Here is a 119110-nt window from a genome sequence, read left to right as displayed (position 1 = left end):
AGTACCCAGTTTTGGCGAAATTCGGGATCGGGACGGGATTGAGATTTGCTCATCCCTAGCGGAAATGTGTTAAAGTTGAGTGGATGGTAGTGGAAATGCAAAGTAAAAGGGTTATGAAGACAATTTGTAAACCATGAGGGTGTAGTAGTGAAAATGTAAAGTAGAGGGGTGAAAAGGTAAGAAAATGTTATGGCTTTAGACAAAAGGTGAGGGTGTGTTGATGGAAAATCCACCGACTTTATAGTATAATTATATAAAATATATACACTATAATAATAAATCCAATACTTTAAACAAATAAAATCTATTAAGATTATACCTTAATAAAAATTAAATATAAAATTACGATAATAGCAATAATGATTACTATCTAGGCAAGGGTTGAGATCCTGTACAAACAGTGCTAATTATAAGAACCGTAAGAACAGATCTGAACCATTGTTAATTTAAATCAAGGGTTGATATTGATTATAAATAAAACTTTTATAATTAAAAATTACTAATAACAAATTAGGGGTAATTTTGTAAAATTGCTAGTCATTTGACCATTTTCTATTAAATACAAATTCCACCAAGGTTTTTTAAACTAAAATAACTTTTATATACTTCATTATTTTTTTTTAAAAATATATACCATAAAATCAAGTATTTTTTTATCTTTAATATGAGTACCATATTGCTATACCTTTTTGTATTTATAAAAGTGTTTTTTAAAAAAAGTTAACAAAAGGTGTTTTATATTTGTGCTAATAAGGTGCTGATTATGTGTTAATTACAAAATAATACAAACAAACACCAAAAGTAGATATAATCAGCACATCTGGTGTGCTGATAATGGAGAACGATTGAAGATGTTGTGCTAATGTCGTTTATGTTGATAATGGAGAACGATTCGAGGACGATGTGCTGATAATGAAGAACGATTAATGATGTTGTGCTAATTATATAGTGTTGTGCTGATTATATTTTTTGTAATTATTTTTAATTAGTTATAAATAAATATGGTCAAAAAGTCTAAATTACCCCTAAACTAATTTTTTATTGATGGACACTTGTCAATTATGTATTGGTTCTTATGGTTCTTACAAACTTAAGTGTTTGTATTTGATCCCATTCCATCTAGGCAATAATAAACAAAACAAACCAACATACTATAATATCTATCCAAACAATAATAATAAACAAAACAGACCAACATTCAATAAATCTCATTCATAAGAAGCTATTAGAGCATTCAAAACGGAGGAAATACAAGTATAACCTTTGAACTCTATACTTGTGAAAGTGGTTTTATATTGTTGTGAGTGAAGGAGAGAGTAAAAGAAGAAAAAATTACTATTAATCAGTAAATTTGAAGGAAATGCTTTTCATCTCTATAAATTTTTAATATTTTTTGAAAGTAGTTATGAGTAAAAGAAAGAGAAAAGGTAATGATAAACATATAAAAAATATTATATAATCGAGAAAAACAAAGAAAAAGTCGTGTTTTTACTGTAATTATTATGGAGATCAAGTAAGAAATTTGAATGTGATAAATAAAATCTATCCCTTTACTTAAAAAAAGAAAGGTTGTTCCCACTAGAAACACTAGCTTCTAAAACCTTTTATTTATCATTTAAAATTTAAAATATGCTAGACTCGTATGGTTTATTAAATATTAAATAGTTGGTAATGAAAATTTAAAAATTATAAAACAATATTTTACGAAAAGTCATGATTGATTAAAATATGAAATAAAATATGAACGAATTAGATAAATAAAAAAGACAGTGTACTTACAAAACCGAACCATTTAGTTATTGGTATAGGTTGTAGTGAAAAAAAAACATTGGTATAGATTATAGTGAAAAACAAGTTGTGTTTTACGGTATACATTCAGGTCATTCAGGATCACCCAAATAAATGAATTACCTTCTAGCCTAAAAAATAGAACATGATGATTTGGCTCACCTGTCCAGTCAGCCTAGATAAAAATCTATAATTAAAAAAATCATCTGACTCAACTTGAAACAAATTACAACGGGCGAAACTCCAATTAGAGCTAACAATAGATAACTCTTGAAACAAATTACAACGGGCGAAACTCCAATTAGAGCTAACAATAGATAACCTGCTAAGACATAATAACAGAAAAGTACACCAATTGATTTTTCATGTTTTTAAAAATAATCAAAATTTGAAAGTTAAGATCCATTATTTCTCATTCTAGGTGCATAAAATATACATCTGTCTTATAAACATTGGATATAAAGTACTTAAACGAGTCGTTCATGTTTAAAATTTTTGTTGTTCGCGTTATCAGATACCTATTAAACCTACTAAGACACGATTTGCCAGCCCTAACTCCAATCCACAACCTCTCTTGAGAAAAGCCATGAGAATACTACTCAATCATAGGGATGGCAAAAATAACCTGAGTCTGACGGGTATACCCGAAGCCTGATGGGTATAGAATTAGTTTTAAAAAATTTTATGAGTAAGAGGCGGGTATGAGATTAGGTGATGTCTGACCTGATTACCCGCAGGGCCGGCCCAAGGGTAAGCCAAATGAGACTTGGGCCTTGGGCCACCAAAACTATAGGGCCTCCACAATTTGATGAAACAACAGTCCATTTATAAAAGATTTAGGGTGTGGGTTATCAATAGATTGATGGTTGGTAATGTAGTGGTTTTGTGTATGTATGGATGTTGGTGAGACTCGGGTTCGAATCTTTGGTTCACCATTTTTTTTCTTCTTTTTAAATTTTAATAGAATCTTTCAAATAATTACACTTGGGCCCTTTAAGTTTAACTTTCAATCACATACATTTTTTTTTTTGAAAAAAGGCCACAAGATTTTACTTCGTCTTAGGCCACCAAAATGGTTGAGCCGACCCTGATTACCCAAAACCACATACCTGATTACCTGAATTTATATTTATATTTTTCCTTTCAACTCAGTTAACTCTTATATGTTAGTGATACATCTTAGTAGGTTCATACGTGAAATAAATTATTTTGGAGTATATATATTTGGTAATGTTATTTATATTTTGTGTAGTGTTAAGCATACAAATAAAACTATATTGAAATTTTAATGCTATTATTTATTTATGATAAAAATTAAATTTTGAGTAAACTTCCATTTTGCTCCCTGTGGTTTGGTCATTTTAACGGTTTTGCTCCAATAGTTTAAAAATAGCCATTTTTCTCCCTGATTTTTCTAACTTATCTTCATTTTGCTCCCAGCCTCTAACTCCATCAGGGAGGAAACTGCCAAACTGGCGACAAACTCGAAAGATTAGGGAGCAAACTGGCGACAAACTCGAAAGATCAGCGAGGAAAATGGCTATTTTTAAACTATTGGAGCAAAACCGTTAAAATGATCAAACCACGGGGAGTAAAACGGAAGTTTACTCTTAAATGTATGTGCATTTTAATTTATAATAGTTGTTTTCTAAATAAAAAGTATACAACAGTTAAAAAAATGTATTTTGAAATCTCAATCAGTATCTTTTAACAAATTAACAAGTATATCTGATATCTATAGGTACCCATGAGTACACCCAATTTTAGCGGGTAATAAGATACAATTTTCTACAACCAGGTGTAAATATGAGATTACCAATACCTGACCCGAACTCGAGAATTCTCAATCCTACTCAATCAAATGACCTTTGGTGTGAAAAAAAGTCGTTGAAAATGGACAAAAACAGACAAAACTCATCTCAGTCACAGCCCTGTGACCGAAAAAAATCCCCCATCCCGTCGTCGACCCATCGAATCTACTCATTTCCGCCTATAAAAAACCACCCACAACCGAACCCCGAAAACCCCCCTAAAAATTTTCAGATCATCCCTGAGATTTGATTATCATCTCATTTCATTCAAACATTTCGGCTGATTGCAGTTTGACCATTCAATTCTCCCCCAAAATGTCCATCTCAACCACCTCTGCATCATCTAGGGTTTCACTCCCCTTCAAATGCCGTTCAAATTCCGGCGCCATTCCCCGCCCTGACCACCCTCGGTTCTCCGGCAACCTCCGTACCACTTCCGGCAAACGACCGTACGGTAACTCTTCGTTGATCCTCCGGTTCCCGCCGAATTTCGTTCGACAGCTAAGTAACAAGGCGCGGAGGAACTGTAGTAACATCGGTGTTGCTCAGATTGTTGCTGCTTCTTGGTCGAACAACCAGCCTCCTTCTCCGGCGGCGGCGGCCGTTGATGCCGCCGCCGTCTCCGCCCCGATCGCTGCGGGTGAAGATGTTGTTGTTGATAATAATAATAATCATAATAATGATAGTAATTACAACAATTTTGTACAGTTTGAAAGTGTGGAGAATGTTGATAAGTTATCGTTTTTGAACGGTGCTGGCAGCGTTGCAATTCATGCTGGTATGTAATTATGTATACACCTTCATTTTGTTTAGATCTGTTAACGGTTATTTATTGTTTACGTTATACATTTCTAGATATTTTTTACCATCAAATACAAATGGATTTAACATTTAATCTGCTAGCTAGGGAGAGATCATGAGAAAACTACATATAAGAAAACTAGAAAAGTAACTAAAAAGCCTAAAAAAAGCTAAAAAAACATACCAAAATTATTTTTTTACAGTTTCTTTTATAAAAAAATCGCTATCTTTTATATATAAAAAAATAAAAAAAATGTGTACCACACATGTGCATTACATGTGTACTACACGTGTGCGTTACATGCTTAAAATTAGTTTTTTGAGTCTAGTTTAGCTTTTAGGGTTAGTTTTTTTTTTTGAGGTTTAGGATTAGGATTAGGTTTTTGGGGGTGTGTGTGTGGGGAGGGGGGGGGGGGGGTAGGCTTTTGGTGGGAGGGTGAATTTAGGTTTTTGGGGGGTGTCAGTGGGCATAGGCGAAGCTTGAGATTTACGACCGGGGAGTCGAAAACGTATATACTAAAATATTTCTATAAAACCAGGGGGTCAAAAACGTATATACGTAAAAATTTATATACGAAAACTACACACTCTCTACTACTTAGCGAAAAGTTCGGGGGGTTGGCCGCCCCCTCCCGCCCCTACTATCCTCCGCCCATGTCGGCGGGGGTGGGTTAAGTGGTTTAGGCTTTCCGTATTAGTGCACATGTGCAGTACAATTTTTTTTCATATATAAAAAATAGCGATTTTTTAATAAAAAATTGTAAAAAAAATTTGGTATGTTTTTTAGGCTTTTTTAGTTAGTTTTTTGGTTTTCTCATTTAAACTAGTTTTCTCATGATCTACCCCTAAACTGCTAAGCATACAATTAATCTACTATTTTTGAACTAGAGTAATCATCTTTGTAGTATAATTATTCTAGTTCAAAACTGTAGAGTAATAATTGTTACTCTGATCATTTGTACGTTTGTTCGATTAATCTTATATATTGTTAAGAAGTTAAGAGAATATGCTGAACTTTAGTTATGCAATTTGCTATGTTTATGAAACTGATGTGAAGTGTGTGTGTGTGTGTGTGTGTGTGTGTTCTTATGATCCATAGGTGAAAGATTGGGTCGAGGAATTGTTACTGATGCGATAACTACTCCTGTGGTCAATACATCTGCCTATTTTTTCAAGAAAACCATTGATCTCATTGATTTCAAGGTATACACCGTGCTCTTTCTTTAATCTTTCTTCTGTGATTTGTGAAATCATTGCATCCTTGCAGCTTTCAAGGTGCGCCTTGTGCGTTTTTGACAACTATGGTTTATAAACAACTGGTTTTAGTGAGTTAGAGTTTTAACTAAACAGATTTTAGATAACTTCATTGTCCCTGAAGTCTGAATTTGACTTGAAGAATTTGATTATTAATGTTAGGGCTGCAAACGAACCAAACGTTCGCCGAACAGTTCGTGAATTGTTCGGTGGGAAGTTCGTTTGTGTTCGTTTGTTTATTAAACAAACGAACACAAACAAGAAACGTCGTTCGTTTAGTTAAAATATTTAATAAGTGTCAATGTATTATATATTTTGTTCATGAACGTTTGTTTGTGTTCGTTTGTCAGTATTTGTGTTCCTGAACATTAGTTTGTGCTCATTTGTGTTCATTATCGTTTGTTTTCATTCGTTGCCTAAAATTAACAAACAAACACAAACGAACATGAACAAGTTCATTTCCTTAACAAGCCAACACGAACATAAAATCTTGTTCGGTAAGCGTTCATGAACAGTTCGTGAACACATATATTTCGTAACAAACGAACACGAACAAGGACTTGTTCGTGTTTGTTCGGTTCGTTTGCAGCCCTAATTAATGTCACAGTAATTTTCTTACAAAACATACACCTTACACTCTCATATTTAGGATATCTAATGATACTGTTTATACGTTGTGTTAGCTTGCTAACCGAGATTGTTTCGCTTACTTAAACTTTCTAATAACTGATCTTTAACCACTGATCTTAAACCAGGAAAAACGTAGCATTAGCTTTGAGTATGGGCGTTACGGGAACCCTACTACCGAGGTTTTGGAGAATAAGATAAGGTATTGTTATCCATTTCCTGGTTTATTTTCCCTTTAATTCAGTTCCATGTTATCGGAGAAAAGTAAAACCGTGATTTACGAAAAACAGTAAGCTTGAGGGTGCGGAATCAACCTTGTTACTGGCCTCTGGAATGTGTGCAAGCACTGTTATGATGCTAGCTCTCGTTCCAGCTGGCGGGCACATCGTCACTACCACTGATTGTTACAGGAAAACTAGAATTTTCATCGAGACGTTTCTTCCCAAGATGGGGATCACGGTATGATACACGATCCATGTTTTCTTATCGTATTACATGTCTATACTATAGTTCTACATTGTTTTAGGGGCGTGAATTCCTGACACAACCCGAAAACACGACACGAAGCTAACACGAAATCCGTGGCTTTGGGTTTAGTCTAAACGGGTTCAGGTCAGTTTCAGGTTGAAGCCGTGAATCTGTTTAGCTAAACGGGTCGGGTTGGCAGGTTGACCCGTTTAACCCATTTATACAATATTATATTTTTTAAATCGACATAAGATTTTATCATTTAAATGTAATTGTATTATATGTATTTGTGTTTTTTAGTAAATTTTAATTTGATATATTAGTTCGGGAAAAAGATAAACAATAAAAATCGGGTGGAACCGGTCGTGTTCGGGTCAACCCGCTTATATTCTGGCCGTGTTCGGGTTCATATGTATGACACAATTTTCGGGTTCGGGCCGTGTTCGGGTTTGTCTAAAACGGGGTCGGTCGGGTTGAACTCGCCAACCCACAAACAAGACCCGTCTAGCACCCCTACATTGTTTGAATGGTCTTTTGTCTTGATATGCAGGCTTCGGTCATTGACCCTGCGGATATTGCTGGACTTGAATCTGCACTAAATAACCACAAAGTTAGTATTAGTACAACTTCGAATCCAACTTTATTGCATCTATGCAGTTAGTTACGTTGTTAACGTATAGGTATGGTTTAATATTGCAGGTTAGTCTTTTCTTCACTGAGTCGCCAACGAACCCGTTTCTAAGATGTGTTGACATCGAGTTAGTTTCGAAGCTGTGCCATGCTAAAGGAGCCGTAGTTTGCATTGACGGAACGTTCGCCACACCTCTGAACCAGAAGGCTCTCGCACTTGGTGCTGACATCATTCTACACTCTGCAACCAAATACCTTGGTGGTCACAATGACGTAAGCATTTATCTTTTTAGCTAAATCAGATTTTCACTAGCCGGATAGCATCGAGAATGATCTGGTTTGCGCTTTTGTTTTAGGTGCTTGGTGGTTGCATTAGCGGTTCTACGGAAATAATTTCTCAAGTCCGTAACATGCATCATGTTTTAGGTGGCACTCTTAATCCTGTAAGTATCCCGGGTATCGCCTTTTCATTATTGAAAATTCGGTAAATTGCATTTTACGTTCTTTATGCGTTATGTTTTTACTGGCGGTGTCCTTTCTCCCTAAAAAGGATTACCAAAATAAAGAACATCCGCTGTAAAGAAATTCATATATATGTATTAATTTGAAACATATGGATGAATAGTGCTACAGTAATTTTTTTTTTCTTTTTTTTCTTTTGATCTTTGACTTTCTCTTTTTGTCTTTTCATTTTTTTTGTTTACTTTTAACCTTTAACTTTCAATATTAACTCTTGCGACCCCTTAACTTTCTAAATACTTTTTAACCGAGTTTTACGTCTTTATTTTTATTTACGTGTTGATATAAACTTAAGTTGATTTTCGTTTGGACATAATTTTTTTTTGTGTTTTCTCAACTTTCAGTATTCACACTGACCTATGTTGTCAAAGACGCAAGGCTCAGGCGAGGTGCATCGGCCTCGCCTGGAGCCTAGGCGCAAGGCGCAAAAAAAGCGTGGGCTTTTTTAAGAAAAGCGCACATAGAGAAAAAAAATATAAAAATATGTTATGCTTTGAGCTGGAATTTGGTTGAACTCATGCGTGCCCGCACCTGCGGCTCCGAAAAGCCCGGGCCCGCGTGAGGCAGTTTTTATTCGTACTCAGTTTTTTTTTTTTTGCCCCTCAGGCCGTTTTTTTCAAAAAAAAAACCCATTTTTGCGCCTAGGCTGCCACCAGGCGCTGTTGGTGCGCCTCGCTGCGCCCGGGCGCCTAGGCGCGTGCTTTTTGCGCTTTTGACAACATAGGCACTGACAACCCTTTAAATTTCTAAATACTTTTGTAGTCGGTATTTTTTTTTCTTTTTTTTTGTCTTTTTGCTTTTTTTCTTTTTTTTACTTTTAACCTTTAATTTTCAGCATTGACTCTTACAACCTCTTAACTTTCTAAATACTTTTTAATCGACTTTTACTTCTTTATTTTTATTTACGTGTCGATATAAGCTTAAGTTGACTTACATTTCGACATAATTTTTTTTTGTATTTTCTCAACTTTTAGCATTGACACTGACAACCCTTTAACTTTCTAAGTACTTTTGTAATCGAGTTTTCCGGTCGATGTAAAACACGTGTCGACATATTTTTGTACTTACGACGACTTTATTTTGTAAGTTTTCTCTTCCGACTGCTATATCGAATCAAAAATCGGGTCGCCCCGCCGCGAAGCGCGGCTGTAACCCACTAGTTAAAACATAAAGGACATATGTTGTAAAGAAATTAAAACATAAAGGACATCCGTTGTAATTTCGTTAGTTAAAGGACATTGCTTGTAATTTTGCTGAAACTTAAGACGTAAAATGCAATTTACCCTAAAAACTTTTAAAAAAATCTTGGTTGAGATTACTAAGGGTGTGATTTTTGATGTCAGAATGCAGCGTATCTAATCATTCGAGGCATGAAAACGCTGAAGTTACGTGTACAGCAGCAGAATTCCACTGCGCAGAGGATGGCCGAACTTTTAGAGGCACATCCTAAGGTACTTAAGTTGCCACACAAGAACAATATCTTAAAAGAATCGATCTAACGGTGACAGTTATTTACGCTAATTTTCAGGTGAAACGTGTGTATTATCCAGGCTTGAAAAGTCATCCCGAGCATGAACTTGCAAAGAAACAGATGACTGGTTTTGGTGGTGTTGTCAGTTTTGAGGTCAACTCTAGTCTTTGCTGCTTTCTCTTTAACTTTTCTCATAGTTGTTAATGGTGAATAGCGACAAATAGCGATAAGGTACCTATATGCTACATAGCGAACAACGATAAGGCACCTATATGCTACATAGCGAATAGCGATAAACAGCGGGCACTATTTTCTAAATAGCGATACACTAGAAAAACTTTTTTATATGTATATTATATCTAAATACCCTGGTATATATGCTATTTTACATGTATATTTAACAAAAACCTAAAATCCAGCTATTTTATATTAATCTCTATTTGTATTTAAAAGAATTAAAAAAAATAAATTAACTGAAATCCTGCTATTTATCGCTACATATGTAGCGACCTTCGACCTATACGCTACACTATTGACAACTAGGGGTGTAAACGAGCCGAGCCGAGCCCGACTAGGCTCGAGCTCGGCTCGTTATGTTTTTATGAAGCTCGAGCTCGAGCTCGGCTCGGTTCAAGCCTACTTCTATGAGCTCGAGCTCGGCTCGCGAGTAAAACCCAAAGCTCGAGCTCGGCTCAACTCGGCTCGAGCTATTTCGAGAACAACCTCAAATGAGCTAAAAGCTCGGCTCGAGCTCGTTTCAACAGCGATTAAGCGAGCCAAAGCTCGGCTCGAGCTCGGCTCACCAATGTTATCATCATCATTATTACATTATATATATAAAAAACTAAAATTTTGTTTAGGCTCGCGAGCCTAAACGAGCTTTGTATTTCAGGCTCGAGCTCGAACTCGATAACTAAACGAGCTCTATTTCAGGCTCGAGCTCGGACTCGGGCTCGTTAAGGCTCGACTCGTTCGAGCTTTTAACCGAGCCGATCACGAGTAGCTCTCGAGCCTCTGGGCTTGTTTACACCCCTATTGACAACTATGACTTTGCTACTTTGTAAAGTTATTTAACTTTTTTCTTTGTGTTAATTTTAGGTGGATGGTGACATAACAACCACCATTAAGTTTGTCGATTCTCTAAAGATCCCTTATATTGCACCGTCTTTTGGCGGCTGTGAAAGCATCGTGGATCAGCCAGCCATCATGTCTTACTGGTCGGTTTTTCTTTCTGTCTGCATATTCTATTAAACCTGCGGCAACATTTGCTAAATTGAGCAATATTGTTTTCGTCAACAGGGATCTTAGCCAAGCAGAGAGAGCGAAATACGGGATACTGGACAATTTGGTTCGCTTCAGCTTTGGAGTCGAAGACTATGAGGATCTGGAAGCTGATGTTCTTCAGGCTTTGGAGGCGATATGATAGACGGGATTCACCTGCGTGTTTGTTTGTTGTTTTTATGATTTTGTGTTGTTGAATCATGATCATGATTGTTTGTAGTTGAACACTTGTTGAGTGCTCCTACTAACGTTCTGTTTTCGACGTTGTAATAAGTTATATAGAGCAATTCTAAAGCAAGATTCTGCTCCGTCTATCGCTCATGTTCGACCCATTACGGTCTACTGATCGGTCAAATTATGCTGTCAATCCAATCTAATTAGGCATGCTTTAGAAAGTGGTTTTGAGTTTTTTGAATAGTTTTTTTTATAACAAATCATTTGGCTGTAAGTTTAACATTTATATCTATTAATAGAAGGCTGGAAATGAACAGTGGGTGGACACTTGTCCAGCTGCTGTTCACTGCTATTTTTTTTAATTAAATTCACATTTTTTGTTTGTGTTTAAAAGTTATTATTTTAGGATCTTAAAAGACGTACTTGTGATGGTTCACTGGCTTAGGCAGTTGTTGTTGGTTGTGTAAGCTCAGGTTCGAATCTTTGCCCATGTATTTTTAATCGTTTTTTAATTACTTTTTAATTTTAATTTGGTTTTAATTTACTCTTAAAGAAGGAACACGTGGTGTTGTTTAGTGATTTTTTATCAGTGACGTGTACTTGCTGGTTATTAATCACTTTTCTGCATGCTTTCTTCTGGGTTTTACTTGGTCCTTTTCTTCTGAAGTTTGGCAGGCGATCGTGGTAATGTTGTTGTTACTTTCTTTTTTTTTCCTTCTCCGGTGTTTATTAGGGTTTCTAATGTTCTTTATGCGTTGTGCATGTCAAGTGTCTTTTGCTTTGTGCGTCTTCATGTTTGGGGGTTGCTTTGATTGTTTTAACGGAGAAAATGACTTTTGTGTATGGGGATTAAGGTCTGATTTAGGGTTCGTGAAGTTTTGCACACCAGGTGTTTGATAATTTGTCTAGCTTAATTTTTATGCTTTTTGTATGGGTAACTTGGTCTGCAATTGTTTATGGCCTTTTGTTAATTGGTTTACGGTGGGACTTCATGATAGGTATGTATGTTGTGTCAAGAACTCCATGCTTTCATCTCTTTTTATATCTCCTCATTATCTCTAAGGTCTTCTCTTTTTTATTATGTAATATAGTATTTTCATTCTTGACTAATTTGGAGAAAAAAAGGTTGCTACTTCAACAGGTCTTGTGTGATGAATTTTTGACTAAATTTAGTGATTTTGTTACTTTAGAAAATTTTCTATGTATAGCAATATATTACTTTGTTATTTTTATCATATGATTCTTTGGATGACCTGTATTTAAACTATATATGAGCCCGACCAACCCAACCCGAAACCGGTTCCGACCTGAACTCATACAGAAAACCAAAGGGGAGTGTACAAGTTCATCAGATGCTTTGTTTGGAGGAGGGTATGCGTCGGCATTTGTCCATCAGATGTTTGCTTTGTCGAATGCTAACACCTTTCCAAATGCATGAGATGTTGTGTGAAACAAATTTCATTTGAAGGAAAATACTATGCCACAAATTTAGTATAGGATTGGGATTGGGGAATAGTGGTACCGTTCAACGGTCCAACAGCGTCGCGGGTAGTGGCGGACCTACGTTATAATAAGGGGTAGCCTCCGCTACCCCTTGACCCTCCGGTGACAGTGTAAATTATTTACGTTTTTTTTACGTTTTTTTTTTACGTTTTTTCGATTTAGTTACCCCTTTTTTTGAAACGTTACCCCTATAAGGATTTTCTAGATCCACCATTCGTCACGGGCAAGGGCGCCAAGTAGAAGTTTCCGTTTCCACTACCTCGCAAATTGTTATTGATTGGTGTCGTCCAGTGTTGCTAATCATCTTTACCTTTCCTGCATTGTGTGGTTTAACATTCAGAAAGAGAAATTGGAATATCACATATTAACAGTTATCTATGCTATTCAAAATTGGTGTATTAAAGTAAATAGTAGGTAATTCAGAAAGAGAAATTGGAATATCACGTATTAACAGTTATCATCTGCAAGCTCTAAATAGGAATAATGCATCTCATTCTCCCACTAACGTTAGTTTCAAAACCAAAACTCTAATAATTAATATATTTTTGAATTAATTGAGACAAGAGGCTGTACATTTGTACATATTTGATCAGTTCTACTTTTAATCAAATATATATATTATTGTAATATTTAGAACACTATTCATTGGCCAGGCTGGTGTCGGTTTTTACCTTTATGTACCGATAACCGTACCGGCATTTTCGATACCGGTACCGGTTGACACAAGCTTACCCAACTAAAAAGGTCAACAAGCTAATAAAAGTATCCCGAAGTGTTTTTATTACGGATGCTTTGATCCGTTTTGACCTGGGCTCGCTTTTAGCCAGCATGATTAACATCTATTCAGTATTTTTTTTATTTCGTATGATGTATGTTGGGATGGAACTGTTATTTGGATTTTTCCGTTATTGTGCTTCATTTAGAATTCGCTTCACTAATGTTTTGCTGACTTATTTGATCATTTATTTGTTCTTTAGTTACTCTTTGACTCGAAGTTGTTTTTCCGCGTATTTATGCAGGTATGTGGTTTCTCTTTTCACCTATTTTACATGTTGTTTCATTTGTTGTTAGGTGTATTTTTTTGGCAGTAGTACAGGCATATATTTATTAATATTTATTAGGGATTCTAATACATTATTAGTACATGCATATATTTATAGATATATATTAGGGGTTTTAACCACATTATCGTCTTAGTATCCGCAGTTCAAACGACCCCGTATTGGGTCGTCTTCAGCTGAAGTTGCGTCTTTTTCTAATGCCTCTATTGGGGCTTCCTCAGTCACGCGTCGACAGACTTCTCATCGGAACACGCTGCTGCGTTCCAGAGCCGCAGTGGCTGCTCTTAGTAACGCGCCTACTGGTTTAGTTGGTTTTCCTAATGTTGGTTTGCAATCCCCTGATTATGTTGATATGGGGTCATGTACAGAGGTATGTGAGTACTATGGTGCTCTTTTTTGGTTTGAGGAGCGGTTAACGTCTTTCCCAATAAGTGGTCGTCCGCGGTATAATCGTTGTTGTCGGGGTGGTAAAATTGAATTGCAATACCCATCTCAACCACCGGATTTGTTAAGAAATCTGTTTTCAGATGCTCAATTTATGTCGAATATTCGCGCTTACAATGCCATGTTCTGTATGACTTCGTTTGGTGCTATTGTGGATGATGCAATAAACCAAGGTGGTGGCCCCTACGTGTTCAAAGTTTCCGGCCAGGTTTCACACTGGTTGGGTTCTCTTTGCCCGTCTCCCGGTGATGGACCCCGTTTTTTGCAAATGTATGTTTTCGATAGTGAACATGAGGTTGCCAACAGGCTGCGGTTTTTCCCTGCTATTGACTCACACGGTCCTGTAGCAGAAACTGTTGCTGCAATTTCTCAGATGTTGGATGATGTAAATCCATATGTTCGCCTGTTTAGATCCGCAAGGGAATTATGTTCGCGGACAGAGATCCCAGATTTTGAAATCAGGCTTCATAGTCGCGTTCGCGACAACCGTTATGCCACCCCTACGTCACATACTCTTGGTGCCATTGTCTGTGATAATAGTCAATTATCGGCGGATTTTGATGTTATTATTAAAAGTAAAGATAACATCCCGCATAGGGTAAGCAAACTGCACCCATCTTACATGCCCTTGCAGTACCCACTCCTTTTCCCACGTGCAGAACAAGGTTGGTCGCCTGATCTTAGGCTCACCGGAACTGTAAGCGTACTTCCTGATGATCAAATGTCTGATGACCGTAAATTAACACCAATAATGTTTTATGGTTACCAAATGCATGATCGTGAGGACGTGTATACCCACATACTTAGAGCATCCAGGCTGTTACAACAGTATTTGGTTGATGCTTACGTCTGTGTAGAACATTGTCGCCTAGAATACTTTAGGGCCAACCAAGATGAATTCCGATGTGAGTTTTTGCAAGGTGTTCATGACGCAATTTCGAGAGGGGATACCGAGGCGCGTAGCATAGGAAAACGTGTTATATTACCTTCTTCATTCACGGGCGGGCCAAGGTATATGTATAAGCACTATCAGGATGCGCTCGCAATATGCCGTGTGCATGGTAATCCGCAGTATTTCATCACATTTACGTGCAATGTTCGCTGGCCCGAAATAACAAGAGAGATCAATCGTGTGGGTGCCGCTAATGCGCAAGATAGGCCTGACATCATCGCTAGAGTCTTCCAAATGAAGGTGCGCACGTTTGTTAAACATTTGCGAAAAAAGAAACCATTTGGAGATGTCACTGCAGGTAACTATAAATGTACCCAATATTTATAGTTTTTACCTATTCTGTGACTTACATACTGAAGTATTCCTTATTCTCGCAGATCTATACACAATTGAATTTCAAAAAAGAGGCTTACCACATTGTCACACACTTTTATGGGTGTCCAATGCATATAGTATTCGCAATGCAGAACAAGTTGATCACTATATATCGGCTGAACTTCCTGATCCTGTTCTTAAACCGGTTCTGTATAGGATTGTCACTGATTGCATGTTACATGGCCCATGTGGTTTAGTGCGTATGGGTTCCCCTTGCATGAAAGATGGTGTCTGCAAAAAGAGTTTCCCCAAACCTTATGAAGATGTGACGCGCTTTGATAATGCAGGTTACGTACATTATAAGAGGTCGTCGACGTGTGAACCGTTTCTAAAAAACGGCGTTCCTCTAGACAACGGATATGTTGTTCCGTACAATGAAAATCTGTTAATGCATTTTGATGCGCATATAAACGTAGAGTATTGTGGTTGGACTATGCTTATCAAATACTTATTCAAATACATCTCCAAAGGTGCTGATCGTATTCAGTTTGCGTTAACACGTGATAGACATCGTGGAGATAATGAGGCAGCTGACATCCCGGAGGTCGTAGACGAGATAAAAAATTATACGGATGGCCGATTCATATGTCCACATGAGGCAATGTGGAGGATATTTAGTTTTCCAATACATCACAGAAATCCCCCGGTTCAAGTTTTAGCTGTTCACTTGGAAGGAAAGCAAAACCTTACTTTTAGACAGTCGCAACGACTTTTGGATATTGCTAGCAATTCAAATACCGGTAAAACAACCTTAACAGAATGGTTTGTGAGTAATGCCAATGAGATATCCGACGGGGGTAACTCTGGTTTGTCGGGTGTTAACCTACGGTACATTGATTACCTATCAAAGTACCGTTGGGATACATCATCAAAAAAATGGATACAAAGAAGAAGTAAAAGGGAGCCAACAATCGGTAGGCTTACATATGTGCATCCAACATGTGGAGAACTATTTTATTTAAGACTTCTACTTAATTTTCAAAGGGGATGTTGTTCCTACGCAGATGTACGTACAGTATCAGGGATTGTAATGCCAACATTTAGAGAAGCGTGTGAAAGGCTTGGCTTGATCGGAGACGACAAAGAATGGGCCACCACTATTGAAGAGGCTGCCGAATGGGCAACAGCTGCTGAACTAAGGTCTCTCTTTGTTTGCATGCTCCTTCACTGTGATGTTTCAAATCCTCGCAGATTGTGGGAAGCAAATTGGAGATGTATGTCTGATGACATAAACCGTAGTATAATCCTTGCAGTTACCACCAATTCAGGCGTTATAGACGATCAGGATCTACAACAATATGTACTACAGGAATTGGAAACTCTTCTTAATACAAACTCAACTTCAAGTTCATTAGTTGAGTTCGGTCTACCAATGCCGGATGCTTCTGTGGTTTCAGCACTTGGGAACAGCCTTCTTTTAGAAGAGAAAAGCTACGACAGAGACGCCTTACGCGCTGAACACACCAGTCTCCACGCAGGCCTTCGGCCAGGACAGCTAGCTGTATACAACGCAGTCATGTCTTCAATTGAGAATGGAACTCAAAGTCTACTGTTTGTTTACGGTCATGGTGGAACAGGAAAGACATACTTGTGGAAAACAATCATTGCATGTCTTAGATCAAGAGGTGAAATTGTACTTGCTGTCGCAGCATCAGGCATCGCATCATTGTTGCTTCCATCTGGCAGGACTGCACACTCTAGATTTAAAATCCCCTTGGAACTAACTGAAGAATCAGTTTGTTACATAAAGAAGAAATCAAACCTATGTAATTTGCTTTTGCAAACCACTCTAATAATATGGGACGAGGCTCCAATGAGTGATCGCAGATGTTTTGAATCCCTTGATAAGACACTCAAGGATTTAACATCAAATACTTCACAATTTTTTGGCGGAAAATCAGTTTTGCTAGGAGGCGACTTCAGGCAAACCTTGCCAGTAAAACCCAAATGCACGAAAGCCGAGGTTATCGCGTCTTGCCTACCCAGTTCATACTTATGGAAACATCTTACTGTTTATAAGCTCACTGAAAACATGCGCATAGAATCTATTTCAAGAACCTCAGCCACAGGAGCACAGTTGCAGAATTTTTCAGAATGGCTCCTAAGAATAGGAGACGGGAAAGAAGGTGTCGTTGTGGATTTTGAAGAACCTGACATCAGAAAAATTGAAATACCACCTGAATTCATACTGAAGGACCCTAATGATGGCCTTCATAATCTGGTTTCTTTCATCTATGATGCTCATTTACTGGCAAACCCGACACCAGCTGCAATATCAGAACGTGCTATTATATGCCCAAAAAACGACACAGTTGAGGAGATAAATAACTTGGTTCATGCAATGTCACCTGGGGAATGCACTTCTTATTTCAGCACTGATTCAATGGTTCCACATTCAAACGATGGCGGCGAGACAGATGCTATGTACCCGCCTGAATACCTGAATGTGCTTAATTTCAACGGTATACCCAGTCATTGTTTACGCCTTAAACAAAATAGCCCAATCATGTTAATGCGTAACATGGATCAGAAAAACGGCCTATGTAATGGTACTCGACTTTTGGTAACACAACTGCTTCCACGAGTAATCGAGGCCCGCATTATAACTGGAACGTCAGTTGGTAAGAAAGTATACATACCGAGAATCAATTTTGTGCACGACACCAAAGATCTACCATTTGTATTTACACGTCGTCAATTCCCGATTAAAATCTGCTATGCAATGACTATCAACAAGAGTCAAGGACAGTCACTTAAAAAAGTTGGGCTCTACCTACCAGAGCCTGTTTTTAGTCATGGCCAACTATACGTCGCCTTATCACGAGCTACCTCACCAAATTCACTGAAAATATTCATATCAAATAAGGCGGACGAACAGAACAACACAACATTAAATATTGTTTACACAGACTTGCTAGATGAGATTAATGCTTGACAGGTTATATTCCAAGTTTCTAATTATTAATAATAAACAAATATTGTACACATTAAAAATACATACACCTTATTATTACAGCTATGATAATTGTTGTTGCCTTGAAAATTAATATAACTATAAAATTATTAAATGTGTGCCTTTTCCCTTTAAACAGGTTTCTGAAAATGGACAACAATGGAATATCGGGATTGCGACCCAAAGGCCCAGCACCAGTGCTCGAAGTACGTGTCATTCGCAAGTGGGTGCCTAAGTATCGTGAAAACGAATTGCATTTTGTCTTCGTTGATGAAGAGGTATGTATGCTTATCCAAATTCTGAAAAAAAAAATTGCCTTAATATAAATCTGATTTATAAACAATGTTTACACATTTAATTCTGTTTGGCTACAAAATTGCAAGGGAATGGGAATCCAGGCTTTTGTAAAAGGCAAAAACTGCAAAACTCTTGACTCAAAGTTATGCCTACAAACATGTTATCAAATAAAAGGTTACGGATGCACAGACCCAGACAACTTTACAAACACGTTGACCCATCCAGCTACAATGAACCTTGGAAATGCCACTATCATCACCTCAATTCCAGACAATGAGAACATACCAAAACAATACTTCGAGCTAGCCACGCGCAGAAGAATGGAAGTTCAAGCGAAAACAGAAGGGATTGTAGGTAAGCGTTAGACAATGTGTTACCAACATATTAGTAAACAAGTTACAAAATCTTATAACCATTTATACAAACAATATAATAACAGATTACATTGGGCTGCTGCAACGGCGAATCGAAGACAAAAAAACCCATGAGAATAGACCCTATGTTGTTCTATCACTCAAAGACTGCAGGTATGCTATTAAAAACAACCTATCTTACAATTTTTTAATGTCGTCACCAACACACTTACAACATGACGTGTTTAACAGCAACCAAGACATTACGGTTGCACTCTGGGAAGAAATAGCCACGGTCAAAAGTCGGTTCAACAGGGCTGAAATAGAAGCTGGAGCAGCACCTGTAATACTAGCGATGACAGGATTAAAAGCAAAAACATATTATGGTAAGTAAACACCATCAAACTACAAATTCAATATACTTTAAACTGATACAAAAAGTATTGAACACCTAACCCATAGGCACGCTACAACTATCTTCAACAAGTGCTACACATGTCTACCTCAATCCACAAACAGTAGAGACGGAGACTTTAAAAGAAATGTAAGTATAGCTGTAACAATTCGAGAACGAAATTAATGATTATTAACAAAACATAATGCCCTATCTCCTTGCTAAACAGGTACAAAAACTCAGATATGCAAAACTGGGAAATCACTACACCAACAGACTTAGAGGTTCCAATTTCACACCTACTTCAAAGCAACGCTAGCATAATTGTAAGCACCTCACTAAGCCCGTATCTATATACACCTTCAAATATGTATTACCGCATGTACAAAATGCAGGGCAAGAGTTTCATAATAAGGGGAAAAATAACAGAAATCATGTCATACAACGATTGGCACTACACCGCATGCCCTAAATGCCGTCAAACAGTGCTACAAACAGGTTCCAACTGGTTTTGTGTAGATGATGGAAACTTGGACAAGGCAGTTTGCATGTAGGTTTTTAATAAACTCAATTTTATAGGGAAATCACAAGATCCTAACGCAAAATGGAATGCAGGTACCGGATACCGGTAAAAATCTCAGACAAAACAGGAACAATCACCGGCACAATCTTTGATCGAGCAGCCAATCAACTTCTACAACAAACATGTGAAGAGGCGCTAACCAAACAGAACCTAACCCAACAACTCCAGTCGATGGAAAATAAGGAAGCGAAGTTCCAAATTCAAGTACAACCAGATCTCAAGAACCGTTCAATACGTTGCACTATCAACAACGCGAACTACCTGCATACAGAAACAACATACCACACCTCTACCAGCACACCACCTATAACAACCCCACAACCAGTAACACCGCCACCAAAAGGACAAAATATAACCTCTGCAAAGCGTTCTCTGGTCATGCTTGAAGGTACAGAAAATTAGGGGAAATCTAAATTACCTATCACTAAACATGTATGTTCATGTTCCCATACATATTTGGTGTTGGTGTGCCAGTATGATGATAGATTTATCCTTGAATCATACTCAAAACTGGCACTTTTGCAATTCATTTTAAAGTACTAACACTTTATCTCTGCATAATAGGACGACTTGACTTAATAATCATTTAATTAATAAAGCATATGTTTATACTATTAACAAACATCAAGCCTAAACAATTATTAAATGCAGGTCTTGAAGCTACAACGACGAAGGAAGCAAGAGTTGATGACACAACCAACTGAAGTACCAAATCGTTGTCGAACAAAGGAAACCACGTCAAAAATCCTTTTTTGTTTAGTGTAAAAAACTAAGTATGCTTTCCGTTTAGTATAAAAACTTAGTAATATGTAAACTGTTTTCCGTTTAGTGTAAAAAACTAAATACGTTTCCTTTTAGTATAAAAAACTTAGTAATATGTAAATTATTTTCCATTTAGTGTAAAAACTAAATACGTAAACAAATCTAATACAGGACGTTGCTAACTTTTCCACTCCTTAAAAGCACACAACGCCTAACGCGCAACGCGCGACATTGAAAGTACTAGTTTTATAAATAATTAAAGTTGATATGTATTTGTAAAAGTTGGCTGAAAATTGACATTTTACAAATCATCAAGGTCGACAGTTATCATGAAAAGGGTTTTTTTTTTTTTTTTTTTTTTTTTTTTTTTTTTTTTTTAACTTGTGTTGGTTTCTCAAATGATAAAGAGTTTGTGTGTTTATGTTAGTTTACGATTGAGTTTCTATTGAATGTGAATGTCTGTGTTATTACTTTAGGACTTGTAAACATATTGGTAGACTTCATATCTTATGAATAGTTCTTTCAAGTTGGTTTTATAATAAAATCTCATTATGTGGCTTGTTTTGTAAAAAAAAAAAATTTGAAAGGAAAACTTCATTAAAACACGACCAACCCGGAAAAGCGGGCGGCCAAACCGGCTACAAGAAACTATACAAATTTACACCACTCTTCCCATGTAACATCTTTATACTTTGACCTACTCTAAAACCAAAGAAATCCTATCGATTTGATCGCACTAAAAACCTCCTCCGCCTTCGAAGGCTTTCCTGTGAAAACTAGCTCGTTCCTGGCCTTCCAAATTTGCCAACAGGTGATGATAGCAATACCTTTGTAAGCTGACTTAGACTTTCCTTTTAACCCACTGTAAATATGTCCCTCCAAGATGTCTCTGAACGAAAAAGCCACTAAAAACGGAATTGCTTTAAAAACTTTTGTAAAAAAATATATTTTTATTACTTGCAAATTTTGCCATTAAACCATGTTTATATTAACATGGAATTGCTTTAAAAACTTTTGGTTTGGTTTTAAAAGATGTGTTTATTAGTTTTATTATAATTAGCCATTTTAAGTGATCTTAAAATCTTAAATTATATTTAATAGTTAAACGAACACAAATTAGATATTGTTAAGATATTAAGATGATGTCTTGTATACCTAAGGATGTGTAGTGTTGTAAGCGGACTAAACCAACATGAATGAGGGTGTGTTTGTTCTTGTTTGCTAATTTAATAGTTAAACGAACATTGAAAAAAAAAATATATAAAGATTAACATTGTTCTTGTTTGCTAATTTAATAGTTAAACGAACATTGAAAAAAAAAACATATATAAAGATTAACATAAACAATCTAAATTGTTTAAGGAAAATCTATCATTTCTTTTCTTATATATATGTTGATAATGTTTGTTTAAGTATAAGTATAAGATTTTATTATTACACGACTTTTTCGTACAACTAACTTTTCTTTTGAGCGACTGACACTAGCAAGGAGCTAGGAAAGACAACAATAGAGATATAATTACATAAAACAGAATTTACACTAGTTTTCCCAATCTAATGAGGAGATTTTTATCGATTCTTCGTCTAAAGAAAGCCGATTGACTTGAGCCTCTGCAGACCTTAGAAGATCTCAAAAGTGGTTGGGCCAAGTCTGCACCAAGAAGAGCTCGCACAGACGTTTTTTTATTGAAACGTCTTTGGAAAAACAAACAGTTTACAGATGGCAATGACTGTGCGTGGTCTGCGTGGCGTAGACAGAAGAGCATGCACAAATCTTTTTTAGAAAAACAAAGACCACCTTAGTCAATGATATTTCCATTTAAACATATCTCAATGATGACATGCGTTATCACACACAATACGGATGCCTGATCAGACACAATACACATTGAGATGGAAACAAGCTAGGCCAAATCAAGTCAAGCCAAGCCCGACTTGTTTAATTAAAAGAGCTCGAGCTCAAGCTTGAATTTAGTTCGTGACTAACTTTACATGTTTCAGAAACAAGTTCGAGCTTGGATCATCCACATCTTTATGTATTCATGTGGGTATTTATTTATATATAGTTATAGTTATATATAATATCCAATAATCTTATCGATGAGATCTATAAACCTTACTTTTATTACTTATAAAACTAATGCGAGACAAGTCTTTTTTAACCGTAGTCCTATGTTATTAGGGATTGAAAAGAAAATGAAAGGATCAATTGTAAGATTAAATATATTACGTATTAATATTTAATCTATAGCCATCTTAATCATTTACATTATAGAGATCAAAATATATTAGAACCTATTATTTAATTAGTAGGTAATTGTTGATGGACCATATTACCCTTAGTAACTAATTAGGTTTCCTCCTGGGTGCTTATATAAGGAGAGTTATGTGGAGGTTTAGGGGTTACTCAGTTTCACAATTCACACCCCATAAGCCATAACATCATCACGAAACCTCCTCTCCTAAACCGATACCCTTTCCGGTTTCTAAGTCACCATCATCAGTCAGCACCCTAAGGAGGAACCGAATCAAGATGACAGGCATGTCGAACTCTCTCACTGGATTCTCCTCTGCACTGTCTGCAGTGACAGGTATGATTCATATGTTTTCCTTCATGCTTAAACAGAACTGAACCAACATGTGGTATCAGAGCATATGTTGATTAGTCAGTTCTGTTTTCGTATCCATAATTCTGGGATTGAAACTTGGAAAACGGAATTTTTTGAAACCGTATGAACATGACAGCCGATTTCGAGTTCATCAAGTTTGCGACTCGAGATCTCTGTTTTTCGATGAAAAGGTCATTTATTTGTTCACCGAATTAACTGGATTATAATTTTAGCCGAAATCTGTTTAGTAAAATTATTAAAATTCAGGTTTCGGGTTCCAGAATTTTATTTTTTATGATTAGGGTTCATCATGTTTATGTGAAAATTCGAATATTCTGTTATGTTTTGGAATATGATTTGGATTATTAAGTGTTTTTCCTGATTTTGATCTAATTTTGTCCTCTAAATTTTTTTTTAGAAAACTGTTAAAAGATAAAGAGATTGAAATTTCGAAATCTGTTAACAAAATTAGATCAGCTTAAACAGGAAAGGATATCTTTTAATCCCTTAGATTTCGAATTTTCGGTTATGATATCAAATTAACAGCTGTTAGCGAGGTTGCTACTCGAGACCACGAGGTTGCTACTCGCAACCATGAGGTTGCTACTCGCAACCATGAGGTTGCTACTCGCAACCATAACGTCATTAGTCGAGACCATGAGGTTGCTACTCGCAACCATAACGTCATGACTCGCAACCATGAGGTTGCTACTCGCAACCATAACGTCATTAGTCGCAATCATGAGGTTGCTACTCGCAACCAGAATGTCATCACTCGCAACCATGAGGTTGCGACTCGCAACCATAACGTGATTAGTCGAAACCGTAGTTGCGACTCGCAACCATAACGTGACTAGTCGAAACCGTAGTTGCGACTCGCAACCATAACGTCATTAGTCGAAATCGTGGTTGCGACTCGCAATCTCATTAAATCGTGGTTGCGACTCGCAACCGGGCGGGGGCACGCTGTCCCCCGCACCCCCCAGCGAACTCACCGCGGAGTTCGATCCGCGCTAACGGGTGGTTTGCTATTAAATTATTGGTTTTTGTAATTATTTAGTTAATTAATGAGGATCAAATAATGTTTTACAAAACCAAAATGGCTTTACTTGAATGAGCTTTTGATGCATCATTTCTGGCCAAAGCTGACTTGATGCATCTACTTATCATCCAAGTATTACGAAAGCTATGTTGTGTGTGCATCATAAGCATGAATGTCTTAATTTCTGGCCAAAGCTGATTTAATTCATTCATAGATGGCATACTCAACAAGTGCATAACTAAAGTGTTTGTCTCAATTTCTGGCCAAAGCTGATTTGTTACAACCACTTTGCACATATGCTTAAATGATTACACTTCTGGCCAAAGCTGTTTTGTCTTCGTTTAAGTAGAACTTTAAGTAGTCTATTATTTTGATGTTAGTAATAGACATATCACAACCTCTTCACATAATGATCCTTATATTAATGATCCTCAATTAATTTTTGTGATCATTTTGTCTGCCTTATTCTTAGTACCCATAATTTTTACTCACTATAATTTTCTTCTATAAATCTATATCTCATCCACTCTAATTCCTAAGCCTAAAATGTTTTGCTTTATTTAAAGTTTCTATAAGAATTAGCTCTTAAATTAAATCCTTGATTATCTCTTAAGACACGATGATCCTTATTGCTCTCTTCTGATAAGGCACTACAGAAGAAAAGTAGAGCATGATGATTAGGATAAATCGAACATGATGTCTCTTATGATAATCAAGAACTCTCTAATATAATTGCTATCACTAAAGTTATTCCAGATTAATTTTTTCCTAAGACTAATCTATAATTGTGGAATAATTACAAGAACTCCTAAGGTGCATGTCTTCATTTGACTAATTATAAATTATATGGTTAAGTGGTATATGTGAATATATTATAATGTACAATACCATGACCCATAAAGTTAAGGGCTTACGCATGGAAATAAGTACATTTTCCAGTACATTACATACTAAGTTTTCATTTGTACAATTTGATGCATTATAAATCAGCTATAACACTCAAAAGTACCAAAGTATAACGAGTGTGTTGATAAGCAACATATGTACATAGAAATAAATGTTTGAAACTGGAAAATAAGATGTTATTCACCTTACAACCACTAAAACCTTAAGAGAGGATTGTTCTAAAGTCCATAGACAAATTACAAGTGCTAATCCCAACGTTAAGGTTCTTCAAGGGAAAATCTCACTGCATAATTATGTCATTAGACTAGGCATAAGCAACGAGACTATCCATTATTCTAAAGAACAGTTGGATAAATTAATTAGATAGTAACTTACTAATGATATTTAAGTCTGATAATTTTAATATTCCAATTAACACATGATTAGTTGACTCTAGTTCCATACGTTTCCTTACCAGAACTCGACAAATAACTAACATGAGAGTTAGTGACAAAATTAAATGTCAAGACTATAAGAACCATAATGAAGACTCTTCCAACAACGCTTTTCGATACCTTATATATTCTGAAGATTAATCAGAATATAGTATCATAATTAAGCAATGTTATGAAGGTTGTGAGGTTTGCATAGTCAACATAAAGTCACACTTATCTTAAACTCTCCTCTTATTTGTTCTAAATATCTGGATAGAAACATTACTAAGATGAAACTAGATGATACCTTATTTTTCACAACTTTTGTCATCATGCTAATGAGAATTTGACAAAAGGAAAATGAGACTTATAAATTTCATCCATTAGAACCAAAATTCATGAGAAATCATAACATGGTTAATGAGGATGATTTTTTCATCTAATCTCATTTTCAGTGATTCTAAATCATGACGTTACAGCCCTAAATATTACTTGGCTTAAGGAATAAGTATGGGTCCATCATAAGTCATTCATTGACATTCGTGGAACTTATTCCAAATGGAATATTCAGACATAATTCATTTATCATTTGAAAGACTATCAACTTGTATCTAAATTTTGTCGCATATGGCCTACGGTCTTAGAAGAACTCTATTCATATATGTAGTTAATCAGATTTCTATTAAATATGTCCTTAAAGTTTCTTATGATATCTGGACATTAAAGAAATCAAATAAAGTCTAACGTATATGTGATAGGTTCCCACGTCACGTAGCTCATTGAAACTTCTCTTGTAGCATTCTAGAGATATTAAAGATCAGTGGGAGCATTAAGTGTCTTAATAATGACTTGCAATAGTTGCAAGAGATGGGGATTGAAAATTTTAAATTTCCACCTCTTGTACAAGACATCGCTCCATCACGACACTGTTCAATCAAACCTTATCTCCTTAAATCTAATGCTACTCTTACAAAAGTTTCATTGTTGCTTAATTGTGGGCGCACTTAGATTTCTTACCTAAACTAACGTAATCCTCAACAAGAGAAACTACAACGACTAATGTCATTAATTTGTTTTCTTTATTAGAATTTGTTGGTCGTTAAGTATTGACCCTAAGCATGCTGAGTTCCTAAAGATTTCTAAGGTTAGTAGGAGCAGTCAAAGTCCTTATTATGACTTGCAAGGAATACAAGAGGCGGGGGGAAGAGTGTCATTAAATTCACTCCGAATTTAACTCCGATTACACCTCTTGTACACTATACTGCACCAACTCTTACAAACTTAGAATGAAAATGATAGCAACCTAACCAAGAGCTAATCCATAAAATTGAAACTTCTAATGAACCCAATAATCAACTCAGGAGGTCATCTAGGTTTAAAAGCCTACTAACTTTGATGATTACATAACCTCCCTAATTGAAGTTGAAATGGATTTTGGAAATGCTTACTGATCCTATCTCTTCAAATTAAGCCATTAGTGTAAATCAATCATTTGAATGGAATAAAACAGTTTTCTAGTAAAACTGACTTTGTGTGTTCTTATAACGTTTGGGATTTGATTAAGTTACCTAAGAGTGTTCATGACTAAACCAAATCCTAATATAAGCGTTAAGACACTCAAAAGCATGATTGATTGTCAAAGGTTGTACTCAGGAAGAGATAAGTTATTAAAGACTCTTTTTTGCATATCTAACAAAAGATTTCTTTGAGGATCATCACTGTTCTAGTAGCTTATAATAGTTTTAAGCTACATTAGATGAACATTAAAACGATTTTCCCTAATAAATGGCTGACACATTTACATGTTCATTAGATAACAACCTAAAGTTTCAAACTGAAGGTTAAAGAACACTTTATTTGTAAGCCAATAATATCCATGTATGGGTTAATGCAAACATCATAATGTGATGAAAAGCTAACGTAATTATTTTCATCAAGAATCAAGTGGATTAATGTACCTACCTCAAGATGAGTGGGAGCAACTAAAATAAACTTGTCTATATAGATGACATTCTTTGACAAGCATATGTTACATAAGTCAAAGCATTGTTAACACAAACTTTGATATAATAAAACTCAGAGATATCTCTTACGTGATTGATATCATAACATACTGAGATAGACCCAATGGGATATTAGTTTCGTTCCATAAGTTTAACATTAAATGGGTCCTTACATATGTAACAATCAATATTGCTCTCCTATAGAGGATAATAGGATAAATGAGATTATTTATTTACGCTTCATTAATTAGAAGCCTTATGTAATGTAACAACTGTCACTAAAATCCCTAATTAGGATAGTAATTAGCTATTAAGAAAACCCTAATTGAGACACCCAAGTGATTCTACGCAAACCCTAAAATTTTCAGAATTTTCAGAATCAGGATCAGGGCCCCTAAAACTCAGGGGGGGATAAACCCTAGCCAACGATTATCTTCATAACTAATTATAAAAATCGAATTTTAAGAAACTGACAACACAGCAAGCCTACCTGCACGAAGGGCTACCCTATGAAAATAGGGTGGTCACTCGCGTAGCGCGACGGCTAAGGGGGTACCCCTCGCGCTACGCGACGGTGTCAAAATCTCAGTATAAATAGCAGGGGTTAGGACTTGAATTTTGGCACTAAAACGACGAAAAGCGGAGTTACATAGGTCGAGTTATAAGCAAAACAGTCCAACACACACAATTATCGAATCGCTGCCACAGAACAGGGTAATTACTCGATCGCTATTACGATTCAGTTTCCGGAATCAATACATTCAAAGAATGTCTAAGTGCCGCCCACATTGGGCTATGCTTTATCGTTGTCGATAATTCGATAATGAGCCGAAGCATTGTACTTTGTCGTTGTCGATAATTCGATATACGAGTCGAAGTACTATACTTTATCATTTGTCATTTTGATAAATGAGCCGAAGTATTGCACTTGGACATTCATTGTCAAAATTGATCTCGGGGAATTATCGTAACTGCTGTATTGATCACTAATCCTGTTTTGTGTGCATTATTGTTAGATTAGAAATAATCAAGGCTAATCAGTAGGCTTATACACTGCTCGTTAAATCTGCAATGTGAGTCATTCTTCTTTTTATCAATTGTTTTACAATACTCCAAATTATTTTCAAAAGTGTTATAAATACAGGGACTAAGTCGTGGATATCTTGATTTATTGGTTAGTGGGGTATTGTGCACATTACTATTTCTCCCAGTTAGGTTCATTGACCTACTAGGGAGAAACGTCACTATTAGAGTTCATTAACCTAATAGTGGTATGACCATCGTCACCATTGTGACTTGTCACCATTGTGACGGAAAGCCAGAATAAAATAAGATATGAACCATTGTAATCGCTCTTATGCTGTAATTTATAACTATGAGTCATTTCCTAAAAACTGAATGAACTCACTCAGTATTTCCCCGCTGACAAAACCTTTTTCAAACATGTTTCAGGTAATCTGTTGTAAGCAAAGAAAAGTGCCAGGAAGCACTACCAGCTTAGAAAAGTGGCTCAGTGTAAATAAATAAAGAAACATGTTTTGGAAAATAAAGATTTCCATTGAAATCACATTATTGTAAATTACTGGGTTTTATCCCTAAATTATATAATGAGCAGTTTTACTACTAGAGATCCTGTTTTAAAAAGACTTCCGCTGTCGCCTAAATTAAATACCGCAGGATTTCTGTTCCGCGGCTCCTGAAACGGGTCAAACCGGGTCGGGGGCCGTGACAGAAATAAGGTGGTATCAGAGCCACTTCTCAAGCCACTGATTTAAGCCAATTAAGTATTTAGAAAATACTTAATTTCCATTAATTACTATTTTGTGATAAATTGTTTATTTATCTGACTAATTGTGTACAGTGTGAGCAGATCTTTATATGCTAGTCAATGTAGTAAGTCATGCAAATTCTTAAATAATTTGACTCAAGTATTAGTACCTTTATTATCTACAATCTAGAAGTCTTATCAAGAAAATCATAAAATTTTCATAAAATAAAACCTCGTATGATGTAAATTTCAATAATACCCAGTAGGAACTAATATTTAAAAAGTTTTCTATAAATTTTATGAATTCTGACTATGTCTATTTTTGCTAAACAGCATGAGTAACATGTCTGAGGCCCTTCAGAATTTAAATCTCTATCCAGTAAGAGTAGAAGTTTCCAGAGATTTCAATAGGTATATACCAGATATAGAAGAACCTATAGAGTTCGATGCTTTACCTCTCGAGAAACCCAAGCCCAAGGAAATAGAAATTGGGGAAAGTTCTAGGCAAATTGAAAAGTTACCATCTCAGGAAGAGTTAGATTCTATAATGGCAAGCCATAATACTATTAAGCCTGTTAAAGAAAATATTTTTAATTGCTCTCTTGAAACACCACTACCAATGAACTTAGAACCATCTATTCCAAACCCTTCAATCCACTCGCAAATAGACGAATGGTTAATTAATGAAATACAGTTACAAAACTATCCCTATAAGCTTTTTCCTCAAGTTCCATCTAGAACCTTTACCAAATCCACCAATGAGTAACAAGAATAAGGCTGAACTTCGCTTTGGTGAAGAACTAATGGATACTGGGAATAGGATCCAAGAGATTGGGGGACAAATCTCCTGGAACTACGATAAGAGGGAACACAGTTACTAAAATATCGTTGACAAAAAGAATAGGGGATTTATGAAACTGTTATTATGTAATAATAATAGTAAAATCAGTATGTGTAAGAAAAATAATAAAACGGTTGTATATAGAAGCATGAAATTTTAGAAAATTTACAAATTTTGTTCGTATACGTGATTATGTGCAATTAAGTATGGTATTAGATTATTTCTTGTATACTAATTATTTATCTATAACTTAGTTGTCAAATGGAAAACGCTAATAATGAACCAGTTAATGAGGCTAATGATTCTGAGCAACAACCGGGGGATCAATATATGACTAGGCAGGATATAGAAAATATCGTTGCTCAAGGAATAGCCAACACTATTCCAACAATGATAGCTCAAGGGATAGCCAACGCTATTCCAGCCATCGTTGCTGCTGTTAAAAATCCAATAGAACCACAACAACCCGTTCCTAGCAAACGTATTTCTGAAGATAACTTCAGTAATAGCGTAAACGGAGGCAATGATCATGTTAATCATGACAATGAACCACAACCAGCGCCGCTCCCTAAGAAAATGAAAGTTGCAACACCTGGTTGCACTTACAAGGAATTTCTTGCTTGTAAACCATCTGAGTTTGCAGGCAACGAAGGAGCGACTGCGGCACTACGTTGGTTAGAGAAAACTGAGGCAGTAATTGCCATAAGTAAATGTGCTCAGGATGATCAGGTCATGTACGCATCAAACCTTTTCAAAGAAGGAGCGCTAGAATGGTGGAATACGGTGTTACAATCAAAAGGAAGAAGGATGGCGTATGCTATGAACTGGGAAGAATTTAAGAGTTTGGTAGAAAGAAAATTCTGTCCCGAATATGAAAAAGAACAAATGACAAACAAGTTTTTAACCCACCGAATGGTTGATGTAGATTGTCGAAAGTATACTACGACATTCTTCGAATATGCTCGAGTAGTACCAACCCTGGCTTCGCCAGAGCCAGTACTTATTTCTCGATATATTTGGGGATTGATTTCTGAAATCCGTAACATCGTCAAGGCTGCGAAACCTCGCACGATTGATGATGCGGTAGATTTAGCCAATACTCTGACTGACGAACTAGTACGGACAAGAGAAGAAAATAGAAGGAAGGAAGTAGCCCAAAAGATTACCCAGGTAATCCGTTCGGATAACCATAACGATTTTAAGAAAGGAGGGAATGGGCAATCTTCTACTAGTTCATTTTGCAATTTTTGCAAAAGAAAGCATTTTGGAAGATGCAAAGGATACTGCAATTTTTGCAAAATTCCGGGGCATCAGGAAGAAGACTGCAGGAGGAAGAAATTTTCAGTTTGTTACAACTGTGGAGAAACTGGACATCTTAGGCCAAATTGTCCAAAACTAAACAAACCATCTGACACTAAAGCCAAACCTGCAGAACAAGCAAAAAGGAATGCAAGAGCCTTTCAATTGACTGCTCAGGAAACAGAGCTCATTCCAGATGTAATAGCCGGTACGTCCTAGGTTACAACGTTTACACAAAAAGTATTAACTGACTCTGATACACACTAAAGTTTTATAAATACTTCATTCTGTCAACTTAAGACAAATCTTTACAGTCAAAACAGGCAAAAAGGAAAATATAACTCTCAGGTCATATAATTCTTCGCTAACCTAATTCCTATGAAATTAGCCGAGTTTGATGTTGTATTAAAAATAGATTGGTTAGTAGCCAACCCTACTCGAATTCTCTGTGATAAGAACTTTATAGAAAATCTAGGTAACCGCCGGAGAAGTATTTATGATTATAGGAAATAAACCACGTAAGGTCACATGATAAAATCATGAAGATATTCACTTAGATTCTGCTAAGATAGCAATGGAAGAGTTCGCAATCTTTAAATGGAAAGTAAGTATTTTGTAAAATTTAGCCGGATACTATAGGCAGTTTATTAAGGATTCTTTTAGATAGATACATCCTTAACTAAGTTAACACAGTTAATTCTAAATAAGAACCTAAACAAAAAGAAGCCTCTAGCTAGCCTTACCAGAAGGAACAGAAGATTTTAAAGTATACGGTAATGCTTCAAAGTTAAAATTTGGATATATGGTAATGCGACACAAAAAGGTAATTGTGTATGCATCAAAGTAATTGCAAAAGCACGAAGAAAGCCTTACCACTTGTAAGCCTAAAAATTAGAAACCACAAGTTATCCTTAAGATTAGGAAATATTATCTAAGCAAGCTTACTATCCATATGGGTCATAAGATTTTAAGATACATATTTGAGCAACAAGAATTAAACATGAGGAAAAAGGGAAATCCTCGATGACTACGACTATGATATTTAGTATCACGAAGGAAAGGCTGAAGACGGTTAGAAGAACTATACAAATAATAAACAAAAGCCGTCAAAGTCCAAGTTGGAGACAAAAATGCTATTGAAAGTATTTCCTTGGAAAGGAATTTATTCGATAAGAGAAGAAGCTAAGTCTCTTATACGTAGGACCATTACCAGTAATCCAACACATAGGACCAGTAGTTTATCATTTACAACTACCAGAAGAATTAGCTGAAGTACATGATGTGTTTCATGTATCCAATCTTAAGAAACGTCTATCAGACGAATCCTTGGTAGTACCTCTTCAAGATATAGAGATAAATGACAGAGAAACCCCTACAAATAGAAGATCGGAAGATTAAGTTTCTCAAAAACAAACAACTAGTGTTAGTGAAAGTCCAATGGGAATCCAGAAGAGAACAAGAGTACACTTGGGAACTGGAATCAGAGATGAAGTGAAAATACTCTCATCTATTTCAGTGAATCTCGAGGACGAGATTTTTCTTAAGGTGGGGAGGATGTAACAACTGTCACTAAAATCCCTAATTAGGATAGTAATTAGCTATTAAGAAAACCCTAATTGAGACACCCAAGTGATTCTACGCAAACCCTAAAATTTTCAGAATTTTCAGAATCAGGATCAGGGCCCCTAAAACTCAGGGGGGGATAAACCCTAGCCAACGATTATCTTCATAACTAATTATAAAAATCGAATTTTAAGAAACTGACAACACAGCAAGCCTACCTGCACGAAGGGCTACCCTATGAAAATAGGGTGGTCACTCGCGTAGCGCGACGGCTAAGGGGGTACCCCTCGCGCTACGCGACGGTGTCAAAATCTCAGTATAAATAGCAGGGGTTGGGACTTGAATTTTGGCACTAAAACGACGAAAAGCGGAGTTACATAGGTCGAGTTATAAGCAAAACAGTCCAACACACACAATTATCGAATCGCTGCCACAGAACAGGGTAATTACTCGATCGCTATTACGATTCAGTTTCCGGAATCAATACATTCAAAGAATGTCTAAGTGCCGCCCACATTGGGCTATGCTTTATCGTTGTCGATAATTCGATAATGAGCCGAAGCATTGTACTTTGTCGTTGTCGATAATTCGATATACGAGTCGAAGTACTATACTTTATCATTTGTCATTTTGATAAATGAGCCGAAGTATTGCACTTGGACATTCATTGTCAAAATTGATCTCGGGGAATTATCGTAACTGCTGTATTGATCACTAATCCTGTTTTGTGTGCATTATTGTTAGATTAGAAATAATCAAGGCTAATCAGTAGGCTTATACACTGCTCGTTAAATCTGCAATGTGAGTCATTCTTCTTTTTATCAATTGTTTTACAATACTCCAAATTATTTTCAAAAGTGTTATAAATACAGGGACTAAGTCGTGGATATCTTGATTTATTGGTTAGTGGGGTATTGTGCACATTACTATTTCTCCCAGTTAGGTTCATTGACCTACTAGGGAGAAACGTCACTATTAGAGTTCATTAACCTAATAGTGGTATGACCATCGTCACCATTGTGACTTGTCACCATTGTGACGGAAAGCCAGAATAAAATAAGATATGAACCATTGTAATCGCTCTTATGCTGTAATTTATAACTATGAGTCATTTCCTAAAAACTGAATGAACTCACTCAGTATTTCCCCGCTGACAAAACCTTTTTCAAACATGTTTCAGGTAATCTGTTGTAAGCAAAGAAAAGTGCCAGGAAGCACTACCAGCTTAGAAAAGTGGCTCAGTGTAAATAAATAAAGAAACATGTTTTGGAAAATAAAGATTTCCATTGAAATCACATTATTGTAAATTACTGGGTTTTATCCCTAAATTATATAATGAGCAGTTTTACTACTAGAGATCCTGTTTTAAAAAGACTTCCGCTGTCGCCTAAATTAAATACCGCAGGATTTCTGTTCCGCGGCTCCTGAAACGGGTCAAACCGGGTCGGGGGCCGTGACATGTAAGTTTAAGTCTATACTCGTTTAGATATTACTCATATTGCAACACACTAGATATGTCTAGATTAATGTGTAGCATCTAATGGAGTATTACAATATCTTTAAAAGAAACGAGAGACTACAATTTAAAGAAGAAATGAGAATTAAAACCGGTTTATTACTCTAACTTTGAGATATTCAAAGATTATAAAAATGCAGTTTCGGGTATATCTTTATGTCAGCAGACAAAACCTATTTCATGGAGGAGTCATAATGCACTGATATTAACAACCTAAGTTATAACGACATAACATGGTCACTAAATGTTGTTGGAAATTTAATCAGTGGACTCATAAGTTTATTAACTCCATATAATGTTTTGAAGAATTAGTGTGATAAAGTCAGCTACCATAACTCCTTGAACAGTAACAGTTCAAGAGGTGCTGCATTAAGTTTCGATACGCAATTAATTATTCGTTTATGAACGAATTGAGGAAACTAAGTTTTGTATCGAATACATTCATGATATGCTTAAGGATCCTATAACTGAAGGGCTATTACCCATAAGTCTTACTAAGAGAGCTCATAGACGGGTATTAATTAATGGCCATGCGCAACCGCATATCGTACTATGAATGACTAAGTATTAGTTAATTTTCCTCAAGTTTGATTTTGTATGTCTGTTAGAATATGTTCAACCGGTATAATGGCATATAGACAAATAAAAGTTACAAATCAAACAAAGGGCTTACGCGTATTTTGATCATGATGATTAGGTTTTAAATTAAGGCTATAGTATGATTAATGGGGGTCCTGAGTCGCATAATGATTCAACGGCTGTATTTTTCTGCTATAGTACTTGTTTAAGGCTAAAATGAGTGTTAACTCCTGATCAGGCTTATCTAATACTCATAGTAAATGATTACTCGGCTAAGTGGGAGATTGTAAGATTAAATATATTACGTATTAATATTTAATCTATAGCCATCTTAATCATTTACATTATAGAGATCAAAATATATTAGAACCTATTATTTAATTAGTAGGTAATTGTTGATGGACCATATTACCCTTAGTAACTAATTAGGTTTCCTCCTGGGTGCTTATATAAGGAGAGTTATGTGGAGGTTTAGGGGTTACTCAGTTTCACAATTCACACCCCATAAGCCATAACATCATCACGAAACCTCCTCTCCTAAACCGATACCCTTTCCGGTTTCTAAGTCACCATCATCAGTCAGCACCCTAAGGAGGAACCGAATCAAGATGACAGGCATGTCGAACTCTCTCACTGGATTCTCCTCTGCACTGTCTGCAGTGACAGGTATGATTCATATGTTTTCCTTCATGTTTAAACAGAACTGAACCAACATCAATTCCCAAGCATGGGTTTAGCCACAATTCACTTTTAAGACCATACGGTGTCGGTGTGGTTTTGTGGCGTTTATGCCACACCACGCTACACACACCACCCGGGAACGACGTTGTCCATGGCTTTTATGTTTGAGCTTGGGGTTTTCCACCAACGTACGGGGCATTTGGGTTGTGAGGTGGAGACTCTTGATTAGTGGGTGGATTTTGGGTGTGTTTTAACTGGTTGATGTCTACTTTTTTTTTTAAAATTGTTTAGGGTAAATTACAATTTTCGTCCTTTATGTTTGTATTGAATTGCAATGGATGTCCTTCAACTTTAATAATTACAGTCACAATCATTTATTTGTAAAACTCATTACACTCTACGTTCTTTAACACTAACTTGGTTAAAATTTTCAGTTAAGTCTGGTTATGTAAGGGTAATTTAGTCTTTTTTTTAGAGTAAATTTATCGTCCTTTATGTATGTCTAATATACCAAAGTATGTCCTTTATCTTTAATAACCTCATAAAACATCCTTAATGTTTGAAAAACCAATCAGGTTATGTCCTTTACCCTAAACCTTGTTTGTTTTCCCAGTTAAATCAGGTCATGTGAGAAGCACATGAGGGTATATTGGTCTTTACCTTAATAAAAACCTTAAACTCCACCATCATCTTCTCCATCTTTCAATCACCTACACATCAACATACCCCCTTCTTCTCTCTATCTAACAATCCTACCACCACCACAACCTGGCATATTCAAGAGAGAGTGAGAGAGAGAGAGATCGAGCAGAAGAGGAGGCAGGAAAGAGAGAGAGAGAGAACCGGCGGAGCCGGTGCCGTCGTCTACGGCGGCGGCGGTTCCAGCGACCCAGTTAAGTTCCAGTTTCACTTCAAAATCGGATTCTGTTTGGATTTATTTTCAGATTCATTACAACCCAGTTTCAGTTTGGGTTCGGGTCCAGTCAAAGTAGCCAACCGACTCAGATGGCCTTGAGTTCATGAATAAGCTCAGATGGGACTGGCTTATAACTGCCCTTCACAACAAGCTCTGTGCTATCTTTGCCCCCAATTCGCCCACCTCTGAAACCCCACAAAAATTAAAACCCATTTAAATTAGACCATAACAACTAAACCCCACAACACAAAATCAACAAAATGGTGATGATGAAAACAAAAGTACCTTTCTCGGAGATTAGGGGCATCACATAAAGATGGGTTTTTCTGAAAGTGAATCGCAAGTGAGCCCCCGAGAATAATGGGAAGCAAGAAAGTCCTCCATGATTGATAGTTGTTGTTGGTGTGATTGTTAGAGTTGATAAGAATGGTGCTCTCAAGAATTGGTGATTGAGATTTAGGTGTGTGTTTGATGAAGTTGTGAATGAATCTGTTGGGTTTGGAAGAAGGGCGCAAACGAGAGAGTAAACCGGAGAACGCCATTGCTTTCTCCAAATGAATGAATCTGTTGGGTTTGGAAGAAGGGCGCAACCGACTCAGTTTCATTTTCGGTTCAGATTCGGTGTCGGGTCAACATCAGTCAAACAGTCAACACGGGTGGGTCGTGGTGGCGGTGGTGATGGCGGCGACAGGTGGGTCGTGGTGGCGGTGATGGTGGCGACAGGTGGGTCGTGGTGGCGGTGGTGGCGGCAGGTAGGTTGTGGTGGTGGAAGTTTTGAATATTTTTTTCTTTGTGTTTTGAAGATCTGGGTTTTGTTTGAAGTTTTGAAGATATAATGTGCAGATTATGAAGCTTATAGTTAAGAGAAAGAAGATTTGAATTTTTTATAATTTTATTTTTCTAGTATTAAGGTAAAGACCAATATACCCTTATGTGCTTCTCACATGACCTGATTTAACTGGGAAAACAAACAAGGTTTAGGGTAAAGGACATAACCTGATTGGTTTTTCAAACATTAAGGATGTTTTCTGAGGTTATTAAAGATAAAGGACATACTTTGATATATTAGACATACATAAAGGACGAACTTTGAAATTTACTCTTTTTTTTATCAAAGTATTTAAAAATTGTTTAATAAATATTACAAAAACAAAACTTTTTTACCATCATCTTCATCATGACATTCAATCTGCAGACAGAAGACTTTATTCAATGAAATTTCAATCTTCAATCAAACATCTTTCTACATCATATACATAAACAAATTTCCAACACACGACAATGAAATGTAATCTGCAATCAAACATTTTTAAAACGTACTAACTAAACAAATCAAACATAAACAATTAACAATTCAACCCTTACAGACGCACAATAATCTTGCAACAATCAAAACTGATTACGACCACCACCGCCCTCATCTTTCTTTACCAATCACCACCGCCCCTAACACCACTGGCGGTCGTGTTCTTCAGCTTCGACCACATCTTAAACCCTCTACACTATCATCGTCTGCTTCAGTTATGAGGGTTTCAGTGGTGTTTAGAGGGGTGCTTCAGATTCAAAGGTTTCCGGGGTGTTTAGAGGATTTCTGATATGAGGTTTTTACTGTTGTCTGACCTAACCACCATCATCGCATAAACACCACCGCCACCGCTGCCTATAAATCCCAACCCTAATCACCACCAACCCGAATCACGTCAAACGCCGGATCTAGTGGTTCAGGCGTCGGGATGCTAATGGTTAAGAAATTTGAGGTTTGCTTTCAATTCGTAGGGACAGGGCGGTTTTAGAAACCAATTGGGGTAGCCCAGTTGGCCACCGACACCCACCTCTTTTCAGAGGTACCGGGTTCGAGTCTTGGGAGTGGCATATGTCGCCCAGGGTAAAAACTCGGCATGGGGAATTCACCGCGGAGCTAGCTTCGTCGGGTAGCGGCTCCCGGAGTGGGATCACTCCGGCGGTTGGGAGGACCGTGCACTAACCCCCCCCCCCCCCACAGGGCGGTTTTAGACGCCGAAATGCTAATGGTGGTGGTCTTTGGTGGTGCTGGTGAGTGAGGTGAGAGACAGAGAGATCGAATTGGTGGAGGTTATGATCTGCAGATTGAAATTTGGGGGTTTGCTTTAACATTTGATAAGTTTTAAAACAATATTGTCTTTTTTTATGAGTAAATTACAAAAATCGTCCTTTATGTTGACACTAGATTGCAAAATGTGTTCTTTATCTTCAAAAAGTACAAAAAACGTACTCGATGTTTGCAAACCCCTACACATTATATCCTTTATCCCTAACTTAGTTATTTTTCATTGTTAAGTGGGTGTGAAATGACCTAAATACCCTTACTGTTAAATAAATATCTAAAAAGTTAAAAGAAAAAATAATTAATATTTAAAAATTCACGTGGGACCCACCACCCACCCCACCATCCTCACCATCTCACCCCGTCGGAAAAACGCCACCACCTCACCCTCTCACCATCATCTTCAACCTCATCCACCACTGTCACCATCACCTCACTAGAACTGTTGTCGTCAGGATTAATCCTGTCAATTCCAGTCTCTCTGCCCGTACGAATCGTGTCTCTACACTGTCACCACCGCTGCTCATCCCTTGTTTTGTTGCCGTTCGTTCCAATCCTATTCCTACCGTCCGTCGTACGAATCGTGTCTCTGCACTGTCACAACCACTGCTCATTCCTTGTTTTGTTGCCGTTCGTTCCAATCCTATTCCTACCGAAAATTTTAATTGATAGGTAAAAGGACTAATTTGCCCTTATATAATCAAACTTAACTGAAAATTTTAATCCGATTAGTGCTAAAGGACTTAGGGTGTAATAAGTTTTACAAATAAAAAATTCTGACTGTAATTATTAAAGTTAAATAATATCAATTGTAATCCAATACAAACATAAACGACGAAAAATGTAATTTACCTTTTTTTTGTTTTTATAAAAACGTCACTAACTATACCGCTCTCACACCTCCCGTTTTTTATGCTTACGCTTACGTGTACGCCCATTTTCAAACCCCCCTCTTCATCCAATCAAATCTCCATAAAAATCAAATAATAATGAGTTCCACCAGGGGGTCACATGATGCCAGACCCTTCATTCATTCATTCATTCATTATTTTTCATATTTCTTTTCTGGTCGTGCTTCCCTCTTCTCCAAACCCCCACTATATCTCGATCCATCCGATTCAATGCCACCCTTGTTCTCATAATTCATCCATGGCTACTTCTTCTTCATGGAATCTCAGATCCCTTTTCACTTCTGGGAATAATTCCCCTCAGGTGGGTTCTTCTGCTTCTTTTCATCTTCATATTTCAATTCTTTAGGAGCCGAAATTGCATATTAGAATTTCGGAATCCAGTAGAATCCCCTCTAAATCAGTGCTCCAACTTATAAAATTTCCGTAATTTCATAGCTGTAATGTTCGGAATTTGGATCTTTATAGAGGAAAATGTGGGCTTTCACTGACTTTGGGCACATGTAACTATATGTAATTGTTATTAAAAAAAAAAAAAAAAAAAAAAAAAAAAAAAACTATATGTAATTGTTATTAACATTATTATTAGAGTAAATTACGTTTTTGGCCCCTATGGTTATATCACTTTTACTATATTAGTCCAAAATAAGAATTTTTAACATATCTGCCCCCATGGTCTCTATAACTAACCATTTTGGCCCCCATGGTCTCTATAACAAACTATTTTGACCCCCATGATCTCTAGACTTAGGAGCCAAAATAGTTAGTTATAAAGACCATAGGGGCAGATATGTTAAAAATTCTTATTTTGGGCTAATATAGTAAAAGTGATATAATCACAGGGGCCAAAAACGTAATTTACTCTTATTATTATTTAGTGGGTTTGTTTCTAGTACTTGAGAGGTTTGTAACGAACCAAACCGTGCCCTAAACGGAGCTAAGATGAAAGAGATATCGATGTTCTAAGTTGTGTGTTTGAAACGTTGAAAGCTGCAAAAATAAGCAAAATTTGGGTTGGGAATTTGACCTGTGTTAGTGATATATAAGCGAGGAACAAGTGGGGACCACTCGCTGGTTTCTGAAGGCATGCTGCCGATGAATTATATTATTTTACGAACGGTGTTCCTGTAGCAAGAACATATCAGTAGGGCTGCAAACGAACCAAACGAACACGAACGAGACTTTGTTTGTGTTCGATTGGTAAGAAATATATGTGTTCACGAACTGTTCATGCACACTTACCGAATGAGATTTTATGTTCGTGTTCGTTTGTTAAGGAAATGAATGTGTTAGTGTTTGTTTGTGTACGTTTGTTAATTTTTAGGCAACGAACGTTCATGAACACAGATGGAAACAAACGAACACAAACAAGCGTTCACGAACAAAATATATAATACACTGACATTTAATAAATAAGATATAAGAAGTAAAAACACTAATGAACTATCGAACACAAGTTTGTTCGAAATGGGGGGCTGGACCTTAGGGGGGGCCCGGGGATCGAACCCGGGAGGTGAAGGTATTTCGTTAAAGGTGTGTTCCGCTGAGCCATTCAAAAAAAAAAAAACTATCGAACACAAACGAACACGTTACCGAACATTCACGAAGATAAATGAACGAACATGGCCTCTGTTCATGTTCGCTCATTACGAACGAAATTTCTTGTTCGTGTTCGTTTGTTTAATAAACGAACAAACACAAACGAACGGTTCACGAACTGTTTGCCGAACGTTTGGTTCGTTTGCAGCCCTACGTATTCCGAGTGAACTACGGAATGATGTAGTGATTTCTTATTATTGCTTCAATAAGACTGATTATTTAGAATTCTACAGGATTCATCAAACCGGAAAGTAGAGATCTCTGGAGTTACAAACGAGCAATTTGATCACCTCTATTCGCCCTTAATAGATGACAAAAAGGCACGTTATCTCGATTCTTGACTGTAATCCCAATGATCAGAGGCATATGCTATTAGATTTTGACTAAATTCATGTTCTTTTATGCAGAGTCGAACGGTAACTCATACTGTCAGATCACATGGGATTGCTGTGGCAAGAACTCATATGTATGATTGGTTGATTCTTATAGCGTTGGCGGTTATGATAGTCGTTTTAAACGTTATTCATCCTTTCTATCGGTTTGTTGGAAAAGACATGATGACTGATCTTAAGTATCCGTTGAAGGATAGCACCGTTCCACTATGGGCCGTTCCCGTTAGTCCTCTTTTCATAATCTTAGGCCTGTAAACGAACCGAACGTTCTTGAACTGTTTGTGAACTTGTTCAGCGGGAAGTTCGTTTATGTTCGTTTATTTAATAAACGAACGAACATTAACACAATTTTTTGTTCATTTAATTAAACGAACAAACATGAACACGGGTTTTGTTCGTTCATTTATGTTCGTGAACGTCCATTTATGTTCGTTCATTTGTGTTCATATATGTTTGTTCGTTTATGCTCGTTTCAATTTAAATACATAACTAGTTATATTTAGAGTTAATTACTGTTTTTGTCCCTGTGGTTTGTCAAAAATCACTATTTCAGTCCATTAGTTTAAAAATTGCGATTTTAGTCCCTGTGGTTTGTCAAAAATCACTATTTCAGTCCATTAGTTTAAAAATTGCGATTTTAGTCCCTGTGGTTTTACTTTCGTAACCATTTCAGTCCCTGTACTTAACAGAATAACGGATTGAAATGGTTACGAAAGTGAAACCACAGGGATTGAAATGGTTATGAAAGTGAAACCACAGGGACTGAAATCGCAATTTTTAAACTAATGGACTGAAATAGTGATATTTGACAAACCACAGGGACGAAAACAGTAATTAACTCTTATATTTATATAAATGCTAAACATAAAAGGAACTTTCTAACTACTTGGTAATTGGGCTTTTTAGTAATAAAAATAGGTTTTCCAATGGAATTTAACGTGATTAATCTTATATAAAAATTACTTTTTGTTTCTTTAATTATGTTCATTTGTGTTGTTTATTGCTTGTTAAGTTATGTTTGTTTACGTTCATGAACTGTTTGTTTAGGTTTTAAACGAACGAACATAAACGAACACGAACAAAAAAATGTATTCGATTATATGTTCGTGTTCGATCAAAGTTAAATGATCGAACATGAACATGCCTCAGTTCGTGTTCATTCGGTTCATTTACAGGCCTACATAGTATAGAGACCGTTTGGATTCTCATTTTGAAATAACTATGTAATTGTTAATTTATTCGGATCAAATAATCTATAGAGTAAATTACGTTTTTGGCCCCTGTGATTATATCACTTTTACTATATTAGCCCAAAATAAGAATTTTTAACATATCTGCCCCCATGGTTTCTATAACTAACCATTTTGGCCCCTGAGTCTAGAGATCATGGGGGCCAAAATGGTTAGTTATAGAGACCATGGGGGCTAAAATGGTTAGACTTAGGGGCCAAAATGGTTAGTTATAGAGACCATGGGGGCAGATATGTTAAAAATTCTTATTTTGGGCTAATATAGTAAAAGTGATATAACCACAGGGGCCAAAAACATAATTTACTCTAATCTATATTATCAGGTATATGCAATATTGTTTCCAATGGCTATCTTTACGGTCTTCTATTTTCATAGAAGAGATGTATATGATCTTCATCATGCCATATTAGGTGATGACTATGACTAAATCTTTATACAAACTTTCCATATATGCCCTTGACTTAACGGACCCGACTGATTCTCGTTTGTTACCACAGGGCTTTTATTTTCTGTTATGATAACCGGGGTCATAACCGATGCAATAACGGATGCGGTTGGAAGACCTCGGCCCGACTTCTTCTGGCGTTGTTTCCCAGACGGAAAAGATGTATGTTGTGTTAGATGATTGTTTCGTTTCATGTGTTTCCTTGTCTTTTTCAAAGATTGTAATGCATTTTTCTAGGATTCCGTCGTGTTCTTCAGCTTTACGGTCGATTCGGAAACGTTATATGTCATGGCGATAGCGATGTTGTACGAGAAGGCCATAAGAGTTTCCCGTGTGGATACACTTCATGTAAGCAACAAAATCTTGCCAAAATGCTTGTGGTAAAATGGGTGGGTCGGGTAAACGGGTCAAATGCGGTTGGCTTTTTTTTCTGGTCAAAACGGGTCAAGATATGATTAAAAATTTATATTAGCGAAAAATGCCACTTTTGTCCTTGAGGTTTGGCCAGTTTTGCGACTTTCGTCCAAAGGTTTGCTTTTCCGCATCTGGATCCAAAAGGTTTGAAATTTTGCCATTTTCATCCGGCTCGTTAACTCCATCCATTTTTCTCTGTTATGTCAGTCTTTTCGAATACTTGTACATTATGCCAAATGCTTGTACGTAAAGTGAAAACGACCGAATTACCCTTTAAGTTAACAAAAAAGACGAAAAATACCCCTAACTTAACGGAGAAAAATGGATGGAGTTAACGAACCAGATGAAAATGGCAAAATTTCAAACCTTTTGGATCCAGATGCAGAAAAACAAACCTTTGGACGAAAGTCGCAAAGCTGGTCAAACCCCATGGACGAAAATGGCATTTTACTCTTTATATTATTTAATAAAATACTCCAATTTTTTAATAAAGTTATTTACGAAGTTTTATGCACTAAACGGGTCAAAAATGTCATTTTTGTTACAAACTAAACATAATCCGAATTGACCCATTTAATCACCAAACGGGTCAAAATTGTCATTTTTGTTACAAACTAAACATAATCCGAATTGACCCGTTTAATCACCAAACGGGTCTGGATCAAAATTATCATCTCTAGTATATACACTTCAAGATTCATAGTTCAGTCAAATCCCAAAAAAAGGTCAACCACTAATTTTCTAAACGTTGTGAATTGATGCAGGGTCTTTCTCTGGTCTCGGATTCTTGTCCCTCTATCTATCGGGAAAATTAAGAGCGTTTGACCGTAACGGCCATGTTGCAAAGCTATGCATCGTCTTTTTGCCGCTACTCGTTGCATCACTCGTTGGCATTTCTCGTGTAGACGACTATTGGAACCACTGGCAAGACGTCTTTGCTGGAGGTCTAATAGGTAATTTCACACTCGTCTTGGGAACTTTACTTTTTTGTTACCATGTGGCCTTAAGGTGTCTAAGCAGGTCGAAACGGGTCGTGTTCGCGGGTTGGCGGATTCAACCCGACCCGAACCCGAAAATTTTTAGACGAACCCGAACAGGACCCGAATATTCGTGGGTTGACCCGAACACGACCCGTTCAACCCGAATTTTTTTATTTATCCGTAATAATATATTAAATTAAAATGTAATACAAAAAAACACAAATGTATAATACAATTACATTTAACTTATAAAATCTTATGTCAATTTCTCTTTTTAAGTTATAAGTATGACATTAAATACTCACCCGGTCTAATTTATGACGTAAAGATATTGTAAAAAAATAATATAATACAAATGGGTTAAACGGGTCAACCCAACCTGACCTGGTTGACCCGAACCCGACCCATTTAGCTAAGCGGGTTCGCGGTTCAACCTGAAACTGACCAGAACCCGTTTAGACTAAACCCAAACCCAGGGGCGAAGGTTAGAAGCGGCCAGGGGGGATGCCCGACCCCCCGAACTTTTCGCTCAGTAGTGTTATCTATGTAGCTTTCGTATAGAAATTTTTTGGTGTATACGTTTTCGACCCCCGGTTCTATAGAAATTTTTGGGTATATAATTTTTTGGTATTACCGTTTGCAGGTCTTACAGTGGCGACGTTTTGCTATTTGCAGTTTTATGCACCACCCTATCACGCCGAAGGTATCATGCAACGTTAAGCCGTTGTATTTATTATTATTATTTCACATATTATTGTTGCAAGCTTCATGTATGCAATGTTGATTACATGTGAAGGTTGGGGACCCTACGCATTTTTTCGTGCTCTAGAAGACTCTGCTGCCCAAATCAACGCGCTCGGGTCTTCATTCGCTGATTCCCGATTGACAATCGACGATCTTGAATCTGCTATTAGGTAGTTCTTTCTGTATTTAGAAAGTTAGATTGTTTGATCATTATTGTTTCTAACAAAATTTGTTAGTTTCGAAAAGATATCATACAAGAGTTGTAACTTGCAAGCATTTGTTTTTTTAGAAAATTACACAAATGACTATGTTTAACTAGGGATGACAATTAAACCTGAAACAATTTGGGCGGGTATTCGAGTATGGGATTAGCTTTAAAAAAAATTCCGGTATGGGACGGGTAAGGTGATATAGCTGTTTACCCGATAATATACCCGAAATTATTTTCTTAGTATTTTTCATTTTTTATGTATCCGGTACTCAGGGGCGCAGCTTCTTTGAGGCGGGAGCCCCCCCCCCCCCCCCCCCCCCCCGCGGAATTGGGAAAAATCGACCCCCAAGCTTCGCCACTGCTGGTACTAATCCGTTAATCTGAATATCGTGTGGAAATGAACATATATTGTTTCCATGTTCATATGTTTATGAAATTTATATTAGTTTTTGGAGAGTAGATGTATATCAGTATAGGGTAAAGTTCTTGTACAAATAATCTTAACATACTAAACATACAAATTGAAGGAAAACTCAAAAAGACAAGGTGGCATTTTTGTAATTATCAATAACTATCAAAGTTACTCTACAAATACCTCTAAAAAAACCTAACCACTCCCCCACCCCCAAAAAAAAACCTAACCCCCCCACCCCCCCACCCCCCAAAAACCTAAAAAAAACCTAAACCCCCCCCCCCTCCACCCAAGCTAAAATGCTAAAAACTAAACCCCCCAAAAAACCTAAAAAAAAAACCTAACCCCACCCCCAAAAACCTAACCCCCCACCCCCAAAAACCTAAAAAAAACCTAACCCCCCCCCCACCCCCCCACCCCCAAAAACCTAAAAAAAACCTAACCCTCCCCCACCCACCCCCCCCCCCCACCCCACCCCACCCAAGCTAAAATGCTAAAAACTAAACCTCCAAAAAATCTAAAAAAATAAAAAAAAAACACACAAATTATTTTATTTTATTTTTTTAACATTTTTTATTAAAAAATCGCTACTTTTAGTAGCAGCAAAAAAAAAAAATTTTTTTTTTTTTTTTTTTTTTTTTTGCTAACGAAATGTAGCGATTTTTTAATAAAAAATGTTAAAAAAAAAATTGTGTTTTTTTAGGTATTTTTTGTTGTAACTTTGATAGTTGGTGGTAATTACAAAAATGCCACCTTGTCTTTTTGGGTTTTCCTTCAATTTGTATGTTTAGTATGTTAAGATTATTTGTATTTGATCTTTTGCCTATCAGTATATGGCATGCAATTCATTAGTGGATAATTATAGAAAAAAATAGAATGGTAAGAATTTTGTTTTTGAAAAACCTAACGTACATACCCGATGCACACGGGTAGGCTTGATACCCGACAAGTATTGGGCCGGGTATGGGCCACCGTTTTACAATTGGGTATGGGGTTGGGATTACCAGAACTCGTCCCGAGCCCTCCCCGTTGCCATCCCTTTTAACAAACAATTTTCCAAATAGCGGGAGATTTTAGCCTTCGTTAAAGTAGTTAACCCTCATTTCCGTCAATCAGAAGCCGTCACATCAACTCCACCCGCTAACACGTCTAGGATTTAGTGTACACTTTTACCCGACGGCTAAGGCTTAGTCCGCGATTTTGAAGGCTTAACCACTGCTTTTGGATGTCGACTAAGGCTTAGCCTGCCTTTTGGGGACATCTAAAATTCAGTGACTGGTTTTGAAAGACGACGAGGTACAAGTGGTTCGTGGAACCTACAAGCATGGTTGCAAAAGTCGCTAGGCGCTCCCTAGTCGGATTCGGGAGTACTCGGGAGTATTCGGGAGTACTCGGGGAGTAATTGGCCTGGGAGAAGAGTACTCGTGCCTCGGCAACCTACCTTGTAGCGAGTACTCGGGGAGTACTCGGAGCCTAGTCGGGACTTTTACAACCATGCCTACAAGGGCCGTGAAGTAAGGTGGTTCGGGTCTACCATCGGAAAGGTGGTCCATATGGAGCGGTTTACTTGTCAGAACGTTGGTATTAATCCTTCAAAAGCTGTTGTGATGAAGTTGAAGCTGGATAAAGATTTCGGTTGATGACGTTGCGGTTGGTGAATCTCTACAGGAAATTGATTAGGGGTTGTGTTGTGTTGTTAAACAGTCATCCAGTTTTGTTGGTTTAGAATGATTAGGGTTTTTGGGTATTTTTGTTGTGGGTTGTGTCAAATTAATCAGTTTGAAGCACTTGGGCTAGCTTGGTTTCTTTAATTTAGGTGGTTGATTTTGTTTGAAGCTATGATTATTGTGATTGTTGTTCCTGATAATGATTAGGGTTTAATATAGAATAAGTTAAAACTTGGGTCATAATTTAAATGAGGCAACGGGCGAGCAACGAGCCGAGTTTAATTACCGGGCTCTGTTCGATTATGAAGCTAGTCGACTCGGCTTGTTTACGACCTTTTTGAACAACCCTACCCTTGCTTCTTATGACCATCTTCAATCGACGTCCTTGGGACGTCGGTGGTTGTAAAAAGAAAATAACATAAATAACATAACATAAAATAAAGTTTAAAAACTTTTTTAATATAAAACAAAAACTTAATTAAGCACACTGTCATACATACAAAAAAGTGTACAAATACACAATGGATCACAAAATATAACACAATGTTGAAGAAAAAAGATACGACGAGTCACAAAAAAAAGACACAATGACGCAAATATAGAAAAAAAAAACATAGCGATAAGTAAAAAGACACAATGATGTAAACAAAAAGTCTAAAATCAAACATCTAAAAAATAAAACTAAAATCTCACATCTTAGAGTTCGATAAGACGGTTCTAATGTCGTTTGAGTGAGGTCAATCGGAGTCCGTTCGATACCTTTCTTACGACTTTTTTTATTTTTAGGAGACTTTGTATTTGATCCTAATAACTTATATAAAAACAATATAAAACTTTTTTTCTTATTAAAACATCTTGTTACATGAAGCAATAGGTGATCTAGCTGGGATTGCTTCTAAATTCCAAACAACAAATTGTTATTTTATAAAACAAAAGGCCATCTATTAATATTAGAAATATATATTTGTGGAAAATACTGCTTCAAACAACCAGCAAGAGACTGATCATTAAACAACTGTACAATCAATGTTACATTAAACCTAGTTCATGAGAAGCAGAAGTGTTCTTATGAATTTCAACAAGCAACCGGCTCTGAAAGTCGCTAGACGACCGACTATCAACCTTCTTGTCACGCGATGACGCCTGCTCATCAGAACCCATGTTAAACAGCTTCTTGATCTTTGATAACCGGCTGCGACTCTCTCCAAATCGAGCCGTCTTCATGTTCTTTCGCCGATCAGGAGTACTGCCTTCGACGGTGCTAATGTCATATGTTTTTCTTCTCCAAACCTTGTTAACATCAACAGAAGAAGCTGATAAAAACTTTTCCATTGTGTTGAATACTTGAATCTATCAAACTTTGTATATTAGTTTGTAATTGTGTGAGTGATGGGTATAAACTCTCTAAACATGGGTATATATTTATAGGAATATTGTCTGATCAGGTACATGTGATGTACATGTACCATGTCCTGTGTATATATATATTTATAGGAATAGTCTCTAGGGGTTGGTTAACGTACAATGTTCCTTAACGTACGATGTGTACGCTGGAAAATTATTATAAAACTCAAAAACCCTAATCACGTATGTTGAAAACCATAATCATGCATGTTGAAACCCATAATCACGCATGAACATAATCACGCTTCACGCATGTACAAAATCAGAAATCACGCATGTGGTAAAACTCTAATCACGCATGTTATATTTTCCCAGCGTATGCAGCGTACGTTAACCCAGATTGTACAATACTTTCTCTCTCTCTTTCTCTCTCTATATATATATATATAGTGAGGTTCATCGGGAAACATTAAAAAATGACAAATCGGGGAACCATGCATTAATTAACATCTTAACAATTCAACTTAACATGTTAAAAATCAATTTTTTTTAAATGTCTTTCGGCACTTTTTCTTATAAAAATGTGTAGCAGATATTCCAATAATAAAGCAATTTTTGTAAAAAAAAATATATCTTAAAAATTCAACTTAACATGTTAAAAATCAAAACATTTTAAAACGTTTTTCGGCGCTTTTCCTTATAAAAATTTGTAAAAGCTACTCCAATAATAAAACATTTTTTACCTTTTTTTAACTGTTTCTTTTTATTTTTTATATATTTATAAGAAAAGGCGATGAAAAATAAATAAATTAAATATATATTTATTTATAGGATGCATGCATGTATTACGCCGGTGGGAAATGTTGGGCCAGATACAACATGTAGGGTCTATTTTGGATCTGGTTTTGTAGTTCGAGAGATTCCTGTTTTCATACACACTCATGCACATGCATTTCAAAAATTGTGTCTATATATATATATATATATGTATATTAGTAGGGAACCCGCGCGTTGCATAGGAGTCGACAATATGAGCGAAAACATAATTTAAATATTTTTTTTTTCAAAATGATCCAAATATTAAAACGTTAAAAATCGTATATGCGTTGTGTGTGTATATATAAAAGCACTCGCGCTTCGCGGTTGCAACACACGAGAAACCCTTATGATAAACATGGAAACCCTTATGATAATTATATTGAGGCGGAGTCAACAATTTACATCTAAATTTTTAACTAACTTCTCTAAAATTACAAAACACATTTTATGTTAAATTTGATTAATTTTGGTTCACTGATTAGTCATTTAGTCCAAATACACAAATACACAAATACAAGAAAATGTATTTTTGAATATAAGTACAACAGAATGTGGTGAGTTTAATATCAATAAGCTTATTTTTTTATTATTTATAAATAATATAATATATATTATATAGATTTATTAGATATAAATGCCATTGATCAAGGGAAAAATGGTATGAATGGAAGAAAATGACAAAAAGTTGGGCATTTTAACTTGGTGGAGTTCTAGAGTGAACACTAGTGTATTTGCGAACTGAGTGAACAAATCCTGGCCATTGATCTACACACTTGTATGGCCAGGATCTCATTATCAAATCGTAAAATACACAAGTGTATTTCAACATCGAATCCTGGCCATTGATCTACACACGTGTATGGCCAGGATTAGTTCACTCAGTTCGCAAGCTACACTAGTGTTCACTCTTGAACCTAATCCTATAGACTGGGGTTCTAAAGTGAACACTAGTGTATTTGCGAACTGAGTGAACAAATCCTGGCCATTGATCTACACACGTGTATGGCCGGGATCTCATCATCAAATCGTAAAATACACTAGTGTATTTCAACATCAAATCCTGACCATTGATCTACACACGTGTATGGCCAGGATTAATTCACTCAGTTTGCAAGCTACACTAGTGTTCACTCTTGAACCTAATCCTTTTAACTTGACCCTTCGTATACCATATTAAAACTTAATGAGAATTTACCATTTTGTACTTAGGAAATAGAAATAGTTTATATAGTAATATAGATTAAAGAAAGTGTTTTATTGGAATAAATATGATTGATTAACTTCTGGTGATAATTATTCTTTTGGTCTTTTGGTTTCTCGTGTTGGTGTTTGGTGTGTGAACTATATGTGTAGTTGTGTACATCCTTTTTCTTTTGTGTGACCTTAGAAAAGAGGAAAAAGAGCTACAATAATTATAATAGATCTAAACACGACAACAATGATAAAATAAATATATTTTAACATTAGAGGGACATGGATTAGAGCAAACATACCTAAAATATGTTTTAGTTGTACTCGTGTCGTGTTTGTTTAATACACAAAAAATACATAATAATGTATTATTATTTTAAATATTTATGTTAAAATACTTTTTTCATATTTTCTCGTATCATTACTTTCTTATTGCGCCACCTCTTGGGGACGATTTTAGTACTAACACGGTTAATCTCATAACTAACATGAGTATCATCCCAATTTCCGTAGTCACCTACATGATCATCACCCTTTACACTAATCATTATATCGTCACATTCACTTCAGAGAATGGCTAGAACCAGACAAACATCCTTACAATTTCCTTAGTTATATACATGACTATGACCTTTACATCGATCATTAGATCATCACATTCTCTTTAGGGAATGGATTAGAAGCACACAACTTTCATAATTGTCGTTTCAAACCTTATATATTCGTTAATATTATTGCTACTTCAGGAGCATATTTGAGTTTTGACAAGTGAAAAATCATATTCTTATGAATAATCTTCTCATCACATGATACATGACCGTACCCGTACCGTACCAAACAACATCGGTACCTGTACATGTACTCATTTGTATGGTTTATGTTTGGTAATGAATTTTGTGCCGCAACCTAGTTTACATAACCGAAACTGAACGAAAAACATCGGTATTCGTACCGATACTTATTTTTATTGTTTTTACTTTTGATAAACTGACGTATCATTGTTACGTATCATACTAAACAACATTGTTACATGTACCTGTATTCATTGTTATGATTTCCAGTTTCGATAAATTTTATTTATACAATTCTGTCTGAGATGATAAACGAATATCATTACCAATATCGCTACGATCCGAACTGGATCGATGCCATTTGGACAACATCGTTGTTGATACCGGTGTTTCTTTTTTCCGTTTTCAATCGATGTAAAATATGTGTTGAGCCCCCGTCGTGTAGCTCAGTTGGTTAAGGGGGCGTAAGATTTGCAACAATAAGCACAAGGTCGCGGGTTCGAATCCGAGCCTAAGCGCCAATCGCCTTGCCGCTGAGTTAGGCTGATTTACCTCTCACATGTTGGGCCTGGGGCGGCCTGGTGTGGGCCGGTTAGCGTGTCCGGAACATACACGTTTTGCATCAATAAAACATGTGTTGATGTCTATACGAGTACATGTATTGTACCAGTACTATAACGAACCTAACCGATAACGATCGAATGCCCACGATAACGTACCGCTATAACCCGCGAGGAAATAACCTAGGGATATACAATAATTTCAAATTTTAAAAAAATATAAGCATGTATATTACAACACTCACAATTATCCATATCATACAATTTGTTTAGTGAACTATGCATGTATTTGGGTCGTTTTTGTCTCCGTTATAAACATAGAAATAGTTACACATTTTTATGTGATTTATGTTTGTAAACATAAAAATAATATAAAAATTTAATGGGCCTATGAATCCTATGGTCCTGACCAAATTGTAACAAACTACAGAAATAAGGTTACAAAGAATAACAAGTATCCTGCATATGTTAAATCACTTTTGTAACTTACACAAACAGAAACCTGTATGTATAAAGATAAAAGGTACAATTTCTCTAGACTCAAGTTACAAGTCGAATAAGCACCATTAACCATACTCATCTTCGGTACCTATATCGTTTGAAGTTGAAATACACATGCAAGATTCCACGCTCAAATGTGCATTTGAATCCCTTCTTGTGTGAATACTCCCATTCCTTGTTAACAATGCGAAACGCCTGTTATAAATAAAACCAAACCGTCATCAAAATGTGTTCGATTAAAAATATGCATAATGCACTGTATAGTTTTGACTTGAGTTAATTACATAGTTAGTCCCTGTGGTTCAGTGGCGGATCTAGAAACGAAACTAAGCCGTAACGTTTTATAAATAAGCCGTAACCAGTGGCGAAGCTTGAGATTTCCGACCGGGGGTCGAAAACATATATACCCAAAATTTTCTATAAAACGGGGGGTCGAAAACGTATATACCCAAAAATTTCTATACGAGAACTACATACTCTACACTACTGAGTGAAAAGTTCGGGGGGTCGGCCGCCCCCACTATCCTTCGCCCATGGCCGTAACGAAATCGAAAAAACGTCAACTTTTTCCAAAATTTACACTAATTTTTCCAAATTTTTCCGCGCCAAGCCGTAGCGGAGGTTGCCCCCCGGTAAGCCTTATGTCCGCCACTGCTGTGGTTTGCACAAAGTAACATACTTAGGTACTAATAGTTTAAAATCACATTCTAGGGTATTAACTTTTCATTTTGTAACGTTTGGAGGTATTAACGTTATTTGTAAGTTTAAAATCAAATTCTATTAGTACCTAAGTATGTTATTTTATGCAAACCACAGGGACTAACTATGTTAATACCCTAGAAGTTAATACCTCCAAACGTTACAAAATGAAAAGTTAATACCCTAGAATGTGATTTTAAACTATTAGTACCTAAGTATGTTATTTTGCACAAACCACAGGGACTAACTATGTAATTAACTCTTTTGACTTTTGAGGTCAAAAAACTTGTAACAAATAGTTAATACAATAAATGTGATTACATAAACTATTTATAAAAAAGAGTAAAATGTCATTTTCGTCCCTGAGGTTTGGCCAGTTTTGCGACTTTCGCCGAAAGGTTTGTTTTTTCACATATGAATCCAAAAGGTTTGAAATCTTGCCATTTTCATCCAGCTCGTTAACTCCGTCCAATTTTCTCCGTTAAGTCATGGTATTTCTTTCTTTAGTGTTAACTTAATGGACAACTCGGTCTTTTTCACTTTATGTACAAGCATTTAGCATAATGTACAAGTATTCAAAAGACCGAATTGCCCTTTAAGTTACCAAAAAAGAAGAAAATACCCCTGACTTGAAAGAGAAATTTGGATGGAGTTAACGGGCTGGATAAAAATGGCAAGATTTCAAACATTTTGGATCCAGATGCAAAATAACAAACCTTTGGACGAAACTCGCGAAAACTGGGCAAACTGACAAAAAATGTCATTTTACTCTAAAAAAACGTCCGATAATGTGCGAAATGAGGTTGGAACTTACAATATCCTCATACGGTGGGCCAGCATGAAACCGAATGATGCAGGTTTCAGCACTATCTCCGTCCCTCTCGATTGTATAAACCGGAGCTTTTGTTTTGTCAACAAGATCCGGGTAGAATATATTGAATTTGTAACCTTGCACAATCTTCGGGGGTGGATTGTCGTGATCGTAATGAGTCTGGTTGTATTTGTTCCACTCGTATCCAGTGTGCACACGGTTGAAATATTTTGGTTTTCTAGGTCGATATTTGTCATGCCACCAGTATACCTGTGAGTCAACGTTGACTTCATCGCTGTTTCCAAATACTTCATCGCCATTATCCATAGCTCCCATCGCTTTCACGGCACGCATCTCCAAATTATCCTCGGGGGGTGGCATCGCCATTGCTTCTTGAAGCTTTCTCTGCTGTTCTTCCACTACTTGTATACGATTCCGTTCCTGTTTGATTACGCGACGTTAACAAACTCAACCTACCTTCATTAGTCAACGATAATAATGTGAAAGGGGAATATTAATTACCAAAATAGCCCTATCCTCTTCAGGATCTATTGCCTCTTCGTCTTCATCACCATGCAACAATTCTGGCGAAAACGAACCCGCTTCTTCATCCTCCGTTGCCTGCTGCTCGCTTCTCGGTATTGCTTCAGGAACTTCATCACCTGTTGTAACAAAACAAAATTGTTAACCGTCTTCTTTCAGCTATTTTGCTTTAATAAACTAATATGAGATGAACATAAAACAAAGAGTAAAATGTCATGTTCGCCCCCTGAGGTTTGGCCAGTTTTGCGACTTTCGTCCAAAGGTTTGTTTTTTCGCATCCGGATCCAAAAGGTTTGAAATCTTGCTATTTTCATCCGGCTCGTTAACTCCATCCATTTTTCTTCGTTAAGTCAGGGGTATTTCCGTCTTTTTTGTTAACTTAAGGAGCAAATTCGGTCTTTTTCACTTTATGTACAAGCATTTAGCATAATGTACAAGTATTCAAAAGACCGAATTGCCCTTTAAGTTAACAAAAAAGACGAACATACCCATGACTTAACGAAGAAAAATGAATGGAGTTGACGAGCCGGATGAAAATGGCAAGATTTCAAACCTTTTGGCCGAAAGTTGCAAAACTGGCCAAACCTCGGGGACGAAAAATGGCATTTTACTCTAAAACAAATCAACACGCTTATAAGAAAAACGGGTCACCTCTACTCCTCTAAAACTAACTATCAAAGATTCAAAGATGTTTAATACTCGAAAACAACCGTCTATACCTTCTAGATCATGATCGGATTCTTGGTCAACTTTAGGTGAAGCGGTTTTCTCGCGTTCCATGTCCTTGTAGAAACTCTCGTCGGGTTGCTCGAGTCGCTCTATATGTTTACGCAACATCTTATTGTGAATTTCCTTTAAGCAAGCCTGCATGCAGACACAGTTGCATATTTATACACAAGACAGGAATGAGAAAACAGTATGGGGCCACACGCCCTGGTTTGGCTAGTTTTGATTGAAATTATGGGTCGAACTGCTAACTATAGTTTCGGGAAACAGCAAATCAAATCGAACGGGTGGGTGGGTCTGCCAGACCGGTTTGTTTTAGCGGATTGATGGTTCAGATTTATAGGTTTAACCCGATTAGTTGTATTAAAAAATTAGAGTAAAGTACATGGATGGTCCCTGTGGTTTACCAAAATTTTGGATTTGGTCCCTAGTTTTTCAAAAGTACGGTTTGCACTTTGTAACACATTTAGTCCCTATCTTTTTTTCTAAAAGTACATGGATGGTCTCTGTGGTTTGCACCTGGTAACGCATTTACTCCCTATCTTTTTTCCAAAAGTACATGGATGGTCCCTATGGTTTGCACTTTGTAACAAATTTAGTCCCTAACTTGGATATGCTAAACCCTTCAGATTTGTTGGCCGGGGACTAAATGCGTTACAAAGTGCAAACCACAAGGACCATCCATATACTTTTGAAAAGCTAGGGACCAAATCCAAAATTTTGGTAAACCACAGGAACCTTCCGTGTACTTTACTTAAAAAATTATAAATAATAGAAATGCTTCATGAATGTAAATATATAATATATAATATATATGCAAAACTGCATGCGCAAAAAATGAACATATAAAAATAAATATACGGTTGGGTTCACGGCCGGTTTCAAGTTTTAAACCATGGGCCGGACAGTTAAACCACCAAAATCAAACCGTGAACCGTCTCAAACCAGCCAAACCGGCAGACTTGTTTCGTTTGAGATGTGTAAATCAGTAATCGTATAATAAATTAATAATACCTTAGCTTTATAGATGTGAATGCGTTTAAGAACCGCTTCCCAATACTCAACAACCTTCGCCTTGCCGGAACGCATCTCGGACTCGATTTCGGAGTGAAGACGTTCGAGTTCAGCAAACGACTTTCCATCAAGAAGTTTTTTCACATCTGCTTCGATACTCGAATGCATACCTCGTTCTTCTGCAACTATGTCTGCCGGTGGTGCTTCACCTCTCACTCTAGCCCGATCCAATGTCTCTTTTTTGCGGGCCTCCGCTAACTCCCAATCACATACCACCACAAGTGCCTACATACACGTAAGCAATAATATAAACTAATATATTTCGCAACGTGAGGTTGACGAGTAATTTACCGATCAGTAACTTACCTCCCAATATTGTATATGTGTGGGTGTTCCTCTGTCTAAATCGAGATGCATTTTTATGTCTTCCTGAAGCTCTTCCATCTCTTTAACAGTCAAACCCTGCATTAATCCGTAATTAAATTTGTGAGAAAAAGGCGTTCAAGAATACAAAAAAAAAGTAAGAAAAGAAGGATCGGAAGCAGAGAAACAACCAAAAATGTGTAGATACCTTAAAAACCATGTATGGCTCCTCTATCTCGATATCAAATTCACCGGAAGGATCAAGATGCTTAGATAGTACATCAATTGGCTTAATACGCCCTTCACGCAACCGTATTTCAGATCGAACTTTGCTTTGATCAAAATGAAACTGCAGTAACACCACATGTTAGTGAACACTTATAGCATCGAAATTTCAAAAATCAGATTATTGTTGAAATTGCAAGATGTTTGTGATCATATTTAACACGTTCGCTACTTGGGGAAAAACAAACAAAAAGTGGATCGGGTCAACGGTCAACCCAACCTGACCCATACAAAAGATACATGTTCTTTACCTAAACTTGTGTTGACACGTTACCCAACCGACCCGACTCGTTCTATTTTCACTCTTAGTCTTACCTCTTCTTCTTTCTTTTCCCAATCCTGGAACTCGGCTCGAGCACGTTCTCTAGCCAGCAAAGCCTGCAAAACAATAAGCATCAGGTTACTATCAATTACTGCTACCAGATGACAACTGATTATCTTTCAAGTTTGCATATGAATTTCTAATTAGCGGAAACTCATGAAGTATAATGATAGTTATACGAAATTACAAAATCAAACTTACCATCTCCTCCTCGTGTTGTGCTTTTTCAATGGCCCTTTCTTCCCTTCTCTTTTTAACCTTTTCAATTTCGGCCTGCAGTATTATGTGAAGATATGAATAGATCAAAACTAAAGTATTATTATGTGCATATAAAACGAACTGAAAGTTGTTACATACCATCCTTTCTTTCTGTCTCTTCTTTTCGGCTTTAATAGAGAACATGTCTAGAGGAGCTCCTTGAGTAACATCTCGCTCGATCTTCTTTCTCCATACAAACCTGAAGATTGCATATTGTAACAAGTATTGGAATATGATTACTAAAAAGTTTGAAGATTGTCTTCAAAACAAGTGTTACAAGATTGTGACGAAAGACAAGTAAAAATAATTTTTTATAGTTAAATGCAACATATTGTAAAAAGTTAACAGATGATACCGATGTCGACGAAGGTCTCATTGTATCAGTCAAATGATAAAACTACTAGTTTAGAACAGTTAAGTGCTTAGATTTATTTGTCCTCATACGTCAACATAATCCAAAACTATATCTTACATATTTTACCAAACTGCATGTGGTTCTGGTCAACTACAATTTAATCCTTTAAGTGCTAAAAAGGTCACTAAACCAACTAGATCCGTTTAACAGCTTTAGATCCATTCACGGTTTTTAGACTACAGGTTAGAAAAGTTGCTAGCATAAGATCTATGAGGATAGTTCTAATGAAGAGGATTAACCAATAACAAAATTGTGCAATACGCTTCTAACGTAAGGATTTACTCATTAGAAACTTATATACATGTATCAACCCTCTGGCCGTTTACATTAAAATTCACAATATATTCGAAAAAAGATGGAACCCATATATAAAGAAGATGGTAGTTTGATAAGAGATGGAGACTGAACAGTCAGTTACATTGTGCTAATGAACAAAACGAGTGATCACAAGATCAGCAGTCAGGTACCATCAACAAGTGAGAAGAAATAGTGCAAAATAATGTCCTACAAGATCTTAGTCAATGCATTGGTCAAAGAAGAAGTAAGGCTGCAATCAGCATTAGAAATCTCAGCTCAGTAGACTAACAGTCATTGAAGACAAACTTAGGAAGAGCTTATTGATCTAAGAGGTTTTCTAACCTTAAACATGTATCCCAACTTTAATGCTAAAGTTCAATAAACTGATAGGAATCGCTATGCTTAAAATAAAAGAGTACATTTTCTTTTCTGTCATTTACGTCACTTATAGAAATTATTCATGATGAGCCTCACTTGATAACCCCTTATGCTAGCATATATAAGACCCTTTTGTAAGCTTCATTATAATCTATCTAATGATCAACTGAACAAAGTATACTACTTAGTGTAGCTCTCAAGTTGGATTAAGTTCCACAAGCTATTCGTATGCAGTTCATTGCTGATGAGGAATGACCCGGCTCGGTCAACCTGGGCCGGTCAAACCCATATTTTAATAAAACAACATATATTATTCTAGAATATTCCCATGTAAGGTATAGATAAAGGATCTGCCAAATCTCCAGGATGTTAGGATGACCTGCATGATCTCCTAAATGTGGGCTTGATCCCAATACAACTTATACATTCCTAAAAAAGGGGAAACCCTAAAGCCACCGAATAGTATAAATAGGGAGCAAACTCCAAGGTAAAGATTCATTCACTCTCATCTCCCTTTCTCATACTTTATTCCTCCACATATACTCTATGCAGTTAATATCGGTTATATATTGGTCATATCGGTCCTTTAGTAAAATATCGGTGTCAAATATCGGTACCGATATTATCGGCGACATTGACCGATATTTGACCGATTCGACCGATATATCACCGATATTTGACCGATATACCACTGATATTTGACCGACCTGACCGATATGTATCACTGAATTATTAGTGTTAAATTGCTATATATATAAATTCTGCATTATATTAAAATTACCGATATCCCACAGATATCTCACCGAGATAAACTATATCTCAAATCTCGGTCCTTGACCGATATCCGATATTTTACCGCATTAACTGCATAGCATATACTTATTCTCACGCCGGAGGGTGATTACAGGAATAACCCATTCCTGTAACGAGTCCTAACGGTGTTCTCTTTTGCAGATCGTGACTCAGACCATTGCTATCAAGAGCACTCATCAAGGAGACGTTCCTCAGGTTCACGTTTTTATAATCGCAAATGTCATTTCATCTTCATATTACGAAAATATCAAATAAATCACTACAAAACCAATGAAACACAACATAATAAAAAAAAAAAAAGAAGTACCAACTCACTTTTCATTTAAATTCGAATCACCAAACGGATTCGAGTCATTCGCATATCCATAAACATTCTGAGACTTCAACTTCTTCGCTACCTTCATCGCCTAAAGCACACAAAACAACAAATCAATCATCCACTCACTATACAAACAATCATGACAGTTAACATTCAATCAACACAAATTGTGCATAAAACTTTCAACAAAACCCTAACCTTCTTCTGAGCTTTCTTAGCTAAATACTCAGCAATCTCCTCTTCACTAATCTTCTTCGAAGAAGACCTAGACTTCTTCTGCTTCCGGTCATCATCAGAATCATCTACCGAATCTTCAGTATCAGAGTCTCTGCGTCTGGTGCGGCTGCGTTGACTACTTTTTCCGGATCTTCTTCGTCTCGGAGAAGAATCGGAATCAGAATACCTGCGTTTGGTGCTGCGGCTACGTTCTCTGGTTTTTGTGGACCGTCGTGTCGGAGAAGAATCGGATTCGTCTTCGGAATCATCATCGGTTTTTCTCCGTTTGGATTCTTCTTTCTTGCTTCTGCTACGGGCCATTGTTGATACGAGTGGAAGAGAGAGATTGCGAGGGTTTTAGAAGAAGAAGAAAAATAGGTTTTCAGAAAAAAAGAAAGGGATCTATTAAATCTGAAAACCGACCCAGGGTAATTTACCCGTCTATCTTGTACGGGCACATGATTTTACAACCGGTTAGAACAAGCGGTATGGGGGTCGGCTTAGGCCCGGCGCCAGTCCCCCTCACCCCGTCCCGTCCTTTCCGGCTCCCTCTAGACGATCTCGACGGGCCTTCCTTCTTTCACATATACCTATACATACATACATATATATACATAAAGGGGTTTATCCCCTACCCCTCTAGGTCCATCCTCTCCAAGCCACTCTTACGTGGCGGCCCATCCCCTTGGGGATGAGGCTCTCCATACCCACAAGTCTTAATACCCGACCTGTTGCCACCCCTAAAACTTTTAGAGGCTTTATCATGCGCACATCCTGGTAAGCAAAGGACTTTATTGTTAAATTGCACGGTGTGGAATAAAGCCCCATTAATTAGATATAAAAATAATAATTTGATTGGTCGGTTACAAGTCCCTCTCCCCAAACCTGTAACACCCCGTGTTTCAAAAAGTCAAAGGGATAAAAGATTGCTAATTGCGATCTGTCACTTCTTGCTTAACTATTGATTTGACTTCATTGACTTGTAATCGAATCTGTTAGTTTAATTTATTTAGTTGTATTATGTGGAGTACTTGTAATAATCACTGTTTAATCGATGATAATCGCTAATCTATTTATCGCTTTATCGCTGATCGCATCGCAATCGCATTCGCAACTTGAATTATAGGTTCTGTATATTGTTTTACGTGTGTGTGTTATTTATGTGTTATTGGTGCATGTTTACTTTACGTTTGTGGTGGTTATTCGAAACGCAAATCGCAACGCAATTCAATCGCAAACGCTAAACGCAAGTTAATGATATTGATTGTATGTTAGATATAGTATCTGTGTGACTATTATTAATCTATCGCATCGCTAAATCGACACCCGCTTAAACGCATCGCAACGCTCAGCACGCAAAACGGAACGCCGAAACCTAACCCACGGGACCACTTCGATCGAATGGTCATCCGAACGGATGACCATCCGATCAGATGGCAATCCGATCGAAGTGACATTCGATCCGTCACTCGTGCTCTTCTTTCCTCTTTTGGCAACCTATGAATACCCCTGTCACCTCACCAACAGTGATGTGACAGCTCTCTCGTTCGACCAGGGTGCTCAAGCCCTATTTTCTCTCGATTTCTCGCGATTCTTGTAAGTTTTCAACCCAAATATTGTACATCTATCATCCACACACACTTCTTCATCATTCTCTCCTTTAAATCTTAACTTTTAACCGTGAAATCAACGGATTCGAGGTAGGTTATATGTTCGAAAAAACCAAAACCTGAATTGAATTACATTTCATCTATTCAGGTCGGGTTAGGTATCATAATCACTTAGGTGGGTATGGAAAATCAAGTCATGATTTCAAATATTTTCATGTATTGTACTCACCTTTTCTATACATTATTTTTTTTTTTGCGATTTTCTGCTCGTAGTGTTATCTTTACTGAAATTTTTGTTTTTTAGTGTAAAAATATTGAATTTTTAAGAATTCGACTCTAGGGGTGCAAACGAGCCAAAAGGATCACAAGCTACTCGAGATCGGCTTGAGAAAAAGCTCGAAACGAGCCACGCCTTATCGAGCCCGAGCTCGAGCCTGGAATGTGAAGCTCGTCAGGCTTGTCGAGCCTTAGTGTAATATTAGTTTTATGAATATTTAATAACATTTACTCCTTATTTAAAGTTGTTTCGTGAACGAGCGGAGCTTATTTAAACTTATTTACAAGTCGAATCCAAAACTAAAAATAAGCTTGTTTAGTAAACTAGCCCAAGCCCGAGCTTCACATGTTGAGCTCATGAGTCTAAACAAGTCTACTATTTATATTTATATTAATTATATTTAATAGGCTAGGAGTTGGTGCAATGTCCAAATTTTCTAAAAAATGTAAAATGTCATAAAACACCAAAACTTCAACCATAAAACACACCCAAAACCCTCAAATAACAAAATGAAGATTACTAAAACATCATATATGTGTGTGTTGTGTTTTGTGTTTTGGATGATAAAGCTCTGATTATTGAATGACAAACATTATTGTGTTTTATGTTGATTAAGATGTTGTAGTTTATATTCATAGTTCCACGATTGTGTGTTTGAAGTTTTTAGGAACTATTATGGTTTGAATATGGTATTTTAGTAGTCTTCACTTTGTTATTTGTGACTTTTAGGTGTGTTTTATGATTGAAATTATAGTGTTTTATGACTTTTTACACTTTTTGGGAAATTTGGAATTTGTAGCCGAAACTCACCCAAGGGTGATGTTTGGCTACAAAATCCAAATTTTCAAAAAAATGTAAAAAGTCATAACTTGTTGGTAGTTTCTCAAGCTCGGGTTCGGCTCGTTTATTATCTATTAATTATGAAATTTGGACTTTGTAGCCGAACTTCACTCTTATTTAATATACTAGTAGGGTGCCCGCACGATGCGGCGGGGGTGACACTTTCCATTGCGGTACTCGTTTTTGGTAGTTTTCTTAGGCTGGTGGGTGTGATTTAAAGCCCCTCAGGGTTTTATCACGCCACGTAAGCATCACATAGGCGACACATAAGCAAGGGGTTTTATCGCTGATTTACACGGTGTGGAATAACGCACCCTATAAAGCCCCTTTTAACTATATTAAAAGAAGATAAATAAAAAAATCTGATTGGTTGATGAAGGTGGACCCCATTGTTATCTTCCTCTCACACCTGACATTCCTTTGGCGGAGGCCAAAGATAGCGCCCCCATTGGCGGAGGCGGGGTAGGGGCGCTAAAATTGATGAGGTGGCAGTGGGCGCGAAAACACACCCACCAGCCTTGTTGGTATAGTAGGGTGCTCGCGCGCTGCGACGGGGGGCAACATTTTGCATTGCGGTACTCGTTTCTGGTAGTTTTCTTATTGGTATAGTAGGATACTCACGCGATGCGGCGGCAACAGTCTACAACGCGATACTCGTCTTTTTGTTAGTTTATCAACTCTCTCGTGATATATTGTATAATAACTCTCTTAGTTTTCTTATTTGTAGTTTCAACATGGTCTATTTACGACCCATTTATTTTTCAAGCTCTAATATTTCCAAACTTATACATCAAGCATTAAATAATATACGCAAGCATATGTAAAGATCCTCACCACATCATTATTTTTAAGTATACACCACAAAGCGTATGATGGTAAATCAGGTGGGTTGAGTAGCTGGTTCAAAAGCGGACTGCGACAAACTCAAGCCTTTTTTTGTTTACGAGCTTATTGACACAACTAAGTAAATAACGTAATCCTATGTTAGGGTTGTGTTATATGAACCCACCAACTGTACTCAAGTTGCCACCTCTATTTTCTATTGTAAGCTGGGCCGGACCTAAGTGTCTGTCTGGGTGGGTGGGCACACCCCTTGAAAAAAAAAATTAGTGTATTTTTAAGGAAAAAAACCGGACCGCACCCCTTGAAAACATGCTTGAACTACTCATCCGCATCCACAGCAAATAATTCATGGGTCCGCCACTGAATGTAAGTTGAAACAGGCCGGACCAACTCACAAACACTTCTTTTTGTCTTTATTTTTATTTAACTATACAAATAATTAACGTGTTAATATCATTAAAGAAACACATGATACAACTATAAACTAATTTACTTTTAAAACGTTTATAACAATCTATAAACTATGAACATATTTCAGCTAACACAACACTCAACCCACTGTGAGCATAGGTAGGAATTGCGACGTCTAGTTAACACATAAGAACTTCTATATAGCAGAAGAAACACACTGCAAACGCGATATCCGTTTATGTTTGTTTATCAATCTTCTCACAATATATTGGTGTAATTAACATTTTTTTTAAACTTTACCTAATCTCTATTCATGTACACCTGCAAAAAGGTTCTAGCATGTTTTGGAGCTACAATATTCGGTGATCAACATAGAGAAATCATGACTTTTTGTTCTACAAGAAAAAATAACATGTAAAACAATATAAAAAACTACCATGCAAGTTCAAAACTAGTATCAACCTAAAAAAATCAAGACTTTAAAGCCATAAGCTCGGAGCGTAAATTTGTGAGGACATTTCATCTTTTAAGCTTTTCAAGTGTCTTTTAAGTTATCGTTCATTAGATCTCTGCATAAGTCCCTACAAAAAAAAGAAGTATAAAAATAAGTACCATTAATAAACAGATAAAATGAATTGACGGCTCAAAAGGCGCCCAATGGGTAATTTTAATGCATCAAAACCTAGTCATTCGTTGTTTCAAAATAAAATTGGATTAATGTTTAGATTATATATCTTTTATAATCATATTTGGCACACTAACTACTTATAAGAAATTGCAACAGTTTGAACATAAAGTGTCTCTGCTCAACAAATTTGGACATGGCCAGTACAAAGAATTACATATTACATGTACCTTCTCTTCTGATCCAATGACGTCATAAGCCAATAGTTTGGCAAGTTCATTAATTGCACTACATCCTAATTGGGCATTTTTGTACTCGGTCCTCATGGCCTCAAGTTCCACGTGGTCACATAAATTTTAAGAAATTATTAAAAGAAAATCTAACAAGCATGTGTTAATAGTAAAAAACATTTAGCTTAGAGAGTTAAGTCCACTCAATTGCTACTTTTATAAAAATACTAACCAACAAAGCATTAATTTTGTCCTGCAATATCTCCATATCATCGTTTCATTGGTTGACAACACCTTCCTGCAAATGAAAGTGGAAAAAAATATTACATAGACTTTGAATTACTAACTTTTTTAAATTTGGAATGCTAACAAATTAAAATTCTTGAAAAGTAATTCCTACATGTTGATTACAACTATCGGTTAATGCTTAGTTCTTAGTGGCTAAAGACTGCGAGAACTCGAAGCCTCAAGAGCTCGTTACAAACATAACTTTTTTTTGTGACAAATCCCTACCCATATATATAACAGTACCAACAAAAATTCCTCAAGTTGTAATCAGATGCGTCTAGAAAATGTTCAAAATCGTATCAATTTTGCAACTAAAAATAGATAAATACTCAACGATGAAAAACCGTGGGAACTAATAATCGATAGAAAAGAGAAGTACTCAACGATGAAGAAGTCTAGCAGCAGAATTAATAAACGATAGAAAAGAGAAATACTCATGTTTGAAGAATTCATTAGAAGCAGCACTCACGAAATAAACTCGTCAATTGCCTGCAAGATGATATATATTTGAGAAGAGTTTTTGAATGAAATCATTCCATGGTTCATAATTATAAAGATCTGAAATAGCACCTGTATCACTGAACTACCATAAAAAAATTGCAGACAACAATCTTTGTCAAGGTTCCATTTGCTTCTGAAGTTCAAACGTTGTCCCCTGCGCTACATCAAAATAGCTCATGGTCCTTAGTTTCAAAGAAAGAAAAAGGGAACATGATATAAGTAGATTTGCCAAATGGGTCGAGTAATAACAATTTCGTGTCAAATTGATTCTTTTTGTGGTGCGGTTCATACTGGGCCACCCCAGGTCAGCCCAAAACATGTCTTGTCCAAAAAGTTCGTATTTTTAAACAAAGCAACAAATGCCTGTAATTAAATTATAAAACTGGTTTATGCATTACTCTTTGGCCAATGTTCAGCCCTTTTGACCCACTTCCTTTTAAAATTAGTGTCAAAATGAGTAATTTTTGTAGAGCCAGACGAATTTGATTAAAGAGACCAACTACCTCCTTCTTTTGCTTTATCAGTTCTACAAGCATAGCCTAGTGCCCACCGGTGGAAACAAAAATACTCTTATCACTATTTAAACTTCTAAAGCAAGATGAGCGGGAACAACTTACACAAATGGGAAAATGTGCCATTTTTGGTAGTTTTCTAAAGCAAGACACTTCAAACCGATCGCCCCATACAAACAGATAGTGGAATAATGATGCCCAAAACTACAAAAATAACCGTCCAATTCTGCAAAAAGAATAGAAGTGTAAAGGCGGTGTCCCGTTTTACTTGATATTATAATTTAGTACCGGAAATTCAAAACAAGAGATAACAATGACTTAAGACCATGGGGTATGGGGCGGGGGTTTGGGCGTGGGTTGGCTGAAAAAGCCCAAGCCACCACCCCGGGGGCTTGGGTTTGGGCGTGGCCCCATTGGCGTGGGTTTGAAGCCGGGCGTGGGGCGGGCTAGTAAGTGACATGGCAGGCTCTCAATGGCCAAGCCAAACTCATGCCCCCAACCCAAGCCCCACCATACCCCATGGGCGTGGGTTTGAGTAGTGGGGGAGCTCCCATTCTACGTGTCAACAAATGCCCCAACCCAAGCCCCACCATACCCCACGGTCTAAACGATTAACCAGTATACAACAAATTTCATTTTTGTAAAATATATAATGTCATTAGAGGCCTATCTTTACCTTAACAAGAGCAATATTAACAGGAATAACTGAGACCACCCCACTCGTGAACCCGATAACCAAAATCTGTGCTCCCCAACTCAACACCTTTAAGCTTTCTTTTGCAAGCTTGCCTCCAACTGGATCATATAAAACATCAACCCCTTAGAGCTTTCTTGTTTTCAAAAACGCCTTCACACTTTCAATAACACCTTCTTTGCTGATATCAACAATATGATCCACACCCTCTGACTTTAGAAACTCCACTTTCTCAGCTCCTCTACCATTACAAACACAGAGTCAATGCACAATGATAGAATTGGCAAAGGGTCCAGTATTAGGTCCGTTGATTTTACCCGTACCCGATTAACCCAACCTGGAAAACCCGTTACCCAAATACCTGAAAACTGAATGTTATTAGGGTCTGCTATCAGTGAGACCTTTAAACATCAAAAAACCATATAACCCACACTGATTAACCCGAACTCATCGCTTCAACTTTTTGCTTGTTATCAAGAATTCGTGAATACACATTAACTTTTCAAATAGTACAAGTCTTGTAGAAGTTCTCCCCAAATTAAACCCCATGAAAAAAGTATCAAATACATTTCAAATACCGAGTAAATGCTATACAAATCTCAATTTTAATCGCAAACCGAACAAATTTAGACTTAAATTAAACCAAGAACCTACACATACAAATATACAATCTAACAACGTCAAGAACAAACTGATTTATTCAAAAAATAACAAAGCTATCTTAAACTTCCTTAACAAAATATAACCAAATAATTATAAAATCAACTGAACAGAACCAAATAATTATCTAATCGACAAGAACAAAAACTAACTATGCTGAACCTGAGTTAGCTCACTGTGTGACGAATGGATTGATACTGAATCGACGAAGAAGATGAATCGTAGACTTTTTAGTCAAGGGTATCAGACTTGCAAAGAACAACGCAGGATGCTACCACCTCCGCAACTTCAACGCAGAACACTCATACAACATAACTTCATGGCCGTCACAGCAAGGGTCAAACTAAAAGAGTGCACGTAAAATCGGTTATCAAACTAAAAGAGTGCACGTAAAATCTCAAATTGAATTTCACTTTTCGAGCAAGAATTATCTTATTATAGAGATCTTATTTATCAAACTAAAAGAGTGCACGTAAAATCGGTTACCAGATCTCCTTGATTTGTATATAGAGAACTTTTTTACCCTAAGTTGTTACTTTTTTAATGTTAAGATTTGGTGTTATTAAAATAGACGCTTACAGTGATATGAGGACAATTGTTGAGAACCCATTGATTATCCACAAGGCGTTCTAACCTTATTCTCCACCAACTTTTGCGCCACTTCCAGAACCAGCTTAATCGAAATATCCACCAACTGTAGCAGACCCCGGCAACAAATTAGGGCTTCAATTGATGGCATTACGACATAAGTAAAAACAAATGCGTAACCCACATCCAATATTTGCTGCAAGTGAAATATATTCTTCAAAGAATAATCGATAAACCATTAACTATAAAAAGCCCTAATCTATTTCAGAAATCATATGAGAATTAACACTAATTTCTTCGTATCAGAGTTTATATGTAAAGGACCAGTTTCTTCAGCAGCTCTATAGAAGAGGATGAGTGACCCTATCGAATTGCCAGAAACAACCGCAACAACAGCCGTCACGACGCTCTACAACGTTTCACGAAGAAACCCTAACCGGCGGCACCCTCCTTATTATCGGATCTGAATCTTTACGCCGAATGCCGAAATATGAGGGCTTTGTAGATGGAATTTGTGTGTGTGTGTGTGAGATGGAAAACGAAGGAGAAATCATTTGAATTTTAAAATAAGATCAAGGTTTTCAACCATGTTTGTACATCCTTGCGGTGCTGCTCATATTTGATTTTCCATTTCTCCATTCAATGGATAGTAAAGTAATCATTTTTGAAGGTTTGGTGCTTCTTGTAGCTTTGATGGAAAACGAAATATGGCGTTTTGGAGTTGGTAGAAGATGAAAAAGGAAAGATGCTGAGATTTAATTTAAACTTGATGGAGCCAAATTTGATGCGTATAATTCGAAAACCCTATTTCAAAATTCAAATTTAAACTTGATGGAGCCAATTTTGATGCGTATGAATAGATAAAGAGGGTAGGTTATGTTGACCTGGTATCTCATATGTAGCTTTGAATGTGGAAAAGTGGTTTATCACTTTCTTTCTCTATCAATTTCATTTATGTATCTCACTAATGTTTACACTTTAAAATTAAATAAATAAATTTATCATAGGTGTTTGTTATATAATTAGCCTGCAGGCCTAAAACGTACATATCTGATCTAAACCAACAACTTAGTTTTTGGATGGCACTAATCACTTGTACACTAAGGGGATACGGAGTGGCTTTCGGTAAAGCCATTTTACCGATCGGTAAACTTTGGCAAACCATTGCCAACCTTTTGCCACATGAAGTGTTTGACGAAATGGGTATAAAATCGGTGAAGCTTTACCGATGCGGGAAAGGAGAAAGGAAAGAGAGAGGGGGGTATAGGGTGGGGTCCATTCCAATCTCAACCAATCACATTTTTTTTCCTTTTTTTTATTTAAAAAGTTTACCAATTCACCAAATGTTTAAACCATTGCCAACACTTTTCAGCAAAGTTTAAACATTTTTTACTGATTGACATGGCGCGCTCTAATTGGTCGGTTTTTTGGTTTACCACTCCAAAGTGTTTAACCACTCCTTACACCCTAAGCAATCATCTACTTGTACATTTTAATTCACACGTCAATACCGAATAAAACAACTATCGAAACGTCAACAAAAATGAGTAGGTTATCACGGTACTTTTGGATTTTTTTTAAAAAGATTATAGTTTATAAGATATGGTAAGAATACGTAAAATAATTATAAGTTTGTTGTGGAGGGGTGAATTGTAACTAACTATCTATAATTTTGTTAAAACCTTTGGGATTTAAGTGTAATAAGTTTAGGGGCTAAAAAATAAATAGCGTTTAAAAGACCAAACTACCCTCATTTTAGGGGTCTTTCTATAAATAAAGGGGGGAAAAGTTCTTATTTTTTTGGTATCTTAAAATGCCCTTGCCTCATGCATTATAATATAGTATAGATATCAGGTTGCAATCATGACCCTTGCTGTGACGGCCATGAAGTTATGTTGTATGAGTGTTCTGCGTTGAAGTTGCGGAGGTGGTAGCATCCTGCGTTGTTCTTTGCAAGTCTGATACCCTTGACTAAAAAGTCTACGATTCATCTTCTTCGTCGATTCAGTATCAATCCATTCGTCACACAGTGAGCTAACTCAGGTTCAGCATAGTTAGTTTTTGTTCTTGTCGATTAGATAATTATTTGGTTCTGTTCAGTTGATTTTATAATTATTTGGTTATATTTTGTTAAGGAAGTTTAAGATAGCTTTGTTATTTTTTGAATAAATCAGTTTGTTCTTGACGTTGTTAGATTGTATATTTGTATGTGTAGGTTCTTGGTTTAATTTAAGTCTAAATTTGTTCGGTTTGCGATTAAAATTGAGATTTGTATAGCATTTACTCGGTATTTGAAATGTATTTGATACTTTTTTCATGGGGTTTTATTTGAAAGGAAAAAAAATGTGATTGGTTGAGATTGGAATGGACCCCACCCCATACCCCCCTCTCTCTTTCCTTTCTCCTTTCCCGCATCGGTAAAGCTTCACCGATTTTATACCCATTTCGTCAAACACTTCATGTGGCAAAAGGTTGGCAATGGTTTGCCAAAGTTTACCGATCGGTAAAATGGCTTTACCGAAAGCCACTCCGTATCCCCTTAGTGTACAAGTGATTAGTGCCATCCAAAAACTAAGTTGTTGGTTTAGATCAGATATGTACGTTTTAGGCCTGCAGGCTAATTATATAACAAACACCTATGATAAATTTATTTATTTAATTTTAAAGTGTAAACATTAGTGAGATACATAAATGAAATTGATAGAGAAAGAAAGTGATAAACCACTTTTCCACATTCAAAGCTACATATGAGATACCAGGTCAACATAACCTACCCTCTTTATCTATTCATACGCATCAAAATTGGCTCCATCAAGTTTAAATTTGAATTTTGAAATAGGGTTTTCGAATTATACGCATCAAATTTGGCTCCATCAAGTTTAAATTAAATCTCAGCATCTTTCCTTTTTCATCTTCTACCAACTCCAAAACGCCATATTTCGTTTTCCATCAAAGCTACAAGAAGCACCAAACCTTCAAAAATGATTACTTTACTATCCATTGAATGGAGAAATGGAAAATCAAATATGAGCAGCACCGCAAGGATGTACAAACATGGTTGAAAACCTTGATCTTATTTTAAAATTCAAATGATTTCTCCTTCGTTTTCCATCTCACACACACACACACAAATTCCATCTACAAAGCCCTCATATTTCGGCATTCGGCGTAAAGATTCAGATCCGATAATAAGGAGGGTGCCGCCGGTTAGGGTTTCTTCGTGAAACGTTGTAGAGCGTCGTGACGGCTGTTGTTGCGGTTGTTTCTGGCAATTCGATAGGGTCACTCATCCTCTTCTATAGAGCTGCTGAAGAAACTGGTCCTTTACATATAAACTCTGATACGAAGAAATTAGTGTTAATTCTCATATGATTTCTGAAATAGATTAGGGCTTTTTATAGTTAATGGTTTATCGATTATTCTTTGAAGAATATATTTCACTTGCAGCAAATATTGGATGTGGGTTACGCATTTGTTTTTACTTATGTCGTAATGCCATCAATTGAAGCCCTAATTTGTTGCCGGGGTCTGCTACAGTTGGTGGATATTTCGATTAAGCTGGTTCTGGAAGTGGCGCAAAAGTTGGTGGAGAATAAGGTTAGAACGCCTTGTGGATAATCAATGGGTTCTCAACAATTGTCCTCATATCACTGTAAGCGTCTATTTTAATAACACCAAATCTTAACATTAAAAAAGTAACAACTTAGGGTAAAAAAGTTCTCTATATACAAATCAAGGAGATCTGGTAACCGATTTTACGTGCACTCTTTTAGTTTGATAAATAAGATCTCTATAATAAGATAATTCTTGCTCGAAAAGTGAAATTCAATTTGAGATTTTACGTGCACTCTTTTAGTTTGATAACCGATTTTACGTGCACTCTTTTAGTTTGACCCTTGCTGTGACGGCCATGAAGTTATGTTGTATGAGTGTTCTGCGTTGAAGTTGCGGAGGTGGTAGCATCCTGCGTTGTTCTTTGCAAGTCTGATACCCTTGACTAAAAAGTCTACGATTCATCTTCTTCGTCGATTCAGTATCAATCCATTCGTCACACAGTGAGCTAACTCAGGTTCAGCATAGTTAGTTTTTGTTCTTGTCGATTAGATAATTATTTGGTTCTGTTCAGTTGATTTTATAATTATTTGGTTATATTTTGTTAAGGAAGTTTAAGATAGCTTTGTTATTTTTTGAATAAATCAGTTTGTTCTTGACGTTGTTAGATTGTATATTTGTATGTGTAGGTTCTTGGTTTAATTTAAGTCTAAATTTGTTCGGTTTGCGATTAAAATTGAGATTTGTATAGCATTTACTCGGTATTTGAAATGTATTTGATACTTTTTTCATGGGGTTTAATTTGGGGAGAACTTCTACAAGACTTGTACTATTTGAAAAGTTAATGTGTATTCACGAATTCTTGATAACAAGCAAAAAGTTGAAGCGATGAGTTCGGGTTAATCAGTGTGGGTTATATGGTTTTTTGATGTTTAAAGGTCTCACTGATAGCAGACCCTAATAACATTCAGTTTTCAGGTATTTGGGTAACGGGTTTTCCAGGTTGGGTTAATCGGGTACGGGTAAAATCAACGGACCTAATACTGGACCCTTTGCCAATTCTATCATTGTGCATTGACTCTGTGTTTGTAATGGTAGAGGAGCTGAGAAAGTGGAGTTTCTAAAGTCAGAGGGTGTGGATCATATTGTTGATATCAGCAAAGAAGGTGTTATTGAAAGTGTGAAGGCGTTTTTGAAAACAAGAAAGCTCTAAGGGGTTGATGTTTTATATGATCCAGTTGGAGGCAAGCTTGCAAAAGAAAGCTTAAAGGTGTTGAGTTGGGGAGCACAGATTTTGGTTATCGGGTTCACGAGTGGGGTGGTCTCAGTTATTCCTGTTAATATTGCTCTTGTTAAGGTAAAGATAGGCCTCTAATGACATTATATATTTTACAAAAATGAAATTTGTTGTATACTGGTTAATCGTTTAGACCGTGGGGTATGGTGGGGCTTGGGTTGGGGCATTTGTTGACACGTAGAATGGGAGCTCCCCCACTACTCAAACCCACGCCCATGGGGTATGGTGGGGCTTGGGTTGGGGGCATGAGTTTGGCTTGGCCATTGAGAGCCTGCCATGTCACTTACTAGCCCGCCCCACGCCCGGCTTCAAACCCACGCCAATGGGGCCACGCCCAAACCCAAGCCCCCGGGGTGGTGGCTTGGGCTTTTTCAGCCAACCCACGCCCAAACCCCCGCCCCATACCCCATGGTCTTAAGTCATTGTTATCTCTTGTTTTGAATTTCCGGTACTAAATTATAATATCAAGTAAAACGGGACACCGCCTTTACACTTCTATTCTTTTTGCAGAATTGGACGGTTATTTTTGTAGTTTTGGGCATCATTATTCCACTATCTGTTTGTATGGGGCGATCGGTTTGAAGTGTCTTGCTTTAGAAAACTACCAAAAATGGCACATTTTCCCATTTGTGTAAGTTGTTCCCGCTCATCTTGCTTTAGAAGTTTAAATAGTGATAAGAGTATTTTTGTTTCCACCGGTGGGCACTAGGCTATGCTTGTAGAACTGATAAAGCAAAAGAAGGAGGTAGTTGGTCTCTTTAATCAAATTCGTCTGGCTCTACAAAAATTACTCATTTTGACACTAATTTTAAAAGGAAGTGGGTCAAAAGGGCTGAACATTGGCCAAAGAGTAATGCATAAACCAGTTTTATAATTTAATTACAGGCATTTGTTGCTTTGTTTAAAAATACGAACTTTTTGGACAAGACATGTTTTGGGCTGACCTGGGGTGGCCCAGTATGAACCGCACCACAAAAAGAATCAATTTGACACGAAATTGTTATTACTCGACCCATTTGGCAAATCTACTTATATCATGTTCCCTTTTTCTTTCTTTGAAACTAAGGACCATGAGCTATTTTGATGTAGCGCAGGGGACAACGTTTGAACTTCAGAAGCAAATGGAACCTTGACAAAGATTGTTGTCTGCAATTTTTTTATGGTAGTTCAGTGATACAGGTGCTATTTCAGATCTTTATAATTATGAACCATGGAATGATTTCATTCAAAAACTCTTCTCAAATATATATCATCTTGCAGGCAATTGACGAGTTTATTTCGTGAGTGCTGCTTCTAATGAATTCTTCAAACATGAGTATTTCTCTTTTCTATCGTTTATTAATTCTGCTGCTAGACTTCTTCATCGTTGAGTACTTCTCTTTTCTATCGATTATTAGTTCCCACGGTTTTTCATCGTTGAGTATTTATCTATTTTTAGTTGCAAAATTGATACGATTTTGAACATTTTCTAGACGCATCTGATTACAACTTGAGGAATTTTTGTTGGTACTGTTATATATATGGGTAGGGATTTGTCACAAAAAAAAGTTATGTTTGTAACGAGCTCTTGAGGCTTCGAGTTCTCGCAGTCTTTAGCCACTAAGAACTAAGCATTAACCGATAGTTGTAATCAACATGTAGGAATTACTTTTCAAGAATTTTAATTTGTTAGCATTCCAAATTTAAAAAAGTTAGTAATTCAAAGTCTATGTAATATTTTTTTCCACTTTCATTTGCAGGAAGGTGTTGTCAACCAATGAAACGATGATATGGAGATATTGCAGGACAAAATTAATGCTTTGTTGGTTAGTATTTTTATAAAAGTAGCAATTGAGTGGACTTAACTCTCTAAGCTAAATGTTTTTTACTATTAACACATGCTTGTTAGATTTTCTTTTAATAATTTCTTAAAATTTATGTGACCACGTGGAACTTGAGGCCATGAGGACCGAGTACAAAAATGCCCAATTAGGATGTAGTGCAATTAATGAACTTGCCAAACTATTGGCTTATGACGTCATTGGATCAGAAGAGAAGGTACATGTAATATGTAATTCTTTGTACTGGCCATGTCCAAATTTGTTGAGCAGAGACACTTTATGTTCAAACTGTTGCAATTTCTTATAAGTAGTTAGTGTGCCAAATATGATTATAAAAGATATATAATCTAAACATTAATCCAATTTTATTTTGAAACAACGAATGACTAGGTTTTGATGCATTAAAATTACCCATTGGGCGCCTTTTGAGCCGTCAATTCATTTTATCTGTTTATTAATGGTACTTATTTTTATACTTCTTTTTTTTGTAGGGACTTATGCAGAGATCTAATGAACGATAACTTAAAAGACACTTGAAAAGCTTAAAAGATGAAATGTCCTCACAAATTTACGCTCCGAGCTTATGGCTTTAAAGTCTTGATTTTTTTAGGTTGATACTAGTTTTGAACTTGCATGGTAGTTTTTTATATTGTTTTACATGTTATTTTTTCTTGTAGAACAAAAAGTCATGATTTCTCTATGTTGATCACCGAATATTGTAGCTCCAAAACATGCTAGAACCTTTTTGCAGGTGTACATGAATAGAGATTAGGTAAAGTTTAAAAAAAATGTTAATTACACCAATATATTGTGAGAAGATTGATAAACAAACATAAACGGATATCGCGTTTGCAGTGTGTTTCTTCTGCTATATAGAAGTTCTTATGTGTTAACTAGACGTCGCAATTCCTACCTATGCTCACAGTGGGTTGAGTGTTGTGTTAGCTGAAATATGTTCATAGTTTATAGATTGTTATAAACGTTTTAAAAGTAAATTAGTTTATAGTTGTATCATGTGTTTCTTTAATGATATTAACACGTTAATTATTTGTATAGTTAAATAAAAATAAAGACAAAAAGAAGTGTTTGTGAGTTGGTCCGGCCTGTTTCAACTTACATTCAGTGGCGGACCCATGAATTATTTGCTGTGGATGCGGATGAGTAGTTCAAGCATGTTTTCAAGGGGTGCGGTCCGGTTTTTTTCCTTAAAAATACACTAATTTTTTTTTCAAGGGGTGTGCCCACCCACCCAGACAGACACTTAGGTCCGGCCCAGCTTACAATAGAAAATAGAGGTGGCAACTTGAGTACAGTTGGTGGGTTCATATAGCACAACCCTAACATAGGATTACGTTATTTACTTAGTTGCTTTATAGGGTGCGTTATTCCACACCGTGTAAATCAGCGATAAAACCCCTTGCTTATGTGTCGCCTATGTGATGCTTACGTGGCGTGATAAAACCCTGAGGGGCTTTAAATCACACCCACCAGCCTAAGAAAACTACCAAAAACGAGTACCGCAATGCAAAGTGTCACCCCCGCCGCATCGCGCGGACACCCTACTAGTACAATCCAATGTATCAATATCATTAACATCAAGATAAAAATCTGCCTATCTCCATCTCTCACTGTTCAAAAAAAAGAATAATCACAAATTGAATTTCACTTTTCGAGCAAGAATTATCTTATTATAGAGATCTTATTTATCAAACTAAAAGAGTGCACGTAAAATCGGTTACCAGATCTCCCTGATGTGTATATAGAGAACTTTTTTACCCTAAGTTGTTACTTTTTTAATGTTAAGATTTGGTGTTATTAAAATAGACGCTTACAGTGATATGAGGACAATTGTTGAGAACCCATTGATTATCCACAAGGCGTTCTAACCTTATTCTCCACCAACTTTTGCGCCACTTCCAGAACCAGCTTAATCGAAATATCCACCAACTGTAGCAGACCCCGGCAACAAATTAGGGCTTCAATTGATGGCATTACGACATAAGTAAAAACAAATGCGTAACCCACATCCAATATTTGCTGCAAGTGAAATATATTCTTCAAAGAATAATCGATAAACCATTAACTATAAAAAGCCCTAATCTATTTCAGAAATCATATGAGAATTAACACTAATTTCTTCGTATCAGAGTTTATATGTAAAGGACCAGTTTCTTCAGCAGCTCTATAGAAGAGGATGAGTGACCCTATCGAATTGCCAGAAACAACCGCAACAACAGCCGTCACGACGCTCTACAACGTTTCACGAAGAAACCCTAACCGGCGGCACCCTCCTTATTATCGGATCTGAATCTTTACGCCGAATGCCGAAATATGAGGGCTTTGTAGATGGAATTTGTGTGTGTGTGTGTGAGATGGAAAACGAAGGAGAAATCATTTGAATTTTAAAATAAGATCAAGGTTTTCAACCATGTTTGTACATCCTTGCGGTGCTGCTCATATTTGATTTTCCATTTCTCCATTCAATGGATAGTAAAGTAATCATTTTTGAAGGTTTGGTGCTTCTTGTAGCTTTGATGGAAAACGAAATATGGCGTTTTGGAGTTGGTAGAAGATGAAAAAGGAAAGATGCTGAGATTTAATTTAAACTTGATGGAGCCAAATTTGATGCGTATAATTCGAAAACCCTATTTCAAAATTCAAATTTAAACTTGATGGAGCCAATTTTGATGCGTATGAATAGATAAAGAGGGTAGGTTATGTTGACCTGGTATCTCATATGTAGCTTTGAATGTGGAAAAGTGGTTTATCACTTTCTTTCTCTATCAATTTCATTTATGTATCTCACTAATGTTTACACTTTAAAATTAAATAAATAAATTTATCATAGGTGTTTGTTATATAATTAGCCTGCAGGCCTAAAACGTACATATCTGATCTAAACCAACAACTTAGTTTTTGGATGGCACTAATCACTTGTACACTAAGGGGATACGGAGTGGCTTTCGGTAAAGCCATTTTACCGATCGGTAAACTTTGGCAAACCATTGCCAACCTTTTGCCACATGAAGTGTTTGACGAAATGGGTATAAAATCGGTGAAGCTTTACCGATGCGGGAAATGAGAAAGGAAAGAGAGAGGGGGGTATAGGGTGGGGTCCATTCCAATCTCAACCAATCACATTTTTTTTCCTTTTTTTTATTTAAAAAGTTTACCAATTCACCAAATGTTTAAACCATTGCCAACACTTTTCAGCAAAGTTTAAACATTTTTGACTGATTGACATGGCGCGCTCTAATTGGTCGGTTTTTTGGTTTACCACTCCAAAGTGTTTAACCACTCCTTACACCCTAAGCAATCATCTACTTGTACATTTTAATTCACACGTCAATACCGAATAAAACAACTATCGAAACGTCAACAAAAATGAGTAGGTTATCACGGTACTTTTGGATTTTTTTTAAAAAGATTATAGTTTATAAGATATGGTAAGAATACGTAAAATAATTATAAGTTTGTTGTGGAGGGGTGAATTGTAACTAACTATCTATAATTTTGTTAAAACCTTTGGGATTTAAGTGTAATGAGTTTAGGGGCTAAAAAATAAATAGTGTTTAAAAGACCAAACTACCCTCATTTTAGGGGTCTTTCTATAAATAAAGGGGGGAAAAGTTCTTATTTTTTTGGTATCTTAAAATGCCCTTGCCTCATGCATTATAATATAGTATAGATAAATTAATAGATAATAAACGAGCCGAACCCGAGCTTGAGAAACTACCAACAAGCCAAGCTCGAGCTTGAGAAACCAACAAAAAGTCGAGCACGAGCTTTGAAAATAAAACTCAAACCGAGCCAAACTCGAGCTATTATAAGTTAATCAAGCTCGAGCTTAGATCATTTACACTCCTATCCAACCCTCACCGGTTTGAAATTTGAGAGTCCGACACTCACTGAATTTGGAATTACCCGATTTCATACCCGAATCGAAACCGGGTCAGTGGGGATATCCATTATTTCAGCATTCGAGAAGGTTGTAGTAGCAAAAAAACACTCTCGTCTACCATTCCCACTCATCAAAACACAAAATTTACAAAAACCCTTGATCAATCCATCTCTCAAAACCCTAAAGAATCAGCAATGGACGCAGAAACAGCTTTGGAGTTGGTAAAGAAAGGGGCTGCTCTTCTTTTTCTTGATGTTCCTCAACACACCCTTTTCGGCATCGATACTCAGGTACCCTTTTCAATTCTTTTTCAGTTTCTGAATTGAAAAAAGAAGATTGATTTGTTGCACACTGTTTGCAGTTTATCATATGTACCAGTGAGTGCCCCTAGGTATTCCGTATTCGTTGAGAAATTGGGTTGTAATGATCTTGGATTGGTGATCATTGTTGGTTTAGTTATTTCCCAGTTCTTTTTATGATTGGTTTTGTTACTTTTGGGCATGGTTGTAAAATAAGGTTTCCAAGGCCGAGTACTCCCGAGTAGTCGCTACAAGTAAGCTGCGGCCGAGGCGACTTTCTTCGACTCCGCCTAATTACTCGGAGTCGGTCAAACGCGGTTAACCTCGGCTAGAATTGGATCTAGCAGGTCAACTCGGGCCTAGTTTTACTTCAATAATAATAAAACATAATTTCTATGCCTATCATATTAAAGAATGAATATCATTTTCACGTATTTTGTTATAAATATTAGTAGATTTTTGTTATTTGACATATATTTAATCTCCAAAAAGTAATTTCTTTATAATTTAACATGTCCGAGTACTCCCGAGTACTCTCCGCCTAGACCGAGTACTCTCAACTCCCCGGTGTACCGACTAGGGAGCGCCTAGCGACTTTTGCAACCATGCTTTTGGGTAAAGTTTGCATCTTGGTTACAGTTTTTTTGAAGCAAAAGTTAATTTATGGTTTATGTTAAAGTGTGTCAGCGGTGAGAAGCTAAGTAGTTAATCAGGTAAAATATCGGACCGATCCGAGATATAGGTTATTGCGGTGGGATATCGGTAATTATAATATCATGCAGAATTTATGTATATAGCAATTTAACACCATCAATTCAGTATACTCTCCTACTATTAACAAATTAAGTAGGGCGGGAGGGGGCGGCCGACCCCCCGAACTTTTCGCTCGGTAGTGGAGAGTATGTAGCTTCCGTATAGAAATTTTTTGGTATATACGTTTTCGACCCCCGGTTTTATAGAAATTTTTAGGTCCAATGACTTCCGCCCCCCCCCCCCCCCAAGCGGTCGGAAATCTCAAGCTTCGCCACTGCTTGTATCAAGTAAGAAATGATTAAGACTTAAAACACTAACAATTAAGACTTAAAACACTAATAGCAGCAATAAGAAGAAAGACGAATGGTAGAACTAAGAAGAAAGGTACTGATATAGGGAAAATCGGTGATATGTCGGTCAAACATCGCCGATAATATCGGTACCGATATTCTGACTAATATTTTGCACCGATATATCACCGGTGATATATCGCAATATTAATTACATAGGTGAGAAGTGAGTTGTAATTATAATTTGATGTTAATAATAATGATTTTTTTCATGGTTTTTGTGAAATCATATGTTGTTTTTTGTGTGTACTGTTGAGAAGATGTTCGGTAGCATGGATTTATTTAATATTTTTGTAGTCTTTTCGTTGGGATGATCATAAAACAGGGAGACAGATTTATTGCGGTTGTGTTTTTATATAGTGAATAGTGATTTTAGTATCTTATGATCTTGTATTACATTTTGGGTGTGTTAACTATATGATCATAATGCAGATATTTTCTGTGGGCCCTAATTTCAAAGGTATTAAAATGATTCCGCCTGGTCCTCACTTCGTCTATTACAGTTCTTCAAACAGGTTTGCTTGCTTTCATGATTCAATATCCTCGTTACATATTTTTTTTTGTATGGGTGTTTATACATTCTTATAATTCACGAGTCGTTACAATTACGTCATATGAGTGGTGAGCCAGGGGCGTAGGTTAGTAGGTGCCCGGGGGTGCACCCGCCCCCCCTCCAATGTTTCGGTTAGAAGTGTATAATTTCCGATTTTTCGTCCGAAAATTTTAAAATTATATAAGATCGCCCCTCCAATTATTTTGCCTAAATATTTATACAATATATAAATCAAAGTAAAGTTTGTTACCACTTTAAATCTTAAAGGTCGTCAGGCTGAGTTGTAATTCTTCGTCCAGGTTTCATTTATCTCGTACCATTATACATACATACATACATACATATATATATATATATATATATATATATATATATATTGGTCTTGTGTTTGTTAAACAATATTTAGTTTTTTTATATGCAAGAACGGGTCCTTTGAATGAATGAATTTTTTTTATTTTTATTTGGAACTATTATTATTTGACCCGACCCGAATCGAATAGCCGGCCCGACCCGAAACATAATGATAGGAAAAAAAAATTGGGTCCCATGACTTTACGCCCCCTCGAAACTTTTGGTCAAGCTCCGTCACTGGTCGTGAGTTATTTTTTGGTTGTTTTCTTGCAGAGGTGGCAGTGAGTTTTCACCGATGATCGGTTTCTTTATTGATTTGAATCCTTCTGAGGTTAAGATCCACACTAATTCTTCCGTTGATCAACTCAATTCGAGTCTTTTAACTACTCTTTCTATATGTTTTTCTTTTTCTCTAAAGTTCAATAAGCACTTGACAGGTAATTGTTCGTAAGTGGGACCCGCAAGAGGAGCGACTAGTCAAAGTACCAGAAGAAGAGGTACATACATTTTCTTTTCTGTTTTTTCCGTCATTTTTTAAACATTTGACGCCAGTTTATAATATTAAGAGTTAATTGCCCGGATGGTCCCTGTGGTTTCATGTTTTTTCACATTTAGTCCCCACCTTTTGAAAATGGCAGGTATGCTCCCTATGGTTTGTTATTTTGTTACTCGGATAGTCCCTGAGTATATGTCAGTTAGTTTGGAAATAGCAGGTATGCTCCCTATGGTTTGTCATTTTGTTACTCGGATAGTCCCTGAGTAAATGTCAGGGGACTATCCGAGTAACAAAATGACAAACCATAGGGAGCATACCTGTTATTTCTAAAAGGTGGGGACTAAACGTGAAAAAACGTGAAACCACAGGGACCATCCGGGCAATTAACTCTAATATTAATTTTCTTCTTTGTTGAAGGAAGAGAGATACTCACAAGCCGTAAAAAGTTTAGAGTTCGACAAGTACCTCGGGCCTTATACCCTAAGCCAGTACGGAGAGTGGAAAATGTTATCAAACTACATTACAAAGAGCGTCATTGAACGTATAGGTAATTTGGATGGGACCCACAAACTCGAAGAATGAAAGTAAACACTGTAAACTGACGACATGTAACGTATGGCCTACATGCAGAACCCATTGGAGGAGATATCACCGTTATCCACGAACCCGACATTCTTGAAAACGGTCCTAAAACCGCAATGGAGGAAGCTTTGTCCGAGCAGTTGAAGAATACTAACGTTCCAACGTCTGACGATACGCTTAAAAAACGAGGTTGTTATTACACGAAAATTCCCCGTCTAATTAAGAAAAAGGGTGTCGTCAGCCAAGATCTTACTTCATTGAATCTCGACAAGGTACGCGTTGCAACAAAACTGTCGAAAATAAACACGTTTTAGTTTATTTACAATTCTGCCCTTGTTGATGGCGTTGTATATTCATGTAGACAAGTTTGTTGGAAAGCATATTGATGAAAGACTATGGAGGAACCGAAGATTTGCTTCTTGGAGAGCTGCAATTTGCTTTTATTGCTTTTTTGGTACTAGCGTATAATTGTATATTTTTTATATATTTAGAGTAAAATGTCATTTTCGTCCCTGAGGTTTGGCCAGTTTTGCGACTTTCATCCAAAGGTTTGTTATTCCGCATCTGGATCCAAAGGTTTGAAATCTTGCCATTTTCTTCCAGCTCGTTAACTCCATCTATTTTTCTCCGTTAAGTCATGGGTATTTCTGTCTTTTTTGTTAACTTAAAAGGGCAATTCGGTCTTTTTCCCTTTATGTATAGGCATTTAGCATGATGTAGGGGTGTAAACGAGCCGAGCCGAGCCTGAGCTCGACCAGGCTCGAGCTCGAGCTCGGCTCGATTCGAGCTTTATTTCTAAAGCTCGAGCTCGGCTCGAAGGTGATTTTTCAAGCCCGAGCTCGGCTCAGGCTCGACTCGTTTAGTATTAATAAATTAATTTATATTAATTATAATTATTATTATACATGTAATTTAGTTATTTTTTATATTTATATATAAATGGTAATTATTATTATATAAATATATGTTTAATATATTAATAAAAAATATATAAACACAAAGCTCGTTTAGGCTCGCGAGCCAGCTCGAGCTCGATAAACGAATCTCGGGGCTCGTTTACTAAATGAGCTTGTTTTTAGGCTCGGGCTCGAGCTCGTTCGAGCTTTTTTTCGAGTCGAGCTCGAGCAGCTCGCGAGTAGCTCGGCTCGTTTGCACCTCTAGCATAATGTACAAGTATTATGAAGGCCGAATTGCCCTTTAAGTTAACAAAAAAGACGAAAATACCCATGACATAACTTAACGGAGAAAAACGGACGGAGTTAACGAGCCAGATGAAAATGGCAAGATTTCAAACCTTTTGGATCCAGATGCGAAAAAACAAACCTTTGGACGAAAGTCGCAAAACTGGCCAAACCTCAGGCACGAAAACGACATTTTACTCTTTTTTTTTTTTTTAATTTAAAGGTGTCTTTAAACTCGAAACACGTTTAATGTGGCAGATGGGGCAATCACTAGAAGCATTTCTGCAATGGAAAGCTATTGTTCACCTTTTATTTGGTTGTACTGAAGCTGTAAGTTGTTAAATAATCGAACCAAATTAACTTTATGTGGGATTTTTATTAACGGTCTTTTTTTATGTTTTTTTTAATTCCGAAGCCTCTGCGCTCAAGGAGTCGTTTATTCACCAAGGTAAGCTCGTATGATTTTGCGACGCTACTTTTGATGTCCGTTATCGTTGTTTTTGCTGACATTTTTGTTTACGGTTCATTCTGTAGTTTACGAAGGTCGTTTATTATCAACTCAAGTATGCATTACAGAAAGGTCAAACAGACAATAACGTTGCTGCGAAGGGACCTATAACATTGTTGGATGATTCTTTTTTATCTTCCGATAGTTTTCTTCATCACTTGTGTAAGGTATTCTCTCGTCTTTTTGTTTGTTATTATATTACTTATGGTATACTAGATAGAGGAGGCAATTTTTATAAATTTACTTATGAATGGGTCAAGTTGGGTTGTGTTCCCTCTCAAACAGGTCGAGAGGGCATAGTTGTAATAGCGGCTATAGCGCGCTGTGTAGCGATGCGACGTAGTGTCGCTATATGGGTCATAGCGACAAATAGCGATATTTTTTTTTATGTAAATAGCAATTATATATAGCTATAAAATAGCTGGATATATAGGTTTTTGTTAAATATACACGTAAAATAGCATATATACCAAGGTATTTTGATATAATATACATATAAAAATTTTCAAAGTTCTTTTTCTAGTGTATCGCTATTTATAAAATAGCGGTCGCTATTCGCTATGTAGCATATAGGTCCCTTGTCGCTATTTGTCGCTATTCGCTATTAACAACTATGCGAGAGGGAACACCGAACGGTTCAAAGGGGCTAAACTGGTCAAACAATCCTGTCTGTTTCAACCGAACCTGTTTGGCACATTCTTTTTGTTCTCCCCTACAATTTTCAGGCACGTTAAAGTTATGTACGTGTGACCGCTGACCACTAAGTGGGTCAACATATTCCTTGTAATTTTAGTTTTAAGCGGGTCAACAATGTCCCTGTCCGTTTGTGTTTTATTTCATAGAATGTTGGGAGACGGTTTGAGTTGGTTTGTTATTTAATTGGATATTTGCAGGAGTTCTTTTCGCTCATGCTTGAAGCTCGTGTTGTTGATGGGGACCTTTTGTCTTGGGTGAGTATTCATCGTATCATAAAAGATAACATTTTGTTTTATTTCTGTTTCTAAGATTCATCTAGAAACAATGGATTTGAGAAAGAGTGTGAAAAACAAATTAGTTTTTTTTTGAGTTAAATGCCATTTTAGTCCCTGTAGTTTGGGCCATTTTGCCAGTTTAGTTCAAAGGTTTCATTTTTTGCCTGTGGGTCCAAAAAGGTTTCATCGTTGCCATTTTAGTCCACTGGGCTAACTTCATCCATTTTTTCTGTTAACGAGAAGGGCAATTCGGTCATATAAAATGACCGAATTGCCCTTCTCGTTAACAGAAAAAATGAATGAAGTTAAACTAGTGGACTAAAATGGCAACGGTGAAACCTTTTTGGTCCCACAGGTGAAAAATGAAACCTTTGGACTAAACTGGCAAAATGACCCAAACCACAAGGACTAAAATGACATTTAACTCTTTTTTTTTTTTTTTAAATCATGTACTTCCTATATTAGGTTGCCTAAGGTTGTTTTTTTTTCACTAGAGGTTTTTAATCTACCCTTGTGTTATTACCATGTTGCATGAGGTCTTTTAATATATTCTTGAGGTTAATTTTGTTGTTAGTGAGATTACTTATTAATGTAGACAAGGAGACTGAAAGAATTACTCGAGACGTCTCTAGGATGGATATTTCACCAGAACAATGGAGATGGAGTCTTTTACGAAGAAGATGACGAGGTTAGTATGGTCATATATCATTATTTCAACTATGCACTAGAATAACATTTTTTTTACATTACAAAATATGATCATATTGTGTGTCGCACTTAGGAAATCTTATATGACACACTCTAGGGTCTTATTCATGTCACATTGGGTCGCAATCTTAATAGTATGTTTTGTCACCACGTGGGCTTCTATGTGGGTCCCACTGCGCTAACGAGGAGTGTAAACAAAAGTTAACATTTACCGTCTTTGTTTTTGTAGTTTGCTCCGGTGGTTGTGATGACGGATGAGTGAAATTACAAGTTAACGGCGTGATCTGGAGATCACATCAGGATTCTACTTACGCGGATCAAGAATCTTTGTTGCAATGTGTTCGATGTCCCCTTTGTGTATGCAATCAATGGTCAAAGGTTATTATATCAAAAGTTGTAGCAGATGGGCTAATTGATAATTGTAGGTTGAGAATTTTTCATGGTATTTATTTGATATAGTCGATGAAGTAACTCCTAATTAGTAACACCCGTCTATACAAGCGTAACATTTTTTTCTTCTTAAAAAAGGCGGTTATATAACATGCAACGTGACATTTAGACATTAAAACACGATACTTGACACTGAATGCTTCCGATTTGATCGGCTTAAGCTGAAACATGTAGAGAAATCTGTCAAATGGCAGCAAAGCTGGAGGCATGATAAACAAGGGTCTAGTTAGTGTTGGGTTATGGTTGTATATCATGTGTGTGTTTATAAATGTAAACACTATAATTTGTTTGTTGCTACATGATAACAAGTTGTATACGTTGAATTTATGGAGCGAATTAACTTCTTGATGATGAGGCTTATAATCCGATGTTAGGATGGACCCAGTTATGGTTAGGGCTGTAAACGAACCAAACGTTCAGCGAACAGTTCGTGAACCGTTTGGCGGGAAGTTCGTTTATGTTCGTTCGTTTAATAAACGAACGACCATGAACAAGAAATTTCGTTCGATTAGTTAAATGAACGAACATGAACAGAGGTCTCGTTCGTTCGATTGTGTTTGTGAATGTTCAATAAGGTGTTTGTGAACGTGTTCGTGAACATTCGTTGATTTGCGTTCGTTTATGTTCGTATTTTTGTGTTTTAATTGAAGATCTTTGTACTTTCTTATATTTAATTAGTACTTTTTATATTATTAAACTTTTATTTACTTTATTTCCCTAACAATTAAACTAGGAAACCCACTTTCACCTTGTTTATGCATCATTTCCCTTTCATTTCTCATTATTTACATCCACGAATACGATCGACCTTCGTTCCACATTAAGGGATTCAAGTTCGAGTGCTACCCTCTGGGCCATCTATCTTTATCCTTCGTCGTGTTCGCCAAATTTATTTGTGTTCGTTTGTGTTCGTGAACCGTTCGCGAACACGCTCATTTCCTTAATGAACGAACACGAACATAAAATCTCGTTCGGTAAGTGTTCATAAACCGTTCATGAACACATTTATTTCCTTAACGAACAAGAACAAGGTCTTGTTCGTGTTCGTTCGGTTCGTTTACAGTCCTAGTTATGGTTAGTTCAACCAGCCAAAGCCAAAAGGTTATCGAGTCAACTAGAAGGTAACTTAACCCAATAATGCCAGGACGTTAAGTCGTCATTATGGAGTAAATTCGGGGTAGTGCCAAGCATGGTTTTGTATGTAGAGGAATGTCATGAAGTGAAGTGAAGTGAATGAGAGGATGTTAAATAATGACTAGAGCATTTAGTTGGTTATTATGGAGTGAATTTTGGGACAACTCACTAGCCATGTTGCAATAACCAGAAAATTTAACCCTTTTCGTCACTAAAAATAAATCTAATATAATATCTTGCAAGTGGAAACTTGCAAAATGAGAATACGTATATATAGATAAGGTTGTCGGACAAATTGCATATTGTTATGTGAATTGGGTGGATGAGATTTATTTGGATAAAATATGTTTTTAATAATCCACACCTTAAAATCTTAATTTCACATCTTGTATACAGGTCGTATACCATTATACGACCCGCATAAAATAATTTGACATGAAAAATATTGGGTCGTATAATGTTATACAGCTCGTATAATGTTATACGGCTCGTATACATAGAGAAAATAATAGGTTGTATAACATTCTATATGGGTCGTATAGCATTATATAAGGTTTGAGTCGTATAACATTATATGGGTCGTATAACATCCTATACGGGTCGTATAATGTTATACGTCCCGTAAAAATAGACTAAAAACATTTTTTAACATTTTTTTTGTGCAACAATCAGTTGTACGGCCCGTATAACTCTATACCAGCCGTATACATATAGGGATGAAAATAAGATTTTAGGGTTGTGGGAATAGTGAAAGCGTAAAATATTCTCTGCGTGAATTATTTCTTTTAAACTTTCCCTTCGACAAAACTCTACAAACGATTGTAGTCAGACAAAACTCTATGCACTTTTTTCGATAACAGATCTAGCATTTCTCTTCTAAGACATTTTCTTTAAAACTGTCACAAACAAAACTTCTTTTTCCTTTGATATAAGCGTTAAATTGACAAAATGGCCTAAAAAGTAAAACTATTATTTCATAAAACCAATGAATGCTACTATATAGTGATCACAACCAATATGTGGTCTAGGGATGTTAAGATATGTAGGAAATGTGATTGAGGATTCAGGTCCTACGATATACAAAGATGTATATTTAGAAGCAGGTAAATGGTATGTATGTTAGCTGCATGGATGTGAAATTTTGTAACAAATACCGGCACCGTACATGCGGTACAATATCTGATTTTGAATTTAGTTTAATTTTGGTACCGGTTCAAAACTTTTAACGGTACCGTACCATACCTACATATACAAAAGGGATGAGCGAGAATAGTCCCAGGCAGACCTGACACTTAAGCATTGGCCCAGACAAAATACGATTTTGCCCCTAATTCAAAATTACAGTCTTGTCATCGTTTTAGTTTGTTTTTTTTTTTTTTTTTTTTACCAAAACTATAGTAGTCTTTTGTTTTAATTCGTTGGCTTGATATTATTTTTATTCATGCACTTGCTCATTGGTTTACAATTTTGCCCTCGGTTCAAAATTACAGTTTGCTATCGTTTTAGTTTTTTTAGCAAAACTACAGTAGCGTTTTGTTTTAATTGGTTGAGTCGATGTAATTTTTATTAAAATCGTGTTACAAGTAGTATGTAGAAGTAACCGAAAGACGTAAATACTGATATCGACTAAATATATACTTAAAAATCTAGTAGCGTCAAGAAAACAACACCTTTTTGCAAAATCCTTTCTATATTATACCTACATATACAAAAGGGATGAGCGGGAATACTACAAGGACCAGACACTTACGCATTGGCCAGGCAAATTACGATTTTGGCCCTAATTCAAAATTACAGCCTTGCCATCGTTTTAGTTTTTTTGTTTACTAAAACTATAGTAGTTTTTTGTTTTAATTCGTTGGATCGATGTTATTTTTATTCGTGCTGCCTGACACTCGGTCATTGGTTTACAATTTTGCCCCCAGTTCAAAATTACAGTTTGCAATCGTTTTAGTTTTTTTAGCAAAACTACAATAGCGTTTTGTTTTAATTGGTTGACTCGATGTAATTTTTATTAAAATAGTGTTACAAGTAGTATGTAAAATAGTGTTACAATAGTGTTACAATAGCGTTTTGTTGACTCGATGTAATTTTTATTAAAATAGCGTTACAAGTAGTATGTACAGAATCAGATAGTTAACACATAGACATACGTGTTATGATTTTTAGCGACCAGTTAACGAAGCACAGTTTTGATTTGAATCTGTTCTTCTCATGGCGCCACGCTTTTCTCTGCTACCTTCTCTCTTCAAACTGACCAAAACCCATTTTCAGAACCCAACTCCATATTTCAGATCACCTAATACCCGACCCGGATCCCTTTTCTTCATAAGCTCAATAACCCCAGCAAACGGGTCATTTGCCCAAGGTTAGTACCCACCAATTTCATCTATAAAGTTTGTTTCTTTGCTATCAATAACCTCTCAAGCCATTTGTTCATAAACCCCTTTTAGTTTTTTTTTGTTGTATGTTATGTTACTTTGTTGTGTTGGCTTACGCACACCAACTGTTTGTGAAAATGCCTGAATGATATATTTGAATGATTTTGTAGAGTGAGAGAGGGTAAATTGAGGGTTTTGAGTTTTGACCGATGAGATTGATAAAATAGTCTTGACTTTTTTACTTTTTACTGTATCATTTGTCGTTTCTTGTTTTTAGTTAAGAAATTGTTGTGGCCATCCAGAAGCTTACACGTGGCCATGGGGCGAAGCTTTTAAGCGGCGGGAGGGGAGGCCGACTCCCTGAACTTTTCGTTCGATAATGGAGAGTATGTAGTTTTCGTATATAAATTTTTGGGTATATACGTTTTCGACTCCCCGGTTTTATAGAAATTTTTAGGTCCGGTGACTTCCGCCCCCCCCCCCCCCCCCAGGTCGGAAATCTCAAGCTTCGCCACTGCACGTGGCACACCCTGCTGCGCCAGTGCAACAGATTTTGACATGACACATCATATCATAGTTTTCAATAGCGATTATTGGTAAATAACGGCAAGCGCCAGCTATTTCATGTTTAGCGATAAAGCAATAGAAAATTTAAGAAATATATACATGTATATTTCATCAAAAAAAGCTAAAATACGCCATCTAAATATGCTTCTTTTTTCAATTATGAAACCAAAAAAAAAAACTCTAATGGGCGTTTGGGCATCGCTGTTTATATTTATCAAAAAATAAAAATAAAAAAATAAATAAAAATTTACAGAAACGTCACTAAACACCCTATGGTGCCACATGAGCACATCGCTATGTAGCGTGCTTAGCGAGCGCTATAGCCGCTATTGACAAAAATGCATCAAATTTCCATCTGGCGCAGGAGAACGGATCTGCTGCACCAAGCGACACTTGTCAAACACTGGTTGATTGGAAATTTCAAAAGTATTTTGTCAAACTCGTTGGTCAAGACGGTCATTTTGGTGATTTTCGTTTCATTTAATTAACTGGTTTTAGATTCGATATCGGTTTTGCAGCATCTAGATCATATGCTAAAGGGAGAAAGCCTCATTATGATCTATTTGGCAGCGGAAAGCCCGGAGACAAGAAATTTCGGGAAGCGTGGGGGAAAGAAGTCGATGACGAGGATGATTGTCTATGGACAGGAAGCGAAGGCGAAAGTGATAAAGAAAACGACAAAAACAATCTCGAAGAACAAATCAAGAAACTTAAACGAGAAGCGAAAGAACACTCGGATCTTATCGATGCCGACGACAGTGATGAGTTAAGAAGCGTGTGGTCGGGCAGTGACGACGAGAAGACACTATGGACGGGTAGTGAAGGCGACGACGATGACGAAATTCCAACAGAGCCTTATCCTAACGAAAAGAGTGACGCGTATCTCGATAAATTATTCGAGTTTGATGAAAAACCGAAGTATCGAACCATCTCCGAGCTGTTAAAGTCGGAGCAGGAACCAGAAGAGTTATCACCGGGAAAGCAGGCGAGAAAACTTGTGGTTGAGAATGCGTTAAAGAAGCTGAAAAAAGGACCCGATGGGCGTTACATAAACGTGTGGGAGGTCATGAGTGATTTGGATATACTTATAGGCGCGTTTGAAAATATTGTTTCTGGGCCCGAATATGAGGAGCTTCGGAAGGGTGGACCGAAGAAATTGAACATGGAGTTTTTTAAGGATATACAAGCGCGTATGAGAGACCCGAATTACAAATATTCGCCTGAGTTGAAGCTAAAACCGAAGAGCAAAGTGGTACCGAGAAAGAAATGGCAAAAGGCGGAGTCTAGACGGAGGAAAGCACGGAAACGTTAACGTTCTATTCTTTACTTTTTCGGCACTCATAGTGTTATCAGGACCTGAAAAATATTGGCTTTTCGGTTACATTTTCTATTATAGTTACAGGTAGTTAACCAAGAGACCGAAAAGTATAAAACGCTTCATTTTTTAGATGCATACTTGAGCCCTGAGGTGTACAAAAAAACCGGTTTGGGCCCAATGAACCTGTTTAGAGCCTGGTTTGGTAGCCCAAAATAAACGGAATGGGCCAAACTGATTTGGGCCCGGTCCTGACCCGACGGTTTGGTAATTGGTACAGGTTTGTGTTTTTTTGTGTCAAACGGATTTCACCCCAAACTGGTTTGGGCCCAACAGGTTTTGAACTCCAACAAACCGATTTTTTTGGGCCAAACCAGTTTTGAACCCGATCCGAATTGGTTAGAGTGGGTTGGGTTTTCAACCCTAATTCGCTTTACAACCAGAACTGGTTTGGGCCCAAGGTAAAAAAAAACTGGACCTGTTTACAACCCGAACCGATTTGGGCCCAAACCGGGTTTTGTACACCTCTACTTACTACTTCAATTTATGAACCCCTCTTTTAACTTGGTTTTTGGACTAGGGGTGTTAAGGAAAAACCCAAACCAAATAAAATCCGTAAATCGAACAGTAACTGTAACCGCAAAAACCGATCAGAATTACGAATTTGGTTTTTGGTTTGGTTTTTAACCGAAACCGAATTGTGAATTTGGTTTTTGGTTCCACTATTTTTTTATTTGGTTTATACGGATAACCGAATAAACCAGTAGTTTAATTAATTATTAAATAAAAAAATAATATTTAATTAGTTGGTTTGGTTCAAGTTTGCATATTCCTAATTCGGTTTGGTTTGGTTTTTGGTTTGGGGTACAAAGAGTTAATTATTGTTTTCGTCCTTGTGGTTTGTCAAAAATCACTATTTTAGTCCATTAGTTTAAAAATTGCGATTTCAGTCCCTGTGGTTTCATTTTTGTAACAATTTCAGTCCATCTCGTAACCATTTCAGTCCCTGTACTAACAGAATAAATGGATTGAAATGGTTACGAAAGTGAAACCAGAAACCACAGGGACTGAAATCGCAATTTTTAAACTAATGGACTGAAATAGTGATTTTTGATAAACCAAATGGACGAAAACAGTAATTAACTCGGGTACAAATTTTAAAAACCGAGTAAACCAAAATAACCGTAAACCGAACCGATTAACACCCCAAATTTGGACATGTACAGGTGAGCACACTCCCATTACCATATTTCATGTTCTATGCTGGTTGTGAACTAATATCAATACAATAATAATGTTACTAAATGAGTTTATAAAAGGACAGAGATATAATAATAGAACATGATAATCAAGTAACAAAATCATGCTCGTCTAATGTCTAGACATATCCGAGCATCTCTCGATTAACACTAATACGATTCTGATAAAACAACTTACGCGTAACACTACAAAGTTCAACTTAAGCTAGTCATATTACACATTACATGTTATATGTTTAGTAGTAACTAGTAACATGTGTTGATGCATGTTACATGTTATAATGCACAATTGCATTTCCCATACTAGCGTGCATGTTCATCATCGTCGGTGATGGATATCCTTGATCATACACGGGCATTCTCGCTTGATCATCATGGTAAGTTTGTAATCCGCCGTTAAAGGGTCCGCCAAGTTGACTTCCTTCTAGGTCAATAAAACCCGACCCATTCGCTCCAATTAGATTATTCTCCATATCCATCCTTTGGTTCAAATACCTTTGAAAAGCCATCTCCTCTTCAAGGTTTCTAGGATAATTAAGAGTCAACAAAGGTTGACTTTTCAGACCATTCGGGTTTGTTATCCGGTTTTGAACCGGGTTTTGGTAGCTTCCATCATTTAGGCAAGTAGAGTCTTCTTGGTCACTAGATGGCCAAACCTCTGCATACTTACCTGATTTTATCAGCTTCTTGATTAAGGTGTTCGAGTCAACGTTTCCAGAAACGTTGACTTTTTGTTGTTCCGAATCTATATCTACAGAGTAAACTCCTGCACTCATAATCCCAACTCAGTAATCAGTATGGACTATGGATGAGCATGGTACCAGTATTTACCGGTAAATCAACCAAAATACAACCAGTACCGGTTCTGAAAAATGGGTGCTGGTACTGGTACCGGAAATGATCGGTAAGGTACGGTACTGGTACCGACGGGTATCAAGTTCTCATCCTAGTAATCAGACACAATAATATCTTTTGAACTTTCTGTCTAAAGAATAGTTTTTGAACATGATCATATAATTTTTAGAGTTAAATGCCATTTTAGTCCCTGTGGTTTGGGCCATTTTGCCAGTTTAGTCCAAAGGTTTCATTTTTAACCTGTGGGTCCAAAAAGGTTTTACAGTTGTCATTTTAGTCCACTGGGTTAACTTCATCCGTTTTTTCTGTTAACGAGAAGGCCAATTTGGTCATTTTGTATGTAATTCTGTTAACTAAAAGGGCAATTCAGCCATATAAAATGACCGAATTGGCCTTCTCGTTAACAGAAAAAACGGATGAAGTTAACCTAGTGGACTAAAATGGCAACTGTGAAACCTTTTTGGACCCACATGTTTAAAATGAAACCTTTGGACTAAACTGGCAAAATGACCCAAACCACAGGGACTAAAATGGGATTTAACTCTAATTTTTATGTTACTTTTACACTATCATCAATGACACTGAAGTATCCTAACTTTTAAGAAAAAAAAAAACAGTCAAAATATATATACATAAAAAGTCAAAATAAAAAATAAAAAAATATCATCACGAGCAATGAGCCATCATAACATTTAAAAAAAATAGTCAAAATATAAAATAAAAATAGTCAAATTAAATAAATTAAAAAATATCATCATGAGCAATGAGCTATCAGAATGTCTGGTTTCTCTAATATAAATAAATAAATAGATAAATAAATAAATAATCAATTTTTAATGAAGTTAAAGAATAAGGGTCCATTTACCTTCAATCTTCTTAAGTATTTTTCTAATTTTGTGCTTGCATCCATCACAGTGAATATTAACTTTGAGTGAAAGAGTCTGTTTAAGCAAGAAAAAAAAGGTAACTAATATTAATAAACTGGAAGTAGTAGCAACAAACACATATCTTTATAAATATTCATGAAGAAAAGAATGAAAATTAATGGAGACCTTGATCTGCAGTATTTGAAAATTATCATTTCTTGACATGTTTTGTAACAAAGAGAAATGTTTTTTTTTTTTCCTATTTTTAGAAAGGTTTGAGAAAGCTTGCAAAGCACACTGAATATATGATGTGGAGAGAGACAAAGGGGTATAAACTTGTGTGATTTGACCAGGATTTGAAGGGTGTACCTCTTGCAGGTTTTTTTTTATTTAATATACTTTTTTCTTATTAAAGTTGAGATCATTTTGTAATTTTTGTTTACACAAGATGAAATTTAATGGGTTCTTTTAGTATTAATGTTTCATATAATGGATAAATAACGGGTAATTGGTATGGATAAAAACATATGAAAGTTGATAGGTTGTATGTGTATTTATCATTTCATTAATTAAACTGGGAAATTTGAATTTTATAAGGGAGTTAATAATCACACATGCTAAAATCTTATTCTCATATGGTGTATACGGGCCGTATACATGTAAAACAAAAAAAAAGATTTCATTGCATTTATTTCTGTGTAAAAACATTTTATACGGGTCATATAAAATTATATGACTCGTACGGATGTGAAAATAGGATTACATGGGTGTGTATAGAATCACTCTTTTATAATCTTTATCTCTTATATCAAATCAAGGAGTCTTCCTTTCAAGTTTCAACTGGACACATCAATCAAATCAGTCTTTTTTATTTTTTTTAAAGAAATATTTATATTTTAAATCATTATATTTTGTTTTTGTTTGTCAAGTTAGTTTTTTTTTCTTCAGAATAACTAGATGTATCACTGTCAGGACAAGAGGGAAATTTGATTGGTACCGGTTATAGTGTTGACAAAAAGATATAGGGTTAACAAAAGAGAAACCTACAAGTTAAACGTTAAAAAAAACCTTAAAAATAACTAAAAAAGAGATTTAAAACTAAAATACTAAAAAAGGAATATAAAAAACCGCAGCTGTAATAAAATAGAGTGCTAAAAGAAATATTGAAAAAAAAAAAACAAATAAAAACAGAAAATGAAAAAGGCAAATTCTTCCAACAGTACACATTAGAGCATACGTAGTGGGGCGCGACCTAGCCCCATAGCGCCGAGATGGCGCCGTGCACACCAAAACCAAGGGCGCTATGCCCAAAAAGATTTTGAAAGCGCTATAATAATAACGGCGTTTTGAATAGATGAATTGAATTTTTGACCGTTGTAAACGGTCATTTTAATAAAAAAAAAATCAATTTTTTTTTCAAACTTTCCTTTAAATCATTACCTCCTCTCCTATTTTTTTTACCACAAACACTCAAACATTCTCATCTCTTCCATTTTTTTTTACAAATCTTGATATTTTATACAATGCATCCATTCAACCGTGGCTTCATTCCTCCCCGATCAAGTGCGGACCCAAACCAAAGTGGTAATCCTACTCGCCCCGTGTCGCCGGTTCCCACTAGACCCCCGATCATGGGCTCACGACTTTGAGTTCTACTCGAAACCGCATGACCACTTAACGGGAAAAACTTTGAAAATGGCGTTGGCACAAAAGGAACGGATTGAAAAAAAATATAACCTTTGATTGTGTAATTTTTTTTATTCTAGTTTAATGTTTTTTTTTCTAGTTTAATGTTTTTTTTTATTTTATTGTACTTTTTTTTATTTAATGAAATGAATTTTATTTTTAAAAAACTTACAAATGAATTAAAAAAATAAAAATTAAAAAATGAGTAATGATTACACAGGGGCTTTATGACTACGGCCTCAAATTGCATAACGCTCCATAAAGCCCTGGGGTGACGTGGCATACCACATGTCGCATAACGCCCCTGAAAAGACTTTATGACTACACATGGCCTTAGGAGACGATCACTATTCATAACAGCTTATAATATAATTATAATTGTTGTTTTTTGTTTTAATTTTTATTTTTAATAAAAATTACTACAAATGATTTTTTTTTTTTTGAAAATACACGTTTAAATAAATTAACTTTTTTAGGTAACAAAAACAATTTCTATTTAAGTCAGTTTCTAGTATCCTAAATAAACATTTTACAAAAATAAATTAAAAAATATATATGAATCCTAGTTTTTGAACTTAATCAAGTTAGTTCTTGTCGCTAAGACCAAAGGGTATGGGGTACGTCCCCGGTCCGTCGCCCACGTCCCGGGTTGTCCCACACCGGCCCCCTTAGCTCCGTCGCGTCTCCTCCGGCTCCTCCACGACGATGGAGACGAGCCAAATGGTGAGCCCCCTCTCCTCTTTCCCCTCTGACTTCTCTCTCTCTCTCCTTGTAATATATTGATTTTTTTAGGGTCCTAATATTAATACATGCTAAAATCTTATTTACACATGGTGTATACGGGCCGTATACAGTTATATGGCCCGTATATAATAAAATAAAACTAACAAAGTCTGTGCCTTCAGACTTTGTCAGTTTTTTTTCATTCCATACGGCCGTATAACTGTATACGGCCCGTATACACCATGTGTAAATAATTTTCCTGGTCGTATACAATGGATACGAATAATTTATACGGGCCATATACAGTTATACGGCCCGTATGAAAAGAAATTAGATTTTACCCAAAGTATTTAATGGATTTAAGGTGTCAATCACACGATACATTTTACAATCGTTAGGTGGTCAAAGCTTTCTAAAAGTAGAAAAAAATAAAACTTTAACAAGTAACAAAGACTGAAAAACAAAAAAAAACGTGTCGTATGACTGTAATAAAAAGGAAGGGTGAGACATTTGATGAGAGTTGTAAGGAGAAGCGTTTTAATCACTTGTTTTCAACGGGGATGTAATGCAATGATTACACAGGGTGATATGAACCCAAACCAACTGCTTTGTCTTGAGTCGTCGGGAAAACTTTTCCTCAGGGGAGGGTGAGTAGTATGAGTCTGAGTCCATTTATGGTTCGTGAATATTTCAAGGTCTTAAGTGATGGACAATTGGTTAAAAGATGTAGAAGATTTTGTTGGTTTGTTTCCAAGTAGGGTTTAGAATTTTGAAGTATTCTTGGTTCAATACCAACTCTTCTGAAAGACAAGAATACAACGTTCATATATCACAAGGAATGACCGATCTAAGGCAGAGAACCTGATGTAGATACACAAATTCATCACCGGTTTCTACAGCACAAGCACATACACAGTTTGTTGGAAGAACCTTACACGTCTTCTGCTAGTTACTCTGTTCTTCGATTTCAACAAATCTTTCAAGGTCTTAAGTGATGGACAATTGGTTAAAAGATGTAGAAGAGTTTGTGTAGAGATCTTTACGTACAAATTTGCATCATCCTTACGGTTACAAATGAAGTATTAAAAGATGTTAGTTTCTTGACAATATGGTTTCTCGACAAATGAAGTATTATCTGTCATTGCTGCCTCTTCGGTTGGTAAAAGACATAGGATGGTGTCTAATACAGGCTCTTTTAGAGAAGCGTTGGGATTCAAGGGTTTATGAGTAAAAGATGTTAGTTTCTTGACAATATGGTTTCTCGACAAATGAAGTATTATCTGTCCTTGCTGCCTCTTCGGTTGGTAAAAGACATAGGATGGTTTCTAATACAGGCTCTTTCACAGTGGTACCAATGTCCTACTACTACAATCCTTCCAACGCCTGATTCCGATACAACCCTCGATGTTGATGAGTGAAAGAGTTAACATTCTGATTCAGATTCAGGAAGCAGATGTTGATGAGTGAAACAGTTAACATTCTGATTCAGATTCAGGAAGCAGATGTTTATGAGTGAAAGAGTTAACATTCTGACAATATGGTTTCTCGACAAATTAAGTATTATTTGTCCTTGCTGCCTCTTCGGTTGGTAAAAGGCATAGGATGGTTTCTAATACAGGCTCTTTTAGCGAAGCGTTGGGATTCAAGGGTTTATGAGTAAAAGATGGTAGTTTATTGACAATATGGTTTCTCGACAAATGAAGTATTATCTGTCCTTGCTGCCTCTTCGGTTGCTTTATTCTCTTTAATCTATTAGAACGATCCTTGTTTTGTCACGTACATGCGTTTAATTCCCAACATCATCTGTTCATCATTGTTTTTGAAGATGAAGATGAAGAAACGAGGGTTTATTCTCATTAATCTGTTAGAACGATCCTTGACTTGAATTTGTGGATTTCGGTTGGATCAGAAAAATTTAACAAGAGAATCAACTAAAAAAAATACAATTGATTACTCGGTCGAATGTCCTACTACTACAATCCTTCCAACGCCTGATTCCGATACAACCCTCGATGTTGAAACCGGTTTTACCTCATGAAAAGGAAAGAGTTAACATTCTGATTCAGATTTAGGAAGCAGATGTTTATTAATGTGTGAGAAACTAACAAGGTAAACCTGAATTTTCAAAATTTTTTACCATGCGTATACGGGTCGTATACCGTTTATACGGCCGTATACGACTGGTAAAAAATATTTTTACCGCTCGTATACTATGTATACAACGATTGTATACGGGTCGTATATTGTTATACGGCCCGTATACTATGGGTAAAAAATGGTAAACATAAATAACTGAAAATAACTCGCCATTCTCTCGCATCTGTATACGTTGATTGTGGATTTAAGTTGCAAGAACCCGACACGTCTTCTGTGATGATTCGAAACATTCCGAATCACTAGCAGAAGAACCCAACACGTCTTCAGTGATGATTCGAAACATTCCGAATCATGCCGTTTTTTCTCTTCCGGTTACCAGGCCTATCATCTCCGTCTACGTTTAGTTTCAGCTACTGGAGTGAAATATTTGTTGGAATTTGTGGATCAACTTCTGCTAGTTACTTGATCAACGGACTGATCGGTAACGTTACTCATACCACTAGCAGAAGAACCCGACACGTCTTCCGTGATGATTCGAAACATTCCGAATCACTGCCGTTTTTTCTCTTCCGGTTACCAGAAGAACCCGACACGTCTTCTGTGATGAGTGAAAGAGCTATCATCTCCGTCTACGTTTGGTTTCAGCTACTGGAGTGAAATATTTGTTGGAATTTGTGGATCAACTGAAATAACTGAATACAACCGGTCAAATCACACACTATATAAAGTGTAAAGTTATCGTGTGTTGTAGCTTGTAATAGATTAACTAGACCCCTCAAGTTGTCATTCATAACAACTAAGCGTCTGGAGAAGAGGATGTTGATATAGGAGAGTTGATGCAATTTTACAAGCATTTTACAAGTTCATCACCGGTTTCTACAACACAAGTTCATCACCGGTTTCTACAGCACAAGTTCATCACCGGTTTCTACAGCACAAGTTCATCACCGGTTTCTACAGCACAAGTTCATCACCGGTTTCTACAGCACAAGTTCATCACCGGTTTCTACAGCACAAGTTCATCACCTGTTTCTACAGCACAAGTTCATCACCGGTTTCTACAGCACAAGTTCATCACCGGTTTCTACAGCACAAGTTCATCACCGGTTTCTACAGCACAAGTTCATCACCGGTTTCTACAGCACAAGTTCATCACCGGTTCCTACAGCACAAGCACATGGAAAAACAAGGACCATTCACCTCTTTCAACCTACCAAAACACCAAAATCCGTACCGGTGATTGTTTATCCATACTATTCTTCATAGCCATATTCCCACTCACAAGTTGTTGATACTGAGCTTCCTGATACATATCGTTCGTAAGAAACTTTTCGTGCACTGAACCTTCAGTTGTGTACTCTTCAATCTTCTTGAGTATTTTTCTAACTTTATGCTTGCATCCACCACAGTGAATATTAACTTTGAGTGAAAGAGTTTGGAAACCGGACGGTAAAAACGAAGTAACTGTTGGAATTTGTGGATTTCGGTTGGTTCAGAAACTTAACAAGAGAAGCAACTAAAAAAATACAATTGGTTTCTCTTCATGTTACAGAGAATGTTCTAGAAATTGAAGGAAAAGGAAAAGATTTGTTGAAATCAAATTCAACAGAGATAACTTAATACAATCGGTCAAATCACACACTATATAAAGATTATAGAGGTTTTTACCATATGTATACGGGCCGTATACGGTTTATACGGCCGTATACTCTCGGTAAAAAATTTTTTACCGATCGTATACAATGTATACGAACGATGTATACGGGTCGTATATTGTTATACGGCCCGTATACTATGGGTAAAAAATGGTAAAAATTGGTTTATTCTCTTTAATCTATTAGAACGATCCTTGTTTTGAGAACCTGATTCTGATTTAAACAATGGAATTTGTGGATCAACAGAAATAACTGAAAATAACTCGCCATTCTCTTGCACCTGTGTCCGTCACATGATAGAAGACGTGTCGGGTTATGCTAGAAGAGTATAAGTATTCTTGGTTCAATACAAACTCTTCTGAAAGACAAGAATACAACGTTCATGTATCACAAGGAATGACCGATCTAAGGCAGAGAACCTGATTTAGATACACAAATTCATCACCGATTTCTATAGCACAAGCACATACGCAATGAAGTATTAAAAGATGTTAGTCTCTTGACAGTATGGTTTCTCGACAAATGAAGTATTATCTGACATCATTTGTTCATCATTGTGTGAGATTAGCCAAACGAGGATGAAAGATACTCAAACCATCTGATCCCGTTGTTGCAAACTCCTTTAATGTGAGATTCTTCAAGTTTGCACATTTTGAGAAAATACCAATGTGTTTGTCAGCTTCGTCAACACACAAAGTGACATATTGACATGGAAAAACAAGGACCAGATGTCGATTGTTGAAAGTTTGAACTGATTATTTGTTATCAGGTGAGTTCCAAGCATTCTATCGTGTGTTGTAATTTTAATGAAGCAATGAAGATTGAATATGCACTAGGGTTTTTTCTCTTCCGGTTACCAGACCTATCATTTCCGTCTACGTTTGGTTTCCTCAACGAAGAACCATCAGCCATTATCTGCCCTTTTTCCTTTGGTTTCTGGTTGATTTTGAGGGTGAGGGTTTTGCATTGATTCCTGCGCTCCAATCATCCGCTTCCTGAATTGAATCTGAATCTGAAAGTTAACTAGACCCCTCAAGTTGTCATTCGTAACAACTAAGCGTCTGGAGTAGAGTATGTTGATATAGGAGAGTTGAACCCGACACGTCTTCTGTGATGATTCGAAACATTCCGAATAACTAGCAGAACCCGATCCACTTACATTCGAATAACGCTGAGAATCCACAACGCTTATGGCCAGATTCTTTCCTTCAATCTTGGCAAAATCAATGTCTGCTTGTTTTATTATCACGAAAGTACTGAACAACCGAGATAGACACAATAACAACGGTCTATTTGCTTCGTCCGCTAATTAGAAAAAAAAAATCTGTAAAATTAATCATATCGATTGCTATAACAGGATGGATGTGACACACACAGATAGATAAGTTGTCACAGTTGTCAAGACTGTTTGTCGGGTTTCCAATGCTCACACAGGGTGATAAACAACGCTGATACGAACATATGTGTTTCGAAATAGGCTTTGTTCTTGGTTTAATGAAGTTACACGTAACATCTACTTATATTCAGATTTAAACAATGCCCGCCTCAACTGAGATAACGGACATCCATCAAGCTCAAAAAGAAAACTTGTGTTTCCCATAGTCACAAAAGATTGCGGTTTGTATTTCGCATAGCCACCGTTTCCGTAGTAAAAAACGGTTGGGTTTGCACATTCAATCTTCAATACTTCATTAAAATACCACTAGTAGAAGAACCCGACACGTCTTCATGTTACGGAGAATGTTCTACAAATTGAAGGAAAAGGAAAAGATTTGTTGAAATCGAATTTGACAACTATGACAGCTTATTAAAAGTAGCAATCACCTCCAATCATTTCCTGGTCAAATCACACACTATAAAGTTTAAAGTTATCGTGTGTTGTAGTTTGGAAAGATGATCGAACAGAGATCTGAATAACAAACTGTGGAGAACTTGTTTGTGTCGGGTTCTTCTGCTAGTTACTTGATCAACGGACTGATCGGTAACGTTACTCTACTTGTGCTCCGATTTAAGCGGCGTGTTCCGATCAACGTTGTTTAAAGTTGATGAAGAGTTTAGAAACCCTAAAATGATGGTGCTTTTACGGGAAAAAACGTGATAATTGAAAAACATCAATCTATATGGCCCGTATACAATTATACGGCCCGTATACATTTGGTAAACATCAAAAACCTCAGAAATAAATCCATTGAGCCGTATACTTTTTATGAATCGTATACACTGGTATACGGCTCGTATAACTATATACGGGCCGTATATAATAAAACAAAAAAAAACATTCTCTGCGCATTTTCCTATTCAAAAACATTCTATACGGGCCGTATATTTTGTATACGGCCCGTATACACTAGGGATGTGAAAATAAGATTTAGGGGGTGTGGGAATAAGGGGGGCCTTTTTTATTAAAAGTGGGTAGTCCTCCACACTCTTGGGTAGTCCCCAAGAGGATGCTCCTCCTCCCGTGATGACGTAGCGCCTATGTGGCGGGTAGTCTCCAAAGAGACTATCCATTCCATACCCCATGGTCTAAGTAATTGTCAATTGAAGGCAACTATGGTACACTATATACACGCTTTACGTTGCTAGTCAATAACCTATTGACGAGATGTGATTTGATGATACACGAGACATGTGGCTTACAATTTGTTAGTATACGCCTATACAGGACATTGTATGTTACATTATATGTCCTGATGTCCATATAGAAGTATATAATTGTATACATATGTTATACGCTCATACATCATATGATTGATGTGTTGCTTGAGGTTGTGTACGAATTATCTTTCTTTGAAAAAAGTATTCCTTTACAAGCACCCTTAGACTACGTGTTATGGGCGCACGCCCAGAGGAGTGACCTTTTTCAAGTTAGCACCCGGTGAATATTGCAAATTTTGGGGCGTGGAGGGGGTGTGCACACCACGTTGGAGGGGGCGTGAGCCTAGTCACGCTTGAAGGGGCAAATGGGGGAAGGCGTGAAGGGGATATGACAAGTTTGGTCGATGTGGCTTTGACGTGGGTTGTGGTCTGGACGTGGAACCACAACATAACTTTTTCATACGTATAATACGTAGCTTTTTCATACGTCATTATTTATAAAAAATATATATATATATATATATATTACAACATAAAATTACATACAAAAGGAAAGCAAATGGCATGTGTTAAAAACAAACAATGTAATCAGAAATTGCAATCTTTAATATCTATCTATTCAGAAAACTTCCACCATTATATATGTTGTACTATAAAATCAAACAAAAATACATTTCAAACTCAAAGCAATCATCATTTTCAACATAACCCTACTACATACATTTCCTAAATCCCAGAAAAAAAAATTAAAAAAAAAAAAAAAACCAAACACTTCTATCAACCATAATACCTGTCTTCTAGTCACAAACCAACCATCATCTTTTAAAAATATAAAAAAGAGTTAAATGCCATTTTAGGCCCTGTGGTTTGGGGCATTTTGTCAGTTTAGTCCAAATGTTTCATTTTTCCCCTGTGGGTCCAAAAAGGTTTCACCGTTGCCATTTTAGTCCACTGGGTTAACTTCATCCATTATTTCTGTTAACCAGAAGGGCAATTTGGTCATTTTATATGTAATTTTGTTAACTAGAAAGGCAATTCAGCCATATAAAATGACCGAATCGCCCTTCTCGTTAACAGAAATAATGGATGAAGTTAACCCAGTGGACTAAAATGGCAACAGTAAAACCTTTTTGGACCCACATGCAAAAAATGAAACCTTTGGACTAAACTGACAAAATGACCCAAACCACAGGGACTAAAATGACATTTAACTCTATATAAAAACACCGGTTTTTCGCCGTGTTTATTTTAACATCTTTACGAGATTGACGGTTTGATCGCAACAGAAAACAGAGTAAAACGGTCCGAAAAGTCAACTCTTGACCAAAAAAAAAAATTAGTCTTTCGGTATTATCAAACTTCACCTAAATCCGAAGGGTGCCATATACAAACCTCCAAATTCAGCTCGCCGGAAGAATTCAGATACCCGAACGGGACCAGAAGAAAATCCGACGGAGTACCTTCAACCCGACCCGGTAGAGTCTGTGTGTACGACTTCAACTTTAACGAGCTGGTTCCTCTTTCCGACACAAGACAATACAGAAACCGCTCGTTACTGTTGCTCGGGCCAATGCAAGTTACCACAACGGTATGGCCGATATTTTCGGTCCCTTTGTTTACCAAGAAAAGAACACCGTCTTCTTCTGCTTGAAGCACGAGAAACGTTTCATCCATGCCCAATGATATCGGTAAAGGTGAATTATACTGAAAACGCCTCCCGGAATCCCAATGTTTCGAGCTGAAATGATCCGATAGTTCTTGAAATAAACCCGTGAAGTTGCAGTTCAGAAGAGTTTGAAGCGGGCATGCACATGCGGATGATTGGCTTGTTGTGTACATACTTCTATTGTCATGGGGATTTGTGTTTGTATAATCTAACGGATTCTTGTACGTATAGTTATCGGTTCGCATAGGTGGCGTGTTCTCGTTCTTGTACGCAAATGGTACGTTATCCTGCAGTAGTTTCATATAGGGGTGAGCAAACCTTAACTGAAATTAACCGATAACCGACAGGGGAGGAGCTTAGAGGAGGCCGGACCGGGCCTCGGCCCGTGCGGTTTTTTCGGCTAGTAGTGTTAAATTTCAGGTTTTCGAGAATTTTTTTAAATGTGTATTGGTTCGGCCCAGACTGATTTTATCTCCAAAAAACATCGGCCCATGCTGAGTTTAGGTCAAGATCCGCCACTGATAACCGATACTCCGATATTATACCGTTATGGATAATGCTATTTGATTAACCGATAAGTCAGTTATGGATATGGTTAAGGGTGTCCCATAATCGAAATCAATTAAGACTTGCTTTTAAAATATAGAGTAAAATGCACGGATAGTCCCTGTGGTTTGCCAAAGTAACAGGTTTAGTCCCTAACTTTTGGAAATTACATTGGTGCTCCCTGTGGTTTGCACTTTTGTTACTCGGACGGTCCCTACACTGGATGTCCGTTAAGTTATCCAGTTAAATATGTGTAAAATGACAAAACAACCCTTACTTTTAATAAAAATAACTAAAACAAAAGAAAATATAATTAATTATTTAAAAATCAAATGACGGTGGAGGGAGAAAAGGAAGGTAGGGTTGGGTCCCACATTTATTTTTTTAATTCTTTTAATGTTTTATTTATTATTTTTTAATACAAAGGGTAGTTTAGTCATTTCATAGCAACTTAACTAGAAAACTTAATTGACATCCACTATAGGGACCATCCGAGTAATAAAAGTGCAAACCACAGGGAGCACCGATGTAATTTCCAAAAGTTAGGGACTAAACCTGTTACTTTGGCAAACCACAGGGACTATCTGTGCATTTTACTCTAAAATATACCTACATTTAAAATATACATGTTCAAGGAATCAAACTCTATATACATTAAAAACATATACGAAAGCTTTTTATGTTATATTATTAGTTTTAAAATGTTAAAAAAATAATTATTGTAAAATTTTACTCATTTTATGCATGTGTATGTTTTTTTTTGTCTTTTATTTTAGAGTTAAATGCCATTTTAGTCCCTGTGGTTTGGGCCATTTTGCCAGTTTAGTCCAAAGGTTTCATTTTTAACCTGTGGGTCCAAAAAGGTTTCACACTTGCCATTTTAGTCCATTGGGTTAACTTCATCCATTTTTTCTGTTAACGAGAAGGCCAATTCGGTCATTTTATATGGTTGAATTGCCCTTTTAGTTAACACAATTACATACAAAATGACCAAATTGGCCTTCTCGTTAACAGAAAAAATGGATGAAGTTAAGCAAGTGGACTGAAATGGCAACTGTGAAACCTTTTTGGACCCACAGGTTAAAAATGAAACTTTTGGACTAAACTGGCAAAATGGCCCAAACCACAGGGACTAAAATGGCATTTAACTCCTTATTTTATTTATAAAAACGATTGTAGCTGAGACAAAAATTGTCTAATATGTTCATTTAGTTTAGATTTTAGTTCAAACTTAGATTGGTTAATTAACCAAAACCGAACCATAACCGAGTCTCATAACCGATTAACCGAACCGAACTTCGGTTATGGTTATGGTTAAGAAAAATCCATAACCGAAGCTAGCGGTTACGGATATGGTTAAAGGTAAAAACCGAACCGAACCATCATTTGCACACCCCTAGTTTCATATCATGTGCCCGATTATTTAATTCTAATCATACTATTATTTCATAATTAAAATGAAGGCATAATATTAATTGAAATTTTTACCAGGGTTTCATCATGTCGAACGAGAGTACCACGATTAGCTCTAGCAGCCACCTCTCTTAACGGATGTACATCGGAATGATCCCTGTCAAACGGCCCTAACCCGAGACCCTTCTCCTTGCAAATCACCTGAACACGGATGTAATCTTTCAACTTGAAGAAAATGATCTTATAATCTATGGAGTAGTTAGTTTTTCAATACTTAAGATTTTTGCGACTTTCATCCACGGGTTTGTTTTTCCGCATCTGGGTCCTCGTGGTTTCAAAATCTTGCCATTTTTGTCCATGAGGTTTGGCAATTTATTGCGACTTTTGTCCCTCGAGTAGTTAGTTTTTCAATACTTACGATTTTTGCGACTTTCATCCACAGGTTTGTTTTTCCGCATCTGGGTCCTCGTGGTTTCAAAATCTTGCCATTTTTGTCCATGAGGTTTGGCAATTTATTGCGACTTTCGTCCCTCGAGGTTTGGCCATCAGGGACGAAAAATGACAACATTTTGAAACCACAGGGACCCAGATGCGAAAAAACAAACCTTTGGACGAAAGTCGCATATGTGGCCATACCTCAGGGACAAAAATGTCAATTTACTCTAAAAAATGAATTGGGAGGTTGTATCTATCTTAAATAGACTATAGGCAACTTTCAACGTGTTTGAACGTTTCCCTTTTTAGCTAACGTTGTTATTTGACCAATTGGAAAGTGGGTCGATACTGTCACCTCCAGGCTCCAGTGGCGGATCTTGCCCGTTGAACGTGCCAGGGCCGAAAGACACGGGCACTAAAAAAAGCCCGGGCCAAACATAGTATATATAAAAAATTTCGATCGAAATGCGGAAAATTAGCACTATGGCCGAAAAACTTGCCCGGGCCATGGCCCTGCCATAACCCTTCTAAGAACCGCCTCTGGTCACCTCTAATATTTACACACACAAACAAACATATGTACATGTCAAAAAGACAATATATATATAGCTTACCTCTCCACTTCCGTAACCACCAAGCTCTTTCTCCTGTTTCTCTCTCTCGGAAATAGCTTCTTCGGTCCACAAGGATACGCACGGAACAACAATTGGACCCGGTTCACAAGTTCCTCCTATGGCAACACTCTCATAGTAGAATAACTGCAATGGTTAACAATTGTTAGAATTCCAAAAAGAAAAAAAAAAAAAAAAAAAACACTTACAATAAAAACAATCACTAAAACACTTAAGAGCAGGGATGGGATCGGTACAGTACCCGTACACCATAGTTATTGATAGCAAATAGCGACAAATAGCGACAACGTACCTATATGCTACGTAGCGACAACGATGAAATAGTGCCCGCTATTTCGTGTTTAGCGATAAGGTAGTTAAAAATTTAAGAAATAAAAAATAGCTATCTATATAATTTTTTTATACATATAATGTTAGCTTATACCTTTTTATGTTTAACTTTATAAGTTTAAGGACCAAATGTAAGCTAGTGAAAATAGAGGGGTTAAATGTTAAAATACACAAACTAATTTTACACTTTTTATGTAAATTTTACAAGTTTTAAGGACTAAATGTAACCTAATGAAAGATAGAGGGGTTAAATATTAAATTCCATAAACTTATTCAACCCTAGGAAGGCTCAAATGCAACAAAAACGCAGCCGTTCTTCTTCTTCATAGTTTCCAGCAAGTTTCCGGCAGAAATTGCATGTTTCCGGCCGGAATTCGTCGTCGGAATCCGCTATAATCACGCTATGAAGTCGCTACTTAAAAGATTGCGAGACATGGGCGCTTCGCTACAAAGCGCGCGATAGCGAACGCTACCTTCGCTATCAACAACTATGCCTTACGCTTACTTGTATCAGTACGAAAAAATACCAGTACCGAATTTGAACAAAATCGGGTACCGAATATATTGGTACGGTACGGGTATCGATACGGGTATTTTGATACGGTGCTCGCTTTGGTACCACTTTTTTTAGCACGCGCACGGGTATCATATAAGGAAAATCGGTCCAAGTACCAATACGATACAGGTACCAAATACGTAAAATCAATTCGAGTACCAGAAATATCATAACACGAAATAAAACATAATATAAAAACTCTTAAAATTTCTATATAAAATTCGGTACCAGTACCAATTTTTACCCGTACCGATACCCAAAGTAACGAATACCAAATCAATAAAACCGAGTACCGATACATGTACCGAATACCTAAAATCGATACAGGTTAGGGGTGAGCAAAAGGAAAAAACCGACCCGACCCGACCATTACCCGACCCGACCCGAGAAAAAACTCATCCCTACTTAAAAGAAGCTGTATTTCACCTGAAGAAACAGAAGACAACCACCGACCGCACGTTGTTTCCCTTGACGATAACGAGACACCTCCCTAACTAACCTATCAAGCAAGAACTTCGCCCAATTGTACTCATGAATAGAATCCATATCCGTCAAAAGATGAAGAAACGACGGGCTAACATCCAGCCTTGCCGTCGGGCACAAAAGCGTCCCTAAAACGTAAAGCAAAAAAGCTCTTTTGAAATCATCTCCCGCTTCTGGTTGTCCCAATCTTTCTTCAAGAAACCGAACAGAAATTCCGCGATTTGAAGCGTTGTATTTTAAACGCAGCTCTGCAACTAAATCGTCAGGACCGGAGTTGACCACCTCTTTACCACTAGCAGGTAATCCCATTACGAGTTCGACGTCATGAGGGTGTAACGGAATCCGTTCACCGCAAATCTCTAGGTTACGCCTTATGGTGTTGAATCGTTCTAGCAGCCATAAGCATAAGCTACGCCGTAAAGTTCTACATTTAAGATCGAGAAGACTACCGAATCCCATGCTTTTCACGGCTTCCTTTTGCTCTTCTGTGAAGTGTTTTAACACGTTGACTAAACGACCGGGTGAACACCGAGTGACTAGGTTGGCCTGCATCACAAAACCCGTAAGTAGGGGTGTGAATTTCTGACACGACCCGAAAACACGACACGAACCTAACACGAAATTCGTGGGTTTAGGTTTAGTCTAAACGGGTTCGGGTCAGTTTCAGGTTGAACCCGCGAACCCGTTTAGCTAAACGGGTCGGGTTCGGGTCAACCTGGTCGGGTTGGCGGGTTGACCCGTTTAACCCTTTTTATATTATATAATATTTTTTTACAATATGTTTTATGTTATAAATTAAATTGGGTATGTATTTTATGCTATATTTATAATAAAAAAAAAGAAATTCATATAAGATTTTATAATTTAAATGTAATTGTATTATATAGATTTGTGCTTTTTAAGAAATCTTTAAATTTAATATATTAATTTGTGTAAAAAATTTAAAAAATAAAAGTTTTCGGGTTGAACGGGTCGTGTTCGGATCAACCTACGAATATTCGGGTCGGGTTCGGGTTCATTGTTATGACACAATTTTCGGGTTCGGGTCGGGTTCGGGTTCGTATGAAATTTTCGGGTTCGGGTCGGGTTGAACCCGCCAACCCGCGAACACGACCCGTTTAGCACCCCTACCCGTAAGTAATTTGAACAAAAAACGTCATCAGATGTTTAAAAACCGACGTGGTGTCACCTGCTTTCTCGGTTTAGGTTCGCGTGCGGGGGCAGTACTCAAGTAGTCGTTCCATACTTCACGAGCACGTATTGTGTATTTTGACTTTTCTTCAGAAGTCATCACTTTCCATGCGTCCGAGGCTGCTTTTGTTGCCTAAAAAACGATTAACTCGACATCAAATCCGACCCCATATAGCAACTTTTTTATCAGACAATATCAAATCCTAAGCAGTTAATGCGGTAAAAGATCGGATATCGATAATTTTAATATCATGCAGAATTTATATAGAGTAAATTACGATTTTGGCCCCTGTGGTTATATCACTTTTACCCTTTTAGCCCTAAAGGAATCTTTTAACATCTGAGCCCCCAACGTCTTTTTTTCTAACCCTTTTGGCCCCTTATAAGTAAATGGATGGTGTTAGTGTTAGGGGCCAAAAGGGTTACAAAAAAAGACGTTGGGGGCTCAGATGTTAAAAGATTCTTTTTTGGGCTAAAAGGGTAAAAGTGATATAACCACAGGGGCCAAAATCGTAATTTACTCATTTATATATATAGCAATTTAACACTAACAATTCAGTATACTCTCCTACCATTAACAAATTAACCTTTCGCAACTTGCAAAACACATTGTAGCAAGTAGGAACTGACTAAGACTTAAAACACTAATAGCAGCAATAAGAAGAAAGACGAATCGTAGAACTAAGAAGAGAGGTACTGATATCAGTCAATATCGTCGATAATATCGGTACCAATATTCTGACTGATATTTTGCACCGATATCTCACCAGGAAACTGATACCCGATATATCACCAATATATCGGTAATATATTGGCGATATTAACCGCATAGATCAAATCATTAAAATTTAAATGAGATCCAGGATGCTTACAACTTTCAGACCGGAGGATTCGGGATGCGAAGCACTGTACTCCTTTATGAATTCGCGACTAGAACATTATACGCAATGACATGTGTCAGTTACACGTGGATCAAAAGCCAACGTAACTAAACACGGAAAACTAGAAAATATAAAATTAAAAAGGAAATCTTTTTTTTACCTAAAATGTACCCAAGAGCAAGCGGGACGAGGCGTACCGCCTTGCTTCTTCTTTTTCTTCCTCCTGCTCCCTTCACGTTCGAAACCCGACATGTCTTTTCGCTTTACCACCATGGAATCGCTTTCGCTCGGCACCTACATAAACACGGCAACGTATACTTACGGAATCGCTTTCGCTCGGCACCAACAATAACAACAACCATACCCAGTAAATCCCACAAATAGCAAAGCTACTTATAGGGTATGGGGAGGGTGGGATGTAGACAGACCTTGCCTCTATCCCTAGGGATAGAGAGGCTGCTTCCAGAGAGACCCTCGGCTCCAAAACGAACAGCATACCAACACACCAAGTCAAAGAATATAGAAATAAGAAGTCACCCATACCAAGAAAGTGATCAGAGTCACACAATATAATGTAAATCATGTATAATAGCAATATAGCATACAACATCATTTGGGCATAAACACAAGAAGGCAATCACCGGAAAAGTCCATTAAAGAAAAAGAAAAACCTACGTCCGTAAAATACACCTAAGACCTTACTGCAATATCCTCTAGAAGTCCTTAACCTTAATCCTACGCCTCCATGAAGTCCTATCTTGGACCATGTCCTCAGAAAGATGCATCTCTAGTAAATCATGCCTAATCTGCTCATCCCATGTCAGTTTGGGTCTGGTGGCTCTTCCTCTCCTCCCCTCCACAGTAAGAGTTTCCACTGCTCTAACTGGTGTCGTCGTTTGCCTCCGCTTCACATGCCCAAACCATCTCAATCTCCCCTCCTAATCTTTCTCTAAAAACCTCATTTCTTATCCGATCTTTCCCCAAAAAACACAATTCAACATAAAAAAAAATCACCAATTTTTCAATCTAAATAAAGTGTCAAGAGCCTACATATGTCATTACCATAAACAATCGCTAATGTACCATCAACAATAAGCTACAATACATAAAACCATAATCAAAACTTAAGATCATCAACAATTTTAAAACCCAATTCATAAGATCCACCAATTCTTCTTTATCAATTGATCAAAACATACATAATCACACCCAAAAAAAAAAAAAAAAAAAAAAAAAAAAAAAGAAAACCCAATTCAGCATATCAAAAAAATCACAAATTTTTCAATCCAAACAAAGAATCAAGAACACACACAAACCGATCAAAGAATATACCCTTTTACAAAAACAACAACAACAACCAATCAAAATCAAAGCTTGATAACAAAATTGAGAAAAAAGAATGGATACCATCGGAGAGAAAATGTCAGCTCCTTCATCGAAATTGGGGGAAGTATCAGTAACCATGTGAACAAGATTGTGAGAATTAGGGTTGTAAAAAGGGGGGAAAGTGATAAAGATTGGATTTTTTTTAGTGGGTTAGGGTTCTGATCAAGATTTGTTTAGGGGTTTGAAGTGAATTTGGGTGTGATTAAGGAGAATTGAAAGGGAGAAGAGGATGACAGCAGAGTTTATGGAGTGTTTTAGGAGTTTGATCGGATGTATGAATATGAAACGGCCCCCGTCTTTGCGTTTTGCTGATAAGTTTTACATAATTGGTCCTTGTATTATAGTTTAAGGTAGTTTTTGAGAAAGTCTTTTACGTTATAAGAGTTGTCGGGAAAACAGAAGTTGTATGTTCTTTAAATATATCTAAGAATCACGAAGACGTGACTACATGATGTAAATTTTTTGTTGCATTGATTGTTTTTGTTGAGTTTGGAGGCACTGGCGGACCAATGAATTATTTTCTAGGGGTGCGAACGAAGGGTTCAACCAAATTTTCAAAGGTGCAGTCGGGGTATTTACCTCGAAAATACACTAAATTCTTTTTTTCAAGAGGGGCGCCCGCCCATCCAAGCCAAAGCTTGGGCCCGCCCTTGTTTGGAGGAGTGGATTCACGCTGATGGTTTGGTTCGGTAGATGTGGAAGTATGGAACGCCTGGTTTTGGATTGGTCGGGTGGCTTTGGCTAAACTGGTAACGTTGGCATGAGTTTACTTTAAGGTTATGCTATTTTAAGAAGGGTTGAGATATTGTTACCAAGTTTTCTGATTTGATTGGAATGCAGGCGGAAAGTCATAATACTGTTGTTGATCCGTTCAAAGCGGAGGTTAAGAGACATGAGTTTCGTGTTTCTGGCCACACGATTGGGGTGGTCATCGGGATGGACCTATTTTAGTTGTCTCGAGTTTAGACCTAAGCAGCAACGCGTCAGATAACACGTTAAAAGTTGATCCTTGATTGAAAGGAAAAAAATGCTCAATAAACTTTGCTTGGACTTATTTTGAGGTTTCTTGCTTTTATACATGAAATAGACTGAAAATAATCCAAGATTGAAAGGAAAAAATGCTTGCTAAACTTTGCTTAGAGTTCTTGCATGAAATAAGACTGAAAACTTGGCTTGAACTCGAAACCAGCCGATTTGATTTGATTTGATGTTCGACGATCTTGAACACGAAGAGAATAAGACTAAAAATCTATTGATGTCCAGCGCAAAAGATACCAACGTATACCAACTTCTAAACTTGCGAAAAAATTGAATCGAACAAGCATTCTTTTAGATCTAATCTGATTGGTATCGCGAAAAACCCGACACTGATCACCTAGATTATGTCAAGATGAGTGCCAATTTGATGGTTTCACTTGAATGGCCATAAACAAACTCATGATACGCAACTGAAAAGGAAACCCACTCGATCCATCCCGTTTTAACCACAAGAAATACCATAACATAAATGAATTCCAAACGGTACATTAACATTATTCAAACATAACTTAAAAGGTTAAGGTAGATTTGCAGTTACACATACTAATCGGGTACGGTAACTTCTAGAAAAGATAACACTTGGCATACGATACATTGTTGTTCATTCGGGCAATACAGTTTTCTTTATGCAGAGATGCAGAGGCAGAGTCCCGCTACAACAAAAAAAGTCAGATGGAACCGTTAGATAATTCCTTTTGAGTGGATGTTCAGACCACCTTGTATATACATCCGGTACACATTGCAGCGTAAGAACCGACTTCAACTGTCTAGCAGTGATCTGATATTCGAAACAGCTTTTTAACGTGCTTGGGCCCACACAATCGACACTCAATGCTCGACCATGTTCTTTAACTTCATGATTGAGGATAAAAATAACACTCTCGTGTTGTTCTTGGAAAAAAATGTGTTTTTGTTGTGTTGCTACGTGAACAAAGAAGGTGGTGTCGTAGGTGAAGCGGGTGGTGGAAACCGCATGTTGGATGCCGAAGTGGATGTACATGTTTCTTGACGTACCGCCAAAGGGGCATGATGGGTGAGGGCAATAGCATGTGACGAAGGGACACATTTGTTCGTGCTCGGTCTTTTGACTGTAAGTTATGGTCGTTTTGCAACCGTGTTGAGCGTTTTTGCATGATACCTTGACTGATTCGATGACTTTTTCGATAGCTCTGCAACGGTTGTAACCAATCGGCATGCAGCAAGATGGACATTTTCTCTTCACTTTAGAGCAGCATAAGGAGCATGCTATATGCCCGTTCTCACACTGAATAAAACCAAAAGTTAATCATTAATGTGCTCAGTAAGCCCCTAGACGTAAAAAAAAAGGTCAACAAATTTCCCATAAAAAGACTTGCTGATGGCAAGATCAAACCAGCTAAAGAGATCGGCAACAAATTTCATTTCACATCTTACTTGTAAGAAAACAAAATGCGCAAACGAAAAACGGATCTTGTGGGACAAAAAACAAACAGAAGTTATAACCTCCTATGACAAGTAGAAAGGACCTTCATACAGAGTACAGCGAAAAAACGGAACCATGAAATTCGCTGTTCACATAAATTACATTCAAATAATGAGAAGTTGAGAACCATGAAATCTGATGTTCATATAGTCATATAGATTGCATTCAAGTAATGAAAACCATGGAAACAAACTTATGCCAAGTAATGTCTAGGATTATTGCGTAAAGAAGCTACAAAGATAACTAATTATACTCATCATGTGCATCGTGTAAATACTAACTATATAAGTTTCATAGATGGAGCTAGTTGCGAAATTCCAACCAAATCCTAAAAATACCGGCAAAATTCTGCAATTCGGGGAAAATCGGTCTATAACAGTTAAAAATGGCCAGGAATCAGGCTACGCCACTAGCCCTAAAAACGCTTAAAACATGTCTAAAACCTAAAAAATGGTATGTTTATGCCATGCACCTTGCTTATCTCGGGCCCTCCTTTGCGCCTTTGACAACTATGACTGCTAGATGCATGATAATGTCTGGGATTATTGCCTAAAGAAGCTACAAAGATAATGACGCTGGATTTGGAAGCAACATTCTTCTTCAATTTGGACAAACAAAAAACTAATTATACCCATCATGCATATTGTGTAAATGCTAGGTTGCGAACTATATAAGTTCCATAAATGGTAGAGCTAGTTGCTATGTTGTCAAACAGCCGTTCAGGTACGCGCCTAGACCCTCAGGCGAAGCGAGGCACAGGGAAAACGCCTTGCTATCATCTAGGCGCACCAGCAACCTTCACTCTTCAGGCGAGAATCCAGTCAAATTTCAGTCCGACTCCAACAAAATTCCGACCAAAGCCTAAAAATTACATCAAAATTCTGCAAACTCCGGTCTAAAACATCCAAAAATGGCCTGGAACCTAACTAGTTAATGCGGTAAAATATCAGATATCGGTCAAGGACCGATATTTGAGATATCGGTTATCGCGGTGGGATATCGGTAATTTTAATATCATGCTAAATTTATATATATATAGCAATTTAACACTAACAATTGTAATAAGTAAGAACTGACTAAGACTTAAAACACTAATATTTTACAGTAACAACTAACAATTAAGACTTCAAACACTAATAGCAACAATAAGAAGAAAAATGAACGGTAGAAATAAGAAGAATGGTACTGATATCGGGAAAATCGGTGATTTATCAATCAAATATCGGTCCTATATCGGTCAAATATCAGACAATATCGCCGATATTATCGGTAATGATATTCTGACCAATATTTTGTACCGCTATCTCGGCAAAGGGACCGATAACCGATATATCACTGATATATCGGTTGATATATCGGGATATTAACTACATAGCCTGGAACCAGACTAAAAACATGTCTAAAACCTCAAAAAAATGCTATGTTTATGCCATGCCCTTGCTTATCTCGGGCCCTCCTTTGCGCGTTGAGTGCAACTTTGACAACTAGGGGCCTATGGCTAGTTGTTGAGACAGGATCAATTTCACTATAGTCAGTATGAATAACATTTTCAACAATTAACACATAGCAATTAGCAATCAATCCCTACCTACATGCATCAATTAACCCTAACTTCCTAACACATCAAACACAATACAGTACCACAATTATCAATTCAAAAACAATTCAACTGCCAATTTTCAAAACATATACCTGAAAAACAGGTGTGCTCAACGGATCGAGACAAATCGGACAATCCAACACATCCGGATCCGTCAACACCGCCTTCAACTCTCCATTCACATCACTAACCACCGGCGAACCACTCCGATTCGCCACCACACCACTCGCCACTCCCCGAAGCAACACCGCCGCCGATGATGACGTCATCTGCTGCTGATCACATCCTTCCGGCACCAAAACCTCAACCTCTTCCTCATCTTCATCCGTTTCCACTTCATCATCATCTTCTTCTTCTTCATCATCCGGTTCTAACTCCTCATAACCTTCCGAATCCGATTCGACATCTTCAATCTCAATATTCTCCTGTTGTTCATCGATTTCGTCGGTTACAACTTGCGGTTGCGAGTGGGATCGGTTAACGGATGCGGAGGCTGACGTGGATAGTCTCTGGCGTTTGAAGGTGAGTGGAACGTCGTCGTCTTCTTCGCCGATCGAGAATCTCGCCATTGGAATCGGTTGTTCAGGTGTTGGTGTTGTTGTTCGAGTTAGGGTTCCGTTTGATTTCATTATCACTGCGGGTTCGTTGTTTATCTGGATATTTTTTTTCACACCAAACCAACATTGTTTTCTCATTTGTTGTTACTTAAATTAACCATAATAATAATTTTACCAAATTCAATTGATTTTTAGCTTTTTTACATGTATTGATACCATACTCGTACAGGCCGAACATATATATAGGTGTAAAAGAAAACCGGTTTTACAATCAAAACCGGTTTTCAGTTTTTTTAAAAACCGCTTTCAACTCGAACTGACGGTCTGTATACCGGTTGATCTTTGAAACGGGTTTTACAAAACCGGTTAAAACCCAGTTTTTTTTTGCCCAAATCGGTTTTTAACCAAACCGAATCGATTAGTACCAGTTTGACATCCCATTATGTAAAACCGGTTAAAAAACCGGTTTGGTTTTTTTTTTTTTTAAGTTGTTTTTCACCACAAAAAAAAAACGATTTGTACACCTCTAAATATATACGGTATGGTATTTAGTTTTGAATTTGGTACGGTTTCGGTATCAGTACTATGCGGTATAGTACTTATTTGGGATTTTTAACAGTAGCGTATGATACTGGTACCGACCAAACATGTACGATACGTTATTTTGTTTTGATTTTAGCTAACTTTTAGTATCGATATCATGTTGTACCATGCTAATATTGGTCTCATTTTTGGTTGGTTATAATTGAGGAAATTATAATCATGAATATTTTTTGGATGTGTTTTGTAGTTTAAGACATGAAAAGATTTATTTTGGATTTGAGATTAATACTTGAAAGTTAATTTTAAAATACAAATAAAATGTAGCATAAGCTTACTTGTATAATTTGCCGAAACGGAACATGAGGAAAGATGAAAGGATTCATGATGTAAAGATTATACTCAAAGCTAATCTCGGATTCAGTCGACGTGTAGTTTTTTCATATAATGCGTTTTCTTAAGGAGTTTGGTGTAACGGTAACATTGTTATACGATACTAATTTAAAATCTAATGGCTACTTAGTAACGGATACTTATATTCTAACGGCTACTTGGTAACGGATACAATTTGCATTTTTAAATTTTGAATTTCAAATTTGAATTGTAAATATTCAGGTGAAATTAGTTGTGTTCAATCTGATTTTTTACATATCAATGCTTCTTTAGTAATATTAGATTGAAAAAAAAAAGTCTTAAAAAATATTATTTAGTTAGGTAAGCATCAAAACTCTTAACTTAAGGAGGTCAGAACACAGAATTATGTGAGGCAAATATATTTTTTCCTAGTTCCCTTTTTCATCTATTCATATTATACTATAGTATTTATATTACAATATAACTACTACCACGGGCGAAGCTTTTAAGTGGCGGGAGGGGACGGCCGACCCCCCGAACTTTTCGTTCAGTAGTGGAGAGTAAGTAGTTTTCGTATAGAAATTTTTGGGTATATACGTTTTCGCACCCTCGGTTTTATAGAAATTTTTAGGTCCGGTAACTTCCG

The 119110-nt window shown here is 36.8% G+C and overlaps 10 protein-coding genes and 1 long non-coding RNA gene across 17 annotated transcripts; 6 read left to right on the top strand and 5 right to left on the bottom strand.

The window, feature by feature from the left end:
* Positions 1–3688: 3688 nt before the first annotated feature.
* LOC110889434 (cystathionine gamma-synthase 1, chloroplastic) lies at positions 3689–10964 on the top strand. The gene is made up of 11 exons (XM_022136962.2): positions 3689–4377; positions 5500–5603; positions 6410–6483; positions 6572–6740; positions 7300–7359; positions 7449–7652; positions 7736–7822; positions 9242–9349; positions 9427–9522; positions 10468–10586; positions 10669–10964. The coding sequence occupies exons 1-11, from the start codon at positions 3915–3917 to the stop codon at positions 10790–10792; spliced, it is 1608 nt and encodes a 535-aa protein (XP_021992654.1). The 5' UTR covers positions 3689–3914; the 3' UTR covers positions 10793–10964.
* A 2376-nt stretch (positions 10965–13340) lies between these two features.
* Positions 13341–18094, top strand: LOC110887684. Its single transcript, XM_022135259.2, has 3 exons — positions 13341–13346; positions 13525–15082; positions 15162–18094. Exons 1-3 carry the CDS (start codon positions 13341–13343, stop codon positions 18092–18094), a joined length of 4497 nt encoding a protein of 1498 aa, XP_021990951.2.
* A 165-nt stretch (positions 18095–18259) lies between these two features.
* On the top strand, positions 18260–20585 carry LOC110891708 (replication protein A 70 kDa DNA-binding subunit A). Its single transcript, XM_022139322.2, has 9 exons — positions 18260–18390; positions 18496–18763; positions 18849–18936; positions 19015–19148; positions 19225–19306; positions 19386–19482; positions 19552–19706; positions 19772–20127; positions 20391–20585. Exons 1-9 carry the CDS (start codon positions 18262–18264, stop codon positions 20441–20443), a joined length of 1362 nt encoding a protein of 453 aa, XP_021995014.1. The 5' UTR covers positions 18260–18261; the 3' UTR covers positions 20444–20585.
* Positions 20586–39728: 19143 nt separating this feature from the next.
* LOC110889435 (lipid phosphate phosphatase 2) lies at positions 39729–45728 on the top strand. 2 transcript variants are annotated; one of them, XR_004871947.1, is made up of 9 exons: positions 39729–39932; positions 41461–41547; positions 41635–41841; positions 43192–43279; positions 43367–43476; positions 43552–43662; positions 44493–44681; positions 45352–45411; positions 45505–45728. XR_004871947.1 is itself a non-coding variant. In XM_022136963.2 (9 exons), the coding sequence occupies exons 1-9, from the start codon at positions 39870–39872 to the stop codon at positions 45624–45626; spliced, it is 1017 nt and encodes a 338-aa protein (XP_021992655.2). In that variant the 5' UTR covers positions 39739–39869; the 3' UTR covers positions 45627–45728. The 2 variants fall into 2 exon arrangements, 1 of the variants encoding a protein (XP_021992655.2); XM_022136963.2 differs by having other exon boundaries at positions 39739–39932; positions 43572–43662.
* Positions 45729–52814: 7086 nt separating this feature from the next.
* LOC110889436 (cactin) lies at positions 52815–60829 on the bottom strand. The gene is made up of 12 exons (XM_022136964.2): positions 60390–60829; positions 60188–60279; positions 58069–58168; positions 57913–57984; positions 57705–57767; positions 57313–57453; positions 57108–57203; positions 56742–57026; positions 55721–55865; positions 54981–55120; positions 54462–54899; positions 52815–53143 (listed from the first exon to the last, which is right to left on the bottom strand). The coding sequence occupies exons 1-12, from the start codon at positions 60726–60728 to the stop codon at positions 53024–53026; spliced, it is 2031 nt and encodes a 676-aa protein (XP_021992656.1). The 5' UTR covers positions 60729–60829; the 3' UTR covers positions 52815–53023.
* A 3917-nt stretch (positions 60830–64746) lies between these two features.
* LOC110889437 lies at positions 64747–69281 on the bottom strand. Of its 5 annotated transcripts, XR_002563597.2 has the most exons (9): positions 68811–69281; positions 68478–68682; positions 68061–68241; positions 67221–67479; positions 66650–66770; positions 66102–66191; positions 65966–66020; positions 65476–65541; positions 64747–64969 (listed from the first exon to the last, which is right to left on the bottom strand). It is a non-coding gene; the product is annotated as an uncharacterized LOC110889437 (long non-coding RNA). The 5 variants fall into 5 exon arrangements; XR_002563599.2 differs by having other exon boundaries at positions 65916–66020; positions 68478–69279; XR_002563596.2 differs by having other exon boundaries at positions 68478–69276.
* Positions 69282–79138: 9857 nt separating this feature from the next.
* Positions 79139–86295, top strand: LOC110889439 (protein AAR2 homolog). 2 transcript variants are annotated; one of them, XR_004871946.1, is made up of 13 exons: positions 79139–79346; positions 80891–80973; positions 81636–81693; positions 81800–81859; positions 82276–82405; positions 82489–82712; positions 82802–82894; positions 83880–83951; positions 84037–84069; positions 84156–84296; positions 85023–85079; positions 85675–85788; positions 86038–86295. XR_004871946.1 is itself a non-coding variant. In XM_022136965.2 (13 exons), exons 1-13 carry the CDS (start codon positions 79251–79253, stop codon positions 86068–86070), a joined length of 1173 nt encoding a protein of 390 aa, XP_021992657.1. In that variant the 5' UTR covers positions 79139–79250; the 3' UTR covers positions 86071–86295. The 2 variants fall into 2 exon arrangements, 1 of the variants encoding a protein (XP_021992657.1); XM_022136965.2 differs by having other exon boundaries at positions 85696–85788.
* A 3215-nt stretch (positions 86296–89510) lies between these two features.
* On the top strand, positions 89511–91787 carry LOC110889440. Its single transcript, XM_022136967.2, has 2 exons — positions 89511–89760; positions 90859–91787. Exons 1-2 carry the CDS (start codon positions 89607–89609, stop codon positions 91650–91652), a joined length of 948 nt encoding a protein of 315 aa, XP_021992659.1. The 5' UTR covers positions 89511–89606; the 3' UTR covers positions 91653–91787.
* A 1216-nt stretch (positions 91788–93003) lies between these two features.
* Positions 93004–94933, bottom strand: LOC110891709. Its single transcript, XM_022139323.1, has 3 exons — positions 94822–94933; positions 94635–94710; positions 93004–93680 (listed from the first exon to the last, which is right to left on the bottom strand). The coding sequence occupies exons 1-3, from the start codon at positions 94858–94860 to the stop codon at positions 93184–93186; spliced, it is 612 nt and encodes a 203-aa protein (XP_021995015.1). The 5' UTR covers positions 94861–94933; the 3' UTR covers positions 93004–93183.
* A 9077-nt stretch (positions 94934–104010) lies between these two features.
* Positions 104011–113211, bottom strand: LOC110889441. Its single transcript, XM_022136968.2, has 8 exons — positions 112935–113211; positions 111688–111821; positions 111519–111576; positions 110645–110779; positions 109399–110001; positions 108069–108212; positions 107095–107220; positions 104011–105347 (listed from the first exon to the last, which is right to left on the bottom strand). The coding sequence occupies exons 1-8, from the start codon at positions 112989–112991 to the stop codon at positions 104748–104750; spliced, it is 1857 nt and encodes a 618-aa protein (XP_021992660.1). The 5' UTR covers positions 112992–113211; the 3' UTR covers positions 104011–104747.
* A 1180-nt stretch (positions 113212–114391) lies between these two features.
* On the bottom strand, positions 114392–117701 carry LOC110889442 (putative E3 ubiquitin-protein ligase SINA-like 6). Its single transcript, XM_022136971.2, has 2 exons — positions 117106–117701; positions 114392–115215 (listed from the first exon to the last, which is right to left on the bottom strand). The coding sequence occupies exons 1-2, from the start codon at positions 117640–117642 to the stop codon at positions 114553–114555; spliced, it is 1200 nt and encodes a 399-aa protein (XP_021992663.1). The 5' UTR covers positions 117643–117701; the 3' UTR covers positions 114392–114552.
* Positions 117702–119110: the final 1409 nt, after the last annotated feature.

The sequence above is a fragment of the Helianthus annuus genome, chromosome 11, assembly GCF_002127325.2.
Source record: "Helianthus annuus cultivar XRQ/B chromosome 11, HanXRQr2.0-SUNRISE, whole genome shotgun sequence".
NCBI classification, from domain to species: domain Eukaryota; kingdom Viridiplantae; phylum Streptophyta; class Magnoliopsida; order Asterales; family Asteraceae; genus Helianthus; species Helianthus annuus.
Note: the sequence above shows the minus strand (reverse complement) of the source record. Positions and strands in the feature narration are given on the sequence as shown.

Bases quoted from the DNA above. Each gene is read 5' to 3' on its own strand.
- LOC110889434 (XM_022136962.2), top strand. From the start codon at position 3,915: ATGTCCATCTCAACCACCTCTGCATCATCTAGGGTTTCACTCCCCTTC. The intron at 6,484-6,571 runs GTATTGTTATCC...TACGAAAAACAG, and splicing joins GTTTTGGAGAATAAGATAAG to TAAGCTTGAGGGTGCGGAAT. The intron at 7,360-7,448 runs GTTAGTATTAGT...TTAATATTGCAG, and splicing joins CTGCACTAAATAACCACAAA to GTTAGTCTTTTCTTCACTGA.
- LOC110887684 (XM_022135259.2), top strand. The intron at 15,083-15,161 runs GTAACTATAAAT...TTATTCTCGCAG, and splicing joins ATTTGGAGATGTCACTGCAG to ATCTATACACAATTGAATTT.
- LOC110891708 (XM_022139322.2), top strand. From the start codon at position 18,262: ATGGACAACAATGGAATATCGGGATTGCGACCCAAAGGCCCAGCACCA. The intron at 18,764-18,848 runs GTAAGCGTTAGA...ATATAATAACAG, and splicing joins GAAAACAGAAGGGATTGTAG to ATTACATTGGGCTGCTGCAA. The intron at 19,307-19,385 runs GTAAGTATAGCT...CTTGCTAAACAG, and splicing joins ACGGAGACTTTAAAAGAAAT to GTACAAAAACTCAGATATGC.
- LOC110889435 (XM_022136963.2), top strand. From the start codon at position 39,870: ATGGCTACTTCTTCTTCATGGAATCTCAGATCCCTTTTCACTTCTGGG. The intron at 43,280-43,366 runs GTGATGACTATG...TTGTTACCACAG, and splicing joins TCTTCATCATGCCATATTAG to GGCTTTTATTTTCTGTTATG. The intron at 43,663-44,492 runs GTAAGCAACAAA...GAATTGATGCAG, and splicing joins CCCGTGTGGATACACTTCAT to GGTCTTTCTCTGGTCTCGGA.
- LOC110889436 (XM_022136964.2), bottom strand. From the start codon at position 60,728: ATGGCCCGTAGCAGAAGCAAGAAAGAAGAATCCAAACGGAGAAAAACC. The intron at 57,454-57,704 runs GTAAGACTAAGA...GTGTTACTGCAG, and splicing joins GGGAAAAGAAAGAAGAAGAG to TTTCATTTTGATCAAAGCAA. The intron at 57,027-57,107 runs GTAAGTTACTGA...ACGTGTATGTAG, and splicing joins CACATATACAATATTGGGAG to GCACTTGTGGTGGTATGTGA.
- LOC110889439 (XM_022136965.2), top strand. From the start codon at position 79,251: ATGGACGCAGAAACAGCTTTGGAGTTGGTAAAGAAAGGGGCTGCTCTT. The intron at 83,952-84,036 runs GTAAGTTGTTAA...TTAATTCCGAAG, and splicing joins TATTTGGTTGTACTGAAGCT to CCTCTGCGCTCAAGGAGTCG. The intron at 84,297-85,022 runs GTATTCTCTCGT...GGATATTTGCAG, and splicing joins TTCTTCATCACTTGTGTAAG to GAGTTCTTTTCGCTCATGCT.
- LOC110889440 (XM_022136967.2), top strand. From the start codon at position 89,607: ATGGCGCCACGCTTTTCTCTGCTACCTTCTCTCTTCAAACTGACCAAA. The intron at 89,761-90,858 runs GTTAGTACCCAC...TCGGTTTTGCAG, and splicing joins AAACGGGTCATTTGCCCAAG to CATCTAGATCATATGCTAAA.
- LOC110891709 (XM_022139323.1), bottom strand. From the start codon at position 94,860: ATGTCAAGAAATGATAATTTTCAAATACTGCAGATCAAG. The intron at 94,711-94,821 runs GTCTCCATTAAT...TTGCTTAAACAG, and splicing joins TTCAAATACTGCAGATCAAG to ACTCTTTCACTCAAAGTTAA. The intron at 93,681-94,634 runs GTAAATGGACCC...TTATGAGTGCAG, and splicing joins AATACTTAAGAAGATTGAAG to GAGTTTACTCTGTAGATATA.
- LOC110889441 (XM_022136968.2), bottom strand. From the start codon at position 112,991: ATGGTTACTGATACTTCCCCCAATTTCGATGAAGGAGCTGACATTTTC. The intron at 111,577-111,687 runs GTAAAAAAAAGA...ATAATGTTCTAG, and splicing joins TGCTCTTGGGTACATTTTAG to TCGCGAATTCATAAAGGAGT. The intron at 110,002-110,644 runs GTGACACCACGT...TTTGTGATGCAG, and splicing joins AACCTAAACCGAGAAAGCAG to GCCAACCTAGTCACTCGGTG.
- LOC110889442 (XM_022136971.2), bottom strand. From the start codon at position 117,642: ATGAAATCAAACGGAACCCTAACTCGAACAACAACACCAACACCTGAA. The intron at 115,216-117,105 runs GTATATGTTTTG...GGTTTTATTCAG, and splicing joins TGAGCACACCTGTTTTTCAG to TGTGAGAACGGGCATATAGC.